Below are 130,576 nucleotides of genomic sequence, written 5' to 3'. Positions count from 1 at the left end.
GCTTGAGATGCTAGAATAAATGGTTCATTTGTAGCTAAGGTTCGTGTAAAGTTCAGAGTAATGAAACCATATTCATCTACTTTTATTCTTGCGCGAGTCATAACATCCCACCAATCACATTTGAACATAAGCACTCTATTCTCATTGCAATAACGCAACTCAACTATGTCATTCAGCACACCATAATAACCAACACTACCAGTCACCGGATTCATGTCTTTCGCTCTTGCAAAGCTCAATGTTTCTGCCGATACAAAAACTCCACTATTCTGAGTTTTTTTTCGAGACTCACGAACTTTTGTGTGAAATCTATACCCACTTGCAATACAACCCATGAAACAGGAAGCAAATCGACTGGGACCATATGCTAAACTAAGAAGTTGCTCGCTGACCAACTCCCCATCCTTTTTCATTTGTTGGACCTATTCAAATAAGAAGAAATAAAGTTAATATACGCATGGATACATCTTATTAGTTTAATACCTATACATATTTGACTTTGAATTAAAAGAATGTTGAACTGCTAGATGGTACATCGACTTGAAAGAATAAAGCAAAATAAGAAGAGGAGCAGTCCAACTAAAAATCCTAATAGGGAGGCAGGGGGGCAGAAAATTTACAACATATGTTTTACCAATAATTTACAGAAATATATAGGATGCCCCTCATCACGGTAAGAGGGTGGTTCGATGAAAATAGTTGATCCGCGATGTAGCGAGTGCATGCGCTCCGATCTATGACCTACCGTTTGCTTTGCTACGCAGTACGCCTAAGAGAAAAAAGACAGGTGGTGCCCCTCTTCTCCGCATGTAGTGCCCTAGTTGTCATTCAGTTCAGCGAGCTCCTTTAACTGGGCACGCTTGTGCTCGTTCATTCCATCAGCTACCAGGCTTTTTTGAATGCAGGGAGCACTAGAGACAAGGATGTGATTTATTGGCATTACTATAATCGCTGCAATAATCTCAAAGGCAGGCGTTAGCGCTAGTTGGCCATATTTGGCCTTTGCGTTCCCTTACAACGAGCATGCCTGTTGTAGGCAGAGCATCGTATACTCTTGTAGTAACGATGTTCCACCAGGGAACAACTCATTACGCGCGACTTTTTAGTCACGCGCTTTAGGGATTGAAGGCCTCTCCAAGCCTGATAAAAGAGAAGATTGGCGCACACTAGATCAGAGCAAGTTTAGCTGGCCCAATGGCACAGACACCTACTAGGATGAGGCATAGCGGGCCCTTATTCGCCTTTCAATGGGATCCAGGCCGTCCCTAACCTCCACTCCGGGGTGACCTAGGCGTAATTCGAGGTCTGGAGCATGAGGATTGAGCGGTAGGCCTGCTTGCTGATTTGTCCCGTGAAGGTGGGTTATTGTTCCTCTGCTCGACTAGGAACACGAATCTGTCTTGAAGAGTGAGATCCGAATCGGAAAGGGAAATCCTTCATCTTTGTGGAGATACCCCGAAGCCAGATAGGGAGAAACGGGGAGGGTTCCTCCAATGGCGATCGAGGCGCGGGCAGTGAAAACCAAGAATGAGAATCCCCATCGTCTGATGAAAGCGCGAATTGGCAGAACCCGAGCCATCTACACCACCATTTTAACAAAACCTCCATATTAATCTGGAGTTCCGGTGCCAATTTCATACACTTTACCATAAAAAGGTAGTGCTCCAAAATATTTTCTTTGTGCGTCGGTAAAAAAAAACATGTTTTTGGGACGGGAGGGCCTATCTGACCTTTGATTCTCTTTTCCAACCGAACCAACCTGGAATGCAAACAAGGAAGGAAAGGGCGGAAATCCCCATATATATCTGATCCAGGCACTCGGGCTCAGCTGCTGGACCTATATCAGTTTGTAGGATTTCCCATTTTATTGAACGCATATTGACCAATGGGGTTGCGAATCCATACTGACGATTCTAGTGCGATGACACCCCCCCCCCCCTCCGACCTAGGGCCGGTTTAAGTCGCTGACTTGAGTGCTCAGTTGCACCTAAAGTCTTATGGTCACTCGTATCCGCCTATGTTATGGTCACTTGCAGATTTTTGGCTCCATTTTTGGAGTTACTGGTGGGTTTGTTGTGGGAAAGGAGGGGCCTATGGTACATACAGGAGCTTGTATAGGCAATTTACTTGGTCAGGGTGGATCACGCAAGTACCATTTGACATGGAAATGGCTCAGATACTTTAAAAATGACCGTGATCGGCGGGACTTGATCACTTGTGGTGTAGCCGCTGGTGTAGCAGCTGCTTTCCGTGCTCCAGTTGGCGGGGTTCTCTTTGCACTTGAACAAACGCTCTTGCATAAATAGATAAGGACATTAAATTTTCAGCTGGCTGATGTGATGTTTCAACCAGCGGAAGTTTGAAAATTAAACATATGTGATGTTTCAGATAATGACATTAAACAGATAACATAACTGAAGGGGAAGTTTGAAAATTCTGTGAATCTACATTTGATGGAAGTTTCAACCTATACAGGCATAACAGGGGGTGATCAGCTAGAAGCGGGAGGATCTCAACTTAAAAACTTAGATTGTTGGTAACGAACCGCGTCTTTCGTATTCATTCCTAACGTTAGGGGCTGCAGTGTACAAATAACTCCGCAAAAGCTACGTAGACAAACAGACTACCTAGCAATAGCAGCCTGCTATGCTATACAGCCTATATGTTACAAACCCCACGCAAACGGTTGGCTCCTAACCAACTCCCCGCTTGTCGGAAGGCAAGTGTAATCACTACTTGCCGGTGATCGAAACCCGGCGGTGATTTGCTCCCCTTTCTTCCTCCCTATAATGCTTGACGGCGAACATAAGACGGTCTAGCATCAGCAGCCACGCTGAGCTAACAGTGAGTCCACTAGCCTCCTCACAGTATGTGATCCATTGAGGAACCCACTACTAAATCTAAATTCAATGGTGATGAATCATCTAGTAGTAGAACTGCAAGAAGGTCCGATGTTGACAATCTTCCCATTTTTATGGGTACGAGGGAGACAATAAACTGTCCATTGTCCCGCCTGAACGACATTTGATAGAAGTTTGAAAATTCTGTGAATCTACATTTGATGGAAGTTTCAATCTATACAGGCATAACAGGGGGTGATCAGCTAGAAGCGGGAGGATCTCAACTTAAAAACTTAGATTGTTGGTAACGAACCGCGTCTTTCGTATTCATTCCTAACGTCAGGGGCTGCAGTGTACAAATAACTCCGCAAAAGCTACGTAGACAAACAGACTACCTAGCAATAGCAGCCTGCTATGCTATACAGCCTATAAGTTACAAACCCCACGCAAACGGTTGGCTCCTAACCAACTCCCGCTTGTCAGAAGACAAGTGTAATCACTACACTGCCGGTATCGAAACCGACAGACTACTCCCCTTTCTTCCTCCCTATAATGCTTGACGGCGAACATAAGACGGTCTAGCATCAGCAGCCACGCTGAGCTAACAGTAAGTCCACTAGCCTCCTCACAGTATGTGATCCATTGAGGAACCCACTACTAAATCTAAATTCAATGGTGATGAATCATCTAGTAGTAGAACTGCAAGAAGGTCCGATGCTGACAATCTTCCCATTTTTATGGGTACGAGGGAGACAATAAACTGTCCATTGTCCCGCCTGAACGACATTTGATAGAAGTATGAAAATTCTGTGAATCTACATTTGATGGAAGTTTCAATCTATACAGGCATAACAGGGGGTGATCAGCTAGAAGCGGGAGGATCTCAACTTAAAAACTTAGATTGCTGGTAACAAACCGCGTCTTTCGTATTCATTCCTAACGTCAGGGGCTGCAGTGTACAAATAACTCCGCAAAAGCTACGTAGACAAACAGACTACCTAGCAATAGCAGCCCGCTATGCTATACATCCTATAGGTTACATAGAGAGACCCACGCAAACGGTTGGCTCCTAACCAACTCCCGCTTGTCAGAAGACAAGTGTAATCACAACACTGCCGGTATCGAAACCGACAGACTGCTCCCCTTTCTTCCTCCCTATAATGCTTGACGGCGAACATAAGACGGTCTAGCATCAGCAGCCACGCTGAGCTAACAGTGAGTCCACTAGCCTCCTCACAGTATGTGATCCATTGAGGAACCCACTACTAAATCTAAATTCAATGGTGATGAATCATCTAGTAGTAGAACTGCAAGAAGGTCCGATGCTGACAATCTTCCCATTTTTATGGGTACGAGGGAGACAATAAACTGTCCGTTGTCCCGCCTGAATGGCAGTTGCCAACAGAACGACCTGAATGCGATGCTCCCTTAGAAAGCAGAAGATCAAAGGGCCCTTTTCGGGCACTTATGACAGACCGGTTTAGCGTCCCGGTGAACCACAAGCTCATTCGTTGACGTTAGGTCGTTCACTGCAAAACCGGAGAGCAGGGAATTCCCCTTGGGAATCTAAAGGACCACAGGGAAAGCTATAGGATGAATAGAGGGCAGAGGGGTAGGAGAAGCGACTTCCCGACGGCACCTACCTCAGGCTTATCCTTATCAGTCTAACTCTCCTTTCTGTCTGTCCCTGATCTACACTACTTGACTTGCGACTTGAGCTAGCAGACTGAGCTTTAGCGAGGCAGACATTAACAACATCTTGAATTAATGATTGATATTTATTAATAAATAAATATAAACTACATTAACAACATCTGTTTTACTAATAATTTACAGAAATATACATAAACTGATATACGTACACAATCTAACTACGTACATATAACTAACACTTACTTGATTTTCAAACAATTTACCAAATCGTTCATTATGAATACGGTCCACATTCCTAGCACTTGACCGCCGCCCGAGCTCATCCCTAATCACTTGTTTGTGCTTCCTATACAAAATATTGTTTCATTTATAATGAGTATATATGACAGGTTTATAAATAATATTTCTTTTAATAAATGAACGATTTCAATAAGGTGGACTTACTCAACAAACGGTACCACTTCCTCACAATTGATTAGCACATACAAACGAGCTTGTTCCCACTCATCGATGCATTAGAGTCCCAAACGTTCCTTCCCTAAAGCATGACTGTTTCCTGAAAATATAGAAAACTTTCCATCTGGTCCAACAACTTGGATCTCTTCATTCCTCCCTGACCGGTTGAACTTAGTCTCAATCCCATCATTTAAGTATCTTGAGCAGAAAGTTAAACATTCATCAGCAAGATACCCTTCAGCAATAGATCCCTCTAGTCTACTTTTATTACGAACATACTTCTTCAAGGTGTATAAGTACCTGAATAAATATAAAATATAAACAAAATTTTAACAAAATACATACAAGTGAGTAACCATTACTATTATCTTATATACTGACCTTTCGATTGGGTACACCCAACGATAGTACACGGGTCCATCGAGCTTAGCTTGACCAGCTAAATGAATAGGCAAGTGCACCATAACATCAAAAAATGATGGAGGAAAGATCATTTCCATTTTACATAGTGTGACAGCAATCTGATGCTCAAGACGTTCCAACTCTGCAACCCATAATACTTTCGAACATAATTGCTTGTAGAAATTAGAGAGCTCAACAAGAACTAATGTAACTTCCTTAGGTAAGATTCCACGTATTGCAACTGGAAGAAGTTGCTGCATTAGAACATGCCAATCATGGCTTTTTAGGCCAGGTACTTTGCATTCTTTCACCTGAACACGACGCGAGATATTTGATGAAAAATTATCTGGAACTTTAATACCTTTCAAGAATTGACAAAGCTTTCTCTTCTCAGTCAAGGACAAGGTATAGGGCGCAGGGGGGATATAGTATTTGTTACCCTCTTTAGCTATTGGATGAAGTGACTTTCGCATACCCATTAACACCAAATCTTGCCTTGACTTCAAGTTATCCTTTGATTTCTTCTCTAAATTCAGCAATGTCCCAAGCCAACTCTCACCGTTGTTCTTTTCAATGTGCATGACATCTAGATTATGAAGTACACGAAGGTGTTTCCAATAAGGGAGATCAAAAAATGCACTGATCTTCTTCCAATTATGTGGCAGATAATTATCATCTCGACTTCTCTTACCTAACCTTATCACACTCCGCCTTACCAAATGTGATTTGGTCGTACCCATCTAATTGAGCAAGAACATTACTTCCAGTAAAGGGACTTGGGGCAACTCCCATTTCAGTATTGTTATCAAAAGAACTTTTATTCTTTCGATATCTATGATCAAGTGGCAAGAATTTACGGCTTCCCATATAACAAAACTTTTTCCCATTTTGCAACCATTTTGAGCAAGTCTCCTCATGGCATGAGGGACATGCAAGTTTTCCTTTAGTGCTCCATCCAGACAAATTAGCAAATGTTGGGAAGTCATTAATAGTCCACAAGACAGCTGCATGCATTTTAAAATTTTGTTTTGAAGAGGCATCATACGTCTCAATTCCTTTTTCCCACAACTCCTTTAACTCATCAATTAATGGCTGCAAGTACACGTCAATGTTATTTCCAGGACTACTAGGGCCAGGAATTAGCAATGCCATGATAAGAAAAGGCTGCTTCATACACATCCATGGTGGTAGATTATACGGAATGCATACAACAGGCCAAGTGCTATGAATAGAACTAAGACTACCAAACGGATTGAAACCATCACTAGCGATACCGAGTCTAACATTGCGAGATTCTAAACCAAATGAAGGATATCTTATGTCTAGACTTTTCCATTCCTCGGAATCAGCTGGATGCCTCAAAGCACCATCTTTCATACGATCATCTGCATGCCATCTCATATCTTTAGAAGTTTTTGAGCACATAAATAATCTTTGAAGTCTTGGCCTTATGGGAAAGTATCGCAAAACCTTAACAGCCTTTTTCTTAGGTTTTGCGGATGAACTAACTCCGCTCTCAGACACTCCAATGAAGTCATGATCCATCTTGACTCACCACATATGTCACAGTTATCCTTGTCCATGACCGGTTTATTATCCTTCCAATACAACATACAATCATTTGGACATGCATCTATCTTAATGCACTCCATCCCAAGATCTCGAAGTTGTTTTTTTTATTCATAATGATTCTTGGGCATATTGATGTCATCTGGAAGTGAATCATTCAATACCTCAAGCAACACGTCGAACGAATGATTACTCCAGCCATTAAGACACTTTACATGAAGCAATCATACTAGGAAAGACAATTTTGAACTCTTAGTACAACCCGGATACAAGGGTGTATCTGCTTCCTTCAACAACTTGTAAAACTTTTGTGCTTCTTCATTTGGCTCATCCGTACGAGTGTCGCTGGAACTAGACTCATTTGAATTCAGACCAAGTGGTATGTCATTGTCTATACCAACCATGTTCTGAAATCCTAATGCATCTTGCAACATTGCATGCATATCATCACCCTAATTGGACTCGGTATTCACCTGCCCACTCTCCCCATGCTTTGTCCAACGCACATAACTCCGTAGTATACCCCGATTCTTTATATGATGTTCCACTACATTTTTAGGCTATAGCAAAAGATTAAGGCATCTAACACATGGGAAATAAATCTCACCACTGAGTTCCTCGACTCGATTATTCCAAGCAAACTCAATAAATTTCTCACAACCAAGTATATACCTACGACTACATTTTCCCACAGTCGGATCCATCCAACTTTTATCCATTAAGTAGCAAGTACCGAACAACAACTACATGAAAAAAAAAATAAGACAATAGCTTGTTCACCAAGAATATCATATCCTACATACATTAAGTAACAACAAAAAAAAATACTTAGGCACAGGAAAATGATCAAACACAAGAACTCATAAAGATGGCAAGAACAGGACCACTACCTAATCAGCAAACCAAAACACTAGAAAAGGTTCTTATTATTACCTATTCTAATTCCTTATATCCTCGTCTCTTTAACCAAATCCCAAAACCTATTGAAAAGTTGGTTTCTACTAATAATCGATTTGAATAAAGAATATACTCAAAAATCTATTCAATGAACTGAAAAAGCCTCACAAATTCAATTATGTAAAGGCTTGGTACTTGCTATTTTTCTTTCTCAGGCGCTCGCATTCATGGCGAAGTGAGATCGGGGGTGAACTAATATCTAGGCGTCCTGGTACATACGTCGTTTTCTAACAAACTAACAAATGACATCAGTTAAGCATGTGATAACCATAAACATACCTAAGTACCTAACCAATACTCAACTAAAGTGAGTGAGCACTAGAAGTAACGGGAAAGTAGATTTAACTATCATAACCCAAGAAGCTAGATTTCACACCACCAAACCAACAACCACAAAAGAAATCAGTCCACAATCATTCCATTTAGGACAAAATGACATTATACTACTGAAATTTTCTGAATATGCCATCAACACCTAGACGCCTAGATGGTATAGTATAAAAATTATGCTAGACAACAAGCTACACAAATAACACAATGATATAAATTAGTTATGTAACTTACTCTAACAAAGAAACTAGCTAGATTCCTCTCTATTGTTCAGTGCCCAAACACACAACATTTGGATAATAGAATTTCAGTTGGACTCAAAACCAATTGAGGCCCCAAAAAAGGATTGAACGTCTATGAAGTTTGATAATAGGAAGCTTACCAGACAAGCTAGTTTAACATAGATGCTCTATTTAAGGATAATAATCATAATATACAAGAGCCAAAAAGACTAAGATATTCTAGAGGTGATAGAAGTTCAGAATGCACCATCTCTGCCTAACTGGAACAATTGACGTTAGTACTAATAGTAAAGAAATTAAAGATAAAAACAATTCAACATTCGAGCCTTTTATAAAGCAACAAGTTATGAACTTTACCCTTTTATACGAAGAAAGCTAAAGCTTTAAACTTAAAAAGTAGCATTTTTTAACCAAAAAATAATATAGAAAGGATTGAAGGTTCTTACAGATGTACAGACACAGTAAGAAAAGGGGATCGATATAAGATTGCAACTCCACTATTTTTTCTACATAATTTAGATTCGAAATAGTGAATCACAAAGTATTGTGAAAAAAATTAAACTATTATATTGAAGACCCAAAACATGGGCGAAGAATTGTGAAAAAAAACTATATTACCTGAGAACCAGCGAAGAAGGAAGCAGAAGTGAAGAAGGAGGCGGAAGCAACGAAGAAGGTGGCAGAAGTAACAGCTCCAAAACCTACTCGTGGAAGGAGTGGTGAAAGGCGGAAGTTTTGATTTTGGTGGAACGAGTGGTGGAAGGTGGACGTTCTTATTTTTCCAATTCTTATATTTTTTTTGCTAATATTTCCAATTCTTATCTGAGAAGTTTCGCGGGTTCAATTTTTTCACCAAAACAAATGAAGGGAAAGAATAAAACAGAAGCAGGCCAAATGTGTTTTCATCAGTTTTTTTTTTTTTCAGGAAATAACTAAGAACCTTCTTGCCACAATCGTTGCAAAATACCCACTTCACGCCGGCGGCCAAAACCTACTCGTGACAATAAGAATGACTTAAAGCCACGGCCAGTTTGAAATAGTTGCAAGAAATAAACTTGTTGTCACAAAAAGACACAGGCGAGGCAAAAGGTAACTTCTTGTCACCAATTCTGTTAGTCGTGGCAACAAGTAGGAAATAGCCACCAAACCATTGGCCGCTGCAAAAAGTCCGACGCAAAAAGTCACTTTTTTAGTAGTGTGATTTGCAAGAGTGTACTCATTCTTAATAACTTAATTAATAAAAACATTCCATCTTTGGAAAACAAAGTTATCCAGGGATATCTTATTATGTTGGGAACCAGAATTAGTAACAAGATTTTTATTAATCTTTAACTCTTTTATCTCTGTTTTAAGGTTATTAACCTCATACTGTAAATCAGGGACATTAGTAATACGAGAATTACCTTTAAAATAAAGAGTATTAGGAAGGCTCATATTATTATAAGAACAAAGATTCTGTAAAGTCATAAAGTTCTGAAGATAATTAAGATGATAGATCTTATCCTGTGGATTAATCTTAAATTTTCTTATCTTCAAAAGATTACTAGTCTTACTAGTCTTATGACCATAATAATCACATTTATGACAAAAACGAAGAGCTTTGGCTTTAGGCCTGAGTCTCTTCCAATGCTGTTTCTCTTTAAGACTTTTTGGTTTTTTATAAGTCTTAGATTTATTATCAGACTTCTTGACTAATATGTCCTGCTTTTTAGGTGGTTTAATATAAGCCGTAGTTTCAAGACTATTCTTCAGCTTTGGAGGAAGAACAACTGTCTTCTCCTTTTCATCATAATTAGCGCACTTCTTTTGATGAAATTCTAAAACACCAATATAATTATCTACTGGAGTATCAGGAGTAAAATTAGGTTTCTCAATAGTAATACTCTTTTCTATCTCAGAAATAACTGGTTGAGAAATAATCTTTTCATGTATTTGATTATGACTCTTTATTAGGTAACTTAATCTTCTTTTCAATTAAATTATTATCATTAGGTAAATTCATTTTTACCTTGGCCATAAGCCTAGCCTGTTCTTTGGCTTTTAAATAATTACTAATATCTTTACTTAGAGTTGCACGATCAATTCTGCCATTAAGAATTTTATTATTCTTATACTCAAGACAAAACCATTTTGCAAGAGTAGTATGATTTTTCTGATACCAATCATAATAATCATTATAAGGTTGAATCATAGGTTTCAATTATGTAGGAGTAAAATATTGACTCAACTCTTCATATTTTAATTTATAAAATTGATTTGTTTCATTATATGTGTAATATATATAAAACAAATTCCATTTCTGAAGTTGTGGGAGATTCCCTAGCTTTCTGTGTATAAATATCATATGGTATTTGTTGATTAGAGATACGAATCTCTTCTACCGATTGATTATACTGAGATAAAGATTCAGCTTCTGAAACTGAATTCCTAGAAGATTGTGGTATGGAGATCTTATAAGAGGATCTCGAAGACAAACTTCTACTAACAAAAGGTTTCTTAAAGTTTAAAATAACTTCACCTTCTGTTGATTGAATAATTTGATCTAAATCATTATTAATGATTGGATGTGATTGAACAGCATTTCTGCAAATCCATGAATCAGGAAATTGAATTTCACTCCAAGGAATCATCCTGGGTGTTGCTACACTAGAAGTTAAAAGATTTATATCAATTAACACAGTTTTATCTGGTGTAGATTTATTTCGTGCATTAGGAGTTAAAGTTTGTAACACCTTATAGTGAATTCTGTAGGTAATTCCAATCACCTCAGATCCAGGTAAAAAGTTATAACCTTTAGCCTAAATTTGAAATGATAAAGAATTATAAAGATTTCTATCCTATAAAGATAAACTTAAATTAGGATAGACATCAAAATAGACTGATCCATGACAAAGACCAGTCTCTACTGCTCCCATAAGGGATGGTAAATAGTCGAGACACCTAGCATATTTAAGAGTTGCTTGAATACAAGCATTCATACCCAAAAGGGTCAAAGGTCTGAAAGCAACCTGTATTAATCCTACATGAATAAATTTACAATTTTTCACATAAGAATATAAATCACGAGGACATAAAAGATGCAAATTATTACTCATGGAATGTAAACTAATAGTTTGTTCCATAGTTTTTACAGCAATTTTACTGGTCAATTTTTCAATCTAGTTACCATATCTATATATGCTCTTGGGATCCATATTAGGAATCGTCCATTTATTAATCTTGTCCTGTGTGTCGAGATCATACTCGATTAATCCTGTGTTCTTTATTGAACTTAGATCATCATTTGATGACCGTGCCATGGGGGTTGAGGTGTTAGTGCAATAACAGGTAAAGTATAGTATAATGAATTATAATCATACTAAACAGTATTAAAACTATTCATGGTGTAATCATTGATATATCGTCTTCTTCTCCAAATATTATAAACAGTAAAATCAAAATTAAGTCTTCAGTATTTATATTAAGTAAAACCACGTCTGTCAACGCTTTACAGGGAGCAAACGGCCTAAACGCATATCCTGCTAAACGGCACTGCATATACCCTACGTGACTTGGGTGACGTCCCAGAGTTACCAATATAAACGTAAAGAAACAATAATGACCTATTGCTTAAGCAAATAGTCTCATATCAACAAGAATGAAATTAAGTAATCATAACTTCATCTCTAACAAGATATTATTCATAATACTGGAAAGGAAGAGTCAACAATATTTTAGGTTTACTTCATCTAAGTAATATAAACCTTCATGCCTTTTTCCTTAATCATACTGGGGCTATCCCTTACTTACATCTTTTTTAGAAAATAAAACAATTAAATATGAATAGTTCCTACAGGGATATTTTTCGAGCTCTATTAAAATTCCACGTCATCTCCTATTATAACGGGAATTCTCCTATTAAAACAAATTCTAGCACTTCTAATTAAAGCGGGTATCATTCTCCTATTAAAATGGGAATTTCTCCCCTATTGAAAAGGAAAAATCAAGCATATCTAATTAAAACGAGAATTATTCTTTTATTAAAACATGATCTCTTTCCCAATTGAAAAAAGCGAGTTTTTAAAACTTAATTAAAACAATTTGTTAGAAAATTAAAACGGGTTAGACTAAAACAGTAGTCCCAATTTTCTAAAAAAAATCAAAATATTTTCAAAAGAGCCGGTGTGTATGCACGGGCCTACAAGTTTTCTAACAAATTGTTTAATTAAGTTTTAAAACCCTATTTTTTTCAATTGGGAAAGAGATCATGTTTTAATAGGGAATATATATATATATATATATATATATATATATATTGTGAGTTAGATGCTCCAAAATTAAAAGGTGCTACTAGATAGTTTCACTAGGAAAACAAATTATAAAATAAAAAAATAAATTGCTTTTACGTCTTGATATTTAAATATCAAATTGAGTTGATAGTGCATTTGGCACGTGAAGTCTGTCGAGCAAGTGCAAGTAGCAAATGAAAATGAAAATATAAGTTATAATGGGCTTACAATCAACCTTGATGTTAACTTTTCGTGTAATTGAATTGAGATCATACATGAAAATATTAGTAGTGTACTCGTGTGTGTTAGTAGTAGCAGCCTCCTGATGGCAATCTGCCCGTGTAAAAGCATAGCTGTTGTTAGTTTAGTATGGCTGGTTAACATCAAACGAAGTGATTGATTCCCTCACTCGAGGGAATATGTATGAAAGCTGAAAACTTATTGGTCGAAGCTACACGGTTCAAAGTAATCATACCTTGACCAAGTTTTGACTAATGGAACTTGGACCAATACGAGCTAAGTTACATATTTGTTTCAGCATATTTAGTAAGATTTTATACAAATTAGCACAGATGTTGGGACATTGTTTTGTTGAACCTTTTGTCTCAATAGTAATGATGAATGTAATAGGATTTGGGATTCAATGGCCCCATTTACTGAAAACAAAAGGCTTAACCAAAGATGCTTCCCAATGACAATTTGGTATTATTAGATGTTGATTGCTGATTAACTAAGGACTAAAACTTTTGATTAATTCCTCCTTTTATATTAATCAAAACTTTGTTAGGTTTTCATGATCAGAAGACAAAATTATTGAGGGGCACAAGCCTCCACATTGATAAGATTTACCAACTTTTAGACAACATTTGGGTGGCCCAAATGTATGAATACTATAAGGTTTACCTTGGGCCTATAAGTATTAAACTCATAGTGAATGGGATGGGTTGGACTTGGGCTTAAGCGATACAGATCATCTTAGAGTAGCTATGAGTAGTATTTACGATTTTATATAGACTAGCATGATACATATGTAGAACTGTAGATGCGCATGTTGTTTTATGCCCAACTAAAGAGTAGTGCTAGAAGGACCTAATTTTTAGACATACTATTGCGACTCACTGTTTGGATAATATTGGTTTGCATTGTAATACACACGGACACGTATCTCTATGTAAATTAATAATTATGACTTTTGACACATCAGTAGGTCAGTCTAGCATTACTGCCACCTAAATGTTTAGAGCATTTCCAATGCAAGTTAGTATTGAGGGAAATTAAGAATTTTCACCGTTTTTGATAAAAAAAATTACTCTTGCCCAATGCAAGGGTGACAAAGTCGGTCACTTGTCACTAAGTCAAAACGAAAGTAGTAGTTGCTACCGAGATAGTTGCTGAGTTGTGAGATTCGGACGGAACTTTTTATTCCGTCTCGTGTGTTTTTTATATTTTTTCGATTTTTTTTTTTTGGACGTCCTGAAACATTCCGTCCGCCCGTTTTTTCTATTTTTACATTCAGACGGAATCAAACATTCCGTCCAAGATTCAAAATCACATATGCATTGGGCACCCTCACCTTGCTTTCCACCAAAACGGTAGCAAAGAGGGAAAATAGAGCCTACATGGAGGTGAAAAATACTAACTTGCATTGGGAATGCTCTTAAAACAACAATGATAAGATTGTAAATATGGGGAAATAATATGAGCAAAACCGTCCTAAAGAGTGTGACCAAGAATCACAAATCACATAATAAAAAAATATTATAATATTGTACTACTATTACTGTTAGGTCAGTCAGAATTTTTTAAAAGGCCTAGGCTAGCTACCACGAGAATATCCTCATAGGGATGAGGGTTCCGAGACCGTTGGATATGTGATCCAACGGTCCGAAAATAAAAAACAAAAGTTATTTTTTATTTTCGAACCGTTGGATTACACATCCAACGGTCTCGGATCTCGTCCCTATGAGGATATCCTTGGGATAGACGAACTCTTTTTAAAATAGTAAAGATAGTGTCGTCTCGAGGATCCTCATTAACAAATGCGTAAGGTACAGAGTCTAAGGAGTTGAAAAATAAATCACAAACATTTTCAAATTATGCGTAGATATAGTGTCTTGAGCGTCCTCATTGACAAATGCATCAAGTATAGAGGAGGTAAACATTAGAAAACAAGTTCAACAATCAACATTTACAAATTTTGCCAAGCCCGCTACTATCTATAAAAGCAACCAAGAGGAGGTAAACATTAGAAAACAAGTTCAACAATCAACATTTACAAATTTTGCCAAGTAGCCCACTGCTATCTATAAAGGCAACCAACATATGAAAGATTCATTAGTTGGAAATTTGCTAAATTGGATATACTATCTGATAAACATAAAAATAATAGTTTTACCTATGAAATAAAGCGATTAAACTTACAAACGCAAGTAAAACTAAAACTATTTACGTGTCTATATGTTTATATTTATCAAAGTTTCTACTCTCAATTCTATCGAAATAGAGTGGAGTAACAAATTCGTTCCACTCCTAGTGCTCTAGCATGGGATGTTTTCTAGTCTAATTAGTCGGTCTTAAGTCTAATGAGAGCTTTACGAAGGGGAATTATACTACGATGCAATATGAAAAACAATATGTTGAATGTCACTACGAAATATATGGAAATACTAATGTTCTTGAATCTAGATAAAGAATTAGAGGGGAATTGAATCCACCTCGAATCCAACTTAATCACCTAGAATAGATCTGTTGTAATCCAATTCTTACGTTTTTACACGGTAAGAATTGCTCGCTCTAATCCCTAATTAACATGACATTTCTACCATTATTATAACTAGCATGTGAGATCGTCCACCCATTCTCATGGCTAAACACGACCTTCTATAATGGAATAGACTCTACAACGCTTCTACACTATACAACTAAGTTTTCATCAAGGCTTCATCAACCCCTCTAATGGAGGTTTTAGCCTTGATTCATCAAACCATCATTTCCCATTGAAATTGAATACAACATATTACAAAGATAACAAGAATTGAATGATAACAAGAATTGAAATTAGATCTAATAAATTGTAAATGACAAAAATCGAAATTGACAAGAATAACTATTTTATTTATCTAATCAATAAAGAACAATGATTTAAAGTTTTAATCTAAAACAGGGAATGAAATTCTAAAACTGAGATCTAAAACTAATTAATGGAGGCTACTAATCTAATTTTTAATCTAGGTCTAACTATCTACCATTAACAAAGAGCTAAGCTTTTGTTTTTATACTTTCAGATCTAAAAATCGTGCATGGGCTTGGAGCCATGTTTTGGGCCAGAGAATCAGGCCCAAAACCCAATTTCTTTAGTCCAAAATGGGCTCCTCAGCTGCAGTTGGCTTCAACAGATGTTTCGTCCACTTTTGCTTCTCTGATTGGGTCAAGGCTTGTACCATTGGAAAGCTCTTTCCGAGCCGGTCGTTTTGACATAAGATAAGCCCAATTCCGAGGTCTGAGTCCAAAGATATGGTCTTCGGAAGTTCTGCTGACTTTGTGTGCTGTTTCTGCCCGCGTTGACTTTGACTTTTCAGCTTTGACCGGGCTTTAGAAAGGCTTTGTCTTCTTGAATCTTGGCCTTTAATCACAGAACTCCTTAGCAACCAACCATTGCTCCTTTATCTAGCTAAAGTGGCACATTTCTGCACATAATGGACTTTGAAGCCTGAAATGCATAAAAACACGTAATCAGTATTAACTCTTACTTATTATTCACATAATTGGTCTAAAAGTATGATTATTAAGGGGTTAAAACTACAGTTTTGGGCTCTTATCACTATCAAATGGAGCTTGTTAAGACTTAAGATAGATATACTCCATCTCAAAATCAATTTGTAGTACGTCAACTGTGTATGTTGATAACCACTAAAAACTAGCCATGCAATCTGACTTGTGGTCGGGCCTGCTATTCTTAAACCCATTATGTGTAGGCCTGTTAATTTTAAGGCTTTTAATTTTGGTTGATGTGCTTAAGCCCATTTGTATAATATATATATATAGTTCCTAGTGTTAGCTTTTGCCGAAACGGTAACATTATGAAGTTACAAATATAATTAACTGAAGATTATAAGTTCGATTCTTTTCAAATTAATCCCAAACTTGTTAACATAACAATGGAGAAAAATGAATGTTATTGAAGAACAATTTTAAGAGTAAGAAAGTTCTCACATGTTATTTAACAATGTTAGCAAACCATTGTATTCAAAGTTTCTCAGTGAACGGAAATTACATAAGTTATAACTTTTAAGATGTGGACATCACTAAGAACTTAACATGGTCTTATATCGATCAATGGTCTTTTATTTTTCTATTATTTATTCATAGCTAGCCAAAGAACATCACCTAATGATTGTGTGATGCAATCCTAGCCATGAAACAAAAGATAAGGTAAGGGTTGTGATGCTTGCAACTTGGTGAAAGAGGAGATATTTGTTGTTGAAGAGTAGTTGCAAACTTCTAACTTGCCTTGAAAAGAACATAAAATTAAAAGAAGACTAAAAAGCTTGAAGAAGTAAAGAGAAGATGATCATTGAAAACACAAAAATGAACTACCATTGTCATTGAACATATCAGTAGATAAGTTAGATACACAAAAATATCAATAAACACAAATATACGACAAAATTCCGCACATTCAACTTTATATTTCTCTTTCACATTTCACAAATAGAGCAATACATTTACATAACTAAATGATCTCATTAGTAGTCCTAAAGTCAGGTGCAAATAAATACCTACAATAAGTCATGCTTATAGCTAATGCTTATTCAGATTAGCTATATCTCTATATAATAGCTAGCCCGATGCCAGATTTTTCACTAATGACAAAATAGTTACTATAGCAACTCTCTTTCTAGATACCTTTGCAACAATCTATGGTATGTAACTATGTATCATTGTCTGTTCCGGAAGAGCTTGAGAAGTTAAATCCTAAGAAATTTTGTCATCCACTCTGTTGTCTCCTATTACATCTCTTAATTATAATATTGTTATAAACACCTTAATATGCATATGTTTAGCACTTTGAGAGCACCATTGCTCGGTAGCATTGCCCATTGAACTTCCACCTCATGTCTTGAATTCCCTCCAGTGTCCCAATTTCTCCATCAAAATATAAAAATGACAATACAGAACAAACGTTTTTAGAAAAAAAAAATATATTAGAAACAAAAGGAGAATTTAAACATACTTCATCATCAATTTAAAAAACAATTAAATGACAAAAAAAAAAAGGTCAAGAAGTATGCTCTTTCTAGCCCAAATTCAATACATCTCAATAAGCGTTTCTTTAAATAGAAAAAGGACACCAAAACAGAGTCAGATCATTACCAGAAGCAAAACAAAGAATAATTAACCTCACAATAACATGCATGTTTTTGAAATAGATACAAAAAATAAATAACTAAAAATCATAAATAACTAACCAAGAGAAGAGAAAGAGAAACAAAATGGGAACACAATAATTCAAATAACAAATATTGATCTTGCCTTTTTTCATCACATACCTTAATTTGATTTAGATCTTGAGCCTTTGTTCATCACATACCTTAATTTGATTTAGATCTTGAGCCTTTTCTTGCGTTTGGTTGTGTATATGGTCCCCAAGACCCCAATAAATAATTCTCGCTGACCGCGTCTTGGGGATGAGATAGTCACTTATCATTGATCGATATAAAAAACGTTGCAGGGGCTTGAAGGCTGTATTGAAAAGAAACGATAGAGTTAGATGGAACTTTCAACTTTTTGAGAAGAAAAAGTCTGCAATAATAACAATGAAGTTGCTGCTTCGAACAATTCTGATTAAATAAATAACCAATTAAAGCTATAAACAAAAGATATCAATACAAAGCTGCTGAAAAGTGTACCTGCATCCATTGTGTCATATTGTTTTATTTCTTTCATTGAAGCTTGAAGATCGATTGGCTTTGCATTAGGCCGAAGCCAATTTTGCATGCATATGAGGGCTTCAACCGTGTTAGGCCGCAAGGAACTGTGAAATGGATCAAGTATACAACCTATTGTGTCAAAAGCAGACTCTGATGCAACCGAAGTCACATGAATGGCCAGTACATTCCACGCCAGGAGAGAGAAAGGAATGGATACTCGGTGACATTATTCTTCCACCAACCCAAGATTTCAAAAGCTTTATGTCCACTTTCTTTTTCAAGAGGATATGTCAAATACTTCTCAACCTCTGACACACACCCCAACCTTTTCTACTTCTGGATATACCTTCTCCATTGAGTAGCAAAGTCGTTGACCTCATCGTCAGAGACAATTTCTTCACTCTCATTCTGTGATACCATACTTGAGCTATTCCCAGCATACCACTCATGTAAACACTGTAATGTATTCTTCACTTTCCTTACAATCGAATCGATCTTCGAGGCTTCATATAAATCCATCAAACTAAGCCTCACATATTCCAACTTGAACCTAGGATCAAGAACAACCACAACTAACAATAACAACGGGTTGATCTTATTTTCGAGGCTCCAATGCATACTGTAATGGATAAGTTGATGTAGAATGAGATTCACAAATAACATCATCAATTTATGCGAGAAAAAAATGCTTTAGTTGAGGACGGTGATGATGAGATGATAACCGTGAATATATTTCTGATATTCGTATCCTTCTTAACAACAAAAAAAACAACAATGACCACCAAAGTACTTCTTTCAATTCGCTCTTTGTATAATGTTGGTTCTTCCAAGTAATCCTTAGAAGATATAAACATCTCAACATCTCATACATTATAATTTCATATTAATATATTTCTATATAACCGTACTTAGAACCTAAAAAAAATGGTTTGGCTAGAGTGCCACTCTTATCTCACACTTCTCCTTAACCGTCCGATCTCACCTCAAGATCTGATGATCCTCCCACTCAAAAACTCTGAAATTTCAAAATTTCGTAATATTTCAAAATAAAAAAAAACAAAATAAACCAAAAACACGAAATTGGAGAAAAACTCTCTCTCTCGGTCTTCTTCTTCTCCACTCCAGCAACCCTTCTTCTTTCCAGCAAACCTGATCGAAAATTTGAAGAACCAATTTGTTTATCAAACTTTTTAAGGGGATTAAACTTAGTGATTATCAAGCAATTGCAATTATGGTATGTTTTCTTCATTTTTTTTAATTTGTTTAATTCGTTTGATAATGTTTAATAAATATATTTTAAACTGGTTGTATGGTAAACAGGATTGAAATTTGAATGATTGAAATATGGTTTAAGTCGTCTAAGCTATTTGAAATTTTGAACTCACTAAAATCTTGGCTGAGATAGAACCCAATTTCTGTAAAAAAAATTATTTGTTAAAAACTTAAACCCTGATAAACTGTTTCAAGTCAATTAGTCACTGTTTCTTTATTTGTGTAAAAACTAAAAACAATCCAGCTATTCGTTGTTGTGCTCTTAGTTTGCTGGTATTGGAAACTGCTAGCCTGTGACAACATTTTGTGGTGCAACCTATTCAAGGAGAGATGGGGAGAAGGACATGCCACATTCTATGCCTCTTTTGATCACAGATCATGGAAATGTGTCTATGAAGTTCAAGATCACTGTGATCGTGTCGGACTGTAAGTCAAAACCATGTTTCCTAGATTGTTTTCTTTTCTCAATCAGCAATAACAATTTCAAATTTCTATCATTTTCAATGGTTTAGTTCAAAGTTTCTCATTTTCAATAGTTGGTAGTTCATTTGTATGCGGGGAAATAGACAACTATGTCTCCAGCAGGAGACACTTATGTGCATAAAGGAATCTTTAGTTCTTCCCAAAAAACTGCGCTTGTTCATATTTGTGCCATAACTCAAACTCTTACTCGGGTTAGCACCCATGAAGCTAAGAGAACACGTTGTTATATTTATTTTTGGTGCTTTTGATGCATGAAGCTGAATGCAGTTTTTCTACCGGGGACCAAGATAATTAGAGAAGGCAGTGATTATTATCTTGTTCGGCAAGGCATAATCCAAAGATATTTGGGTTCAAGGAATGCTACGAAGATTTCCAGTGGTCGCTCCAATCTTAAAAGAGCATCCATTCCGGAAAGATATCAGTATCAAAGCACTGCCCTAAATTGAACAATGCCCACCTTAACGCAAAAGCAAAATGTATCTGCCGAAATTTTTGCAATCTTTGTCCAACCTGCAAGCAAGTTTTACTTTACAATGTTTGGAATTTTACATTTAGCTTCATTAGTGCCTGGTCTCATTTTTTAATAGTTATACTATGGTTCATGTCAGAGTGTTTTTGAAACCCATTGAAAGGAAAAAAAAAAAGGTTTGCATACCCTTACTAGTTAAAGAGAATATACTGCACGCATAAAAAGAAAAAAAAAACAGATCTTTTATTTGTAGCATAAAACATGTGAATCTTAGTCACACATCAGAGATTTTCACTCTAAAAGTAACAGTGTCTGGCTTCTTTTACATTAGTAATCCACCACATAATTTGAAGATATCAACAAATCCATAACATGGTATTAGATTATCCTCATCAAAAGCTGAAAGAGATCTTCCAATAATGGATATTGCTTGTTCATAAAAATTTAAAGAATTCCCAATGTCATGTAAGCACTTACGGTTGAAAGACCGTGCACCTGTCCACTCATTGCTCTTTGTAAAATCTATTCCAACAATGAGATTGGAAGATTCCAGACCAGCTTGAGCAAGGGCCTTTGTCACCTGTTCTAAAGAAGTATAGTTGTCATCAATCTTTGAATATTGAGTGCTGTTTGAGCTTGTTCTGCTTCTAGTTCCCGGTTGTTGTACATTGCTCCCATTATAAGGCGAGTGGTGTGAAGGAGAAGGCAAAGATGGCCTGAGTACATGAGGTGATTGATAATGGCGATTCCTTTGCCTATTCGATGGTTTTCCTCCCATGCCTTAAAACTCTTTAGACAGCAAATGTTCTAAAAAACACCTAGTTAGGAAAACTTACTGTTAGCAATCCTTCTTCAAAGCAAAATAAACCTGCGCACAACTAAGCAAAGATGGCCTGAGTACATGAGGTGATTGATAATGGCGATTGCTTTGCCTATTCGATGGTTTTCCTCCCATGCCTTAAAACTCTTTAGACAGCAAATGTTCTAAAAAACACCTAGTTAGGAAAACTTCTTTATTAGCAATCCTTCTTCAAAGCAAAATAAACTGCGCTTAACTAATCTCATCACTTTTATCTTATAAAAACTTTCTATAAGAAACTCAAAATTAACTGTTTCATGGTTTTAGTAGCAATGCTCAACTCAATAGTCTTCATGAGTACATGTCACAAATACAAAGAATATTCTAGTTCAAAACTTCGACAGAGTTCACGAATATGCTAGTTCACGAACTTCGACGAGTTCACCGATATGCTAGTTCAAAACTTCGACGAGTTCATCGAATATGCTAGTTCACCGAACTTTGACAAAGTTCAAAACTCTGATAGAATTCACCGAATATGTTAGTTCAAAACTCTCACAGAGTTCACCGAATATGCTAGTTCACGAACTTCGACGAGTTCACACGATATTCTAGTTCAAAACTCGGCGAGTTTTGAACTAGCATATTCGATGAACTCTCGTTTTGAACTAGCATATTCGTGAACTCGCCGCGAGTTTTGAACTAGAATATTCGGTGAACTCTGTCAGAGTTCAGTGAACTAGAATATTCGGTGAACTCTGCCAGAGTTTTGAACTAGAATATTCGGTGAACTCTATCAGAGTTCGGTGAACTAGCATATTCGGTGAACTCTGTCAGAGTTTTGAATTAGAATATTCGGTGAACTCTGTCAGAGTTCGGTAAACTAGCATATTCGGCGAACTCTGTGAGAGTTTTGAACTAACATATTCGGTGAACTCTGTCAGAGTTTTGAACTTTGTCAAAGTTCGGTGAACTAGCATATTCGGTGAACTCTGTCAGAGTTGGGTGAACTCCGTCAGAGTTTTGAACTAGAATATTCTTTGTATTTGTGACATGTACTCATGAAGACTATTAAGTTGAGCATTGCTACTGAAACCATGAAATAGTTAATTTTGAGTTTCCTATAGAAAGTTTTTATAAGATAAAAGTGATGAGATTAGTTGTGCGCAGGTTTATTTTGCTTTGAAGAAGGATTGCTAACAATAAGTTTTCCTAACTAGGTGTTTTTTAGAACATTTGCTGTCTAAAGAATTTTAAGGCATGGGAGGAAAACCATCGAATAGGCAAAGCAATCGCCATTATCAATCACCTCATGTACTCAGGCCATCTTTGCCTTCTCCTTCACACCACTCGCCTTATAATGGGAGCAATGTACAACAACCGGGAACTAGAAGCAGAACAAGCTCAAACAGCACTCGATATTCAAAGATTGATGACAACTATACTTTTTTTAGAGTAGGTGACAAAGGCCCTTGCTCAAGCTGGTCTGGAATCTTCCAATCTCATTGTTGGAATAGATTTTACAAAGAGCAATGAGTGGACAGGTGCACGGTCTTTCAACCGTAGTGCTTACATGACATTGGGAATTCTTTAAATCTGTATGAACAAGCAATATCCATTATTGGAAGATCTCTTTCAGCTTTTGATGAGGATAATCTAATACCATGTTATGGATTTGTTGATATCTTCAAATTATGTGGTGGATTACTGATGTAAAAGAAGCTAGACACTGTTACTTTTAGAGTGAAAATCTCTAATGTGTGACTAAGATTCACATGTTTTATGCTACAAAAGATCTGTTTTTTTTTTCTTTTTATGCGTGCAGTATATTCTCTTTAACTAGTAAGGGTATGCAAACTTTTTTTTTTTTTTCAATGGGTTTCAAAAACACTCTGACATGAACCATAGTATAACTATTAAAAAATGAGACCAGGCACTAATGAAGCTAAATGTAAAATTCTAAACATTGTAAAGTAAAACTTGCTGCAGGTTGGACAAAGATTGCAAAAATTTCGACATACATTTTGCTTTTTATGTTAAGGTGGGTATTGTTCAATTTAGGGCAGTGCCTTGATACTGATATTTTGGCTTGCAGTCTAACATTTAACAACTATTGAACTGAATCTAGAGATTATCCTCAAAATGAAGTAAGATTAATTGAATAGAAAGTATTACACAACACCAGAATCTGGTAAATTTAGTAGCAGCAGCCAAGTACAGTTATCTTCCATTATTTTCAAAGGAAAAAAAAAACAATAAAAAAGGCAAATCATATAAAAAACAAATAGCATCTACAATCAGTACACACACCATGAATTTTATTCACATAAGTTTTTTAAACATTATGTGCATATTCGTGACATCTAGGGTTAGTGTTGTATTCACTGCATTGTTGCCCATCTACAATACACGATTTCGTTTTGCATTGCACGAGGCGACTTCCAAGTCACCAATGAAGAAGAGGATGTTGTCAAGAATGCTTGAGCATGTTTCCTTAACTTCCTGGGATCTTTCCGGAATGGATGCTCTTTTAAGATTGGAGCGACCACTGGAAATCTTCGTAGCATTCCTTGAACCCAAATATCTTTGGATTATGCCTTGCCGAACAAGATAATAATCACTGCCTTCTCTAATTATCTTTAGTCCCCTGGTAGAAAAATTGCATTCAGCTTCATGCATCAAAAGCACCAAAAATAAATATAACAACGTGTTCTCTTAGCTTCATGGGTGCTAACCCAAGTAAGAGTTTGAGTTATGGCACAAATATGAACAAGCGCAGTTTTTTGGGAAGAACTAAAGATTCCACTATGCACATAAGTGTCCCCTGCTGGAGACATAGTTGTCTATTTCCCCGCATACAAATGAACTACCAACTATTGAAAATGATAAACTTTGAACTAAACCATTGAAAATGATAGAAATTTGAAATTGTAATTGTTGATTGAGAAAAGAAAACAATCTAGGAAACATGGTTTTGACTTACAGTCCGACACGATCACAGTGATCTTGAACTTCATAGACACCTTTCCATGATCTGTGATCAAAAGGGGCATAGAATGCGGCATGTCTTTCTCCCCATCTCTCCTTAAATAGGTTGCACCACAAAATGTTGTCACAGGCTAGCAGTTTCCAATACCATCAAACTAAGAGCACAACAACGAATAACTGGATTGTTTTTAGTTTTTACACAAATAAAGAAACAGTGACTAATTGACTTGAAACAGTTTATCAGTGTTTAAGTTTTTAACAAATAATTTTTTTACGAAATTGGGTTCTATCTCACCAAGATTTTAGTGAGTTCAAAATTTCAAATAGCTTAGACGACTTAAACCATAATTCAATCATTCAAATTTCAATCCACATTTACCATACAACCCGGAGTTTAAAAATATATTTATTAAACATTATCAAACGAATTAAACAAATTAAAAAAAATGAAGAAAACGTACCATAATTGCAATTGCTTGATAATCACTAAGTTTAATCCCCTTAAAAAGTTTGATAAACAAATTGGTTCTTCAAATTTTCGATCAGGTTTGCTGGAAAGAAGAAGGGTTGCTGGAGTGGAGAAGAAGAAGACCGAGAGAGAGAGTTTTTCTCCAATTTTGCGTTTTTGGTTTATTTTGTTTTTTTTATTTTGAAATATTACAAAATTTTGAAATTTCAGAGTTTTTGAGTGAATTAGATCATCAGATCTTGAGGTGAGATCGGACGGTTAAGGAGAAGTGTGAGATAAGAGTGGCACTCTAGCCTATATATATACAAACATCAGTATTTAGTATTTAATTTTCAAGGTAGAATTATCCTCCCAATCATAGTTTGGAATTTTCGAAATTCCGACAAATTCAAAAACCGAAATTCATTAAATTTCGACTCTTGTTACATTCGAAATTTCGAATGATTTCAGAATTTCGGATATTTCGACTCTATATTTGGAATTCCGTTTTTTTGTCCGGAATTTCGGAGTTTCGTTCGGAATCACGAACTATGCTCCCAATCACTCTTTTTCGGAGGGCCACTATAAGACTTTTTGCTTGGATTACTTGTAATCATCATCAATTCAGTGAGGATGAAGAGGGAAGGTGTACTTTTGCATTCATCATTTTTATTGTGTTTGGAAAATCATGTGTGTGTTTACTTTTTCATTTTAGACACAATTGAAAAGACCAAAAGATTCTTTTATAAATTACTATACACACCAATAACAAGGTTAATTTGATAATCAACCAACTAATTATTTGTTAAGTGAGGACTTTTTTGAAAATTTTACTGACGTAGCTGACTATGAGCATCTTGGAGAATGGATATTAATGTAGATAGGATAGGCCGAAATATTTATAATCGTGACTTCATCGTAACTTCTCAATTCCCAAATATCATATCATCTAAAGTTTTAGAACTCCAAAAAAACAAAACCACTTTCACCAATCAGATTTGCACCGGTTGTCACTATGTTATATAGGATTGTTTACTGGGTGTATAATTGTTTTAAAAATTAATCATAAACATGACCAACATCAAATACACTGGTAGTAAAAGAATGAAGATGAGCTAAATATAGGGAGACACTAAGCGATGGATATTTTTGCATGTTAAGTGGAATTGTAATATGCTTGGAGAATGAAAAATATCCTTTTTCGCCTGATAAAATCTGAGAAGCTAACTTATTAATAACCTGGACCAGCTGACACTAGAAGAAGGATCTTTAGCCCAATTCAAGGAAAGGACTATTTACTAAAACTTGAGGTCCACTCAATTATCAGCCCATGGCATCTGCACTCTGTTGCAAAGCCACGTCCATCATTTCTCCTTCTTCTTCTTCTTCAACATTTCGCCGACGTTTACCTCTTGTAGGTGCCTTTTGTATTTTGAGTTTGGGTCTCACTAACCTCACTCCATCTCTCTCTTCTTCTTCCTCACGGTTTCTTTCTTTCACCCCTTTTTTACGGTACAGTTTTTCATCACTTTCAACGTATCTTTTTTTTTGTCTTTGCATAGTTTTGTGATAAATACAGTCACTAAATTTCATTGTTTTTTTAGACACCCAACAAACAGAAGTGTTCATTCAAGTGCAATGGAAGGGGGCAGTTCAATTGTTGTTTATGTCACAGTCCCTAACAAAGAAGCTGGTGGGGCTCTTTAGTTATGGTGTAATTTTACCCGTATTATGATTGGTGGATGATTAGCATATTGTTTTGTGCAGGAAAGAAGCTTGCTGAAAGTATAGTCAAAGAAAAATTAGCAGCATGCGTTAACCGAGTACCAGGTGTGTGGTGTTCTTGAGTATAATGTACTGCTATATTAGAAATAGATTGTATAAATGAATGATTACTTCAATGTTCTTTTCTGTATTCTGTGATTGATCAGGACCTGATTCTTAATTAAACCGCGCCGATTGGAAACATAGTTCATCAAAATTAAGACCAGTTAGTACTCTTCTTTTGCAAGATGTATGCTTTGATCCGTAATTCCGATTTTTTTCAATTAAGATTAGATGAGGAACATGTCATACTTTCTCTAGGATCATTCGAAACTGGCTTTATGATTTTATAGGAATTATGGTGTGTATTCCAATATGTTGATGTCATATATATTCACACAGATGCATCTTATATGCTGTTAGAGAAGATCTGATACAAGAATCTTCTTATAAAGTAGTCATTTAAAAAATGCATATGGAGTACCATATTGTAGAAGCAAGACTAATGAGTTCACACTTAGTCGGGAAACGGGGTCTTGTAGCACGAGTTCTTTTGGTGCAGAAGATGCAACTTAGGACTGGTAACATGGTACAAGAGTTTACCGACATATCGATTCGTTGAATTGCTTCTCCTTTGATCCTGATGTGATCAACGTGAGGTAAGATAATAAGACCTTAGGTAATGCTAGTGCTACATAGACTTTAGGAACACATGCTATGTCGACTGGTGACAGTTACAAGTGAATATGCTAATAGAGGAGTTTAAAAGGATAAAAAAGACATCAGTTCTTGGATATGCTTAAATTAATCAAAATTCATGTATTTTAATATAACTAAATTGTAACACCCCGCAATTTTTTTATTAATTATTTACATTTTTGAATGTATCTTTACTTTTTCATACCAATTTAGTAGGGATCATATGGAGTAGAGTGGTCTTGCAATAAAATGAAATTATATATATAAAAAAAGAGTTCAATTTTAAAGATTTAAATATTATATTTGTTTTCTTTTATTTTTATTTTTTTCTAAAAGAGGTTAGTGAGGTTTGCAATAGATATTAATTAAGATAGTAATAAGTAGATAATGATAGAGTTTAATCTTATTTGGATCCTTTTTGAGTTGTATTAAAGATAAGAAAAGATGGGAGAGATTTTAGAGGAGTTAGAATTCGTGAGATAAAGGTAAAGAAGGAGAGTTCTTTATGCTCGGAGATTGAAATCCATATACATTTGAAGTTTTAGAAACAAGATTCAAAAATGTTTATTTTGACGTATTGTGTGTTTTGAGATTCATCAACATCAGCTCTACACAGATAGTTATTTAAGGGTTGTAAAACTGCTATAGATGTGCCGAGATGAGTAGACGTAATTTTCTCTAGCAATATAGAAATCATATTTATATGATTCTTATTTTATTTTCTTCCTGAACACTCATTATCATTATGTAAAATTGTTATCTTTAAGTATGAATGTTTGCTATTTGTTTTGTAATTTTAATTGCAATTTGGAATGATAGCATGTCTAAGAATTCTGCACAAATATTGTCTCGTGATTTGATTTCTAACAATTAAATGATATATCTAGGTTTTCGTCAAAACTAAACAAATTTGATTATCCGAGTTGTCTTCGATTTTCATTTGGCCTTATCAGATTCCATAAATTACACGGGGGATATGCACTTCATTTATTTCATAGTCGAAATAATAATAAACTCTCTTCTACAAATTTTCTCTATTTAATTTAATGGAATTTGACAATGCCAAATGGAAACCGAAGACGACTCAAAGAACTAATTTCGTTTAGTTTTGACGAAAATCTAAATACATCATTAATTGTTTGAATTCAAGTCACAAGTTAGTACATGTGCAAAATTCTCCAGACATGCTACCATTCCAAATGCCAATTAAATTACAAAACAAATAACAAAAACTTCATTTATAAATATGACATTTTTATATAATGATAATGAACTATATAGGAAGAAAACAAAATAAGAATTATAGAAAAATGATTTATATATTATTAGATAAAATTACGTCTACTCATCTCACATATCAAAAGCTATAACAAAACTTTAAAAACTGTCTGAGTTGGTGTGGCTGTGTGGATGAATCTCAAAGCAAGCAATACGTCAAAATAAGAATCTTTGCATCTTGTTTCTAAAACTTCAAACGGATATGGATTTCAATCTCCAAGCATAGAGATGTGATATTTTTGTAAAGAGGTGTTAAATAAAAACAGGAAAACAAGTTTTTCGTCTCCTTTTGGGTAACCTAGGACTCTTCTTCTCTACTTTTGTGTCATGTATTCTAACTCCCCTAGAATCTCTCATATCTTTTCTTATCTTTAAAACAAACCCAAAAAGAATCCAAATAAGATTAAACTCTATCCTTATCTACTTCTTATTACTATCCTTGTTAATTTAATTTCTATTGCAAACCAACCTCTTTTAGAGTAAAATAAAATAAAATATTTAAATCTTTGAAATGGAACTTTTATTTATTTGTGTTCATTTTATTGCAAGACCACTCTACTCCATATTTAAAATATGATCCCTACTAAATTGGTATGATAAAGTAAAAATAGAATAAAAAATGTAAATAATTAATAATAAATTTGTGGGGTTACATAAATGGAGGAACATGATACATTTTGTCAACCCTAGACATATGGTATAAGGCTTGATAGATCTTAACAATTGTGGGTGTCTCCGTCATGCATGCTAAGTAATTTGATAGATCTTTATTTCTTGACATATGGTCTTTCTCCAAGCATTTCAATGAAACACAATTGTAAACACTTCAAACAAACTTTCGGTTTTAGCTCTCCATCTTTCATGTAAATCTCCATAAAAATCCTTTTACTATTGCCATCACTTCTTCTCATTAGTTTTCGAATGGATTCATAAGATTCTTCAACTCTTGATCTGTCCAATTGAAGGGTGCTCAAGTGTCCACTACATACCATTTTTGAGAAAGAAGTTGAGAGATAAATGAAAGAAGAACAATGAAATGAGAGAATAAACTTATGCTTATATAGCAATAAATATTTGCATTCTAATTTAAAAAATATTTGTAGTTTCTAGATACTATCATGAAAATAAAGACTTCTACCTAAATTGCTATTCATGCATTCAATCAAGGTAAAAAATGTGCCACATGGTAAGTAGAGTAATTGAAGAGATCAATTGAGTAAAAAAAAATCAAAGAAGATTATACAACCTGATATTCGTATCTTCAAGAAAACATAAAGAGATTCTCTGATATTCGTAATAGTCAACAAACATTTATGAGATTCTCTGATTTAGCAACATTACAATCCATTCCATTCGAATCCAAAAGAAAATGCAAAAACATACCATTAAAAAAGCCTAGTCAGACAACTAATAACCAATAAAATTACAAATACAACAATCAATTTGTTCTTCTTCCCCAAAGCATCCTCTTGAATCTTGTTTCTCTTCTCGAGCTCGAGCACTTTCTCCTCAACGAAAACCTTGTAGTCTTTCTCCAAATTTGCAATTCTACACTTCAATGGTTATCCAACTTATCGTCCTCAGGTGGCGGTGGCAGTTCGTAATCGTCAGCCCAATCAAAATAGTTACACCTACTCCTTTGACACTCGTAATACATTTTTTCAGGATTATTTTCACTTTTTGAAATCTTCAAAATGGCTCTATATCCACATATACAAGTTCTACACGAATTGATGGAGCTTGAAGCAAGCATTGAATTGGACAGCTTTTGGATTCGATTTGTTTTTTTGTCTGTTGATGTTCTTTGTTTTGGGGAAGAAGAGGGTATTTATGAAAAACCAATTAAATCTGACCATTGTAAATTTCAAGTTAATTGGGTTGAAATCGATTATATTATCGAAATCTGGAAATATAAAAAACAAATGAGAATTTCGTGAAATTTCGTTGATTGTGTCCACGTGGAAAATACACGTATTTATTAATTAAAATATTGTTGACACGTTGGAAATTGTTTAACACCGCCTAAATCAATTTGGACAGAATCACTCAATTGAAAAAAAAGTAAGTTCAGTCCCAATTACATCACAATTAAAGTACGATCACTCAATTGAAAAAAATGCTTTAGTACACTCACTCTTTCAATAGTTAGACCTTAGCTTAAAGTCTTCTAATCTCTCATGACTTCATGAGTAGTTGTTGAACTGGCACATTTCTTACGGGGCTATTACCATCATAGACATTTATTTTTCCCGTGAAGTGTTCCTGCTTGTGCAAGATTAAACCAAATAAATTTTGGCATTAAGGAAATCACTCATCAAATGCTTGTTTTTGTTTGGTCTGCGTATTTTCTCTCAATGTTGTTCACCTCATTTGTTTGGGCTTCCTGTAGCAGTTATTTATTTATGGAAGGGAGAGCTTTCCCCCTATCTCCTCATGAGGCACATGTTTCTATGTACCAATAGTATCTTAATCAGATTCTGGTTGTGGATTTTATGAATGCAGGTATTGAATCAGTTTATGAGTGGAAGGGGGAGGTAATGGATCTCCTCACAAGCATAAAAATCATTTATAGATAAAGTATCCTTAAGGATTTCTGGTCTCTGACATTTATCTTCTTGTAATACAGATCCAGACTGATTCTGAGGAACTGCTTATAATCAAGACAAGGGAATCCCTTTTGAATGCTCTGACAGATCATGTTAAAGCCAACCATGAGTATGAGTAAGTTCCAAGCTGATACACTTGTTTTCAAATCAATATCTTTATGCTATTGTATTTTTTATTTTGTATTGTGTGGGAAAGTGGGAGAGATGCTAATGTTTTTGTTTGTGCCTATCAACTTGTATTTCCCCCTTCGAAATTTCTCATGTATTCTGCGGGAGGTAAATAAGGCTACCACAGTAGTGTTGGAACTTGGAAATCTTCTAAACGATTAGGGAGTCTATTGTATCTGGATCCAATATGTTAGTTACCTATCTTCAGGCTGGCATTTTGATTGCTATGTTGCATCACAAAATCTAAATTTTCCCCAAAGTATTGGAGGATGTATAGAGTTAACATGTTAGACCAGTTGACAAATTATAAGGTTTCAATGGAGCGTTAATAATGAGGACATTCATAATTTGGATGGCTTGGGATTATCATGTTGGACCTAGTTTCGTGTTCTTGATTGTTCTGTGAAGGGGGAATGGCAATTAGGATCTTCATGCCATGTCTTGTCATTTTGCAGTACCACAATGCATGTAGTTTGTCATGCCATGCAGTCTTATATTTAATACAATGTACTACCAATTCCATACTGATAGATTAAATATATTGTGTGTTTTTGTTGCAGTCTTCCTGAGGTCATTGCCCTGCCCATAATAGGCGGCAATCTCCCTTACTTGGAATGGATAAAAAACAGCACTAGGGACTGATCGTCATCTACTCCTTTGATCTTGAAGCATGTTATGGCTGAGGATTGTTATTCATAATATTGTGCAGGGTTTGGCATAGGCTATGCATGCTTGATCTCGTTAGCAGAATTTGGGACACTCCCCACTTGAAATTGTATTTGGACCTAAATCCTGCTAAAATTAGTTGTTCTTCTGGTTGTGGCTTATTTTGTAAAGGTGATTTAGATGGTCTTATATGCTTGACTGTTAACGGTGTGTAGTGATAAGAAATCAAATCTACGGCTACATAAACTTGTTCGAAAGCAGTTCTAATGGAGACCTAATTTTTTCAAGTAATTGGGCCGAGTGTTTCCCAAATATTTTTGCCCCAACTCCACTTCAATTTTAATTTTGCCACAAGACCTATGTAAAATTTACATATGTTAAATACCATATATAAATTTAAATTTACATATAAAAAAGAAACTACGTAAATTTATATTTTTATAGGATTTATGGTGAAATTAAAATGGAAATGTGTTCTTGAACCGAACTTCCATAAGTAGCGAAATTAAAAATCAAGGTGGACTTATTGCAAAATTATTATTGGGCCATTTTACATTTAGCGCACAATCAGACACGTGTTCATTTAGTTGTCCGTTGACCCGTCGACCCGTCGACTTACTAAAAAAAGAGAAAAACCCCAAAACCCTGAAGAAAAACAAAAACATGGAACTATCTCCAGCAGCATACTCAAATCTCCTTTCCCACCAGCGTCACAACCCAGGCGTCTCTCGTTTTCTTAACTTGAATGCATCGTGTCGTTTTTCTTCAATAATCTCTCCTAGATACCCAGGTTTGTTTCTCATTCATTTCTATCTACTATTTTGTATGGATTTATTATTCTTGGGTTAACACTTTAATTTAGGATTACTAAGAGCAAGAACTTCAACAAGTATAAATGAGCAATTAGAAGGACCTGAAGGAGTAACTGAGCAGAGCACAGCCTATCAAGTGCAAAAGAAGAATCATTCCAAGCATTTGAATTTCTTCATGGGCTAAAACTAAAGGTGTATAATATTGAATTCAATTGTTTCCATCGTTTCTTAGAATATTCTTCCTCTTCTTCTCTATGGTTTGCTTTAGGTCCTTTTACTTACTAAGGTAAACAACTCCTGAGTTTAGTACCTTTTGAGGGCATTATAGTGGTCACAGTAGATATTGTTTTGTCGTTTGAGGCCTTCCTTTGCTGGTGGTATAAAGCCCTCTTTTCATATCTTTGTAGCTAAGTGGGACGGATTATTCTGGTTGAGGTTGTTTTGGGATAAACTGCTTTCCATTTTTCTCCTACTTGTATAGGCTATCCCAAAACCTGCTTGTGCGTCATTATTGAAATTCACTACTAGCACATGTTTCAAGTTTTAATTTTCTAGTACAAGGTCTGCTAACTGAGCTATGATTTGCATGTAAGTAGTGCATATTACAATGAGGTAGGATGTAATTTTATCTCTACAATTAGTGAATATTACACAGTTACTTATGCTTAGCCACTGATAGCAGCACCACCATCTCTCGGGTTGTGGTTTATTCTGTAATGTAATTGCTATTGTACTTGATTATGTTGGCTATGGAATGAATTTGGTAGATGATATCTGGCTCTGGATTCTTGGTTCGCAGTTGAAGTCCTAAATTCATTCGCTGTCATTTTTCCAGGAACTGTTGCAACTCGATTCAGAAAATGCTTATCCAATTCTCATTTATGGAAGTGGTGCTCTGGTTGCTCTATGGCTAGCATCAGCAGTTGTTGGAGCCATTGATTCCATTCCAGTGGTATGTGCCACACTTTTATATGGGAAAAAGTCAATGCCATGAAATTATGGAATATATTTTATCAATTGATAAGGTCTAAAATGTATTTTGAACAGTTTCCCAAGTTGTTGGAACTCGTGGGCCTTGCATTTACGATCTGGTTCGCATCTCGATATCTTATATTTAAGGTGCGGCATTGTCAAACTATTTTTGTTTCAACTTCGACACCTTCCTAATTCTAGGAGGTATACTGCATACTGAGTATGTACTTGTATGATTTTTGCAGGAAAATAGGGACGAGTTGTCGACCAAATTTGAAGAGCTGAAGCAGCAGATAATTGGTTTAACTGACGATTAATGTAACTATGTATGGCTTATTGAGGTAGCCGTCACCTTCTGCAAAATTAGCTTGTAGTAATAAGAGTTTGAGTTTAGATAATTTGGTGGAGTTTAGTTATGTGATGCCGATCATATCTTGGCAGTTTGTCATAGCAGAATTGAGATGTAGTAATAAAAGTATTGTTTTGTTCTCTTAATCTTGCATCATTCCCCATTAATACGAGAAAATTAGTTTGACTTTTAGAGTATTGGCACTATGGATTTTTTCTGGAGAATGTTAGGAGACCAATAAGCAAGGCAGGACCCCTTTTTAATGGTTATACATGAAGACTAGATCATCTATGGATATATTCATCCATGTGTACGGCGTATTTAGTTCTGCATATATGAATCGAATTAGGATCTACCGAGTCACAGAGTTACAATAACTAACGGTGTAATGGTTGTCATATGGGCTAGGTGCATGCTCAGAGGCTCTGCATTTTCATCTGAGACTTGCAATCTTCCTGCTCATCATGCTATATGCTAGATCCAAAACGAACTTTTGAGCATCAGTTTCAGGTAATGTATAAGCAATAATAATTCTTTCTTCGAAACAATAAAGTACTCTCCAACGAAAACAATAACAGAGAAGAAAAAATTACTGTCTAGTTAAACAAATCCAGCTATATTGAATACCCAAATCACTAAACCAGAGGCACTTAAGTGACTTGACCTCAATTACATACTCGTTTGTCCACAGTCAAGACCAGATAATGCATCACAACTCCAATTCTATGGAAGAAAAAGTTACAGTACCAACAGACCTCCACGTTAAGGTATGAAGATTAAAAAGGATGGTCGATGGCAGCTACGTAGGTATGCAAGTGGTGTCTGTGAAACTAGAGTAAGTTACGCTCGATCAGTAAGATTTACCTCTTGAAGAACAATAGACGATTCAAATGCAGAACGCCACTACAGCTTCAGTTGAATCAAAGCGGGGTCTAATTTGAGTGGATCATCTGACTTCAGTGGCTAGTTTGGTTTAACCCTTCCATCTTCCAAGTTGAAGACTTCCTTGTGACAGTTATCTATAATGTAGATAGAATTCAGCTTGCAACCAGGCAATTCAGAAACCGAAAAAGAGAAGGAACTATATTTATGTCTTCATCTCAATCCATTTACGCGTTTCGAAATCTAGTTTGAGAACATGGAGTTGACAAGACCAAGGCAGAACTATATTTATGTCTTACAATTTGCAACAAGTGTATACTTTCGGTACAACATATATCTAGTGTGTGCTCGTGCTAGCAATGACAACTTGAGCGTAGGATTATTTACATTACAAGTAAAAACTTCTCCATCCTCTGCCAGGTCGGAAAAATGGTTTCCACCGTGCAGAACATCCTCAATCCTAGAACATAATACTGTTTTCCAGGTACTATCACCCCGCTTGAAGAAGGGTAATGTGTGATGATTTTTCCTAATCTAGAAACACAAGTATTTTGTTGATAATCAAAGAACAATGAGAAGTATTGAATCAAGAAGAAGAAGAGATCTAGAAAATAATGAGTTGAACCACGTTCTTTAATGGCTTTTGTACCTACGACACGTATCCAAGGGGCAAAATGTGAAAAAAAAATAATAAGAAATTTACTTGGAACAATCAAACTTAAATGCAAAAATAAAAAATAAAACAAACAAATGGCATGTAGTTCAAAAAGGGCTATACTATTTATAAGAATAGATTAGGTTTTCCATAATTACTTGTGAATTAAGTAATTAGTGTTTAACTAGGAAACAATCTCTTGTTAAGTCGTATCCAGACTCTTCTAGAAGCTCATGCTTCCCAAGTCAATAAGTCTCATTTATTGACTTGAATAACAAGGAAACATGTTTAGGTTCGGATTGGGAGTTAGAGTTTCGAACTTAGGAGTTATGGATTTGGTGTTCATAGTCAGGAGTTGGTTCTCCGAACCTACTACTCCAACCAGTTCCGAACCTCCAATTCTCCGAGCCTACTACTCCAACCAATTCCGAACATCTTTTTTTTTATTTTACCTTCGAACCTAGGAAGTGAGTTAGTCAGGATTTGGACTTAAAATGTGTTTTGATACTTCCTACCCACACCAAAACCATATCCAAGCCTTAAGAAGATGTTGCCACATGTCACATATCTATTTGTTAAAATATGTACACACACTTACTATGAACACCATTATGATATTCTGTTGTTTCTTTTTTCTGACCTCTTGAAGAGAGCAGGAACAAACTCTGCAGCATTTCATTCTGTTTCTGTTTCCACCATAAGAGCCCATGAGTTTTTTTAATTAGACAGTTTGTTACTATCTGGAGCTTCACCTACATGTGAAACCGAAGTACTTGATGAAGCAGTGATGATTTTTCATACAATGACTTTTGAGGGTGATTTCTGTTGGAATCTCTAATGAGTATTTCAAAATACTTGTGTGTTGTTTAGTCCCACATTGGTGAACCACCACTAGCAAGTGAGGTATATGAGGTGATCATCTAGCATAAGAACGTGCCTTTAGGGTACAAAGGTTTTTGTGTTAGGAGGGAGGACTCACCCAAAGCCACACACGCTGCTAGCGCCCCTTTGCCCACCGCGACCGTCGCCGTATGCCGGGCTTGGGCTTATTTTCTAGTGGGTAGTGGATTACCAATTTTCTAGTGGGTAGCTAGAGTTCTACTTCGAGGTGTCCTTCTCCATCTATGATAACCGATCATACTCTATATAAACACCTGTTCATGTGTTCAGAGATCAGAACTCATCCAGAGAGAGAGAGAGAACTCGTGTATATACTATATCGAGTCGAGGCGTCGTCTTTCTTTGCCTCTATACACCAAATAATCCAATTCAAGAGAAAACCGGAAATCGTGAATACTCTATCAGTCTTCATCCCACTTCTCAGAAACAGAGATTCACACCTATTCTTTTTCTCTTCTTCCTGTCAGCCGCCAGAGAGAGTTATATTGCCGCTATTCTAGAGGGTAGTCCGTTTCTAGTGCAAAGTCGCCATCGTTAACCATTGAATCCTCGTGGAGGAAGACGCCGCTTGTTGCCTTTCTGCACCATTGGAAGGGGAGAAATCTTTCCTTAAGGACAGCCTAATCCGTGCCTTGGTTATTACCTTTTATTCTGTCTTTGTCTTCTATTGTTTTCTTTTATCTGCATACAACAATCTTAAGGAAAGATCAAGATGTCTACACCTGTTGACACCACGCCGATCAAAGAAACCAATTCTGGAGTCATGGAAGTTACTTCGTCTATGAGAGATGTTGCACCTCTACTGAATGCTCGCAACTTACCTAATGTGTCAAAGATTGAATCCTTCAACGGTTCACACTTCAAGAGATGGAGAGAAAGGGTGTTCACAGCCCTAGATGTACTCAACTATGCAAAGTATCTCAATCGATCACAAAGACCCGCGGAGGGTTCTAATGATTCGAAAAGAAATCAAGCCGCTTGGCTCAATGGGAATAAGGTATGTCGACATGCTATTTTTGAGTACCTTGTCCAATGAAATTTTTGATATTTATTGTTCAAATAAGAATGCACATGATATATGGGAGAGTTTGAACAAGAAATACATAATAGAGGATCTTTGGTACTTTCGAAATATGCTATTGGGACTTTTCTAAAGTTCCATATGAGAGAGGATAGAGATGTAACGCCTCAAATCCATGATTTTCATGTGTCGATTAATGATTTGAAAACCGGGGTATTAATTTATTTAAAACCTTTGTTGTTTGGATGTTTGATTGAGAAACTCCCCGAGTCTTGGAAACACTATAAAAATAGTATGAAGCATAAAAGCGTGCAGTTATGACTCTTGAGGATGTGATCATTCACATTCACATAGAGGAAACGAACAAGACTCGGGATGAGGTGTTGTCTAAGGAATTCCATTCTAAAGCCAATATCGTTGAAGGTAATCCCAGCAAATCTAACAAAACCTCTAAAAAGCAAAAGTACAACAAAAATAAGAATTTCAAGGTCAAAGGCACTTCTTTTAAAAGGAGTGGTACTGGCAATGGAAATTGTTATGTTTGTGGTAAACCTGGACATAGGGCTTTTCAGTGTAGACACAAGAAAGACACTGATGATCCTCCCAATGCTAATCTAGTTGAGGGAGATGATATAGTTGCTGTTGTGGTGTCACAAGTGTTCATAGCCACTGGGTACTAGATTCTGGTGCCACCCGCCACGTCTGTGGTGATGTTGAAGCCTTCTCAGACTACATACTAGTGAAAGATGAAAAGGTCTATATGGGTGACTCTAGGTCTATTCCCTCGCTGAGGGAACAGGTTCTTTCCGGTTAACTTCAAAGGAAAACCCTTTCACTTAGTAATGTTCTTCATGTTCCCGAGATTCGGGGAGGAATCTGATTTACGTGTCCATCGGGAAAAGCTAGCGTCAAAGGTGACTTTTGAGAGTGACAAGTTTGTTCCGACAAAGAATGAGGGTTTTGTTGGTAAAGGTTATTGTAATAACAAAGGGTCTTTTCATGTTGAATGTACTTGACAACATTATTATTAATAAGAATGAATCAAATACGCTTACTTGCTTGACTCTTTTAATATATGGCATGGTAGACTAGGACATGTGAATGTTCAAGATATATGAAAATGATGAAAGCATGTGGTTTATTGTCCGATATTTCTGATTTTTCTAATGATAAATGTGAGATATGTCTTTGAGACTAAAGCCATCGAAGAAACCCCTAATCGTGTCTAGAGAGATAAACCGATTACTAACTTTTATTCATACGGATTTGGGTGAATTCGTAAGTACCATGTCTAGAGGGGAAGTTTTATTATATTACATTCATAGATGACTTCTCTAGGTACACCATGGTATATTTACTTAGACACAAGCATGAGGCGGTGAGATGTTTCTCAAGTACAAAGTCGGTTGAAAACCAGCTTAACTATAAGATTAAGAGACTTCGGTCCGATAGGGGTGGAGAATATGAGTCTAACCCCTTCCGGGACTTTTGTGACAAGAGTGGCATTATTCATGAGACTACTCCACCATACTCTCCCCGAGTCTAATGGAGTAGCCGAACGGAAAAAACAAACACTAAAAGAGATGATGAATGCTATGCTTGTAAGTTCGAGCTTCCCTGAACTTGTGGGGAAGCAATCCTATCCTTTCCCATATACGAATAGGATACCCAACAAGAAAACAGGGGAATAAGACACCATATGAAGTTATGGAAAGGTCATGTACCTAACCCGACATACTTAAAAATGTGGGGGTGTCTTGCTAAGGTTCTTGTGAACGAATCTAAAAGAAAATTGGGACCTAGAACTGTTGATTGTATGTTCATTGGTTATGCTCATAATAGTCTTTGCATATAGATTTTTAGTAGTAAAATCGATAATAACCTTGTCGATGCTAACACTATTATAGAGAGTAAAAATCTTGATTTCTTTCTTTGAGAATTTGTTTCCTTTGAAAATTGGCATTGAAAGGTTGGTTGCTCCAAGTGAACAACAATCAACAGATCCCCGAAATTCTCGAACCCGAGAAATTCGAAGAGTAAAAGAGAGAGAAAAAATCCACCAATTTTGGTGATGACTTTTACACATTTCTTCTTGATGATGATCCCGACATATAATGAGGCAATCGAGTTATCGAGATGCACCTTTATGGAAGGATGCTATACACTCGAAACTAGATTCGATTATAGCTAATCACACATGGGAGATAGTGGATCTACCTCACGGGCTAAACCTATAATTCTACAAGTGGATCTTCAAAAAAAGAAATTGAAACTAGATGGTTCCATTGAGAAATACAAGGCTAGACTTGTAGTCAAAGGATTCTTCCGGAAAAAAGGCATTGACTATTTTGATACTTATGCTCCGTAACTAGGGATTTCTTCTATAAGAGTTCTAATGGCTCTAGCCGCTATTCATAATTTATTTATTCATCACATAGATGTAAAACCGCATTTTTGAATGGTGATCTTGATGAAGAAATATATATGATGATGACCACGAGGGTACGATAGTACCCGAGGGAATGAGCATAAGGTATGCAAGTTAGTTAAGTCTTTATATGGGTTGAAACAAGCGCCAAAACAATGGCATGAAAAGTTTGACAAATGTCATGATGTCTAATGGATATCACATAAATGATCTTGATAAATGTATTTACTTTAAATCTTTTGATGTGAATACATATGTGATTATCCGCCTATGTGGATGACATGTTAATCATGAGTCCTAGCCTTGATGTTGTGAGAAACACCAAGATGTTTTATCCTCCCAATTTGAAATGAAGGATTTGGGAGAAGCTTATGTGATTCTTGGAATCAAAATCATCGAAAATGATGATGGCTATACGCTTTCACAAGAGCATTATGTTGAGAAGTTTTTTGAAGAAGTTTAACTTTTATGATAGTAAGCCCGCGGTCGACACCTTATGAGGCAAATAGTGAACTTCGTGAAAAATGCTCAACATGGTGTCCTTCGATCCTAGATATGCCCAAATTATTGGTAGTCTCATGTACTTGATGAATTGCACTAGACTGACATTGCTTATGCAGTTAGCGGGCTAAGCGGATACACTCATTGTCCAGCCGAGAACGATTGGAGTGCCTTAGAGACTAACCAAGTACTTTGAGAGGAACAATGAATTACGCATAAGGTTTAGACAAACTCCACCCTCGTGATAGAGGGTTATTGTGATGCAAACCGGATATCCGATTCTCATGATATCAAGTCCACTAGTGGTTATATTTTCACCCTACCCTGGAGGTGAGGTCGCTTGGAAATCTTCTACGGAGACCTTGATAGCTCGCTCAACCATGGAGTCCGGAGCTTATTGCTTTAGATAAAGCAAGTGCTAAAATTTGAGTGGCTTAGAAACCTCTTGGCGGATCTTCCTATTGGTACAAAACCGCTTCCAAATTGCATTCCTATGCATTGTGGATCGTCGGGCCGCAATAGCAAAGGCAAAAAGCAAATTGTATAATGGGAAAAGGGCATATTCATCCGAGAGACTACGCCTATAAAGCGATTCTTTGGAATCTGGAGTTGTGGCTCTAGATTATGTGAGGTCGAGTTAAATTTGGTCGATCCTTCCGGCAAAACCACTTAACAGAGAGACAAGTGGTTGATCGTCGAGGGGATGGGACTTTTGCCTTATATAGGGCGATTAATCGACGGCAACCCCACCTATGTGATTGGAGATCCCATGAAGTAGGTTCAAAGGGAAAAACAAGTCACCTCGTCGCTTTGGTATGCTATTGTCTTTCTTTGAGACGTCCCACCCTATGACTAGATAGCATTATTGTATACTTTGTATAACTTGAATAACAATGAGAAAAGGATGAGTTATTTTACTCTTAATGGAATCCATAGTCCATTATTTTTATGAGATAGTGTATTTTAACTGCTATGTACACTTGATGGATATCCGCCACGTGAATGTAGAACCTGGTCGGTTCTTATGAGTATTCGTGCAAGTACTCTAGAGCATTCACATAACACGTGACGCAATAAGGGCCAAAAAGCGCAACACCGCTTGAAACGTGCATATAATGAAAGAGCAATGTGGGTGCATGTCCTCTATTTTATTACAAGGGAATGTTGGTTCAAAGATTTTTTAATCCACCACTTTCAATGCATTATAAGACATGTTACCCTATGACCGTTCAAGCCCTAAAAGCACCAAGATCTTATGCATTGTTTTTTCGATTCTCTCGGCATTTTGTTAACCCATTTCTTTTTGTAATATCCTATTCCAAAATAGTGGGGGACTATTAGTATTTTGAAATAGTGGGGGATTGTTGGAATCTCTAATGAATATTTCAAAATACTTGTGTGTTGTTTAGTCCTACATTGGTGAACCACCACTAGCAAGTGAGGTATATGAGGTGATCCTCTAGCATAAGGGCGTGCCCTTAGGGTACAAAGGCTTTTGTGTTAGGAGGGAGGACTCACCCAAAGCCACACACGCGCCCACCCCGAGCCGAGTCGCATCGCGTCGGGTTCGGGCTTGGGCTTGGGCTGATTGTCTAGTGGGTAGTGGATTACCAATTGCCTAAACTTGTTTTTTGCTTTTGCAGCAAGTTTCGGCTAACTAGAGTTCTACTTGGATCATCACGCAATCGAGAGAGAGAGAGAACTCTCGTGTATACGCGGAAGTTGTCTTTGCTTCTTTGCCTCTATATCGAGAGAGACAGAAGTCGTGCTGCTGTCTCTATACACCAGCGAATCCAATTCAAGAGAAAACTAGAAATCGTGAATACTCTATCAGTCTTCATCCCACTTCTCAGAAACAGAGATTCACACCTATTCTTCTTCTCTTCTTCCTGTCAGCCGCCATAGAGAGTTATATTGCTTGTTCTAGAGGGTAGTGCTTCTCTAGTGCAAAGTCGCCATCTTTGTTAACCATTGAATCCTGTGAGGAAGACGCCACTGTTGCCTTTCTGCACCATTGGAAGGGGCGAAATCTTTCCTTAAGGACAGCCTAATCCGCGCCTTGGTTATTACCTTTTATTTTGTACTTGTCTTTTATTGTTTTCTTTTATCTGCATACAACAATTTCTTCTAGCCATTGAAGGACTAGATGAGCTGAACTCACTGGAAACATTAATTAGGGGGTGAATAAACCTCATTGGCAGCATGCCAGCATCCACTGCACCCTATGCAATGATATATTTTCGTTCTCAAGTCCCAACATTAAGAGTTGAGCACTTGAGCTTTGGGCAGATCAAGAATATTCCTAGAGAAAGTCAGCATAGGTGCTGGAGATTCAACATGAATAGCACCGTCCAATTAACCGTCCACCACCCTAATAACCTGTTGTCACTACCATTAGACATACCTTTTAGCTGAATATTTTTGCGGGTTGATCAGAATTAGTTCAACTTCATTTACTGGCTTGGGCTGTTGGGCACATACTTTTTAACTGCTTCTGGAGCCGAACCTTAGAGAGATCCTTGATTTGGATCAAACTCTAGCATTTTCACTGCCCTCATCAATTTCCATGTTATTTTGCAAGGTTAGCTTACAGTGTAAACATTTGTGCCCAAGAATATTGCAGAAAGTACACGTAGAAAGAAGGTTAATTAATTATCATATTTACCAATGAAAAAAAGTAAACTCTGCCTTTTAACTAGAACTCCTCAGTCCTGACAATCATATGAACAACTCTCGCCGTAAGTGATTGTGAAGTTATTGTCAATGTTGCATGTGCGAAGGGCCAATATAGCTCAATGGAGGTTAAGAAAATAGATCAGTATATTTTATAGTCCTAATATATGATGAAACGAGTGGATCTGGGGAATCAGGATGCTGTAAGAACTTCGTACTAGTAATGTCATTTTGAAACAATAATAAAACGGGGACGGACTCTTATCGTCTTATTATACTAACAAAATGTATACTTAAAAACAAGTCATGTTGCCTATAATTTGGCCATAAGGTATGATAAATTGATAACATATGTAACCACCCACCGGCACTAGTGTAAGATTTTCTTGAGACTCCGCCCTTAATATATATATGTATGCTGGAATATTATATATCTAGTCGAGTCTCTGCTGTGTGGACATATTTTAGCCCAAATTTTCTCCTTTTCGAACGGTTACACATAAGTATGGAAATAACTAGAATCATATTGAGACTACCCCTTTTGGCCTGTACATTTGCAAAAGACTTTTGTAAGAAGCATACGTCAATCTGTTTCGATGGTTATTTATTTGAGTGGAATTTTTGCATGATTGCATGTGCATTGTTAATTCTTTTGTTGCTCTGTGTGTGAGTGTAATCCTCCAACAATTCCTTGAGTATGTAGAGTTTCTGATTATACTTTTCTTTGTGGAAATGTAAAAAGTATAATATTATTATTATTATTCTGTTTAAGGTGGTGGAAATGTGTAAGGTTGAGTACTGTGCTGTTTAAATTTAATATGGTTTTCTTGTTTATTTTGAAAGGGATTTGGATATTTAGCTTTGGCTAAATATTTAAGCATCGATTCATTTGATGTATGCGTACTTTAGATAATAACAGTATTGTAAGGCCTTTTAGTTGAAGGCTTTTGTTTAAAAAGGTGTTAGAATTTTGCTCGAGTGTTTTCACATTGTTGGTACGAAGTTTCAAACTTCTACAGTTGGAAGCATAACACTAGTATGGTTCAATTTCAACTTTGATCATTTCTTAGTTTCAGGCAAATATTGAAGAATAGGTGGCTTTGCTTCTGAGACACATTGCCTCGCTCATGCATTAGTACTTAAATAACTGCACAGTAGTAATATGTCTGAATTACTGAGCTGACCATGTCATGCTTGAACAGGTGATTTCTGATCGAGCTGTGACATCTTCAACGTCTGCAACTGTACTGAACTCCATATTTGTTCTCTGTTTTCAGAAAGTCTTCCATAACAATCTATTAGTTGCTTGTCCATTAATAGTTTTCCAATTAACTTGAAGCTTTGAACGAGAGCAATCGTTGCCCAATCTTAATAAAGCTAGGTTATGCGCTAAAGAACGAGCAGAAATTCTTCTAGAAAAACTTGGTCATGTTCCCCCTAGCTTTGTGAAAGTTATGACCCAGTGTGTTAATAAAATGATGGTAGACCAATCTTCTCATCACTCTGTTGATTTTATTGGAAATATATATTAGGAATGGTTTGAGTTATTTCTAGTTATTCTTTTGCATGGACTTCCAAAAGAATTCTGTAGATTAAACCTTCCACAAAATGTTGCTACGTTTACTTTGCAGGTCGATGAGAAGCAGGAAAAACATTCAGTTAAATATCTATATCGTACTAACTGTACATTCAGTGGTGGATGGAGTGGTTTCGCTAATAAACACAAATTGGTTAAAGGAGATCATCAACTGGTTTTCCAGTTGGTTAAGGAAAACACATTTCAGGTGATGCTTATACAGTTGTGCAATACCTTATCCATGATTATATTGATAACTTGATATTCCTAAACTGTGTTTATTTTGTGTTCATTTAATCTATGTATAGAAACTCTTTCGTTGGCTTAAGTAATAATGGCATTACTAGTTTTGGGGAAGAAACATGTAATCATTTTTAATAACGCAATGTTTCGACAAGTACACAACAGTAGATTGTGCTCAGTGGAGGGACTAGGATTAGGAGCACACACCTCTTAACTGTCTACATTTTGAGATCAACGTCAAATAATGGACTAAGATTATGAACTTCGGGCCAGGGATGAGTATGTTTGAACTAATTTAGGTCCCAATGTATCATCTTCATGAGTATACGAATAAGCATAATACGATATGTTTCTTTTTATTTGGAAATTTGGCATAATTAAATCCAGTTCAAGGAGTCAAATCCTTGCAAAAGACAGCCTTGAATTACTTTTCAGATCTCATCCTTGTCCACTTATTTGAGTTCAAGTGGTGTCCTTGCATGTGGGGAGTTGTAATGGTGCTTATGGAGTGTTTTAGTTGTTTAACCATCGAGTTATAAGACTTTAAAAACACATGCTGCCATGTGGCCATGAATTTCCAAAGGCTCATGCTGTCAGACCAAGGACATTGGTAGCTGTCCGCCCCACTACTACAAAGAAGTTTCTTGTTTTCACCAAAAATATAGGAAAATGTTCCTATGTCCTCTAGGTGTGTTTAAATCTCATTCAAGGATGTTTAATATTATCTTCCTTTTTTTTTCATCTACATGTATTCATCTTTGTCATGAATGCTTCCTGATTTTTACGTCTCCTATCATTTTTTCAGGTTAATATCATAAGAGCTAATGACCGATCTCACTAAAATCTTGCATCCAAAACCTGCTAGTAAGCGTATGATGGTTGGAAATGATTGGGATCTCCATTCTTCACTGTAATTAGATAATCAAGCATTTTGGTTTTACTAATAGTGCTATCGATATACAATAATGCAGGTAAAAGCATCATTTGTGAAAAAAAATTGAGTAAACATCAAAACACTGCTTCCTTGGTTCATCAATCCCCACCAGTAGAGTAGTCTGGAAGTGACAATGAAAAGGTTGGTTCAGTATTTCCTAAAGCTATTAGGTTTAATTTTGGAAAACATTATTGAGTATAACTTCTAATGTTGGAAGTGTGTTGTTTCTTCTTATGGAAAATAGGTGTTTGTGTGATGTACTGAGGACTAGGCCGTAGGCTTAGGGTTCTCACACTGCAAAAACTTGGGCCTGTAAAGCTTCATGGATCTCACCCAAGGCTGATACTGTCCCCCGCCTTAGCGACCACTGAGCTAAACACAATTGGCATACCAGGCTTTAACTCAAAGGTCTCATTGGTGAGAGCCAACTATACTAATTGGAGCATTGACACATTGCTATCGAGTGTGGCCTTTTTTTTTCCGGTCCTCAGTTGGGTTCAGTGGTGGCTAAGGCCGGAGATCAGACTAGGGTGAGATCTGTGAGGGTACCACGTGTGGACCCTCGGTTTGGCTGTTTGTCAAGCATGACAGGTGTTGAACTATAGGTGCCTTGCTCAAGACTTTTGAATCACTTAAATAATCGCTAGTGTAATATGGTTGAATTAGTTACTGAGCTTGTGATACTTGAACAGGTTGTTTCTGATCACGTTAAGATATTTTCAAGGTCTAAAACTGGCCAACTCCTTTTTGGTTTTCTCGTTAATGATCTGTTCGTTTCTTGTATTTTAAAAGTTTTCATGTTTTCTTGAAGCTTTGAACAAGAGCAAAGGCCACTCTGTCTTGACAATGCTATGTTATGTGCTAAAGATAGAGCAGAAGAACTTTTAAAAACCATAGACGCTGTTTTCCCTGGATTTGTGAAGCAATGATACTATCATACGCTACTAAAGACGTGATGGTGGAGACAATCTTCTAGCCACTCATTCGGTTCCATTATAAAAATATAGCATATTGGAGATAAGGAAAAAATTGAGTTATTTCTTGTTGTTTGTTGCAGGCACTTCCAGAAGAATTTTGCAGGTTACACCTTCCAAACAAAGATGTTATGTTAACTTTGGTTGATGAGGATCAAGAAGAATATCCAGTTAAATATTTATTTTGTACTGAAAAGTCTGCATTAATTTCTGGATGGAGTAGCTTCTCTAAAGCTCACAAATTGGTATAGGGAGATCATTTGGTTTTCCAGTTAGTAAAAAATATCACATTTCAGGTGATAATTAGACAAGTTTTCAATATTTTATATGCTATGATTGTTAATTTGATGTTCCTCAACTTTGCTTATGTCGTGGCCATTCAATCCAAATATGGAGACTCTATCATTGGAGTAATGAATAATGGTATTGTTAGTGTGGGCCCAAAAGCATGTCAACTTTTAAATGGTTAAATGTTCCCACTGGTACATAACAGTGGATTATTGTGCTTGGTGGAAGGATTAGGATAAGGGACAGACACCTCTCAACGATCTCCCTTTTCTGGTCAACTCAAGTGTTGGCCTAACAGTACATATCGTTGTCAGAGCTCTATCATATTTTCTATAATAGGGTGAAGAAATTCAACTAAGGTCCTAAAATATCATCTTCATGAGTATATGAATAAGCACAAAAATTTTGTTCTTTCATCTACATAACTATATTTATTCATCTTTGTCATAAATGATACCTTTTTTTGATGGTGTTCCTTTATAATTTTTGTAGGTTTACATTGTAAGAGCTTATGGTCTTGGTACAATATCTCCCACTGTGGGTTCACATTCAAAACATGCTAGAAAATGTATGTTCATTGTTTAACATGTTTCATTGGTTTACATTCCTCATCGTAAATAGATAATCTATAACAGTTTTCTTTTATTAATAGTGTTATTGATAAACAACAACGCAGGTAAAAGCATCAGGAGGATGAGAGTGACAGTGAAATAGTTGGCTCATCAGTTGTTTATGAAGTTACTAAAGTTTTAGAATTTAAAGATGTGAAAAATCTAGAAAACTTCGTCATTGCAGTGAAGGGGCGGATCAATAATTATGAGTTCTCTGAACATATGCTGTGTATAAGTACTATGAGCTCTGTTGCGGTCAGGGTGCTTTCCTTCACAAAAATCTTTCAGAAAGCATAAATCTGAAGCTCGCTGCAGGAGCAATTTCCCAAACTGTAGATACTGCTGATGCTATAAAAGGTTGCAATCTTAGTAACTCTCGAGATGACTTTGCAGCATTGCTTGAGTGTCTTAATCAGCTGGAGCACCTGGGGATGAATGTAGTTTTTTTATGTGCTCGTCTAAAACAACTTTTGACAGTCGCTACAAAATCTGAAGATGCTGTAAACCACTATAAGGAAGCGAAAGATAAGAGAGCTCAGGCGGAGGAGGAGATAATGAGAAGTGTGAAAGCCAAACTTTCTGAAATAGATACTACAATAGAACCTCAGAAAAAGGAGGTTAAAAAGCGTGAACTGGAGTTCAGGGAAGTGCTTGATTCTCCCTGGTGAGTGTTTTCCGTATTGGGATGTGTTCTATTTTTATGGTATCACAAACTTTTCCAGAATCCAGGGATAGTTTTTGTGTTGGCGGACAGTGAAGCTTCTGGCAAAAATAATGTCCTTTTTTAACATGAGTGGAGAGTACACTGATGTAAGTATGTAACTGGATATGAAGGACTGCAGACGAAAAGTCAGCCCTTTCTGACTATGATGAACATCATTATGATATATTAATTGTTGGTTATGGCTTATATTGAAGTTCCAAGATAGTTTTCTAATTTTCACTATTATCATATTGACGAATCAACTTATTTCTTACAATTGTCTTCTTAATTCAATAGTTATGATTAAAAAACAAAAACGTTCTGTCATCAGTGAAAATTAATGGAGTCCAAAGTGACATGGAGTTGTTATTAGTGGGCAAATATTGCTGCCTAATCTTATTTCTCATTTGGACGATCAAGTGTATAGAACTATAGATAATTTGGAACATTTCACACAAGTTTCCATTTTTTTTCAAATGTATTTGTAATGGCATAAACTCCAAGAAAACAAGGTGTAATTTCAAAATTAACAGATCGCCATGGATGACTAAAAGCTCCCATACTTGCGTAATATGTAAACTTGAGTTAATTCGAGTTCAAGACGAAGGACTGAACAGAAAAGCTTGTGTGCCAGTGCCTCTTCAATTTTGTTTAGGATAATGGGTCACTGCGCTAAATTCAGTTCACATGGAGTCTATACGCCACATCACCTCCAAGGTGTTAATGAATACCTTGAGTTTTGTAATTTGGTCTTAGAGCATTCCCAATACAAGCTACTCTTATTCACCTCCACATCAGCTCTATTTTCCCTCTTTTCCACTGTTTTGGTGAAAAGCAAGGTGAGGCTGCCCAATGCAAAGGTGGATTATTATTCTCAGACGGGATGTTTGATTCCGTTTGAATGTAAAAATCGAAAAAATACGTCGGACAGAATGAAACATCCCGTCTGAAGTTAAAAAAACAAAACAAAAAAAAAAGAAAAAAAAACCGTGAGACGTCCGAAAAAAAAAACCAAATTTTTTTTAAAAAACACACGACATGGAATAAAACATTCCATCCGAAATTCCTAACTCAGCTACTATTTCGGTTGAAGGTTTCACTCTCATTTTGACTTGGGAAAATAGTCACCTTGATATTCACCTTTGCATTGGGCAAAAGTTTTTGACCATTTGAAGGTGAATATTGTCACATCCCCTTGATATTCATCTGCATTGGGAATGCTCTTAGGTGTCTTTTTCTTGTTCACAAGTCACAACACGAACTACGAAATACGCGGACAACAGTTATTGGAAGTAGCATAGTGAGATTTTAAATAAGTTTCAAAGTTCTCAGTCACTAGTCACGGACTAATTTTTCTTTCACTTTGAGGTTTTTAGAGAAAGATTTTTGTAAACGACTGCAAGGAAGAGAGCAACATGAGTATTGATGAAGAAGACTATATGACTCTGGCTCAGCATTCTCAGTTAAAAAGAAGAAGCTTGCCTACTCCTTCTACAACTAACTAAGTCTAAGGTTATATATTTAACTAAGCATTATTAACTCAAGTAGTCAAGTACCACTATATTTAGTTAGCAATCACATTTATGATGCTAACTAAAACATATTTTAAACAACTCAAGTTGTTTAGGATCGTACAACTAAAACATACTTTAAACAACTAAAATTTGTTTAAAATGCCTTCAAGAAATGGGATATAACACAAACATATTTGTTTAAAATGTCTTCAAGAAATGGGATACAACTAAAACATACAATTAAAACATATTTGTTTAACATTTGTTTTAAACAAATATATTTTAGTTGTTTTAGTTGTATGTTTTACTTGTTTAAAATATATTTTAGTTGTTTAAAATATATTTGTTTTAAACAACTAAAACATATTTTAAGTTTAAAATATGAAAATATGTTTTAGTTGTTTAAAACATATTTGTTTAAAATTTCTTCAAGAAATGGGATACAACTAAAACATATAACTAAAGCATATTTGTTTAAAATGTCTTCAAGAAATGAGATACAACTAAAACATATTTTAAAATGTCTTCAAGAAATGGGATACAACTAACTAAAACATATTTTTTTAAAATGTCTTCTAAAAATAGGATACAACTAAAACATATTTTAAACAACTCAAGTTGTTTAGGATCGTATGGTAGAATTTGGACTTTAGGTATGATACAATATGTAAGCACCCACTAGCAACAGTTTAAGTTATTTTTAACGAAGTTGAATATTTACGTAGTTAAACCTCTGCCAGATTTACAAATGTGTGTACTGAATATGACTAAGAAAAATTGATTTTTTCCTTTGTTAGAATGGTTTCCTATACATAGTTGCAAATTATTTGAGTGCATGTACGTGCACGATACACTTTTGTTTTTCTTTGAGTATTTGAGTATTCAGGTTTTCAGATTCTGTTGGTGGGAATAAAAAGTACACTATTCAGACTTTTAGAATTTCAGAGTATTGTGTTGTTCACTTGTTCAACTCTAATTTGATTTTTCTTGTTTTTCTGTAAAGGGGTGTGGGTATTTTGCTTAAAGATACTATTTTAGTACAAATTCATTTTAGATATGCCTACTTCTGAGAATTACTGTCTTCTAAGGCCTTTATGTTGAAGGTTTTATTTAAAAAGTTAGCTGAGTGATTGTATTGTAAGTTTGAAGTTTTCAACTTCTAAAGTTGGAAGCATAATACTAGTATGGTTCAATTTTAACTTCACTTCTGAGTTTTGAGTAAATATTGAAGACTAGTTGCCTAAAGTCTTTGCTTCTAAGACCCATATTCTTTCCTTTGCATTGCCACTTAAATAATTTCTCAGTTTAGTTATGTTTGAATTACTAAACTGACCTTGTCATACTTGAATGTACAGGTGGATTCTAATCGAGCCGTCACATCTTCAATGTCTGTAACTATACTTAACCCCCTTCTTGTTCGCTGTTTTCATAAAGTCTCTTGACAATGTATTAGTTGCTCTCCTCATAATGGTTTATATTCACTTGCAGTGAGCAAGTGCTGCTCTCTCTTGATAAAGCTAAGTCATGTGCAATGGAACGAGCAAAAGTACTTCTAACAACCCTAGACCCTCTTTCCCCTAGCTTTGTGAAAGCTTTGACGCAATCTTATGCTAACTCCTACATGGTAGGCATAATCTTCTAGCCCCCATTTTGATTTTACTAAAATATATGGATCTATTTGAATACTATGAACAATTCCAGTTATATCAAGATGTCTTGTTGCAGGCTCTTCCATGCGAATTCTGCAGGTTACACCTTCCAAAGGAATATTCTATGTTGGCTTTGGTTGATGAAAATCAGAGTGTTTAACCAAATATACAAGTCATCCTCGCTGTCCTAGACTAACTGTTGGATTGAGTAATTTCTCTAAAGCTCACAAGTTGGTCGAGGGAGATCATCTGGTATTCCAGTTAGTCAAGAATGCCACATTTCAGGTGATCTTTAGACAGTTTTGGAATAACTTATCTTTTAATTGCTAAAATGATGATTCCGACTGTGTTTATTTTGTGGTCATCCAATATAGATATGGTCACCATATTATTGGGTAATCAACAACCATATTATAGTTATGTGGGTGAAACCATGTCATCATTGGGCAAACGTTTCGTCCAGTACATACTAAAAAGTGGATTATGCTCTGGGGAGAGATTAAAATTTGGAATGCGTACCTCTTTACTGTCTAGATTACTTTTGTTATAAATGCCAGGAAAAACATTCAAGTTATGTTTGTCATATTGGAAATTCTGCATTGAGTGGTGGATGGAGTAGTTTCTCTAAAGCTCAAAATTTGGTCGAGGGAGATTATCTGGTTTTCAATTAGTCAAGAACACAATTCTGGTGAAGATTAATTGGACTTGTTTTTAAGACCAAGTTATCCATGTGTGGTTCCTAATTCAATGATCCTGAACTATGTTCATGTCTTGGTTGTCCACCCCACTACTATAAAGAAGTTTCTTGTTTTCACAAAAAATATGGGTAATGGTTCCTAGGTCCTCTACGAGTATTCAAATCTCATTCAAGGATGCTTAACATGATCTTCCCCCCCCCCCTTTTTTTTAATCTACATGTATTCGTCTTTGTCATGAATGGTTCCTGATTTTTGTGTGTCCTTTATCATGTTTGTACTTTGTAGGTCTATATCATAAGAGCTAATGGTCTTGGTGCAACCTATCTTACTAAAATCTTGCGTCCAAAACATGCTAGTAAACGTATGTTGGTTGGAATGTGATTGTGATCTTCATTCTTCATTGTAAATAGATAATCAAGCATTTTGCTTTTACTAATAGTGCTATTGATATACAATGACGCAGGTAAAAGCATCATCTGAAAAAAAACATTGAGTAAACATCGAAAGACTGTTTCCTTGGTTCATCAATCCCCACCGGTAGAGTATGGAAGTGACTCTGAAAAGGTTGGTTTTGTAGTTCAGTAGTTCCTAGAGCTTTGGGTTTTGGAAAACATTATTAGGTATAACTTCTAAAGCTGGAAGTAAGTATGTTGTTTCTTCTTATGGAAAATGGATGTTTGTGATGTACTGAGGACTAGGCCGTAGGCATGTTAGGGTTCTCACACAGCCAAACCTTGGGCCTGTAAAGCTTCATGGATCTTACCCAGGGCTGATACTGTCCCCTACATACCTTAGCCACCACTGAGCTAAACACAATGGCGTAAAGGGTTTTAACTTAAAAGGCCTCATTGGGTGAGAAACCAACTATACTAATTGGAGCATTGGAACATAGATCCAATGTGGGGCCTTTTTTTTCAGTCCACAGTTGGTTTCAGTGGTGGCTAGCTAAGGCCGGAGATTGGGCTAAGGTGAGTTCTGTGAGGGCACCACGTGTGGACCCTAGGTTTGGCTGTTTGTCAAGCATGAGTGGCGTTGAACTATAGCTGTCTAGCTGGCTCAAGACTTTTGAATTACTTAAATAATCGCTATTTTGATATGCTTGAATTATTATTAACTTAGCTTGTGATACTTGAACAGGTTGTTTCTGATCACGTTGAGATACCTCCAAAGTCTGAAACTGACCCAACTTCTTTTTTGTTTTTGTTTTCTTGTCTATTAAAAGTTTCTTGTCTGAAACTGACCCAAAGTCCGAAACTGACCCAATCTGTTCGTTTCTTGTCTATTAAAAGTTTTCATGTTTGCTTGAAGCTTTGAGCTAGCGAGAGCAAACACCACTCTGTCGTGACAATAATGCTATGTCATGTGTTAAAGATAGAGCAGAAGAACTTCTAAAATCTGTAGACAATGTTTTCCCTAGCTTTGTGAAAGCAATGACACTATCATATGCTACTAAAGACATGATGGTAGACATAATCTTCTAGACACTTGTATGAACCTAAAATATCACACCTAAACAATCTCTTCTTTTTCTCTCCTTACTCACTGTTTCTCCCTTTTTTCTCTCTCCAGCGGCCTCCCTTTCTCTCCCCATCCTCTTCTTTTTATATCTCCCCCTATCTGGACCGTCCATCTATTTCACCATCCCATGGTTCTCCTTCTTATCGTACGTATGTCACGTCTGCGGTCTAGGGTTCCACGGTCACGATTCCCATACTCCTCCTTTTCCTTCGTTATGTTGCATCTTATCCTCTGTACCGCTGACTTAGTCCAACTTCCAACATTGTGCCACCACAAATGCCCCTTCTCAATTTCGTGGTCTTGTTAATGGATCCGGGATTGAGAACTCTCATTGTTATTCTCTTTCCACCACCCACGCTCTCTTTCCTCGGTTTGCGTGTGAGGTGGACTACACTATCATCACGCGTTTTCAGCTGCCCCTCGTACCTCGAGCTTCCATGTGTCTCACTCTGGCTGGATTGTCTGCCTGACTCCTCGAGTTCCTTAATTCCCTGTAATTACCTTTTTACCCTTCCCTTATTTAAACTCCTCTCCTTCTCCCTCTTTCTCATTTTATTTTCCCCCTCTCCCTTTGCTCTTCCACTGCTTTACCATTTTTCCCCTTTCCGATCAGTTTTCGGTTTGCATGCGCTACCTCAGTCTTCCGACAATTCCTTCATCTTTTGGCACTCTACTCAGGCATAACCTCTCTCTCTTTGCTTCAGTCGGTATGTTTTCTAGGCTTTACTTATTTTTGTTTGAGCTGAATATTTGGGTCTATTCATACCTCGCGTCTATTCCTCTACTTTTCCGATGTCGGGCTCTGAATCCGGCGACTCTTCCTCTTCTCAGTCCCATAGAATAGCATCTCCACCTCCTACTACTCAAACTGCGGTCCCATCCACCTTAGGGCGCCAAGTCCCTTTGCTGCCACCACCTTCTCGGTGCTGCCTCCCTAATTTGGATGCAATTAGGGTTGCTTATGACATTCCATCCAACATTGCCTTAGAACACGTGCCATCTATCACACACTACCCTCACCGTTCCCCGACATCCGGGGTGCCTTGTAATCACTGTGGGTCAAATTGTCGCCGGTCTACGGCTGCCCCTCACTCTCCTGGACGTCGAGGTGTGTAATCATTTCAACATTCCCCCCTGTCAAGGCATAGGGAATTTTTGTAGAATCATGTATGCTGCGAACTCATACAATAAGACCGGTGAACCTAAGATTACGAGCCGCAATATCATCTCTCACTATTTCATTAAGAAAAGTACCAAAGATGTCAGTGTGGGGTACCAATCTTTTTGTGTACGCCCTCAGAAGCCATCACTCTTGCTCCATGTCACAACCTCAGATAAAGTGTGGCATCATTATCCTTTATACGTATCGGGGCAATTTCTGTCCGTGGACATTCCTTTAGATTTAACTCTTAACCATCTCGCCTTCATAACCCGAGGTGAGTATCTTTGTTCTTCCCTTCTCTCTAGATGTGTTGTTTCCGTTATACTCTAACCCGTTGTTCCTCTCTGTTTTGCAGGTTGACGGCCAAATTCCAAGTCCCAACTCTACTCCGGCATCTCTTGTCCTTATTTCCCAAAGGCTCCTCGAACTCGGCCCTGCTCAAGCCGATCACCTGGGAATCCACCCCACTACCACTACTCCATTGTTGCAAATCCCTGATCTACACAATTTCTGCGGCTTCTCAGCTCCATTTTACCGTCATCCCCCTCCCAAGGAGCGGAAACCTAGAACATCTCCACCTCCAAGAAAACGAACTCGCGCCCCTACTTCCCGCCGCCATCATCCCCGAACCTCCTCTCACTCCCTCGAATCTCACGATCCTCCCACCTCCTCCGCTCCCAAAGACATCCCTTCTTACCGCTCCATCTCAAATTGGGACGATCAGTACACCTCTCCCCACTCCCCATCCAATGATATGGATGTCCGCAAACAAAAACTTTTTAACAGTGATTCCGATGATGATGATGTGAGGGAGGTTCCCTCCACAGAAGTGAGGGCTCCTGCTGAAATGCCCCCAGCCAAGAGGTAGTGGACCTAAGCATTTGAAGAATCTGTCCCTATCACTCAGCGGACCTCCGCATCTGAAGAACCTGCCCCCATTACCTCACCACTTCAACCCGCAGTCTCTTCTCCCCGCACACGCCGGTCTGGCAAAGAACCAATCCCACTTGTAGCTTCGGTCTCTAATTCGACCCTTGCAGAGGAATTCTGTCCTATTTTCAATGTGCGCAACCACAGGGTGAACACTGCGGACTCCGCTCTGGATAATGCAGCTGTAACCTCTTCTCTATTCTATAATGCTCACTTACCTAAGGACATAGCCTATGCAGACGGGGAGTCGTTTGATCAGCACCGCACCTCTCTGTATACCAACTAGGAGAGGGTACACTCTCTTTCTTTTTTTCTTTTTTTTTACATCTCTCTTTCTGATCCTAGGTAAGCTTGGACATCTCTTTCATGATCCGCGGCCTTTTCAGCGCCAAGACCAAGGTGGCCTCCCTGGAGAAAGAACTCAACGGTCTTTCTGGCATAAAAGCTGCCTATGCCGAACTCCAATCAGATCTAGCCGCTGCTAACTTGGCTAAACTCAAGGCCTATGATGAACTCAAGTCTGGGAGTCCTCTCACCAAAAATACATGGATTCGGTCAACGATTGCCTGAGTCGTCAAAGGGAAATGCTCCTCCAATAATACCAGCTCAATCTGGATGCCCTCACTCAACAACACCAGGAAGCTGTTGACACCCTCAATAAAAAACATAAGGATGCTGCCGCCAACCTACTGCAGCAACACCAAGCAAACATGACTGCCCTTCGCGACCGCTTCAAGCTCCTAGCCGACAAGAGGGTGGCCAAGAAAATCCAAGAGGAGCATGCACGACTCATATAGGAAGGGAGGCTTCTCCCCGAAAGGCCTACCACCCCATTGATAGACTCCCCTGAGATCGCAAGAGAAGAAGTGGCGGCCACTGAGACCCTCCTCGCCCCGCCCCCCCTGTGCTAGAAGAAACTTCCACCCAAGCGACGGCCACTGAGGAGACCCCCGCTGCAACCATGGAGGACATCACCGAGGAGGACGCCACTACACCCGCTGAGGAAGTCACTGATGTAATGCCCACCAATGATTCCCCCTCTGAGATGCACTAGAGACTTTTTTTCTATAATAAACCACTTTTACCCACTCCTGACTAGTTGTTTGCTACACTACTCATTTTGTTGATATTTTGACATTATTCCCTTTAATGTGATGTTTGATTTTGCTCGGTATGTTTGTTGCCTCTTTATCTCTTGATTCTGCTACTTGTTTAAATTGTGATGTATCTCTATCTTCAGGTTTTCTATGACTCTACCTCTCTTCTGAGATCTTGTTTCTTTGACTTAATTAGATATTGCCCTTGCCCGGTCGTCTTCTCTTTGTTTGGCTATTTAGCTAGATGAAGGCCACTCCCCATGCCCCACGTGTAAATTGCCTCTCTTGTCTGCGAAGGGCCCACCCCACTCCACGGGCTCCTTTATCTTTGGAGTCCCATTGGGGATTCATTTTGCCCCATGCTCAACTTGTGCATTGCATTAGTGAAAGGCTCATTCCTTCCGCTGTCCCTCGCGATGATTGGGTCTCATGCCTCGCGTGTAGTTTGTATATCTCGAGAAGCTAGTTGAGGCAACTCATCTTGCCCCAAGCTTAATTCTGGTATCGAATCAGTGAAAGGCTCATCCCCTCCACTGTCTTTCTCTATGCTCGGATTCCATGCCCCATATGTAGTTTGCATCTCTCATCCGCGAAGGGCTCATCCCACTCCGCGGGCTCTATAGTCTCAGGAAGCTAGTTGGAGCAACTCATCTTGCCCCAGGCTCACTCTGGCCCTGTATCAGCGAAGGGCTCTTCCCCTCCGCTGTCTCTCTCCACGCTTGGATTCCATGCCCCATTTGTAGTTTGTATCTCCCATCCGCGAAGGGCTCATCCCACTTTGCGGGCTCTGAACCTCAGGAAACTAGTCGGGGCAACTCATCTTGCCCCAGGCTCAACTCTGGCCTTGTATCAGTGAAGGATTCATCCCCTTCGCTGTCTCCCTCTATGCTTGGATTCCATTCCCCATGTGCAGTTTGTATCTCTCATCCGCGAAGGGCTCAACCCACTCCGCGGGCTCTATAGCCTTAGGAAGTTAGTTAGGGCAACTCATCTTGCCCCAGGCCCAACTATGACCTTGTATCAGCGAAGGGCTCATCCCCTCAGTTGTCTTTCTCTACGCTTGGATTTCATGCCCCATGTTCATTTTGGACTCCTACCCTTACAAATGATATTCTCTTCTCAAAAGTGTCGTTGTATTATATATTTACATACAGCTACAGACTCTTGCTCTAGATTTTCATTACATTCAAGTGTGAATTTTTTTTAATATTCTCACGTTCCACGACTTCTCTACCAATTTGCCTTCCTATGTTAGCAATTTGTAGGTGCTAGCCTATCTTATATCCACCATGGTGTAAGGTCCCTCCCAATTCGGACCCAGCTTTCCATCTTTCTCCTTCCTGGTACTAGGCATCACTGGACGTCGAGGCACCAGATCACCTATTTGGAATTGTCGTGGCTTGACCCTCTTGTTGTACTGTCTTTGCAATCTCCAGCTGGTACTCCTCCAACTTTATACAGGCAGTGTCTCTTCTCTCCTCTACCAGATTCAAATCCGCTGCTAATATTCTCCAGTTTGAGCCCTCCTCCATAGCCTTTGTTCGTGTTGTCGTTGCCACCATCTCAGAAAGGATCACGGCTTCCACACCATAAGCCAACGAGAATGGGGTCTCTTGGGTGGACGATCGAGGTGTGGTCCGATAGGCCCAAGTACATAATTCAGCTCGTCTGCCCGCCCGTTTTTTATCTTCCAACTTCCTCTTAAGATTGTTCATAATAGTTTTGTTGGATGACTCCGCCTGTTTGTTGCCTTCGAGGTTGTAAGGGGCCGAGAACCCCTGTTTCACCTTATAGGCTTGCAAGAAACTGGTCATCTTCGCTCCTGTGAACTGAGTCCCATTGTCTGCTATAATGGCATATGGTAGCCTAAACCTGCAGATAATATTCTCCCATAAGAATTTGACTATTTGCGTGTCCTTCACCTGCTGCAAGGGTACGTCCTCAATCCATTTCGTGAAATAATCAGTGGCTGCGAGCATGAACCTTCGTTTGCCACTGGCCATGGGCAGCGGTCCCACTATATCCATTGCCCACATAACGAACAGCCATGGGCTTGAGACGTTATGTAATGGTTCTACGGGGGCGAAGATCAGCTGGGAAAACCTTTGACATTTGTCTCATCTCTTAGCAAACTCCACTGCATCCCTTTTCATATGGGGCCAAAAATACCCCTGTGTCAATAATCGATATGTCATAGTTCTTCCCGCTGAATGGCTCCCGCAATCTCCCTCGTGTAATTTTGCCAGCACCTCATATGACAACCGCGGACCTAAGCATTTTAACAGTGGTCCACTGAAGTTTTTTTGGTACAACTCCCTTCCAGCAAAACGTATCTCCAAGAAGTATGTTCCCATCTTCTTCTTTCCTTCTTATCTGTCACTTCCTTTCCCGCCAAAAAGCACTTAATCGGATCCATCCAACTCCCACTTTCTTTCGCGACCTGACAAATCTCTAACGCATCCTCAGTGCTCGGTTTCTCCAACCTTCCCACTCGTATCGTTCTTTTCTTCTGACCCGGGAATTGCAACGGCTACGTACGCTAGGGCGTCAGCAAGTCTATTCTCTCCATGACCCAAGTGGATGAACCTGAGCTTTGTGAATTTTTCAGATAGTTTGTGCAGCACCTCCAAATATCTTGCCATTCTAGGGCATCAGGCAGCAAACCCTCCATTCGCTTGACACACCACCAAATTTGAATCGGAATATACTGTTAGCTCCTTCACTCCCAAATCCTTGGCCATTCTCAATCCTGCTATCACCGCTTCATATTCTGCTTCATTACTGGATGCCACGAAGCCTAGTTTCATGGTTTGCTCTATTCTGTCATTATCGGGTGTAACCAGTACGACTCCTATGTCGCTGCTTGCATATGTAGCCGATCCATCTGCAAATACCCTCCATCCATTCCTTTTATCCCACGGGTCTAGGAGGTCTGGTTCCCCCTCCCTCTCTGGTTCCATGACCATCTCTTCTCCCCAAGTGGGGTCCTCTACGGGAAACTCTGCCAGAAACTCAGCCATCGCCTGCACTTTTTCTATGGTTCTTATCTGATATTGTATCTCATAGGAACTTAGCGTCATTGCCCATTTCAACATTCTACCAGATTTTTCTGCCTTCAATGCTTGCCTCATAGGCAAATTCGTCACCACCACTACCACATGCGCCTCAAAGTAGGGTTTCAGCTTCAAAGTTGAGAACACTAACCCCAAGGCATACCTCTCAATTCTACTATACCGCATTTCTACGACCAGTAATGTCTTGCTCTGAAAATACACTTGTTTCTCCACCTTGTCTACAACTCGGACTAGAACTGAGCTAAGTACATACTCTGTGGCCCCAAATACAAATACAACTTTTCCCCCATCTCTGGCCGTGACAACAAAGGCGCTTTGCTCAAATATTTTTTCAATTCCTGAAATGCCTCATCACACTCCGCGGTCCACACAAAATCCGGTGTACTTCTTAACAACCTATATAGCGGTCTGCATTTATCGGATGACTTGGAAATGAATCTATTTAAAGTTGTGACCCTTCCTGCTAGCCACTGTACTTCCTTAACATTCTGTGGAGTTGGCATCTCCACCAAAGACCTTATTTGTTCGGGGTTAACCTCGATTCCCCTATGAGTAACGATATAACCCCAAAAATTTCCCGTAGTCACCCCGAATGTGCACTTTTCAGGGTTTAACTTCAAATTGTATCTCTGTAGTATCCCGAAGGTCTCTCTCAAACCCTCTATATGTTCCTCTTCCGACATACTCTTTTCCACCATGTCATCTATATAGATCTCAATCTCCTTCCGAATCTTGGTTTCGAACATTTTCTCACCCAACCGTTGGAACGTAGCCCTCGTATTCTTCAAACCAAACGACATCCTCGTATAGCAGTATGTACCGCCTTCCACCACAAACGCTGTCTTTTCCTAGTCTGGTTCGTACATCGCTACCTGGTTGTACCCCATTGATGCATCCATGAAGGAAAATATCTTGAATCCGCCGTCCTATCCACCAACTCATCTACACTCACGGTATGGGATAACTGTCATTTGGGCACTCGAGATTTACATCAATAAAATCAACACACATACAAACCTTGTCATTCTTTTTCAGTACCGCGACTATGTTAGACAACCAGTCTATGAACTCAACTTCTCAGATTATCCCTGCCCCTTTCAACCTCGCGACCTCTTCATGGATTCCCTCGGAATATTTAGGTCTAATGTCGTGCATCCTTTGTCTCACGGGTTTAGCGTTTGCCTTCATGTGTAAGTGGTGACAACCGGGGTTAGGCCCCAAGCCCAAGTGGTCTAACCCAAATCCCTACATCCTCTATCGCTCCACAAGGCGAAAATATATTTATTTTCGGACAAGAACTGTATCAACTTACTCTTCCATTCCTCTGGCAAACTGGATCCTATCGACGTGAACTTCTCTTCATCCCCCTTTCCAATATTCACCACCTCAATCTCGTCGAGCGTCTTTGGTCCCACCAATGACTCCCCCAGCATCCAAAACCCTCAAATCAAAACCAAGAACAGCACTATAATTGCTATGTCATCACCTCTTCTTCCTAACATTAAAAGTCTCTTCTTAAGTGCGTGGATCAATCGCTTCAATGTTCCTCGATTCTTTTAATAACACTTGGCGGTTACGATCACCGCGTAGACCTTGTACATGCCGGTAGGTGTGGGAAACCTTATCACTTGATAGTACGTTGATGGACCGCCTTCATCTTGTGAATCCACCGCCTTCCTAAAATTGCATTATATTGCGAAGCAGAGTCTACCACCATGAATCGGGCAAAAACTATCATTGGTCCTGTCGTCACGGGCAATAAGAGTTCCCCTGTGGGTTCTGTCATACTCCCATTGAATCCATATAAATTGGTTCGCGAAGGCCGCAGCTACTTAGGATCGACTCCCATTTCCTCCAAAGCACCTCTGAATAACAAATCCATTACACTTCCACAATCAATCAACACCCTTTTCACCATATAAATCCCCATCGCGATTGTAATGACCAGCGCATCTTCATGTGGTGAGTCCACTACCCGGAGGTCTGCGCTACTAAATACAATTCTGTCCTTTTCTGCTGCCGACGTCTCTCTTTGTCGCAGTCTATCCATTCTCTCATTGATCTGTTGGATACTCGCGGTCTGCCTTATCTTGTCTCTATAAGCATTGTGACTCAAAACCTCACCGCTATAAATCACATTGATGGTTCCTAGTATTTTTTCCTGAGGCGGCATGTGCTCCTCATTCTGGGCGCCTCTCACAAACTCTCTCATCCTCCCTTTCTCCACCATCCTTTGAATCAACTATTTTAGTATGTAACAATCATTCATCTCATGATTCCGTACCTGATGATATGCGTAGAAAGGTTTTTTTGGTATCTCTATTGGTGTGCTTCGCGGTCCCTCATACCCCAGAAGATTCTTGATTAGGGGCAAGATCTCACTCAATGGTTTATTCAGCGGTGTCTGTTCCATCTCGCGCTATGGCTTCCTCTTCCTGTGCTCCCTTCGGGCACCTTCCGACTTCCTTCTGCCTATGCTCGGTATCCACAATATCCCTGGCTTTCTTTTTCTGATGTCTCCGCTCTCCGGTGTTCCCGTTCCTTCTCCAAAGACAACACTACCTTCCCTGATCTCCTGGAATCTTTTTGCATGGTATCTTCATATCTTATATACTTTTCCACTCGCGAATACAGCTCGTGTAAGGTCGCGATCTCATTATTTGCCACGGACTAGTGCACTCCTGTTCCCGGACGCAAGCCTCTCTCAAATGCTATCACCGCTGTCCTCTCATCCAAATTTTCCACTTTCAGTGTCTCGCCTTTAAACCGCACATAAAATGCCTAACTGATTTTGCGGATCTTTGTCCCACGTTGAACAAAGCCGCATATCCACCACTCGCCTCTTCTGATGTATGAAATGATCTATGAACGCCTGCTCTAACTCTTGGAAATTTTTGATGCTCCTCGCTAGTAATCTGTAGTACCAATCCGACGCCCCTCCTTTCAAGCCCATCATACCGAGCCTCCTGCCATCATATCTCTCGAACCTCGGCTGGGTGAACCACTTTGGGACCTCCAAACCCATATGTCATCTGCTAGTGGGTTGCGATTCAACCCAGCCACCACCTGACTGGCCGCTCCTCCGTGACCCCTCGCTTGCTGCCGGTTTGCCTCCCTATCATTGTCTATCATTTCTTAAACTTGTTCCATTGTTAAGCCAACTACAGGGTTTTCAACAAGATTCGGCTCGGGCTCCTCATCTTCAGATCCCTCACTTACTTTTTTCCCTGGCCTCTTCCTCCGCCTTTTCTTTCTCTCTTCTCAGCTCGTCGTTCTCCTCTCTCAACCTCTCAATCTCTTCTCGCATCAGTCATGTTTCTTCCGTTGCTTGCTCCTCTTCTCGTTCTCCCTCTTCATCAATCACCGCCTCCGGCATCGGCTCCCGAACCACCACCTTCTTTGGTCTACCCATTGTTCTCTTTGGTGCCATTTCTAACTTGCTTTTATCTCTCCCCACAGACGGCGCCAAATGTATGAACCTAAAATATCACACCTAAACAATCTCTTCTTTTTCTCTCCTTACTCACAGTTCCTCCCTTTTTTCTCTCTCCAACGGCCTCCCTTTCTCTCCCCATCCTCTTCTTTTTATATCTCCCCTATCTGGACCATCCATCTGTCTCGTCATCCCATGGCTCTCTTTCTTACCGTACGTATGCCACGTCCACGGTCACGATTCTATACTCCTCCTTTTCCTTCGTTATGTTGCATCATATCCTCTGTACCGCTGACTTAGTCCAACTTCCAACATTGTGCCACTACAACACTCATACGATTCAGTTAAAAATATAGCATTTGAAGATAAGGGAAAATTTAAGTTATTTCTTGTTGTTTTGTTGCAGGCACTTCCAAAAGAATTTTGCAGGTTACACCTTCCAAACAAAGATGTTATGCTAACTTTGGTTGATGAGGATCCAGAAGAATATCCAGTTAAATATTTATTTTGTACTGGAAAGTCTGCATTAATTTCTGGATGGAGTGGCTTCTCCAAAGCTTACAAATTGGTACAGGGAGATCATCTGGTTTTTCAGTTAGTAAAAAATACCACATTTCAGGTGATAATTAGACAAGTTTTCAATATATTATATCCATGATTGTTATTTGGATGTTCCTCAACTGTGCTTATGTCGTGGCCATTCAATCCAAATATGGAGACTCTTCCATTGGATTAATGAATAATGATATTGCTAGTGTGGGCCCGAAAGCATGTCAACTTTTAAATGGTTAAACGTTCCCACCTGTACACAACAGTGGATTATTGTGCTTGGTGGAAGGATTAGGATACGGGACAGACACTTCTCAACGATCTCCCTTTTCTGATTAACTTCAAGTGTTGGCCTAACAGTACATATCGTTGTCAGAGCTCTATCATATTTGCTATAATAGGGTGAAGAAATTCGACGCAAAGATTGCTATGTTTGAACTAAGGTCCTAAAGTATCATCTTCATGAGTATATGAATAATCACTAAATTTTTGTTCTTTTATTTGCATAACTATATTTATTCATCTTTGTCATTAGTGATACCTTTTTTTATGACGTTCCTTTATAATTTTTGTAGGTTTACATCATAAGAGTAAAGAGCTTATGGTCTTGGTGCAATATCTCCCACTGTGGGTTCACATTCAAAACATGCTAGTAAATGTATGTTGCTTAATATGTTTCATTGGTTTTCATTCCTCATCGTAAATAGATAATTTATTGCATTTTTCTTTTCATTAATAGTGTTATTAAACAACAATGCAGGTAAAAGCGTCAGGACTTGTGAAAAAGCAGAGAGTAAACATCAAAGGCCTGCTTCCTTGGATGTTCTTCAACCTATAATAGTAGAGTCTAAGAGTGACAGTGAAATAGTTGGTTCAGTGGTTCCCGAAGTTACTAAAGTTTTGGAATTAAAAAATGTGAAAAATCTAGAGAGCTTCGTCATTGCAGTGAAGGGGCAGATCATTAATTAATTCTGAGTTCTCTGAACATACACTGAGTAAGTACTATGAGCTCTATCAGTCAGGATGCTTTCCTTCACAAAAATCTTTTAGAATGCATCAATACGAAGCTTGCTGCAGGAGCAATTTCCCAAACTGTAGACACTGCTAATGGCTATAAAATTCACATTCACATTCAAATTCATATTCATATACATCAAACCATATTCAAATTCACGTTCAAATTCATATTCAAAATCAACGTGAAATTCAAACGCATATTTTCATATTCAAATTCATATACATAACTTGAAATTCGAAATTCATATAAAATAACTTCAAACCTCAAATTCCAACTTCAAACCCTAATCCTTAACCCAACCCTAATCCAACTTCAAACCATAATCTACATACAAAACCCTAATCCAACTTCAAAGTTCCAACTTCAGACACGATTACAACGGTAACGCCCACCAATAAACTTGCACCGGGTCAAGTTTTCCGCTTATTTTTCCACCAATAAACATATAAACCCTACTTCAAAGTTTATTCTTCACATTCTTTGTTCGAGAAGACATTATTGCTACTAAAAATAGTAATAAACAAGTATTAGTAACCAAAAGTTTCAATCTAATAATATGAAAAACAAGCTTCATCAACAAAACAAAACATAATCAATTAGAGAGAGTCGTACAATGTAATTTAAAAACCAAAACTACAATGCATACGAAAGCAATGAATATCGTACTTGACTGTTTAAAATTTTACAAAACTACAATCAATCAATCAATAACTACATAGTCATTTGTATCCATAGTTTGGTCACAAACTCAATCTTGCTGTCAGACACATTTCGTTAGGACAAACAACCTTGCCATTGGTTGCTTACTAGATGGGGAACCTGACTCACTGTTAGAGAGAATCAATTATGAATGTTGACAACTTAATTAGTTTCTTTAGTCTAGAGCCAAAATGGGGATATTAGTATACCCTATATTTTATTGTCAGTGTTTAGGATATCTTTTTATCTATTCTAAGCCTTCGTTCTACTGTGCTTAGGCTCCATCCATATGGGGTGTATTTACCTTGGAGTGTGATGAGATGTTTTGAGAAAAGGAATACTTTTACCCTTGATTGAAACAAATAAGATAGTTTATTAACGACACTTGTATAGCATCTTCATTTGTCTATGTTTTGCTTCGTAGCTACTCAAAAGATCATTAGCCACTACACCAGAAATGCCCAAAAATGACGGTTAAATCTGTCCTAAATCGAAATTTGTGATGGGAAATGGTGTCCCAAACTCCGTTGCAAATAGCGTTGTCATTAATATTAATGACGGAAAAGAGCGTGGTAAGATGAATTAGAATTGCGACGGGCATGAGACAATTTTTGCCGTCGTTAAATATAAGACACTCAAAACCATCGTATATTTGCTTTACAATGGAATTGCGAATTTTCAAAACTGGAACTCAACCAACCGTCGTAAATTTGTGTCCAAAGTTTAGGACATGCATTTCCATCGTATTTCATTTTGGGATTTCAATTAATGATAATATTCCCCGTCATATTAGTTTAAAGTAATTTTTTTAATATTTTTTTTTTTTTAGAATCTAATTTTCAAGACACCCCTGCTACCTGATTTAAAGTTTCTCGGCCTATAAAATCAATTAGTCAAGCAACATACTAAAACAACACATTTCAAAAATTGATATATACATTGATAACTTCCAATTTACAATGTTTTCAAGCTTTTGATTGCCAACAACTAAGCTTTGAAAGTATACAAGGAAGAATAAGAACATAATGAAAAAAACAATTTGAAATTTGAAATTCCTATCTTCATCACCTTTACGTATTTTGTTCTTTCATGTGATTTTTTTTTTAATAATTTTTTTTTGTAGAATCTATTTTTCAAGACACCCTGCTACCTGATTTAAGGTTTCTCAGTCTATAAAATCAATTAGTCAAGCTTCTTTCATGTGAAGTACATAGCTTTTCATAACGGAAAACAACTTTGAGAGTTTTCTAGAGATGGAACAATTAAGCAGTTAGCCCAAGTAGAGGCAAACAACATAACATGAGCATTATGAGTCCGACACCACTCCACACAAAGAAGTGAGTTCACAAGAGTTGACTTCGGTTCGTCCAAATGAAACTGGAAGTTATTGTACAAGACTACTTATGGCCTGATCAATAAATAATATAATACTCATGCACATAAGGAGTACGTAGATAAAGTAGTTAAGTTATAGTAGACAACCTTGCCTTCGGTCTGCCAAGATCCAATTTCTCCAAGTAAAGCTAGCCCAACATGAGCGGAACTTGTAGGTATATCTTAGTTATTGATATACCTTTACATAAGATAACCATACTCTTATAGGTGTCTTTTCTAAGTTAAGTACCACATGCAACAACTATGAAGTTTGTACCCAAATTCTCATATCACAACCACATGCAAATAAGCTTCTTAATAGATATGCATAATCTAAACTCATATCCACTTAGCGATTAGGTTACCACATAAATAAAAGGTCTAAATGAAACAATTAATTATTAAACACAAACAATCCCAGTAGAGTTGAACAAACAAAACATCCCTAGCATAATTGGAAGGATCTGGACATAGTCAAGGAGGTGCTAGTTCAGTGCATCATCAAGCAAAGATGACTAAATATGTACGAAGGCAAGTTTCATGTACTGGAATGTCTAACAAAAAAAGGGGGAACTAAGTGTTCATTACAATATCAAATATTCGAGTGCATTCTTTTATAGAATAAGAGTGTATTCTAGCTAATAACGAAAACCATTGTAATCACGAACAAAGTTTCTATTCCATAGTAATGCTTGTAGTACTCACCTTTTTTGCTGATAGTGAACAAGAGCCTAAGCGTAGTGTGTGGGTAGGCTATCAATGCAAGACTGAGAAACCCCTAAGCAATTGCAAATTTTACCCATAAACAATTGTCTAGCAAATTACCAATAAGATCATATTGTGTGGAGAATGTGAGCGTTGGAACAGGTGCATCAAATTAAAGTGACCCATTTAAAGCTATAAAACAAATAAGTATATATCCTTAAGAAGTTTGAATATAGACTTCTACAATTCTACCAAAAAAAAAGCTTGAATATAGACACTAAAATTACAAAACTAATTCAAATAATCAAAGAAAAATGAGAATCTCACAAGATTTTGAGCCTAAAATTCGCTATATCTGCACACGTGCACATGCATCACTTAATTAATATATCATTAATCATGGGAATACAATAAGTCAATATGAAACATGGAAAACACCCAAATATTTATATAATCACAAGCACTACACTCAACTAAGAAAATAAGGCAAACAAGTAGAGAAGACTTGCCTTAAAAAAAAAAAAAAAAAAAAAAAAAATATATTTTAGTGTCTCCAATTTCCTGATCGAATTCCTCTAAAACTCGTCAGTTATCGTCCATGTTTCAAACCCTCCAACAAACTGAATTTCTGGAGCTTTTCACTTGAAACCATCTATTAAGCCTTATGCCATGTAACAGCCTATTGAATCTGGTTTACAGAGAAACAAATGGCATGCCAAACCGATCACTAGGGAGAAAACTACAACCTAACTGTTTCCATAGCAGGTTCTAAAACTGATTAAAAACTGGTTTCTGCCTTTGATTTACTTCTTGAATGATGAATTGATAAAGTGAGTTGATCTAAACAGTAAAGAGCCATAGTCTCTCTCTCATAACCGACCTAGTTCAGCACTGATGGTTTTAGAAGATGATGGGAAAGGGAGAGACGATTCCAGGGGTTTCTAACTCTTGGATCAGTTCATTTTGTCAATCCAACCCAGTTCAAAGAGTTAATCACCAGCCCAACTTTTAAGCAAAAAGGACCTAATACTAAAACCCATACAAATCCCAAAAAGTGGGTTTTACACAAACAGTCAAGCACCTCCTAGCATTATCTACCTTATATACACATTTATCTAGTTCAAATCCTATGTGGAAAGGCACCTACTCAACAAGAATTATATTGTATGTTTTGTATTTCCAGTTAAACTTATACATAGTAAAACTAAAACCCATGTCAAGCTTATTTCCGCAATAAAATGTATACATGAACAAGGCATTACATAAAGTATGCATTGAAAATATTTATATGAAAACTCACCCTCTTTTAAAGATGCCCAACAGAGGCTCCTCTTAGATAATACAATAGGATCAAAGTTGTCCACACTGGAGGCCTGCAATTCCATCCTGAGTGTTTAGTCCAGTGTTGTTTCACTGAAGTTGAAGGCTGTTGTTGAACCTTCATATACAATAATTTGGGGGGTTTCAATCACCCCGACAAGTCCGAAACAAACTTAATGACATTGATGCAACTATGCAAGGTTGATGAGATGAACCAATGCTATGACAACTTACCAAGTACTTTAGAGAAGTTCACATGGCCATATATAACGCAAGTTTTAGAAAGGGGTACCACTTGACATTTCTCATAACCTCAATTATAAGGATTTGTAACAGTATCTATTCTCAAAATTCTTGAGATCGCACATGCGTCATTATTCCAGATGATGCTCCGGTCGGATATCACCGGAATAGGAGAGGTCACAAAAAAAAAGAGTGCTAACAGCTTGACAATTGCCATTTGGGTTTGATGCAGCAACTTCTATTGCCTTCTCACCAATCTGTGAATACAAAAAGTACATCTCTAGCAGTCGGACCCGAAAACTTAACATTGTATTAAAAATTGGCAAGAACTTCCAACATTCCAAGTAGCAAAATATCCTTAGCCACCGATGTAAAGAATAATGTTCAACAAGATCAATGCAGGGAAGTGACTACGACAACTTTCTAGACCTAGATTACATAAGAGAGAGAAAGAGAGAGAGGTGGGTGGTCTCACATTATCGGTTATATCTGGATCAGCTCCAGCTTCCAACAAGCATTCAATCATTTTAATTTCCCCTATTTTTGTTGCAGCTGTTAAAGGCGTTGTTCCACATGAAATTTCATTTGGATTTACACCACCCTATACAAGGTGTCATGCCGAAGAAAATATTAATTATAACAGATAGAGAATTCAAGAGAACTTCCTTGTAAACATGACCAGCAAAGTATGACAATATGCCTCAATTGTCAGATTACTTCACAATGAACATGGCATATTAGACAACACAACTATAAGTTAGTATATAATTCAGCAAAGGACCTTTTCATACCTGAAGCAAGATCTTTGTGCATTGCAGGGACATCATACTAACAGAAGAAGCCAATGGGCTAGCAAGGTGACTGCTAAAACAGTTGGGCTACAAAGCAATAAGAACAACACCAATTCTGGTTAACCATATTTAAAGACTATAATATTCATATCCTGCAGTCATTTTAAAGTGGCAACGCTGGGGGGGGGGGGGGAGATGAAAAGGCTCCTACGGCAAAAAGACAAGTTAAAGAAAACCATACTTGACTCCCCCATCTTATATAGCATACAGGACATCGTTTTACTGGAAAACAAATAACTCAAAAAGTCAAAAGTTACACAAGATATCTATTTGAATAACTGACGTGAGTAGGGTGGAGTGACGAACCAAAAGCAAATAAAGATTGAAAATCACCATGATTCTACAAGGGTTTTCTTAAATCATGAAAAACTAGGAGAAACTTCTGAAAATGTTATTACCAAATTAGCTTTCCTATATAAGCACAACTATCATAATAGACTCCTCGTAAATAAAAGAAAAAGTTACGTCAGACTGGATTTCTAGTTGTCAACAAATTGAATGGTCTATGATTTAGGTTTTCTTCCTTTCTGTCATTAATCATTAATTCTTTAGCAAATAAAAGTTGTGTGTACTCATGTAAATGGGCACCTTATCCTCTATTACTAGGAATGTTTGGGTCAACCTGACATTTCATGTTTCACGTCTAAGTTTGCTGTGTTTGCTTATGACTAGAATTACTTGTACTCCCAAAATTATACATTAGTTAACAGTTTAAAGAAACAAGCATATTTCTTGAAAAGCACATACATAGCTAAACTGCATGCATAGATGCTTAAGAAGAAGAAGAAGAAGAAAAACGTACAAACATACAAACAAATAAACTCTGCACTCATATATATTAGAAAACTAAAAAATTGTGTGGTTTAGTACAAGGGTACAACATTTAACCAACTATAATAGAAATCAGCTTACATCTGCACCGTGATCTAGTAAAATCTTAACGACATCTTCCTTATGAAGAGTTGCAGCCACTTGTAATGGTGCTCCATAGTCAGTTTGAGCATTCACATCAACACCTCTGGAAAGTAACAAGTGTACAAATTCAATGCCCCCTACAGGAAGGCAAACTAATGAGAACCAAAACATAGAGAAAGAAAAAACCTACAGCGAAAATAGCAGTAAGTGTCAGACTAACAACAATACCATTTCAAAGTATTTTGAGAGCTTAGATGTTTACAGTTCACAGAAAGAGATGAAACGTAGCTTTGACACTTCAATAACCTAACTAAATGAAAACCTAAATATAAGCTTTGACACATAAGCTTAGATGTTTGTGGAAAAGCAGGCAAACTCATGAGAATCAAAGCATAAAAATGGATAAAACTCTAGTCTCTGCATAAATAGAGGCCTAAGAGAAAGAAAAAACCTCAATATGAAACTTATTGTATGTGACAATGATTATAGAAGCGAACTAGTCCCTTTGGTATATAGTAAGCACTCTGAAAGATGGCATGGTTATGAGTACATATAAAAACAAATATAATCTCCTTAATGCATAGCAATTAGTATAGTAGAACTAATAAAATTGAACTTCAGAATTTGGAAAATGTGAGAGTATGAGGAAAACTAACATATCCACTTCTTTTTATATGGATAAAATCTAAAGGAAGAGACCAACCTGACGCAGAAGCAAGAAACAAAGGGATAGTGTTATGTTTATTTTTCCCAGAAGGATTAGCACCATTCTCAAGAAGACAAACTGCAGTTTTCAAGTGCCTTCCCAGAATTGTCATCAACAGAGGAGTAAAGTCTGAGAAAAATGCAATAACAATGTCAATCGTTCTTGAGTAGTATCAACAACATAATTCTATGTAAGGTTAACAAAAGAACAATAGCTAATTGCCCGCATAAGTATTGAATAAACTCAGTTGGAACCGGTAACTTTTAAAATGCCAAAGCAGAGAGAACTTAATCAGAATATTCATTTCAATACCATTTTTCGGAAAATGTGTAAAGGTGAGAGTGCAAGACCAACAATCATCTATTTTACTCCTTCACTTTTTTCAAAAACGCTCTACTAACTGATCAACAAAGTTACAAACTTTATACTTAAGAAACCAAAAAAAAAAAAAAACAATCAGCTCGCAAGCTTGTATTATCGGTTTTGATATTTAAGAAAAGTATCTTTAACATTCAATTATTATTCTTACAAAACCCATGACAATTTTAATTAGGTCGGATAATAAAATCATGCCAACAGTACAATCACATCAAAATACTACAACAAACATTTTAAGGAGTGAAAAAACCCTAGACAATGTTAAAAACACAATAAACCTGAAAATTTAAGAAATTGAGCCAATTAAAAAAAAATGCACAACCCTAGATTGAAAATTGAGGTTCAACAATTGAGGCACTTAAAAAATAGGAAAATTGATGAAAGAGAGCGAGAGGGAGAGAGGAGAGTGGGTTACCAATACTTGAGGGAGAGAGGGAGATGTACCGACTCTTGTCAAATTTGAAAGAGATTTGAAGCTTACTTTCAAACAACTACCACCAAAGATTTAGAGCCCTCCCACAAAAGCCTTACTTTCTTCTTATACTAGGGTTAGGGTTAGTGAAAGAAAGAAAGTAAATATTGGGTGGGGTAATAAATTATTAGTGAAATATTGGGTGGGCCAAAAAACAAGGGCAATCAACTTCTCTCTGAAAATCATCTACGACTGTCACCAAAACTGGAAGAGCACAAAATGTCTTGTCTCTAATTTAGGACGAAAACTTGTGTCCTTTAGTCAACCCAAGTCAACCTAAAATTCAACTACGACAAGATTCATACAATTTAAGACGGTAGCTAATGTTCCTAATTTGAGACGGGTTATATAGTCCCAAGAGTGTGTCCTAATTCTTAAATTCTGGTGTAGTGAGCAAGCAACAATCTAAGGTTCAAACAAGTTTAGGACTAAAATAGTAACTACATTTGCAGACTCCTGTCGATGGCACTCGAAACAGTATGGTAACAGAGTAACAATCATTTAAAAGTATCATAACTCTATAATCATTTAAAAAGGTCCTCTGTAATCATTTAAAAAGGTCACAACTCTGTATACCGATAGAAAAAGAAATAGAAAACATAATAATTCATATTCATCCATACCCCTGACAAATACATAAACTGAACCAACAATTGGGATAACCACAACAACAACAACAACAACAACAAAATAAAAAAATAAAACATTCCAATGCTCCTTTCCGCCATTAAAACAAGTAAAACTCGATCACTACCTAGCCATTAAATTAAATAGTAACTTATACAAGATTTTTAATACTTATAACACATCTGAGTAACGATAAAGTAAAGGAAATCCTAGCCTATACTTAGCATGTCAGTCGAACGACATAATTAATCCACATAAACATAATCCATTCCATATTGAAATGCACAAGTAAATATCGCTTCATCTACAGACCTAGTATTAATGTCGGTGATTTAAGCGTACAACAAAATGATTGTAACGTACACCTAAAAACTGAAAATTTCATGAGCAACCCCAATTAAAGATTAAAATTTTCTACTTTCAAGAAAAACTCAATTAATTATAAGTTAAACTAGCAATGTCATATACTCACTTCCTAAAACGAAATTTGTATCACCAAAATAACAATTAAAGAAGAGTGAAAAAAACATGAGCACAAAATTACATGATAATGGGTTTGGAGATAATTGGGAATAGATGAAATTGGTCTGGAGAGATTTAAACGTGAATTGCTAATAGAGAAGAGAATGTCGGTTGCCAAATGGAAGTTGGAAATTGATTGTTTGTTCTATTCGAGAACGAAGGATTTAGTTATATTTTTTTTCTTTTGTGTTTGTTTTAATCTGGATCTTTAGATCTTGAGATGATCTCGCGAGTTGAGTAGATAGGATTGGGAGTGGGCGGAGTGGGAATGGGTCTATCCCTCCCCACATATAATAGACTTTATACTTAAACATGGGTCCTTAAACATTAGCCATGTCTTTTTTCTTTCGATTTCACATTTAACCGGTTTTCGGATACATGGACCAGATGCCCATATTCTAACCAAGTCATCATGAGCACATGGAATACGTCAAATATGTCCAAGCGTACTTGCCTTCAAAATTTGTGGTATTTTAATAGGGAGTTTAGGACTTGGGTACAAATTAGAAACACAACAATCTTGGGGTCCACCTTTGACCCACAACATAAGCAAGTTGTTATTTACTCATTTGGGTACGAAGTGTTGACTGTTGAGTGTTGACTGTTGAGAGTTTTATGAGGAAGGCTACAAAGTCCTCCGAGGAAGAGAGCAGCACAAGTAGTTATGAAGACTCCATGACTCTTGCTCAGCATTTTCAGCTAACAACAAGTAGAAGAAGAAGCTGGCCCACTGAACCCAAAATCCGGACATATAAGGTTCCCCGGCTGGCCCCCTCTCTCTCTCTCTGCTACCAACTTCTTAAAGATTATGCTTACTTTTCTTTGTGAAAATTTTCCCAACAAGTAAAATACAGTATTTGTTAAGTTTTAAAGTTTCATAGTATTGTGCTGCTTAATATTATGAAGGGCTTGGATATTTTGCTTAGAAATGCTAAATCATATGTATAGTTTTGAGGTTCACAGTTTTTGACCATTTGTTCTGCATTACTGTATCAACTATTTTTAAAAGTGACCCGACCCGACTACAGTGTCAAAGTGTCAATTTGATAATTGTGAGCATATAGCAGCGCTGTTGGACGTTTGGAGGAGAAGTCCACTTCAAATCTGTGATGGAGGACTCCCAAATGAGCTGACAGTCTCTACCAGACTATAGGTGCCGCATTAGTTATTTTTCTCCAGCCCACTTGTCTTTCCAAAGATTATAAGTGCAAAATTTATTGCCTATGTGCACCAGCGAAGACATTGTTGTTTGATCTCATTTAGAGCACATTGTGACCTTTCTAGAGTAGATGCCTCAAGGCTTTTCTTCTAAGACGTGTTGCCTCATGCATTAGTACTTAGATTATCGCTCAGTGGTCATATGTTTGCATTACTGAAGAACACTCCTTGTGATACTTAAACAGGTGGTTTCTGATCTAACCGTGACATCTTCAAGGTCTGCAGCTATCCCAAACTTCTTTCGTTCTTTCGTTTTTTGGTGGTTAGTGTTTTTGTAATTGTTTTCCTTTTTCACTTGAAGTTCTGAATGCGATAAAGTGCCGCTCTATCTTGATAAAGCTAAGTTATGTGCTAAAGAACAAGCAGAAGAACAACTAGCAAACCTAGACCCTAATTTCCCTAGTTTTGTGAAAGCTATGGCCCGATCAAATGTTATGGGCAAGATGGTAGAGACAACCTTCACTCCACTTTTTCGATTTTATTGAATATATGGAGACATTGGAATATAATGAACAATTCGAGTTAATAATTTCTAGTTACTCTGTTGCAGGGAATTCCAGAAGAACTCGGCAGGTCACACCTTCCTAAAGAAGATGCTATGTTTATTTTGGTTGATGAGAATCAGAAAGAATACATAACAAAATATTTATGTCACGTTAAAAATCCTTCTGAGTTGAGTAGTGGATGGGGGCATTTCTCTAAAGCTCACAAATTGGTCGAAGGAGATCATCTTGTTTTCCAGTTAGTCAATAATACCACATTTCAGGTGATGTTTAGACAGGTTTACATTATGTTATCATTACTTTTATTGTTAACTTGATCATGCTAAAATGTTTTTATCGAGGTTATCCAATCTTATCCATGATTATATTGTTTAGAATGCACTCTCTTAGTCTCTCAAAATTTTCTCACTCACAAAGAGTATGAAATAGGGTTCTTTGCGCTTTTCTCTCTTCAAAGTTGCAACAAAGAAAAAAATAGTTTTCACTTGTATAGGTGTTGCACCCATGTGGGTAAGATATGACAAGCAGTGGGAAAAAGGATCAGTAGCTCACATATGCACCAATGTCACATCTGGCAGGGAAATGTACCAACATTTCCCCCGGTAATGTGGGTCTCATGTGAACCTTTGTGGTTTACATTTCTCCTCCATAGAGGCAAAACCATGTCATCGGTTTAAATGGTGAAAATTTTCCACCAGTAGACAACCGAGTGCTCAGGGGAGCAACTAGGATTAGGAACAGCCACCTGTTGTGATGTTAACTTTCTACTTTTGTTTATTAACGTTAAATAATGGCCTAAGCAAATGAACTTCGCTCCAAGGATTGTTGTGTTTGAACTAGTTAAGGTCCAAAAGTATTATTTTCCTCAGTATCTGAATTAGCATAACGAAACATGTATTCATCTTTGTCATGAACAGTACCTGACTTTAACACCACCTGCACCATTTTTGTAGGTTTACATCATTAGAGCTTATGGTCCTGGTGCAATTGATCTCACTGTAAATTCGCCTCCAAAACATACTAGTATACGTAACTGCTTGGCATATCTCTCTGATCTTCATTCTTCATTTAAATGGTAAATTAAGATTTAATTATTAATATTAATCTTGTTATTGCAACACAATTATGCAGGTAAAAACATCAGAACAAGTGAAAAAATAGAGAAGAAACCTCGGAAGAATGTTTCCTTGGCTGTTCTTCAACCCCCAACACTAGATTCTATAACCGACAGTGAAAAGGTTGGTTCAGTACTTCTTGAAGGTATTACAGTTATGGAAGAAACTGTTGAGTTCGACTTCGAAAGTTGGAAAATGGAAGTGTAAGACGACTGCGTGGTTATATTTGAATTTGACTTCTGACTTTCGAGTATATTTTGGATTATTAACTTTTAATTTTAACATAAAAACTCACGCAATATTTTCATTTGAACCTATATCACTCCCTTTTTATTTTTTATGGGTAATAAGACATGGTGGTGAGGTCTAGGCCCTTGGCATTGAAGAATAGGTGTCTCAAGGCTTTGGCTTCTGAGACTCATTGCCTTCCCCATTACTACTTGTATAATCCCTCAGTTGTGAGATGTTTGAATTATGACTGAACAGATTTTGTAATACTTGAACAGGTAGTTCCTGTTCGACTTGAGACATCTTCCAGGTCTGAAACTGTACAAAACTTCCTTTTTTTTCATTGCTGTTTTTATAAAGTCTCTGTTGACAATCTGTTAGTTGCTTTTGTCATATAAGTTTTCCTATATACTTGCAGCTTTGAACAAGAGAGAGCGCCGGTTGTTCTTGATAAAGCAAAGTTATGCGCTAGAGAACGAGCAGAAGAACTTATAGCAAACCTAGACCCTCTTTTCCCTAGCTTTGTGAAAGCTATGACCCGATGTTCTGCTACTAACGACCGGATGGTAGACACAGTCTTCTAGCCACTTGTTCGACTTTAGGGAATACAAAAAGATGTATTGGAATATTAGGAATAGTTTGAGTTATTTCTAGTTCTGTTGCAGGCACTTCCAGAAAAATTCTGCATTTTACACCTTCCAAACACAAGAAGCTATGTTAAGTTTGGTTGATGAGAATCAGGAAGAATGTCTATCTAAATATGTATGTCGCATGTTTGCATTGAGTGGTGGATGGAGTGGTTTTTCTAAAGCTCACAAATTGGTCGAGGGAGATCAGTTGGTTTTCCAGTTAGTCAAGAAAAACACATTTCAGGTGATGTTTAGACTTTAAACAGCTCTGCAATATCTTATAACTTATATCTTGTTTTTCCATTTTTATAACTAATATCTTATAACTTATATCCATTTTTCCAATAAGCTCTTATAACTTCTATCTCGTTTCTTATATATTGATGATTATTCCAATTTAAATGTGGTGACTCTTTGATTCGCAAAATTAATAATGGTATTGCTAGTTTTTTAGTTGAAACCATGTCATCATTTCAAATAGTGAAACATTTCCACCTGTACAAAACAGTAGATTGTGCTTTCTTAGGGACTAGGATTAGGAACAGCCACCTCTTAACGGCATCACTTTTCTGATCAACTTCAAGTATATGCCTATATTTTTTCAAGTGTATACCTATAATTTCATGAAAGAAATTCAGCACAAGGAATCTTATGTTTGAATTAAGGTCCTAAAGTATCATCTTCATGAAGGTATCAATTACCATAACCTGTACAGTTCTTTTCTTTTCTGTTTTTCTCATTAATGAATTTCAATCCTACTTCGCAAAATAAAAAATTACCATAACATGTTAGTTCTGTTTCCTACATGCATTCATCTTTCTCATGAACGTTACCTTATTTTCATCTCTTTATTATTCTTGTAGGTTTACATTATAAGAGCTTACGGTCTTGGTGCACTCACTCCCACTGTGGGTACACATCCAGAACATGCTACTATATGTACGTCTCTTGGCACATCTTTCCAGTTATCACCATAATTGGGTAATCAAGCATTTCGCTTTTTCATTTATAAAAACAATACGCAGGTAAAAGCATCAGGACATCTGGAAATACATAGAGAAATCATCGAAAGATGGCTTCCTTGGCTGTTCTTCAACGCCCAACTTTAGAATCAGAAAGTGACAGTGTAACGGTTAGTTCAGTAACTCCTGAAGCTATTAGCTTTTTGGATACCACTCTTGACTTCAAAGACGTGAAAAATCTAGAAAGCTTCACCATTTCTGTGAATGGTTTGATCGTTAACTCAGAGTTCTCTAAGAATACACAGAAAAAGTACTATGAGCTCTGTTGCAGTCAGGGTGCTTCTCTTCACAGAAATCTTCCAGAAGGCATCGATATGAAGTTTGCTGTAGGAGCAATTTCCGAAACAGTAGACATTGCTGATGCTATAAAGTCCAGCAATCTTAGTAACTCTTGAGATGATTTTGCAGCATGGGATAAGAGTCTGGGAGTGCTTGAGCAGCTTGGCATGAATGTAGGCTTTTTACGTGCTCGACTAGAGCAACTTTTGAGGGTTGCCATAGAATCTGAAGAGGCCACAAACTGGTATAAGGAAGTAGTATATAAGAGAGCTGACGCGGAGGAGATCATGAGAGCTGTGAAAGCTAAACTTTCTCAGTTGGATACAACGATAGAACCTCTTAAAAAGAAGGCTAGATTAAATGAACTGAAATTCCAGGAAGTGGTTGATTCTCCTTGGTGAATTTCTTTGTATTGGAATGTAATATTGTTTGGTCTTAGGAGTCGTTTTGTGTTGTACAAGAAAAATCAAGTCCTTTTGGCATAATTTGGGAGTACACACTGTACACATATCATCCCTTTCTAACAAGTCGTTCTGCTCTTTCGGCTCATAGTTTTTTTAACAAAATTCAATAATCTCAAGTGACTTTAATAAAGCATAAACAGCGAATGTTGGGATTGGAATTTTAAATTTGTGTTTGTAGTATTTTATAGGTGCTGAGATGGAACATGGATAGTTATAGCCCAAAGCCCAAAACCAGATTGAGACATTGAGGTTTTAGAATGGAAAGGGGTTTCAGTTGTTTTTTAGAGTATATTCAATCATGGGGTTGTATGAGAAGGCTATAATAATAGACTTGACGACTCTGACTCAGCATCCTCAGTTTACAAGAAGAAGAAGCTTTCGTACTATTCCTAGAAACATGTCTAAGGTTCTCTTTACTTACCCCTTTTACTCAATTACTATATCGTTAAGGTCGTTACAACATTTTTATATGGGGTACATTCAATTCACGTTGTGGACTTATGGGTTCAAGTACATTCAAATTTTAAAGAATAGGTGCCTCGAGACGCCATTGTGTTTGAATTACTGATATTACATTGTTATACTTGAATAGGTGGTTTCTGGTAGAGCAGTGACATCTCCAAGGTCTGCAACTATACTTAACTCCCTATTTGTTTAGTTGCTTGCCTCATAATAGTTTTCCTATTCACTTAAAGCTTTGAACGAGATCAAGCACCTGTTGGTCTTCACAAAACTCAGTTATGCGCTAAAGAACGAGCAGAAGAACTTCTAGCAACCCTTGACCCTGTTTTCCCTAGCTTTGTGAAAGCTATGACCCGATCATATGTTACAAAGTGCTGGATGGTAGACACAATCTTCTACCCCCCATTTCGATTTTACTGATAGAGAGTTATATGTGATATTAGGAACAATTTGATTTATATCTAGTTGTTCTGTTGCAGGCACCTCCTGGCGAATTCCGTAGGTTACACTTTCCAAAGCAAGATGCTATTTTAAATTTGGTTGATGAAAATTAGGAAGAATATTTAACTAAATATAACGGTCATATCGGACAATTGGGTGGTGGATGGAGTAATTTCTGTAAAGCTCACAAATTGGTCGATGGAGATCATTTGGTTTTCCAATTGGTCAAGAATACCACATTTCAGGTGATATTTAGACAGATACGTATGCAATATCTTATCCATGATTGTTAATTTGATGATCCTAAACTGAGTTTATTTCATGGTCATCCAATCTAGATATGGGCAATCTAACATTGGGTAATCAATAGTAGTAGTGCTAGTTTTCTCGGCGAATCATGTCATAAAAATAAATTGTGAAACCTTTCGACCAGTACACAACAGTAGGTTATACTCAGGGGAGGGATTAAAATTGAGATAAACAGCCAGTTAACTGTGTATGTCACTATTGTGATAAATGTCAAATAGTAGGCTAAGCAAACTAAATTATGTTCTTCATCAGAGCTTCAGTAATCGTTGTTAATTTTTGTGATCCTGAGCTTTTGTTTGTTTTGTGGTCATCCAATCTAGATGTGGAGAACTCTTTCATTGTCATAATTGATATTTGGTTCTGCTAGTTTTATGGATGGAAACTTGTCCCTCTTTAAAATGGGGAAACATTTCCACCACCATACAACGGTTATTGTGCTTAGAGGATGGATTAGGATATGGAACAACTTCCTCTCAACTGTCTCACTTTCGTGATCAATGTCAAATATTGGCCCAAGTATCTGTTATAATTTGGCGAAAGAATGTCGGCACAAGGATTCTTATGTTTGAACCTATGTACATGGACACGCCATATTTTAAAAAAATCCATGGCGGATACATATCCACATGTCCGTGTGGACACGTTAGGGACACATATTGTATGTGATATACCTCAATTTTTGATATTTTGATGTGTCAGACACTTCGTATACGAGTTGGATACGGACAGACATATCCATGTCAATGTAACTTAGGTTTGAACTAAGGTCCCAAAGTATATAATTTAGCATAACATATGAGTTCTGTTTTCTACATGTATTCATCTTTGTCACGAATGTCTTTCTATCATTGTTGCTTTCTCATCTACATGTATTCATCTTTGTCATGAATCTTACCTCATTTTGACATCTCCTTCATCATTTTGTAGGTATACATACTTAGACCTTATGCTCTTGAGGCAATCGATCTCACTGTAAATTTGTGTCCAAAACATGGTAGTGCACGTACGCTGCTTGACATATCTTTATGGTCTACATTCTTTATGTAGATAGATAATTAAGAATTTTATTTTCTTATTAATAGTGTTACTGATAAACAATAATGCAGATAAAAGCATCAGATCTTGTGAAAAAACAGAGAGTAAAAGTCGAAAGACTGCTTCCTTGGCCATTCTTGAATTTCCAACAGTGGACTCTATAACTGACAGTGAAAAGGTTGGTTCAGTAGTTCCTGAAGTTGTTGGGTTCGACTTCGAAAGTTGAAACTTAGAAGTGTAAGACTACTCTGCAGTTAAATTCAACTTGACTAATGAGTTCTGAATATATTTTGGATACGTAACTATTACTTTTAACATGAAAAACTGACATGGTCTTTTCATTTGAGCCATGCATCCCTTCCCTTTTCAATTTTATGTTTTATTTTTTGGGTCAAAATGCATGGTTGTGACGGCTTTGGCTTCTGAGATTCATCGCCTTCCAAATTCGTTTTTATATTATCGGCTCAGTGGTAATATTTTTAAATTACTGAACAGACTTTGTGTTACTTGAACAGGTGGTTTCAGTTCAAGTTGAGACATCTTCAAGGTCTAAAACTGTACAAAACTCCTTCTTTCTCCTTTGTTGTTTTTACAAAGTCTCTGTTGACAATCTGTTAGTTGCTTTTGTCAAAAAAGTTTTCATATTCACTTGCAGCTTTGAACAAGAGCAAGCACTTCTCGGTCTTGATAATGCTATGTTATGCGCTAAAGAATGAGCAGAAGAGCTTCTAACAAACCTAGACCCTGTTTTCCCTAGCTTTGTGAAAGCTATGACCCGATCATATGCTACTAACGACTGGATGGTAGACACAAACTTCTTGATACTCTTTCACTTTTCCAGATATTAGAGAGAGATATTGGCATATTTGGAACAAGTTGAGTTATTTCTAGTTGTTCTGTTGCAGGAACTTCCAGAAGAATTCTGCAGGCTACACCTTCCAAAACAAGATGTCATGTTTACCTTAATTGATGAGAATCATGAAGAGTGTCTAACCAAATATGTATGCCGTATGGGAAACTTTGCTATAAGTGATGGATGGAGTGGTTTCTCTAAGTCTCACAAATTGGTCGAGGGAGATCATTTGGTTTTCCAGTTAGTCAAGAATACCTCATTTCTGGTGATGTAAACAGTGCAGTCTTATTTATCCATTTTTCTTGTATCTTACATGTCCCTGATATAATTTGCTAACTTAGGAAAAAAAAACATATCCCTGATATGGTTATTCTGATGATCTTAAACTATGTTTATTTCGTGTCCATCCAATTGAGATATGGACCCTTTTATTAGTCGAATTAATAAAGGTATTGCTGGTTTTTATGAGGAAACCATGTCATCATTTTAAAAGGTGAAACGTTTCCACCAGTACAAAACAGTAGGAGAGCGGCTAGTATTAGGAACAGACACCTCTTGACTGTCTCACCTTCTGATCTTCTTCAAGTATTTGCCTATTCAAATGAAGTGTACATATCTTCAGCTCTGTCACATTTTCTGTAACTTGGTCAAAGAAATCCGGCACATGGATTCTTACATTTTTATTTAGCTCCTAAAGTATATGAATTTGCATAACATGCTAGTTCTTTTTTCTACATGTATTCATCATTGTCCTGAACGTTACCTTATTTTCATGTCTCTTTATCATTTATGTAGATTTACATTATAAGAGCTTATGGTCTTCGTGCACTTGCTCCCACACTATCATATCCAAAACTCGCTACGATACTTATGTTTGTTGCCACATCTTTCTGATTTTCATTCTTCATCATAAAGTGAGTAATCATTAATCAAGCATTTTATTTTTTTTATTGATAGTGTACTGAAAAACAATAATGCAAGTAAAAGCATCAGGACATGTGAAAACACACAGGGAAATCATCGAAAGATGGCTTCCTTGGCTGTTCTTCAACACCCTACAGTAGAATCTGGAAGTGACAGTGTAAAGGTTAGTTCAGTAGTTCCTGAAGCTGTTAGCTTTTTGGATACCACTCTTGACTTCAAAGACGTGAAAAATCTAGAAAGCATCACCATCTCTGTGAATGGTTTGATCATTAACTCCGAGTTTTCTAAGAATACACAGAGAAAGTATTATGAACTCTGTCGCAGTCAGGGTGCTTCCCTTCACAAAAATCTTCCAGAAGGCATTGATATGAAGTTTGCTGTAGGTGCAATTGCTGAAACTGTTACTGTTGCTGATGCTATAAAATCCTGCAATCTTAGTAACTCTCGAGATGATTTTTCAGCATGGGATAAGAGTCTGGGAGTGCTTGAGCAGCTTGGCATGAATGTAGGCTTTTTACGTGCTCAAGTTGAGCAACTTTTGAGGGTTGTCATAGAATCTGAAGAAGCCGCAAACTGCTATAACGAAGCACTGTATTAGAGAGCTCATGCGGAGGAGGAGATCATGAGAGCTGTGAGAGCTAAACTTTCTCAATTAGATACCATGATAGAACCTCTGGAAAAGATGGCTAGATGGAATGAAATGATGTTCCAGGAAGTGGTCGACTCTCCTTGGTGAATTTCTTTGTATTAAAGTGTTATATTGTTTGGTTTCGGGAACTTTCAGAATCCTAGTTGTAGTTTTGTGTAATACATAGAGTGAAGTGTACATGAAAAATCAATTCCTTTATTGGTCGGGAACAGAGAATGTTTTAAAGGGTTATGCCAAAATTCAGCAACGCCTGGCAAATGCCTCTGAGACAGCTATAAGTTAGTTGGGAGGTTTTTTTTTTGGGAGGTCTCTTCTTGATAAGTATCATGTATTAATTGTTTGTTTTGTTTATCCTCACAACATGCTCACTGCACTTACATAGTTACATCACACCCTCATGAATATTCCATAGGGCGCCGCATGCAAGGAACACTCCATAAATGTTTCTCCATCAGGTTTTAATCCTGTTTCTTTGGACTGAATAAGGAAAATCATTGCATCTTCTCCAATCCCATTTATAGTATGACCGCCCCCGAAGTGAAATCGTGTGTTCTCGTATGTTGTGTAAAACATCATACACATCAGACATTGAACCGCATGCAGGATACATCTCGAGAACACGCCCAGTTCTAAACGTTTTTACCATCCGTAAGTCAGTACATGAGGGTTAATGGTGTGCTTGTGGCATGAGTGAGAATGAGACAAATCAATTGAGTACGTTGATGTGGGAAGTTGTGTTCAAGGGACGTCTGGTGAGTCAAAAGTTTGTCTTCTTTGCTAGTATACATTTTTACGTATCGCCTCGTAATTACATGGTAATGCGTTCAGTTGCATTATATAGTTGTAACGTGTTCACGGCTTTAGTTTTATAGTGATTTCATTATTTTAGAAATTTGTGTGTTTGGATCTAAACAAAAGCCTTACGATTCACCTAGCTGATTACATCAATACATCGGCTTTAAATCTTTAATGCTTTTATATTGAAAATCGGCACTGAGTTTGGTTCCACATACCGAGTTCGTTCTGAATCTTGTAGAAAATTATTTTATTCTTCTGACCTGCCAAAATGAAACGTTAAATATAATTTGCATAGGGGAGTTAGGTCTTCCCCAGGAGATCATGTGCCAAGTACGTGCTGTCTGATTGGGAGGCAAGACGATCTATTACGAAGTTGTTCTCTCATGTTAATTAATACACTTATACACGGCATTGTCACAATACTACTAGGTCAGTACATTGATGATTTATTTTGCTTTGTAAGGGAACACAGAAAGTTTTATGAGAATGTATAATAATTAAAATAAGACCTATCTTTTTTGTTTGAGCCGTGAAAACAAAATATGTTGCCATTGTAATGCACTAATTCAGTAGACTGCTGCATTCTTGCCTCCATCTTAAACTTACTTGAACACAGATTCCTTCCTTCCTCTTTTCTATTAATAAGTCCCACAGTAGATGACAAATTGTTCTCCCATTTTGAACAGCCAATGAATAGTCAATAGACAACATGGCCCTCTTTATGCAAGTTTGACTGAAGTGGGAGTTCGGCTGACTGAAGTTGCAATACTAAGCGTTGAGCAGCATGGAACTTCCAGCTATCCCGGCCACCGATGCAGGATGTGGTGTTACCAATACAAGATGCAATCATCATTGAAAAAGAAAGTATTAAGTGCAACTATAGAATGTATCTTACATTCCCTCTACAATACAATTCTCCCAAAGGCGAAGTTAAAATGAAATGAAGTTGGCTCAGCTCTGAAAACTTTGATTTGTCAAACAGATGCTATAAACGGGATAGTTGTAATGCCGCCGAACAGATTGAGACATTTTTGAAACATAGGCTAGCTAGGATCCCATCTGCTAAAACCAAAACCAAGTTTATTGTACAACAGGACAGTCTCAAATATTAAAGCGTGCAAGTAATTGGTGTTTTTCTGGACACACCTTAATACAACATTATGTTGGGGATTACACCAATACCAATCGGTTCCCCCACTACACAGATAACTTGTATGAACACAATTCAACTCCGGACAAAATCTAAATATCAACTACAACCTATACTAACATGCCCAACTCGCTAAACAACTATTAACAACAGATAATAATGTAAAGCAGTAAAAGCAAACCACAACACAAAGATTTACCGTGGTTCGGCCAATGATGCCTACTTCCACAAGAGCCAGTTCTTAATAAAGTGGGAAGGAAGATTACAATCTCTCCTTTACTGATCTCTCTTTACTAGATCACTCTTATCTCTTTACAGGGTTGTATCTCCTGTAAAGGTTATCTCTCTTTGTTTTAGTCTGGATTCCAATCCTTCTGACTTGTTTGGTTCTGTTGGTTAGGTTTTCCAAAACCTTGATTTTGGTTTTATCTCCAAAACCAAATTAGCGAATCTTGTATCAAAGCCCACCCAAAAATAGACTGGCCTTGAGTCGCAGTCGAAGACCTGGAAGGAAAGGCCGAGCTTGGCGCTTCCACTTTGAAGCTGGTCGCCTCTATGTTATGGAACTCGAGCGAAGTCGCGCTATCTGGCGCTATCGACTTCCTGGATGTCGAGTTTGCCGTTTTACGTCCGGCTCGGTTTCTCTCCTCATGTGAGGGATAACTCCAACAATCTCCCCTCCCGAGCAAATGAGGGGCTACCTCCATGCAATTGCCAAATCATCGGGGAGGAGTGTCTTTGCCCATTCCGGCAATAGCACAACAAACATCAAACTTACCTTTCGGTAAGACTTTGGTCATCATATCCGACCCGTTCTTGTCGGTATGGATCTTCTCGATACACAAATGCTTGTCTTCGAAAGTACTTCTCTAATCGATGATAACGCACGTGTATGTGCTTGGATCTAGAATGAAAACTTCGGATTCTTGCTCAAGTGGATGGCGCCGATCGTATCACGTAGAACTACAAACCGTTTTACGTTTTAGCCCGGTTAAATCGAAGAACCTCTTCATCCATAGCAACTCTTTACAACACACTCGGTGGCTGCAATATACTCTTCCGTACGTAGTGGAGAGGGGCAACACACTTTTGCAACTTAGATTGCCAAGAAACCGCTCCCCAAAAGTAACCCGGATAACGGAGGTGGACTTCATCGAAGTCAACATCACCGCCATGTCCGCATCGCTGTAGCCTTCAAGTAAGGGCTTACTTCCACCAAAGCACAAACATGATTTGGAAGTGCCTTTGAGATATCTCAATATCCACTTAACACCTTCCCAATGCTCTTTACCCGGTTTGATGTAAATCGCGCTTACAACCCCAACGGCGAAAAGCATATCCGGTCTAGTACACACCATGGCATACATCAAACCGCCCATCGCGGATGCATAAGGAATCTTTTCCATCCGACTCTGCTCATGCTCACCCTTAGGACACATCTCTTTGGTCATGCGGAACCGGCCACCAAGCGGACAACCGACCGGGTTTCGCTTGATCCATGTTGAATCTCTTCAACACGCTTCCAATGTAGCTTTCTTGAAAGCCACAACTTTCCACTCTTTACGTCACGAAAGATCCGCGATCCCAAGTATCTGCTTTGCTTGACCCAAATCCTTCATCTCAAAGGACTTACTCAAGTCTTTCTTCAGCTTTGATATCTTGTTGATGTTTGGGCCAACTATCAACATATCATCCACATACATCATAATAGCAATGAAATCTCCATCCGGAAATCTCTCGAACAAACGCCAATGATCTAAGCGGACTTCTTGTATCCTTGCTTCACCATAAAGGAGTCAAACTTTATGTACCAATTGCGGTGCTTGCTTCAACCCATACAAGCTCTTTTATCGGCTTGCATACTAGGTGCTCCTTGCCTTTGACCTCAAACCCTCTAGTTTGGTCCATGTAGACATCTTCTTCAAGGTCTCCATGAAGAAAAGTCGTCTTAACATCTAGTTGCTCAACCTCTAGGTTCATACTTGCGGCCATACCCAATACCACCCGGATAGAAGTCATCTTCACTACAGGAGAAAATCTCATCAAAGTCAATTCCTTTCCTTTGACCGAATCCCTTCACAACAAGGCGAGCTTTGTGCCTTGGGTGAGGATTGTTCTCCTCATGCTTGACTTTGTATATCCACTTATTCTTGAGAACTTTTCTCCCCGTGGGTTTCTCAACTAACTTCATAAGTGTGATTTCTTATGCAAAGAATCCATCTCGTCATGCATGGCCTTCAACCACTTTTCTTTGTATGTACCTTCAAGTGCCTCTTGATAGTACATAGGTTCTCCACCATCCGATAGTAGCACGTCGCATGTGGTGGGATACCGGTTGAAGCTAGTCTCTCTCTCGTCGGACCTCCTTGCCCCATCTGGCCGGGTGCCTCGAGGATACATACACTTCGCTTGCTCGGTGGTGGTTCATGCATCTCATCTGCATCTTCTATACCAATAGGTTCTATCCCATCATGAGCAATAGGATTCTCATCATGAGCTTCAAACTCATGGTTCTCTCGCATTCTCAATGCCTTCGCGACGTTCCACAAAAGGTAGGAACTTCGTTCTCGAATCAACAAGATCATTGGTGAAAGCCTCAGAGCTTCTCACCCTCCTCAAAGTCTGCTATGGTTTGGTCTTCTAAGAACACAACATCTCGACTTCGATTACCTTCTTGTTAATCGGATCATAGAGTTTGTAACCAAACTTTTCATCTCCATAACCCGAAAAATGCACTTTGCTTGGCTTTGTCATCAAGCTTGGATCTCTCATCCTTCGAATATGCACAAATGCCCCGCACCCAAATACCCTCAAGTATCCATAATCAACATCTCGCTGACCATACTCTCTCCGGATAATCACTATTCGGAGGCTTTCTTCAGTGACAGTTGATCACATGCACGGTCAGACGCGCGTTGCTTCTACCCAAGAGTTTCTAGGTAGCTTAGAGTGGGATAGCATGCATCTTATCCTCTCTACAATGGTACGGTTCATTCTCTCTGCTATTCCATTCTCATTGCGGTGTCTTGGGAACGGTGCGCTCATGACGAATCCCATGACTCGGCAATAATCTTCAAATGGCCCAATGTACTCACCCCCATTATCCGAAATAATACACTTCAACAACTTCCCAAATCTCTTTCCACCATGTTTGTGGAATTTCTCAAACACGCCAAGTACTTCATCCTTGGTCTTCAGACTATAGGCCCATATCTTTCTTGACGGCATCATCAATGAATGTCAAGAAGTACGGCTCCCACGGTGGGACTTCACTCTCATAGGACCACATAAGTCCGTGGTGCACTAGCTCAAGGGCGATGTCCTTTACGTGAGACGGAATCTTTGGAAAGACACCCCGTGTTGCTTTCCTACCAAACAATGAAGTACATGTATTTAAATGTGTACCTTTAATGTCCGGCATGGCCTTTTGCTTAGCAAGAACTTCCATCCCTTTTATGCCCATGTGACCGCGATCTCGTGCCACAGCCTCGGATGAAAGCTTCTTCTCGCCAGATTCACTTCGCTTTACACAAACTAGCCTGTGGTTTTGTAAAGAGAGCAAGTTTTCTTTCCTTCTCCGGCCGCTACAATGGAACCTGCGGGTCGGGTTTCCATACCCCGCTACCAAACGAGTTTACAAAGCCATCATCATCTAATATCCCAAAATTAAATTAGGCTTAACCGTATGTCGGGGACATGTCTTACATCCTTGAGTGTCAAGGTGTAGCCGACATTGGTTTCTATATGAACATCTCCAATGCCTATAATCTTGAGGCCATCGTTACCCATCCTCACTTCATCATATTCACCACAACCGTAGGTAGTGAAGAATCCCTGTCGCGATTGTGGCGTGATAGGATGCTCCCCAGATCTATCACCCACTCAGATCCTCGACATGAGGTACTAAGACAAAGACACACCACAATCGACCGACACAATTCCCACTCTGGGTCGCCGACTAGTCGCGGTAGTATCTCCGCACTGTGTTTTCGTTCCTCCGCACCATGTCTTCATGTACACGGTTATTCTTCTCATCCCTCTTCGTTCTCGCGACTCATATCCGAAGTGGCCTTTGGTGGCACAATAGTAACATTGCCTCTCGCCTTAGAGTTCTAGCTTCACCCCCTAGATTTACTTCATCACCTCTAGAACTAGATGGTTTTCTCGCTTCGACCTCTCCCCGTTTCTCGCGTGAAAGGACCTCCGAAGTTAGAAGAGCTGCTTCTTGCACTCCTTCTAGTCTCCTCATTCAACAAAGACGTGGTAGCCATCTCCATGGTAACAATTCCATCCTTTGTTGCTCCATGTAGAGAAACCGCTAATGTCTCCCAACTTTCGGGTAGAGCCTAATAGAAACAAAGCCTCAACTTCGTCTCCCAAATTGATCTTCATCAAATGCATCCGATTGATGATATTCTCACTTCATTAAGATGCTCGGACATTGAAGAACCTTCTTGGTACTTCGTGGTAATGCGCAAACTTCTTAACGACTAGCACTTTGTTTCCACCGACTTCCTCTCATAAAGGTCTTCGAAGTTTCTTCCATGATCGCGGCGTAGTCTCTTAGGCCACATGGTGAAAGACACCGCCGCGTATCCATTGTCGAATGTACCCAATAGCTTTTCTCGTCAAGCTTTTTCCATTCAAATCATCATTAGCTTTTTCGGTTTTTACTCCCTCATTCTCAATGGGAAGTGCCAAGTCCTTTGCGATAGCAAGTCTTCCATCTTGGCTTTCCGGATGGTGTAGTTCTTCCTATTCGGACTCATCATAATGAAAGTGTTCACTTTAATGGTCCATCTCTACAAGTTATTTAACCTCAAATCTTCTCTCGTGAATTTCACAAACACCTTCCGACCAAGATTCGATAACACCCTAGGCTATTCTAACCAAGGCTCGATACCACTTGTTGGGGATTACACCAATACCAATCGGTTCCCCACTACACGATATAACTTGTATGAACACAATTCAACTCCTGGACAAAATCTAAATATCAACTACAACCTATACTAACATGCCCAACTCGCTAAACAACTATTAACAAATGATAATAATGTAAAGCAAGAAAAGCAAACCACAACACAAAGATTTACCGTGGTTCGCCAATGATGCCTACTTCCACAAAGAGCCAGTTCTTAATAAAGTGGGAAGGAAGATTACAATCTCTCCTTTACACGGTCTCACCTTACTAGATCACTTTTATCTCTTTACGTGGTTGTATCTCCAGAAAGGTTATCTCTTTTGTTTTAGTCCGGATTCCAATCCTTCCCTTGACTTGTTTGGTTCTCGTTGGTTAGGTTTTCTAAAACCTTGATTTTGGTTTTATCTCCAAAACCAAATTCGGCGGTATCATGTAAGCAAAGCCCACGAAAAATAGACTGGCCAGCGCTGGCGCCACTCGCTCTGGCGAAGTCGCTACCGAAGACTGGAAGTTCGAAGGCCTTGGCTGCCACTTTGACTTTGAGCACGCGCGCCTTTCACTTTGAAGCGGTGGTCGCCTATATTCTTGGAACTCGAAGCGAAGTCGCGCTTTATCTGGCCTGCGCGCCAGCCTCGACTTCCTGGATGTCGAAGTTTGCGGTTCTGTCGACTCGGTTTCTCTCCTCATGTGAGGGATAACTCCAACACATTAGAGTATCTCTAACTGGTAGTATAACCTTTCAAATTTGAAGAAAAACTTCAAAATTTCTCAGAATTCCATCTCTAGATGGCCTCAAATTCGGTCGCATCACCTGCTTGTTCTCAAATTTGGCAATTTGGATGCGGATATGGAGCGACATTGCAAATGTAGCGGCCATTGTAAATGTCGCCCCAATTTTTTTTTTTTTAATTTTTTTTTTTGACCCGACCGCAGGTATTGTATTGTCGCCATTTTTTTTTTTTTTTTTTTTGTGTTATTTTTGGAATTGTTGCACACCACTCCTAATGTCGCGTGGGTTGTTTTGGAATTGTACATGCGACACTCCAACTGTCGTGGTAATGTAGCGTGGTTTGTTTTTTGCTAATAGAATTTGCGACCACCTAGAGTTGGTCGAAATTTGCGACCAGATTCTCTTAAAAATTTCTTCAAATTTGAAGAATATACTACCACCACCTAAAGATGCTCTTAGCTTATACTTCTGCACTTTATCTATCCTTCTCTTCAATGGCACATTCCTCCACTATATCGTCCAACTGTCCTTTCTCAAACTTTGCCAAACTTGTAAAGGAAACCACTCTCCAGTCTCTGTATTGCGGAGCCTCCTCCTCCTCCCTAGAACTTCAAATGCCATCAAACCAAAGCTATAAACATCAGTTTTGTAAGCTCCGTTAGTTACCATTCCCATCAACAGCTCTGGGGCAACATGATAATCGAAGGGGCCTCCGATATTAGGCAAAGAGATATGAGTGTGTTTCAATATGCTGACCGAAGCGAATCCAAACCCTGCAAGCTTAGGAGAAAGATTCGAGTCAAGGAGGACGTTATTAGCCTTTACATCAAAGTGAATTATTTGGTTATCACAACTCTCGTGCAAATAATAAAGTGCCTTTGCTGTCTCGTATACCATACAGCTTCTTCCACCCTATAGTAAGGTGCTTCTCATATAAAACCTCGTCCAAAGATCTACTCTGTATGTATTCGTAGATAACTGCTATCAAGTTAGGGGGTGTTTAGATCCTATTTATTTATTGCTAAAAAGTGTTTATTAGTGAAAAAACATTTTTAAAAAATAAATGTCGTTCTATTTAAAAAAAATAGTTTTTCATCCAAAAACACTTTTTTGGTCCAAAAACTTGTTTTATGATAATTATAAAACTTGTTTTTTAAGTTAAAAACTATTTTTCAAAACACTTTTGCTAAAGGCAAAAAAATAGATGTTTTAGAATTTATCTTAATGATATGCCAAAATATATCGAAAACATAGATCTGATTTGATAAAATAAATTTTAAAAAAGTCACAACCAAACACGTTTATTGAAAAACTGTTTTTAGAATAAATACTTTTTCATAAAAGTGTTTTTTAAGAAAAAATACTTTTTTGAAAAAATGAGAACCAAACACCCACTTACGTTCAAAACAGAAAAAATAGAGTTAATTATGTTGCGATGATAAAGTTCGCCAACGTTACCACTTCAGCCATAAATTCATTTTCAATTCTAGTCATTTCGCCGCCAGGGTCATTAAATACCTTAATGGCTACTTCCACACCACTGCTGTACTGACCTTTGTAAAGGTTATTTCCATACTCACCAGAACTTATAAGAGTAGCGAAATCTGAGGTAAAACTCAGAATTTCCCCATGCAAAAATCGTTGCAGACCTTTTGAATTTTGAATCTAAGTCATTCAGCATTTCACTTAATCTATATCTGTCATCATTCTCTTCTTTGAAACTTTGCTCAGCCTTTTAATTTGACTCAGTTGCTGTATTACTTTTGCTGTTTTTTTTCGTGATCTGTCAATGTCATTGTTTACAGGGAAGGAATCCTCTTTGAAATGCTATTTTGGCTTATTATGGATTGATGCATTGCACTCAGGAGTGCTATCGAGAGGTACTCTTCCAGTGGAACTTGGAGCAAACTTCTTTTGAGCCAAATCCTGTTCTCTCTCTTGAAAGCTTTCCTCGTACAATCTGAAAGTACATTGGGTTAATTTGGCCAATCTTATACCAAGGATAAATAAATTTATTCATATGACTAAAAGTTTTTATTAGAGTTGCCAGTTCATAGTAATTACAGAATGTAGCATTAGGATTCCTAAGTTCATGCATGAAAATGACTTGTTTATTGTCATGTGCTTAATTGACAATAAATACAGTAAAGACTTCATAGGAATTAGAGATGGTCATTCTGTAAACATTGGATGCTCAGGTTGACAGAACCCTAACCAACGTTTGCAACCAACATTCAGTCACTTAATTTCATAAATATAAATCTCCTAGCTAGTAATCATACCATTATTTGGAGGCAGGAGATACTAGTGAAAACACATATAAAGAGGTTGATTCACTAGCTCTTGTGGCACCATCTGTCATACTATCATAATAGGGAAATGGATTGGTAGGTGGCAGCTGTGGAGGTTGTATTACCCCCTCAAGAACCTTAACCACAGTGCTCATGGAAGGTCTATCCTCAGGCCTTAACTAGGAGCACCACAATGCAACTATGCATAATGTCTTTGCCTTTTCTTTATCATTCTCTTCAACCGACAATCAGTTTTAATATTCATCTAGTTTTTCTTTCTCAAACTTCGCCCAAACTTGTCCTGGAAACCATTCTTGCCTCATGAAGACTCCTCTTCCTCCGCAGAACTTCAAACAGCAGCATGCCAAAACTTTATACGTTATTTCTGCACATTGAAAACAAACCTCTAGGGCAGTATAACCAGGGGTCCCTCTGAATCCTGTATGTGTTACATGACTAACATCCTTGTTACAAAGGTTAGCCAACCCAAAATCTGCAACCTTAGGGAAAGATCTGAGTTGAGGAACACATTAGCGGCCTTAATGTCATGGTGAATTATTTGCTCATCGGCAGTGCTCGTGCAGATAAGAAAGCCCTCTTGCTGTCTCAATTGCAATACAACATAGCTTCTCCCAGGGTATGCTAAGGTGGTTATTTTCATATAACATCTTATCAAAAGATCCATTTTCCATGTACTCAAAGACGAGTGCTTTCATTTCTGAGTCAAAACAAAGCCCAAAGAGTTTAACTAAGTTCCGATTATATGTTTTACCCATTGCACTCACTTCAGCCATGAATGTTGGAGTTATCTCTCACATGAGGAAGAATGAGAAATAGGTACTGTTCACGTGAATAAGTCAGAGCGCGTACGCGCTCAGATTGGTCGTGACCAAGGCGCAGGAAAAAAATATAGTTTTTTTTTCAGCCTCTCACAAAACATGTCTAGTGGAGTTTTGGGATGGAAAAATAAGCTCAGATTGGCCTTGCTAAGAGCACGCCGGTGCTCATACCTGAATATGTCGGGTTTTGATTTTTCTACAGTAAATACGAAATTTCGCAGACACCACTCGAAATTTCAAATTACTATAAAAACAGAAATTAGGTTTTGGAAAACAAATCTTGAATAGAAATCCAATTTTAAAAGCAATCAAAATTGAGAGAAAACGAGAAAAATTTGTAAAGAAAGACTAGTGATTTAGTAAGTTGGAAAAAGTTTAGAGGAGTGATTGTAATATTATTTCCCATACTTATAAAATGAGGATTAGCTATTATAGAAGTAAATAAACATCATTAGCCGAACCACGTTATATCTTTGTATTGTGATATGTTTTACTTTATATTTCTATTGCCTGTTTGTGATAGTTATATTCATAGTTTAGGTTGTGGTGGTTGGTTATAGTAAAAGATTATATTTTTTTCTTAGAATAGTAGATTGTCCAAGTGCAAGCTATCTTAATGGGAATCAATTGGTATCGTTTTCCCCTAATGATTTTCTATTGCCACCATTAGCAAACTTACTTTTGTAGACTTTTCCAAAGTTACCAGAACCTACTTGAGTTTCAAAACTTGATGTGTATTTTTTAAGTTGCTAGTGTGAAAATCGCCGTATTTCCTGCTTTAGTACTCCGTGTGTAAACATACCCTGCGGTTCTAAGCTTTCATTTAAAAATTCTATTAGAACTTTCCCAGCTTCTAGATTTTCAATCACCATTTTTCAATCACAATGCAGCAGGACAACCTAGTAGAAGATAGAAGAAACAAGTGTTCAATCTAGATGAAATAGCCACGTCTGCAAAAGAGAAAGGAAAAGTGAAGTTAAACTGGGTAAAACTTTTTTGAAAAAGTTGATGAACAAAACTAACAAAATGAAGAGAAATATGTTATTATTAAATAACTGGAAAGCATTTCCCTCGTCAAGCAAACCAATTAGATCTCCTAATTCCATTCAAAGGTTTTGACAAAAAAGCAGTAATTTGTAACTCTATCTAGAAGAGCCTAGGTAAGTCAAGAGTGTGATAGCTGAGTCAGTTGTGTGTGTTCTAGAATTGGCTCCATCTAGAGAATTTAAATACTTTGTGGTAAAGTCAGGACTCAGGAGCAGTTAAAGACGTCAGAGTCAAGATTCATGGTTAAGTCTTTAGAGGAAGTGGTAATGATGGTTCATGAGAACTATATATTGGACTCAGGAGATGTACTCCTGGTCATCGTAATAATCAAGTCATATGAGAATAACTCGCGTGTTTTGTATTCGATCTCTTCATAAATAATAAAGTTCTCCCCCTTTTTCTGTATTAAAAATTAATTAATACTCTACCAGTCTTCCATTGCTCCAACAGGTTTGATGAACAATGGGAATACATTGAAACATAAAAAAAAAATATATATTTCAAGTGAATCTAATATGAAGAGAACATTAAAGATCTAACAGCCCAGAACAGCTTCTTGACGTGTATATTAGCCTGATTTAGTTGAAACATGTTGATACTTGAATGCTACACTAAAGCTTCACATTTAACAAACTAAAATGAAAAAACAGAAGCTTTTACTTGGTAACAAGAGCAACTAGTTTCGACTTCAACAACGTTATCTGCTACTGGCCATTTCCTTGTACCTGTTGATGTAAAAAAACAAAATATCGAAGCTAGTTTCTCCTGTTATAACTCATTATGAATGACAAATGAAGGCCTGGGTACTTACCAAACAACCAGAGTGAAGATGGTTCAGTCTAGTATCTCAAATCTCAAGTCTATGTGATTGGTCTATTATTTAGAAGTTGTTCTTCACTCTGGATCCCACTTTGAGTTCTTTTTTCCTATATGAAGAATTGGGATATGGAATTAGGTAGGATTGCAGGAGGAATGAAATTTTGTGAAATTTCCTTCCACCGAAGATATGATCTGCTCCTTATATCATGGCAATTGGAACAAGTTGAAGCTGTATATTACAAACGAAAGACAACTTCGAAAGTTCAAGTCAATGGTTCATATTTTACGTTTTTAAGGTATCCTATTCTCTAATACTGGATCTGAACAAGTTGAAGTTGTTTATATCAGAGTTGTTGATGCACCTGGAGAGTGGACACAGTCCATGTGAACGATGTTTAATTAAACCCGCAGTCTAATTCTCATGGCGCATCACTGGCATCCCTCATTTTTTTCAATATGCTTAGAATTTCACTTGCTAAATCCTTACCATCTGTAAGTTATGTTCACATTCAACTAACACTGTATTTTAGGGTCTCTTGTATCAATCATGAGATTGGACCTAGACCCCTGTTCTCATTCTGTTCCTTGGAAAGGAACTCCCCAGAGAAAGAACAATTTTGAGTTGTTGAAGCTTCCAGCCGTCCAGGCCATAGATGCAGATCATAGGAGATGCTAAAAAAAAAAAGAAAAAAAAAAAGACTCTATGGGGAAGTAAGGTTAAAACTAAATTGGCATTGATAGGTTTGTTTCCTCATACAGAATTACAGACGTTAGAATTGATTGTGGAACAGGACAGACTCATCTTTGACAGACAGCTGCGCAGTGAGTATTACCCCCCACTAGATGAGCCAATTAGGATTTCCCCCCACTATATGGGAAATTAGGATCCCCCCGCGAAATACACAAAAAAAAACACGGTCAACCCAAATTGACTTTTTTTTGTGTGTACTTAGGGGGGAGTCCCTAATTTCCCATCTAGTGGGGAGAAATCCTAATTGGCTCATCTAGTTCGGGGGTAATACTAGTTAACCCTTCACAGAATTGTCCACACTGATCCATCATTTTCTTCTCTGGCCACCTCTACTGACACCAGACAACTCAGTTGGAAATCCATACACAATGCAAATCTAGGTCCACCACAGCTCTTAAACCAGACCTGAATTCAAGACGAATGAGAATCTGAATCTGAATCCCAACAGAAACAAAATAAGAATCTCTTGGACGAAAATGAATTGATGCACAATGCAGATAGAGAAAATTTAGAAATTAGTATTTTTCAGCTACCATCGTTGACAAATCTGATTGTTTTGACTAAGGCATGAAAGGATATTTGAGAAAAATTACTGTGGGGGTTTAGGTCCGACAAGATGACTTCACTAGCAGACTAGGATAATCAGATAAAATCACCAAATATGGAATAATTGATTAACAAAACTCTTATAAGTAGATACTTGTATGAAGTAAAGTAAGCACAAGCAAAAGAACAGGTGATAAACATGGACGACAGAAAGGCCAAGTGATCAAAGCATGTGTATCAAGTTATCAACATAGGTTGTGCCATCTTTTAACTAAAGCTTGATGACTCTGAATCAACAGCAATTTATGCATGTTTAAATCAATAATACCATGAACGAATTGTTAGCTGTACTAATTAAATTTTTGTGCTTACTTGTTTGCAAACTCATGCTATAGCAAACAGTAACATCCGAATTGCACGAAGCAAGCAAAAAGGATGGATACTCACTTGAACTGGCAGTAGAAGGAAAAAATGGATTGGGAGGTGCCGGAAGTCGTATTTCACCCTCAAGAACCTTCACCACTGTGCTCATGGAAGGTCTGAGTTTGGACGAGTCTTGAGCACACCATAATGCAACTATAGCTAGTGTTTTTGCCCTTTTTTCATCCTTCTCTCCATTGATTCCACACTCTTTTACAACTTTTTCTACTTTTCCTCTTGCAAAATTTTCCCAAAGTTGTCTTCTAAAGGAGTTTTCACCATCAGAATTCAACCTCCTACTTAACACTTCAAACAACATCATACCAAAACTGAACGTATCACATCTATAAGTTATTGTAGGCATCTCCATACATGCCTCTGGGGCATCATAAATGCGTGTTCCTCTGAATTGTGTTATGACCCGACTCTTATCCCTACTACAAAGCCTAGCCAATCCAAAATCTGTGAGCTTAGGAGAAAAGTTTGAGTCAAGAAGCACATTACCAGCTTTTATGTCAAGGTGAATTACTCGATCAGGGCAATGCTCGTGCAAATAAGAGAGCCCTCTTGCTGTACCAATTGCAATACCATAAAGCTTCTCCCACTTTATGCTACGTTTCTGGTTGAATAATAAATTATCCAAAGATCCATTCTCCATGTATTCATAGACAAGTGCTTTCATTTTGGGTTCAAAGCAAAAACCATAGAGTTGAGCTAAGTTTCGGTGATATGCTTTGCCCATTGTGCTCACTTCAGCTTTGAACTGCTTTTCCATGTCATCCATTACAATAGCACCGTTTAGTACTTTAACGGCTACTTCCACACCGTCAGGTAACTTACCTTTGTAAACTTTTCCAAACCCTCCGGAGCCTATTGGAGTTTCAAGATTTGATGTATATCTAATAATTTGCCCATGCGAAAATTGCAATGGTTTTCTTGTTGCTACTTCACTTATGAACATCTCAATTGATTCTGAGATTTCATCAGCCCTTTCTTTTAAAGCTTTAGCTGCTTTTAGACTTTCCCAAACTTCCTTACTAAACCTATCCCTTGCACTAATGTGAGTTGGAAAAATACCTCCTGGTAGTTCATTGAACTTTTTTTGTAATTTATCGACCTCAATTTCTTTCTCTTCTACATCCTTCATCCACCTGTCCATTCGTCGACCTTTGCTCGTCGAATCGTCCCTTACTTCTTTCAGTCTAGCCATCTCCGCCAACAAAGCATTATAGAGATCTTTGTAATTACCAGGACAGTCCATGATCCTTATAGATAAACTGGAGTTACAAGTCCCAAATCAAGAAACTGATAGCTGGAAGAAATAGTGATATGGATAATCTGTGACAAGAAAAGAAAAGAAAATGTGAAATCAGACGTTTAAAAAAATGTTAAATTAAAAGCAGGTAGGTAAGGTTTGGGAAATCCATAGACTCCTATGGTTGGAAATTATGATCGGCTAGACGACTAGTAGTTAACAAGTACCATTACTACAGAGGTATGATCATGTATCTCAAGGAATATTAAAGATCTAATATCTTGACGCCTATACCAATCGGGTTAACCCGACATAAAGATCTAATTCTCCGTAGTGATAGGGGTAACAGTTTTCAGTCTACTTTGATGATGATCCACTTGTTTTTATCTGTGAAAACATAAAGAGACATTTATTTCGCCTCGGATACAATTAAAACTTGTTAACCAACAGCTTAACAAGGCTTGCATACTTACCAAATAACCAGAGCTAATAAGATCGTTCAAGTTCTTCCCTTGGAACAAGTTTAAATTGTCTACACCAATCTCATCGGATTCACACTGATAATATTTCTATTATTCAATCTCTTCACGTAACTATTACAACACTTTGTATTTATACTAAAAATACCATAACCTAAACCTACATACATACATGTGCAAAGACCTAACCACCGTCAATACTCAATACATAACACATTTCACACTCTAACATCATATGCTAATTCCAATTTTTTAAGGACAAATACTATTACTTCTTCACTACAACTAGCCATAGTACAAAATATGCCGATATATCCCGATATTTGGGGATATCTATATCTATCTATATTCTAGAAAAAGATATATAAATATCACGATATGTTCAGAGATATATACGATTGTAAATATCGGTGATATTTCAACGATATTTGTGATATTTGCGATATTGGAAAATATTTTGTGATATTTGGAGATATTTTGTGTATATAATAATTTTATTTAATATTTACCATTATATTTCAAATAAATATAAATAATGTATCATAATATATCAAAAAATATCCACAATATCTAAGATATTTTTCAATATTTTGGATATATCCACAATATTTGTATGTGAAATAATGTCAAATATCTTCAAAGAAGGAATATATCCACGATACATATCCAGAAATTGAATATCGATAAATACTCATATCCTGATATTTTGTACTATGCAACTAGCTACCTATCCATTTTTTAATAATTCAACGTACTGTTTTGCACTGACGTTTTTAAGCAGAAATATTTATTTAACCCAACCCAACCCAGGCATGTCCTGCCCTCACGTTATTATATTAGAAAAGAAGTCGGAATCAAGTCTTTGTACTACTATCAGCATTCAGCAATTCCTATGCAATTTCTACTGTACTAGGGGACATCCACAATGAACACTATTGTCGACAGGGGAGAGAAATTCAAAATTTTGATATGGGGATAAATGTGCACTAGATAAGACGTCCACAGCTCTCTATCAACAAATCTGTTTGGCATAACTTCGCAGCAGATGTTGAGGCAAAGCAAGGATCGGCTAATTAAGCTCACTCAAGGGCCAAAATATCGTGAGATATCTGAGATAGATCGTTTTTTTGGTACACTAAGATGGAAATATCCGATATATCTCAACCGAATATTAAATATATATTTTTTTCGATATATTTCATAATTTCCGATATAACGATATATATCAACCGATATATATACAATATAAATTGTTGATTTTAACCAATATTGTTGACTTTGACCGAATATTGTTGACTTTGTCTGATATATTAACGATATTTCTGATATAATCGATGATATTTCTGATATAATCGACCGATATTTCTGATATATCAGATATATTCGATATACAAAACAAAATTTTGACTGGTCAACAAAAAAAAATAGATATTTCCGATATATCTCGATTTTTTAGTACATCGAAATGTTTATTGAATTTGATATTTTGGTCCTTGAGCTCACTTACAAAAAAAATCGAGTCAAGAGTACTTCTATGTTAACATAAAATAAAATTTTAAAAAAAATTAAATTACATAAAAAGAAATATATATTCAAGTGAGCGGAGCGAACGTTCTGGGCAAAAAGGGATACACGGACAAAAATGTGTTTGGTTGGTTTTTGTCTGTCCTCATCTCTTCTCTTCTCTTCATCCCTCTCTATTAAATCATGACATCTACAATGAAAAACAAGATTTGTGTCTACCTCAATTGAAGAGAAGACAATAGTTTTTCACTCATCTCAATTAGTAGAGTATACCATAATTAACATGGACATTTAAATTGGACCAGCCTTTTTTCTACCATGAAATACCCTTAATAAAATATTTAAATCAATTATTCAATGCCTTTAAGAATGACTATTTAGTAATTTCAAAATTTACTACCATCTATACCCTTAAGATTATATAGTAACTTAAGGATGTATGTGTGTGTATATTTTGTTATAACTTTATAATTGTTTTGTTCTTATCATAGAATTCAGGTAGAAAATCAACTATACGCCCCCTATTCAATTGTTAAATATTACCCCACTTACCCTTCATTAATTGCCAAATAATTACCTTTTATACTGAAATTAAATTCAAAGAAACCAACAGTCTCTTTTCTTCTTCTCTTCTTCTTCTCTCTCCCAACAACCCACAAAAAATCCAATTCTTCAAAACTTTCTCTCTTCAGCTTCTCACGGCTCTCTCTTCAGCCTCTCCGAGAGACAAAATGACCTCCTCTTTTGTGAAAACCTTTGACCTTTGGTTCCCCTTCCGGTCTCTCTCCCCGACTTTTCAGTTCTCATTCCGGTTATTTTATACGTGTAATGGTTTTGATTCTGTGCAAGTGTTATCAAATTGATTCTCTCCCCTTCTCTGTACAACTTAAAATGCACGTGTATCTTTACCTTCATCTTTATTTTAACCCAACTTCCATTCAAAACCCACATAACAATAACCGTTCAATAAGTTGTTGGATGCCCAAAATATGAAAGAAAACCATTACAGAAATGGACTGGGGTTTATTAGAGGATTTCATAAATAGAGAATCCTGATGTTGGGTCTTCTTTTGGTTTGAAGCAAGTTGATAAAGAAGGGAAGAGTCTTTCAAGGTGGGAGCTTTGTCGTGTTGTTAAAGAGTTAAGGATTTTTCGAAGATTCAAGCTTGCTCTTGAGGTAAATATTGTTTATTTTTTTGTTTATTTAGCATGGGCCGGGGTTTGAGTTTTGTTGTTTTCACAGGTACAAAGTCTACATACAACATGAGATTAGGATGATTGATCTTTCACTAAAAGATATTAAAGCCTTAAAAGTAAAATTGTTTGAAGCAATTTTGTTATTTGATGGTGGTGCTGATGCTTAGCTTCTACTGAAGACACGAATTGATTAGGTAAATTGGTTAATAAGTTGTTTTGTTTTGTCTTTTCCAGTTACAATGATGTAGAGATTTGGCTTTGGGTATTAATAATTAAGAATTTGTGTTTGTTAATATGAATATATAGATGGCAAACGAACTGGAAGCATTGAGTCAAGTGAAAGACACTCAAGTCTGATTTACTGAATGGGAAATGGGAACTTCTTCATACCACCTCGACATGGATTTTGCAGACTCAGGTGTGTTATTTGTGTTATAAATCTTTAAATATGTTCACATAAATTGCCACACAAAATGCTCAAAGCGCCAAAAAGAAGAATGCCCGGCATGGAATGTTAATGCCAATATGCCACGCACAAATAGAATATAAGGAGTTTGAGTGTTAAGCAAGACCAATACAAGTATGAAAATACCAAAGTGAGCTACGGTGATGTTGTTAGTTAACTGTTCATATCAAGGACAAACACTTTTGTGTTTTTTTTTATCTCACAGTACTTTGTAGCTGGTTTTTCAGTCTCATTTTTTTTCTTAAGCATAATTAAATGGCTCAATCACACTTGATTGTTTTGTATTTTAGTCTTTTACTATGTAGAGGTACTATCTCTACAGGTTCTCGAATATTCCTTTCTCCATGTGTGCAAGTTCACCTTTTTTCATTGCCGCTTTCACTCCATCTTCAATCTCCGACCACTACTGTCACATATCATTGAACTTGGTGAGAGAGGTTTCCGCGTCGCAGCAATTTCATTTGTATTTTGGAGGAAATAAAATATTTGCAATCTCCATGGTTCACAATTTCTCGCTGCTTTCTCTCTCTGTTTGTTTCTTCTATGTAATTGTTATCCCAACAAATAGATAGAGCACTACTATTCCACTATGTTACATGGACACACCATATTTCAAAAATAATGTGTTGGATACGTGTCCGTGTCAGACACACATGGACACATATTCTGTGTGATATACCTTATTTTTTTATATTTCGTTGTGTCAGACACTCCGTATCCATGTCGGATACGGACATGTGTCAGTGTAACCTAGCTATTCCATTATACACGAGTTTCCAGCATATCTTAAGAATCGTTTGTTTTCTATAGACCAACTCCCAGCCTTAGGTTATATATTTAAGGAAACAATATGATTTACGATTTATTTTTATTATTATTATTTTTTAAATTATTTATGAGTTTGGTTATTATAATTTTAATGGTGTTTGCATTTATTTATCGATTTGTGTGTGTTTTTTTTGCCACCATATAATTCAGTTGCAAATACCTATATGACCGGAGCTTGAAACCTGCATGTCCTTGAATTTCTAGAAAGATGTATTATATCATTTTACAATGGTGTAATAATCACATTATATGAAAACTTTACAATATTTCCCTGGCACCGAATCTAATATGGTATTCTATCACCTCGATTATCTGTTGTAATAATTACACTGTACACAAGGGGGTTGACAATGATATTTATGAGCATGTGATTCAGTCAACGACCTACTACGTTAGTGAATGAAAATGCATTAAATAATAGAAAGTAACTATGTGCTATGAGCATATGCAGGTTATTGTACCTCTATAAGAAATCTAGTTTCTTGAGATTAGTGAATGAAAATGGCATTTGATTATAAACTACCCTAAATTTTGGACGCATACATGAATCAGACCAGTTTTAACAGCATGGGCGGCCTTCACCTGTTTGTAATAACTCTATGAGAGTTACCAAATCCATAATTTAAACTATCTGTCAACGTAATCAAATAACTCTATAAAATAATACTTTAGAAGTGTAAAGACCAATTTCATTAATTTCTCTTTATCACATGTTACTGAGGCTCTTGCGTTTCAATGTATATTGATTTTGTTGTTTTGTTGATGCCTTTTCTTGATCTTGAAGTTTTGTGCTTGACGAATGCAATTCCAAGTTTTATTAATTACATTGGTTAGTCTCTGTTTCATTCCTGACCTATGGAAAAATATTTGAGCAAATGATATACTCAGGTCAGTCTTAATTTTTAGCGATGCGGTAATTGCATTTAGATATTAGAACAAAGACATATAAACCCTGCCCGGTGCATGACTAGGCGTTTAGGCTCTTTTTGGAGTTCAAACATCAGAATAAGCTAAGTTACATTGACACAGATAGGTGTGTCCGTATCGGACGTGGATGCGAAGTGTTTGACATGGAGAAATATAAAAAACTAAGGTAAATCACATGCAATATGTGTCCGACACGGACACGTGGATACGTATCCAACACGGTTTTTTCTTCTTCAAAATATGGCATGTCCATGTAACATAGAGATCGAATAAGTGTCCATGTAACATAGAGAATAAGTTATACCCTCTCGAGCTAAAATATGTCAAAATAGTTCTTACTATATAATTACATATCTTTTATTTCTCATAGGTGAGGTGTTAACCGAGATAGTTAGAAGTCCTTACTATATGGCTGCTGAAGTCCTAAAATAGAATTATATAGTTAGAAGTCCTTACTATGTGGCATTTGAAGTCCTTGAAACGAATTGTGGTCCTGAGGTTGATGTATGGAGTGTTGGACTAATCCTGTACATCCTAATTTCTTTTGCTGCTACCTGATCGGTAAATTAATCATAGATAATTTCATCTACAAGTCTACAACAGATTCAATTGTTTACGAAAACTAAAAAAAAAGGATTATTCACAGAGGCTATCATCTATTGTGTCAGAGATTTTAAAAGAGATCCTTGGCCTACGATTTCTGAGCCTGCTAGGATAATCAATTGACATGCAATTTAAACTATCTACAGATATAAGACCTGCAACACCTAAACGAAAGCGAAGCAAGTCAGCACTTTTTGACGCAATTATACTTTGCTATACTACTTGGATTGGGCAGTGTGGGTGGAAATCTTATATTACGTTGGAAGAAACTGCATGTCCAATATTCATGCCCAACAACTTAGAGGAAGGAGGGAGCTTCTCACATTTGTTTGGTTACTAATAGCTCATTTAGGCTTCATAAAACCTTTTTTTTTTTTTAGAGAACGTTGATCCAACACTTTTTTCCAGAGTAAGGATAATTTGAACAAAGAAAAAAATTTGTTGTCCACTATTGCACATGTACCCCAAGTCAATTTCAATTAAGCACGAAAATGTGTCTCCTACTCTTCTTAGATTCGGTAGGAAATAGAAATTGATCGTTTTTTTTTACCTTCGACTTTTGTGGAGATGCCCAAGTTGACATAGCAACTTTCTGTGTGAAAAATAACTAGCTATAAACTGAGTTAAGATCTTATTCTTTTGCATTTCTTTCGTTTCGTTTATTTTTAAGCCACAGGTCTGACAGGTCTTCTTATAGAAAAGTGTTATTCTTTCTCCTCATTTAATTTAGTTGCTAAGTGTTCGTTGTAATAATTGTTTATTGGGTTGCAGGGAATCAGTAAAGGTTTAATTGCAAAGAAGATTCTCTTTACATTGATTAGCAGTGGGAAGGCACCTGATTTTGATCTCTATCAAGATGACAGACCTATTCTCTATACTATCAATAAGATCAATTATAACAAGTCACACACTCATATTCCGGAAATACATAAACAAAGGAATTCCACAGTCAAACTACCAAGTTTAATTCATTAGAACATGAGTTTCGTTTTGGAACTTGGATTTATCTATTATCAATTACGATAACTTTCTCATTCTAAATTGAGGATGATATCTAATTGCTTTTCACTTTAAGCCATGAGATTCTGACCATTTTGCTGTTGTGTTGAATTAACTCATTTGTGCTTTACATCAATTTATCAACTCTTATTTTGCATGAATAGGAAACAAAGGTTTGTCTATGGAACCATACTGGACAACATTGCAAAGGTTAAAGGGATCATCAAATTTGAGCTACATGCTGAATCAGAGGCTGAAAAAGAAACGCTAGAGGCTGGAGGAAATATTTGAGGAATCTATGACTTAGGACCTGCAAGATTTGGTTCTAAAGCTATTTTCGTCTCTCATGAGCCGGGTGTCAAGTGTAAAGAGGATGACGGCTACTTAATATTTTTCGTCCATGATGAAAATACAAGGTAACTTCTCTTCCTAAATGTCATAATCATGAAAACACTGTCAAAGTAATGTTATCATTATCATTAGAAGCGTTTAATTGGCAACTGCAGAGGTATCTTCCTTTAAATCAATAACCTTTCTTGCCTTAGAAAAAGATCCACATGCTCGCATACGGAATGTTGTTCACATTGTTCTTGAGCTTCAAGTTTCTCTTTTGTTTTTGTATAAAGTTCATCTCCATGAATCTTATAGTCTCCATTCTGATGAAAATAGGATCCCCTGAATTTGTTTAATTAAGAAATTCATAGTCTCGTGGACATATATTATAAGCCTGAATGAGTTGTGATGACCTAGAAAAACTAGATAAGTGTTTGCATCGTCACAATTGTGATATATATAAATACCTACGTTACAATGATTTTTGTCTTGATTAGGTCAAGTTGATATACTGATATAAAAATACCCCTATGTGCTTGGGATATCCCTATCTTGATTTATGACACGAAAAAGGACCACACCTAGATCATTATGAAATTGAAGGGAAGTTTGTTTGTGGATGGATTCTGATGAGGTTAGAACAAAAACAGTTTGAAGAATCAAAATCTTAACTCACAGAAGTTTTTGCATGTTATAGTTGAAGAAAGAGAGTTCACCATTTGCTTATTAATGTATGTAATGTCATTACTGTCATTTGCTTTTTTCTCTGCAAAAAATCCTCTGTAAATGTCATTGATGCAAAAACAATGTCACCAGATCCTGTTGCTGTCGTTAAGCTCCCAAATAGAGTTCCATATGGGTTTCATGCTTTCTTTGTAACGGAGGTTTGTATTAGTGACTTTATTCAGTTTATGCAGTATCCATCTTCTTTAATTTGGTGGTTGATTGAAGCAAAAAAGAGAGTAATGATGGAAATAATTGAATTACATCCTTAATGGAGAAATGACAGAGTTTCGTCCAATACGGCGATACTAAATTCCCCATAAAAGTTAGTTTTCCTTGGATAGCAGGGGATTCAAGTTGATCTTATTAAACTGAAGCACGCGCTTTTCTTTTGCGGCTAGATACAAACTCATGGAAATTAATATTTCAAGTACCATGATGAACATACGTATTTGCATTTCTATTATCAAGTTCAATTACTCCATTTTCTTTTGGCTAAATAAATACAATCACTGCTTAAAAATGTATTTGGGCATTGCATGTTATTATTAACACGTGAAGACGGAAAGTTAATTGGGTTAGTATCTTAGCTTGGTTGTTTCAAATTACTATCTTACATTCTTACCTGGAAAGTCCTTCAGATGGCTCAACATGGAGGTTCTTGAGTCAGATCATTGAGTGTCCAAACTATGTTCGACTTGAATACTTGAGCATTATTCTATCTAAGGTGGTTTCTCCTGCTTTTGGTGCTTTGCTTTCTCAACTAGGATTGCTCTCTTCCTTTTTTCTTTTTCTTTTTTATTGGAAAAATACTTCTGATTACTGATTGAGTACTCTATTCTCTTTTATGAGGGACGCAAAATGCGATATATTATTGGTACATACTGGTGATGGGTTGATGGTGGGTGGTTTGTCTCAAGGTGTTCTCAGTGTGTCATCACTCTCATGTGTTTGGGAGCTATACTGTTGTTTATAGCTTTCAGGGCGTATAATGAATTGCATGAGGTTCTTAGGCATTAATGCTACTTAAAACTTCATCAAGGAAAAGCAGTTGACTGGAGCCTTTACAAGTGATAGTATGCAGTAAGTCGGTCTTTACCAATATAGTAATTGTAGTGTTCAAGTCTCACAGGACGTACTGGATGGGCATGCTGGGGAGTGATGCGAAGGGGCTTATCGGGTTCGTGCGTTCACTGATGTACCTAATTTGGGTGTTCTTCCCGTATCTAAAGTTGCTCTATAAGATTTGTGTGTCATTCAAGGATGTACCTTGCATATGCATATTACCATTTCAGCATGTATATTTAGAAGGTGGGAAAAAAAAATCTTTGTAATACTGGTCAAATTGTGGACATTAGGAAAACATTAATGATTAGTATTTACATCATTTGTATTTTAATTATAATTATGGTCAATGACCCTTTAAGGTGTCTGTTGTAGTTAAGGAAAGTCCACCCCTTACAGATTGCTTATTTAGTAGAAGCTTTTATTTATTTATTTATTTTATTATTATTATTATTATTATTATTATTTTATGCCTATGGAATGGAAGGGGCATTTATTATCTTTCTTCGTCAAATTTAGAGGAAACAATTATTCTTCGTGCATATGTTTACCATGCCGTCAGGACCTCAATTCAACTTAGAACTTATGATGGACAATTGCACTTTTTTACTTTTTATGAACTTACACAGCATTACCTAATTGTGTTCCACGCTTCCAAGTTCCACCTCTAAAACCACGTAACATTTTTTCTAAGATTATATATGTCGCCACTCTGAACACACGATCATATTTGAATTTGTTTTGTATGTACATGCATATATATGGTATGACGGTATTTAGTGGTTCCATATTCTTTTAGCATGCCAGTTTCGGTAGCTAATGAACTGAGTATGCTAACATAATTTCATAAAAATGAAATATAGACACCGATATTATATTCAAATACAAACACATGTCAACATTATCTATTTGCCATCCATGTGCAGAGCACGTGCATTTTGCTAGTATATATAGTGTATAGCTAGGGTTTCATATACTTGAATCAAAACATATAGAAGTAGGAAACTATGCTGAATAGGAAACTACTATATACAAAGAATGCAATAAGGAATAATAGTGTTATTACTCCCCCTCAAGGTGGAGCATGTATATGAATAACGCCAAACTTGTGAATGAGAAGCTGATATTGATCCCTGCCCAAAGGTTTGGTGAAAATATCTGCAATTTGATTATCAGATCGAATGTATTGCGGAGCAATAAGGCGTGACTGAATCTTCTTGCAAACAAAATGACAATCAAGTTCAATATGCTTTGTTCGCTCATGGAATACTAGATTTTCAGCAATGTGAATAGCAGCTTGATTATCGCAATGAAGAGAAATAGGTTCAAAGTGAGCAATGCCAAGATCTGTAAGAAGATACTTCAACCATTGTAACTCAGAAGTGATTGAAGCCATAGTTCTATACTCTGCTTCTGCAGAAGATCGTGCAACGGTTTTCTGTTTCTTAGTTTTCCAAGATATTAGACTGGAACCAAGAAAAGTGCAATAACCAGTAGTGGAACGTCGAGTTGTTAGACAACCCGCCCAGTCATAATCACAATATCCAGTTAAGTGGAGAGAACTACTGGAAGAAAGAAAAATGCCTTTATCAGGGGAACCTTTTAGATACCGAAGAACCCGATTAGCAGCATCCATATGAGTCGTACGAGGTGCTTGCATAAATTGACTTAGCACATGAACATCATACACTATGACCGGTCGTGTGACAGTAAGATATATCAACTGGCCAATAAGACATCTATAAGAAGATGGATCTGATAATAAAGTATCATCTGTAGGCGTTAAGCGAAGATTCTGCTCCATAGGAAAATCAGTAACACGACCACCAAGTAAACCAGCATCTTTGAGAATGTCCAAAACATATTTTCTTTAATTTAAAAAAATACCTTGTTTAGAACGTGCCACTTCAATGCCAAGGAAATACTTTAGGCGACCCAAGTCTTTAATATGAAATCTTTGAGACAAAAATTGCTTGAGATCATTGATAGCATTGATATCAGTGCCAGTAATAATGATATCGTCAACATATACCAAGACGTAGATAGAAGAAGAACGAGACACTCTAGTGAAAAGTGAATAATCTGCCTTGGACTGAAAAAAACTTGCAACCTTCAAAGTGCTAGAAAACTTGGCAAACCACTGTCGTGATGCTTGTTTAAGACCATATAAAGACTTGTGAAGCCTACACACTCGGTTCTCCCCCTTTCGAGCAAAACCAGGAGGAAGAGACATGTAAACCTCCTCATTCAAATCACTGTATAAGAAGGCATTGTTTACGTCAAGTTGATGGACATGCCAATCTTTGACTGCTGCAATAGACAAGAGTGCTCGAACAGTGACAAGCTTGGCCACCGGAGCAAAAGTCACATGGTAATCAAAACCTTCAATCTGTGTAAAACCCTTGGCCACCAAACGCGCTTTGAAGCGCTCAATAGAACCATTTGATCTGTATTTAATTTTGAAAACCCATTTACAACCAATGACTTTCTTGTTCGATGGCAAACTTGTAAGACTCCAAGTTTTATTCTTCTCAAGAGCTGCAATCTCAATAGCCATGGCGTCACGCCAATGTTGAAACTTCACTGCCTGGGAAAATGAAGTGGGCTCATCTGTAGAAGAAATGGCAAAAAGAAATGCTCTATGTGCAGTAGAGAAGTTATTGTATGAGATATAATGATGGAGAGGATAAATAGTACCTGTTTGCTTAGAAGTGGTCGGAGAAGGTAATGTAGCACACACATAATCATTAAGATAAACATGACGACTATGGGCACGTTGCAGATGTTGATGGTCAGGGTCGATAGGTGTTGCTGGGACTACAGGAGATAGTGGTGCTACTGGTTCTACAGGCAATGACATAGACGGTGGGGTGGGTAAGTTATCTATAAATGATGAAGAAAGAGAAGGAGGTGGCGTTAACGGTATGGGCATGGGAGAAGTGGGTGTAGGCGATTGAGGCATAGACAATGGAAAATCAGACTCGGGAAAGGTAGGTAGAGGCAATGGTGCGATAGGAACTGATGGAAGAGATGAACTCATATCTCAAAAAGGAAAAATTGACCCATGAAACACGACATCACGAGAGACATAGATGGTCTTTGAAACAACATCATAAACTCAATAACCATTTTGTGCGTATGGGTATCCAACAAATATACCCGATTTGGCATGTTGGTCAAACTTGTGTTTAATGTGTGGATTGTGCGCAAAACACAAACAACCAAAAACCCTCAAGTGTGCATAAGGTGACACTTGACCAAAAAGAACTTCATGGGGTGTTTTACCAGACAATAGTGATGTTGGTAATTTATTAATGAGATAGGCAACGGCCAAAATACACTCCCCCAAAAAAGTTAAGGGTACATTTGACTGAAATCGCAAAGCACGAGCAACATCAAGAAGATGTCGATGTTTTCTTTCAACTACACCGTTTTGTTGAGGTGTAGAAACACAACTCCTTTGATGAATGACACCATTATTAGAGAAAAAAGTTTGCATTTCTTTGGAAAGAAATTCAGTTCCATTATCCGAACGAAAGATTTGGATTTGTGGAAGAAAAATGTCCCCATCCCCTGAGTATAACTGACGAACAGACTTATTAAATTGAGTTTTCACCATAGCAAAGAAAGATTGCAAAAGAACTCTGGTGTTAGATTTCAATTGCATCAAATAAACTCATGTACAATGAGAATAATCATCAACAATTGTCAGGAAATAACGTGCGCCAGTTAAAGATGCTTGAGAAAAAAGACCCCATCCCATATATCACAATGAATTAACTGAAAAGGTCTCGACGTATTTATTGAACTAGAAGGAAAAGACAATCTTGATTGTTTTGCCTGAGGACAAACCTCACAAACATATTTATTTGAACAATGGATAATAATAGGAAAATTACTAGCTAATTCTTGGAGACGACAAGATGAGAGATGTCCTAAACGCCAATGCCAAATATCAATGGTAGGGGTGCCAGTCACAAAAAAAGCTGAGGACGAGTGGAAATAATAGAGACCATCGTGCACATTACCCTATCCAATCCTCTTCCTCGCTTGCAGGTCCTAAAAGTCACAATGGTCATGGAAAAATGTCACTGAATAGCGGTGAGATTTTGTTAACTGGCTAACTGATAACAAGTTATATTTGAATGAAGGTATGTAGAAAACATGCTCGAGTAGAAAGGTTTGAGAAAATTGAACAGTGCCAATGTGAGTGACAAGTGCTTGAGAACCATCAGGAAGTTGTACATGTGTACGAACTGAACAAGGTGAGCATGAGGAAAATAGAGACAATGACGAGCACATATGATTAGTGGCACCTATATCAATAATCCAAGCAGATAATGACGGTGTAGAGAGTGCAATACCTGCTAGATTTGCATTAATGCTACCTGATGCGAGCATTGCCAACAACTTGTTGTATTGATCTTGGGTGAGAAGAGGAGCTGTAGTCATTGCTTTTTCATCATATGCTTGACCAGAACTAGATGTGGAACTATGGTTATTAGAAGAATTCTTTTGTGTGTTGGCGGGATGCCAATCCGGATAACCATGTAGTTTATGACAAACATCTTTTATGTGACCATCAATTCCACAATGCTCACAACGTGGTCTCGATTTCCCTTTACGACGATTGTCGCTTCCATTCAAACGATAATTGTTATTCGTCTTACTAAAGTACGCAGTAAGGGAATTTGTACCAGACCTTTGTTCAATGCGGTTAACGATCGAAAGTGCACTGGCTTCGGGAGTAGGAGCAGAAGAAGAATGGATCTCTTGTTGCTTCTCTTCTTGTCGAACTAAGGAATATATCTTGGTAGTACTAGGAAAGGGATGCATGAGCAATATTTGGCTGCGAAGTGGTTTGTATTGATCATTAAGCCCTTGTAAAAATTCCATACCATGATCTTGGTCGTATAGTGTTGCTGTAGCCTTCCCATGTCCACAGGTACAAGGTTGTATGAGAGTAAGTGAACTTAGTTCATCCCATATAGCCTTCATCTTGGTGAAATAAGTAGATACAAACATGTCTTCTTGTTTCAGCACAATTGATTGCTTGAGTTGGAATATCTTTGGGGCATTTGTTTGGTTAAAACGTTCCTCCAAATCTAACCAGATTTCTCTTGTAGTCTGTGCATAAAGAATACGTACTCCCACGAAGATGACATTCTGTAGAGTTCAAAATCCAAGAACTAACAAGATCGTTGCACCTTGCTCATTGCTGAAATTCCTTTTGATCTGTTGGTTGTTCAATACTACCATCAACAAAACCAAGTTTGTTCTTGGCTCTCAATGCCATGGTCATGGCCCTAAGCCACGTGCCATAATTGTCACCGTCAAGAAGCGGCGTTACCAATACTACTGTAGGGTTGTCAGAGTGATGGATGTAAGAAGGATGATTGGTGGATGGCTCCATTGAACTTAGTGGATTTGTCATAAAGCCTACAATTGAAGGAAAAAATAGATCCGATTGATGCTAAAGATATAGATGAGTTTGTCGAAATGCCGACGCTCGATTAAGTAGAAAAGGTTGTTGTTGTCATTGAGTGTGGATCTTTACTGCTCTTGATACCATATTAAATCTTGACATCTACAATGAAGAACAAGATTTGTGTCTACCTCAATTGAGGAGAAGACAATAGTTTTTCATTCATATATATAGTTTCATATACTTGGAAACCATATAGAAGTACGAAATTACTATATACAAAGAATGCAATAAGGAATAATAGTCTTATTACTCTCCCTCTTCTTCCCTCTCCACTCCCCTCTCCCTCTCTCCCACTCATGCCCCCACTGTTTAGCAATATACTAGTACAAGGACCAACTTGTAGTCTTAGTCACTTAAAAATTGGTTTAGGGCGTGCCAACCAACTCACCTAAACTGTCAAAACATCACGTAATCACCTAAGCCACTAAAGTACTGTACTATCAAAAAATCGGTTGACCTGCCTAGCTAGGCGGTCTCTAAGCGGACTACTTGGCTGTCTAAGAAATGCCCATAGTTAAGGATTTCGTTCGCGGGTGACACAACAAATAGTTTAAGCAAATCTTATTGTTGTGTTCTTTACCTCTTACAATCCTTTGTCATTCAACTAAGTGTCAAGTAGGAAACGACTTGGCTAAAAGTAGCAATCCATACATTTTGCACAAGAGTTGTTTTCTACTTTTCCTTCCCATTTGTCATCAAGTTTGCATAATGAGCTATCTAAAAACACAAATGGAAGATGAGCTTCAACCACCGGACCTCTGGGCTCTGGCTTGTTAATGAAGGGGGTAAACAAGGGGCATAACATGCATCCTAATATGGTTGTTTTGTTTTATAATCATTTTCAACAACTTCGATTACTGTCATGCGAAAGAGCTCCAGTCCACCTCATATCAACACCACCTACACATGTTCATCAACCAGGCTTCCAAATGGAGAAGAAACCAGATAGATTCTCAAAACTACGAACAAGAACATTTAACATTTCATACCATCTTAGCAGGACTAATGTGTGTTGTAGCTTTATATCAAATGCTGGTGGGATTGGTGGAGGTGGACTACTCATACCAATATTGAACATAGTTGGAGGTTTGATGTAACGCCCGTATTTAAAATACATATTTATCTATTTATTAATTAATTAATTTAATTATTTATTTAAAATTGGTTGGATTGGATTTGGGATATGTGGGCCTGATATCTGGGCCCGAGTCTGTGTTGGGCTTAGGTTTCAAACCCAAGTATATATTCATATTGTTCTGGAGAATAGGGTTCTTGGATAATAAAATAAAATAAAAATGGAGACGGAGATAAAAAGCTTGATTGCTAGAGCGTTGGAGCGCGACAATTCGGACTACTGAGGATTAAGTGGTGTTTTTAATCTGGTGAGTAGTTATGTTTTTTCGTTTTCCTTTGGCCCGAGTTGCACGGCTACGACTAAAAAGTTTTCCTGCAAGAGTTTTCCGTTCAGTTTTTGTTTCACTTATTTTCTTAATCTGCCGAATGGTTAACTTGTTAGATGTCCTTATATTAAGTTGCTTAATTACTGAAAGCTCTGGAATTTGGTTTGTTGAAGGTTAACTGTTATTGGCGGCTAAAGCCCCAAAGTAATGAATCCTCCTCTGTCCGTATGCGTTACTGTGATACTGTGGGGGTATGGATATATTGTTTTGAACTGTTATTTGGTGTTTTTGTTGTTGATGTGGGGGGGGGGGGGGGTTGTTAAGTGTTTTGATGTTAGTTGTTGATGTCGGGGCTGTTGAAGCTTGGAAAGCGTTAATGGCGCCGGTGGAGAGTTTTGAGAAAAACTCGGTTGGGCTGTTTTTGGGTTTAATTAGAGTGTGGGGCTTTTATCTAGACTAGTTTATAGTTGATTGTAGTGTGTGGGCGAGTGTTGATGTATGGGGTTGATCTAGTTTGAAGGAGGCGCGATCCAGTTTGAAAGAGGTGCGATCCAATTTGTAAGAGGGGATGTGAGGTGAGGAATCGAGTGAGAGCTTTTAGTAAAGTTATAGGGTTTTTTATTTGGGTCAAAACCGATATGATGAAGAGGAGAGTTGGTGGCCGGCGCGAGCTGGTGCGGTGGAGAAGAAACTGGAGAAGATGACACTGTTGCTCTGTTTGGGCTTGGGGCTTGGGCCTAAACATTGGTTTGGTTGAGCCTTAGCTTGTTTAGTTGTTGGACCGAGTTCTAATTTGTTTCTTTGGGCCTGATTCTATTTGGGTTGGTTGGGCCAGTTCTATTTTGTTTCTTTGGGCCGAACCAATTAAAGTTTTGGGCCAGTTTCAAATTTGTTTTGGGGCCATGTCACACCCCGAATTTCGACAGAATTCGGAAAAAACATTATTTGTCCCCGACTCTTCGATCTCCGAAGTGTGACGCACTCTCAACTTCCAAAAACCCATAAACAGTTTTAAATATGCGGATAATTAAAACCAATAAAAATTTTAACTTAAATAACAGTCATCTTCATTACAAAAATTTACAAATAAGATTAGGTTACAAATCTCTTTTCAATAACTCTTTAATTAAAATTACAAATGAAAATCGTAAAACATCGTCAAGACTGAAAATCTATATCACCTCGAGGAAAACAAAACACAACCCGAGATGCAATGCTAACATAAACCAAAAGCAAAGAACCAATCTTCTTCATCACTAAACCTCATCAAGACTTATCAACTATGTTCATTTAATGAACACACCCGATAAAACAAACATGCAAATCGGGTTGACATTATAAACAATGCTGGTGTGAGTGGCCTTAAAATACAACATATAATATACATATATATACAAAATCCATACGGCAGTTAGTTCCTCCACCGAGGCGCCTTAACTTTCAATGATTAAAACAACATCCTTAAGTACAATAATTTAGGCAGGTAGTTCCTCCATTGAGGCGCCTTAACTTTCAATGACTAAAACAACATCCTTAAGAATAATAATTTAAGGCAGGTAGTTCCTCCACTGAGGCGCCTTAACTTCCCACTAACCACACAACAAACTATACACATAATAAATAAGGCATGTAGTTCCTCCATCGAGGCGCCTTAGGTTCAACTAAACAAATAACCAAACAAACATATTATATACGTACCTCATTTCATGCTCAATCACAGAGTGGGTCGTCTGCCCAAGTAATTAGTTTGACCCACCCTTACGCAAAACCATATATAATCATCTATCTACATATACATCATTAACAAACATATTACCATAATTATATTAATTAAGGTTTTCTTTGCGTGTCCCTAAAATCACGTTGTATCTATGTCTTACCTAATTTCCTGCTACCACAATCGCTACCCAACCGAACATGTACATCCACATGCCTCCCTTTACATAATGAGCCACTCCGTGCGTAACCACCACGAAATGGATGCGCGACACCGTAAATCCTCACACGGAAGCCAAATCTATGTAAGCACTGCCACTATTCGGCATAAAATATTGCGCATCTCGTTCCAATATTTGCGAACGGAATAATCAAGCCACTATTCGGCTACGATTGCCCAACACATGGGTCAATCAATATCTCATATATATACAACATCTTATATATCAACATCTTATATATCAAGCCACTATTAAATTTCATTGCCCAACACATGGGTCAATCAACATCTCATATATATACAACATCTTATATATCAAATACGCCCACACAGGGCAGATCACATGAGTTGTGGTAGTCAGGTTCTAGGATTTTCGTTACGTAATTTATTCAGGTATCATACATTAATGACTCATAAACATTTCTACTATATCACGTGCAGGTCAATTACCTTATTGCACTAAGCCATAATATCTAGAAACATCTCAATTATATCTCATAGTCACTTTCATTCACTACACCATAACAGGCTATTTGCAACGGTAAAAAACCGTTGCGAATAATTTTCGCAACGCTTTTTAAGCGTTGCAAATAGGGCGTCGGTAAAGTGTTGGAAATATTTGCAACGGTTTTTTGCCGTTGCAAACCAAATTTTCCAACGGTTATTTACCGTTGCAGAGTGACAATTACTAACGGTTAAAAAGCGTTGCAAAGCAAGCGTTGCAAACCAAATTTTCCAACGGTTATTTACCGTTGCAGAGTGACAATTACTAACGGTTAAAAGCGTTTACAAAAGCAAAGCGTTGCAAAGCAAATTTTCCAACGGTTATTAACCGCTGCAGAGTGAGTGACAATTACTAACGGTTAAAAAGCGTTGCAAAGCAAGCGTTGCAAACCAAATTTTCCAACGGTTATTAACCGTTGCAGAGTGACAATTAGATGCTTTAATTTTTTTGCTTTGCAACGGTTTAAAACCGTTACTAATGTGTTGATATTGTAAAAAAAATTATTTTTATTTTTTCTTGCCCTAAATTTGAACCTCCTGGTTTCATATAGAAACAAAGAAAATTACCAATGCTTTTGCAAATAGGACGAAAGGAATTAATCAAAACAGGAGCATTTGTATTATGGTTTGATCCTGATCAAAGATCTACGCATGTTATATATTCATGTGTTTCTCCTTCCAATTGCACTTTCCTTCCCTCTCTAAAAGCACTACTACAAAATATTTAGGATTACAATATTTAATATTTAGGATGACATTTTGAGATAATGGTTTCCTTGACAAATCAATAAAAAAAAGGTGGTCCTTACATGCAAGCTTAGAAGAAAGTCTTTAGAATAATAAAATCAAGATATATTAGAAATTAAAAAGAAAACATGTGCTTACTTTAAGTCGCCGAGTCATTTCTTTGGGTTAAGCTTTTAGAGCGTTAGTAACCTTTTGTTTGCATGTTTCTCTCAATGGCTCAGTACAGCCTTCTTGTCGAGGCTTTTCTCGCTAAGTTCCAACGGGATTAGTAGTCGATAACAAAAACAAAAATCACTACATATGGTCAATGATTGATGGGATTCCACCATTTCCGGATAGAAATTGCAATAATCGATTTGGAATATCAAAGGGAGCCAAACAACTAAAGGTTCCAAGGGTCCAAAACATTTGCACTCCTATGAGTTTGTGGCATATCCCTCTTCTCAAAGTCGAGTTGTGCTCTGAAAAAAGGGCTATGTTAGGTTGTGGAGATAATCTAGACTTGTACATCCGAAATAACCCCTCACGTAGTATTGCGGAAACTAAGTTCGATTGTCAAAAAGTCAAGGTGTTTATAATCGCATACTAATCGCATAGTGCTACTTGCTAAGCATGGCAATGGCTATCTTAGACACCATTTGTTTGCCACTAAAAGATATTCTATTTAATATCTTGTACCTTCTTGGGCAATTAGAATCACCGATGACCAAGAGAAACTATTTACCAAGTAAAATGGTTTTACAATTTTATCAATACCGCAAATCCGGTGCTTTTAAAACTTAACTACATTGGTGAAATACACCGCTTTTAATAACCACCTCCGCAAGTAAGATGGTCCTTAATTATCAATACCGCTAACAACCTCAACTACAAATCCGGGCTTAGTGCTTATCGCTTCCAATCGGGTCACGCACCAAAATGACTCTCTACTATAACAAAAAACTGTACAAAGAAAGAATGTAAAAAGAACCATGCGGAAAGGGGTTCTTTTCGATAATAACTCTCTTCTAGTCGCTCCAACAACTTGATTTTCTCGTCCAATCCTCGATCCGAAGAAGATTTTGACCTAGCCAAATTCCCGACGACCTCCACCTCATCCGCCAATACAAGAAACACAACTTATAGGCAACTAATTTTTTTTATAACATTAACTTCATTAGTGAAATAAGCTGCTTTTTCATTACTTGGCATTCCTATTCCCGGACAAAAATAATATTGCTATACTAAAGGAGAAATGTTAGTATAAATTAATTAGATCACGACAAAGCAAAAAGTTGGAAATGTGAAGATTTCACAAAGAGTAATACTACTTCAATAAACAAGATGCTTAAATGTGATACAACAACCCTCGCCAAAGCATTAAGCACCTTATAGCTTTCCCTAAAACTATGAAGGATAAACATTGATCACTTAATTACGTTAATTACCATATAACACCATTTCATCACTTCTATAAGAGCAAATACCAAACAATTAATCAACATATCAAAGCCCAGAAAAAAATGAATAATAACGTATCATGTACAAATTTGGGATTTAATAGATATACATCTAAGGCATTCCAATTGCAAATTTTTGTTTCTTATTCTACCGGATAATTCTTATATATTACAGTTTTTATATATATATTTTTCCTTATTTTCTTAGCCAAGTATTTGGCTTGTGCGTAACGTAGAGATGTTCCTACTAGCAAATGATGAAAGTTGATACTGAGGGCATATATTGGACCGTGTTTTTGAAAGTTAAGCGCTAACTTGAAATGATAAGAGAAGCTTTATGGCCTAATAATGCTACTAACATAGAAATCTAAAAGCGTAACTAAATAAACATAATATGTATTCCACGGTGAACATTTATATAAAATCTCTAGCGGGGATCGATGAAGTACCATCGTAAGCGGATATATCTTCCTCGAAAAGACTTGCTTCATCTTCACGATTCCAAAACTCGAGTAAATTGATCTTCGCCACTGTACTGAAAGTGCTTTGAAACATAATTCCACAAATCACAATATAGATGTCAAACGTAACTACACAAAACTGCATATAGATCAATAATTGCTCAAAATTCCAATTAATAAATTACTTTCGAAATGTCAATCATTACACAATAATATATGAATGTCAACATAATTCCCCGGTAAAACGAATGTTGTTTTTTCGTCTTCGGATCATAGGACTCAATGACTCATCTTCCAACATATCGGGGACCGAAACTATAGATTACCTCACGACAAAGATACGAGATCTTGAGTTTGCCTTGTGTAAATTAGATGCACAAGTAAGTTCCTCCGGATACTTAGCAACTAACTTTGGATGCGGCCGGACATCGCAGATTTTTGACATAATGATGTAGGAACCTACTTGAAAACGCATATAAACCAACTTGTTTCAATATGGTGAAAGATTTAAGCAATGTATATACAAGCAAAATTACAAATAAATTTATTTTTTCAATAATTGCTTCACCAAAACTTTCAAGAATCTTTCTCCGACGGCAAAAGAACCTTCACAAGATTCCACCATCTGCAGTAGAATGTAACCAGGGCCAATAGTGTGACAATCATTTATGAAATCCTTTTATAGCATATATATTAACATTTAAGAAGTGAACCTGATTGAAATCTTCCAAAGACTTCTTTGACGAGCCACCTTTAGAGTCCGGGGGTGTAATCTTTTGTTCGCAGGGTTACCGAGAATAAATTCCTGCCACAAGTCCCTAAATAATTAAAACCTCCAATAGAGCCATAAAATTTGTAGGAAGATGCAGATATATAAAGATATGCTAAGAACAATTCCTCCCCGTGCATAAATGATCAAATACGCTGATGAGAACATCAATGCCGCTTGGATGAGGATTTAAAGATAAGAAATGTACCATTCTTCTCTCGATCATCAATGCCATAATATAACAAGCTTCTTGATGGCAACCGATCACGTCCATTCTTCCGGACTCTTGATAGAACGCTTCCATTGACTTTGGTATATTGAAATGGCAAACAGTTCGGACATCCTTTCTATCTATGCCCTACAATTTGTTTAAGAAACCATCACCGAATACATTGGGGAAATCAGAACCTATGGTCTTAGTGCAAATTTCGACAACTAGTGTACTTGGTAGCATACCATCCCTCAAGAAAAACAATTATTCCCCAACATCCATGTATGCAAAGGAAGAGCTCCAAATAGAATCCAAATGCAAAAGAAATGCGATACCACAAACTTAAGTCAATTATTGGTTAAAAATGATCATACAAACTCAAGGATGTATTAGCATTTAGCACATGAAAGTGCAATCAAAAGCATATTAGCCACAACTACTTTTATCCAAAGCTTGTCCCCATGAGTTCGGAAGAATGAGAATCAAAAACGAGAGAGAGAGAGAGCATTTAAAATCAGCAAATCTAATTAACGTATGCCTTCTAGATTTACTTTAAAATCCCAAATTTTGCTTCAATTGTTCGACATAAAAGATCTATGTATGGAAGAAGTGTTTTTGCACCATATAATGCTCGAAGTGGTATCATTTCCATCGCGGCCTAGACCCATATGTGCTTGATAAGGCTATTATAATGCATGCATATGGAATTACAAAATAAGTATTTATTTTCCCAACAGCGATCATGTACTTTCCTCACGGATATGTATAGATAGGTATGATCTTATGGATGATAATAGCCCATTCGCCGACGACGAATGGTATTAACCACCAAGGAATTCTATTCATAGTTCACTTAATTTAAATATGTTGTAAGCCTATTGTAGGCATAAAAGGCCAAGTTAAAATATTGTAGATGAGCCAAGAGTGTAAAGTTAAAAAATACCCAAAGGCCATTTGTTGCTTACAACAACTTGTATTCGGAAGAGAGCCAATCATCCTTCCGAATTACGGAAGAGAGCCAAGCATAATGACTCCATCACATCCTTTCAAACCGTGATGCGAGAACAACAATCGGGGCATTCATATACGTTTCAACAAAGAATGCTAAATAATATATCGATTCCAGAAACCCAAAATAAAATGCAATAAAATAGAACAGATACCAACTTCCTAAAATCATAACATCCAAATGTATATCTAGAAATCTATACAAATGGGACCCGGATACCATTGGAGACATCATAGTTCTATTGAGTAAGTCGCTTCTTGGCGGAAAGAGCCTTTTTTCATAGGATGGTACAAAAAGGATTTTCATCAACATAAAAAAAAAAAATCATCGATAGTGCGAACAAATTCAAATCCGAGTTTGTCTTGTTTCACAATAGTACTCTTTTTGGCGGATTGCAATCCTTTCAACCTTATACTCACCCACAACACCACCAGAATATGCATGATCCCAAAAACTTCGTACATAGAGCAGTATGCACTATGCAGTAGTTCACAAATTTGTCTCCAAATTAGGTAAAGAAAAAAAAGCCGAGTGCAATTTCCCAAAGTATAGACAACTGCAACACATAAAATTTTATATTCTGTTGACCAGTGTAAGCATTTCTCAGGTAAACGCATGATAGCAAGTGGTGTCCTTCAATTTGACTTACTTCATAAGGAAAGATTTGGATTTGAAAATACAATAATAAGGACAATAACAGCCGTCTATCGACACATTCCGAAAAAGGACACATCAGAAACTTCACTTGGGAAATAGGTATCCTATTAAAAAATATTGGCACATCTGGAAGGCGGTTCCTTAGGGAGGATAGATTCCGATAACTGGGCCTGCATGACATTGATAAAATAGATAGCAATGGTTAGGCAGAAATTTTAAAAAATTGAAGTAAAAGCCTCATTGCAGATCTCAGTGTTTTTAAAGACTGAGACGCGGAGCTATTATTTTCTAACAGCCTTGAGGAGTTTGCTCTCTGGTTAAGGCATTAAGCAACACAAACACGCTACAATGAGACATGGCTTACAATTTTTCAAAAAGATAGAATCATGATTACAAACCTAAAGTCGTGGCCCCAACTTGAAATGCAATGTGCCTGAAAAATACAACCAAAAAGGCGAAATAATATTTAAACATATATAAGGAAACTAATGTAAAAGACACTTGCATAATATTCATGTTCATACCTCATCTATCGCAATCAGATTCAACAAGCCTGCGGTATAAAAGCTTTGTTAATTTTGACATAAACCCAGGTGTCGCGATCAACTCGTGTAACATAGAGTAGCCTTAAAGATGGTTTACGGAGGAAATATCTTCATGAATCTAATAATAAAAACAAATGCCAACCGTTAGGGATAAAGTTCAATAGTTGACAACATTGGTGAGTTAATCACAAAGCAATCCAAATGCAAGAACTAGAAATGCTATTCAATAGTAAATCATTCAAATTGCAACAAAGTGACTTTACCGTGTCTAATGACATGAATTCCAATTGATTGCTCAAGCGTTCGAGCTTTGGAACCATTAGCATCATATTGGCTTAATCCTAGCATAAAAAATCAAACATAAACATTAGTCCACAAGTATGAAACAAGATATTTATACGACTAGGCAATGCCAACTTAACATTATCGCCAGTTGCTTGCTAAAAACGGCAACATTATCACCAAAAACAGATTTACAAGAATCCAAGGACGATTCCAAAGTTCCACCATTCTCCCTCCTCCTTTATCCGGGATATCTTAGACCGTGCAATTCTTAAAGACTTTCATTACTTTGCATCGGGGCGGAGTTAAAAACGGGTTATCTCTTCAACCTGCATAAAACATAAAAACTTTCATAATATAACATTCAATGATAAACATTCTTATAAACCATCATACCATCATAACAAGCTATAGTGCACAAATTAGTTATGTCATTCTTACATCTTGCAAAAGGTTCTTACCATTACTTACAAAAACATACTCAAAAACCAAAATAGATGAAGTTTGCATATCCCACACAATAGATTACTCATACCGCAAACCTTGATTCAAGCCAAATCAAAGGCCCCCTTCAACAAAATCACTAAGGTCCGAGCAGCCAAATTGAGGTCCATCATAAATAGGAGCATTGGGAACCAAGACTTCCTCGATGTAGATCTTTTTCTCCCCTCTAAGGACGGTTCTGCCATGGCAAATATTAGGGGTGGTTGTCATAACATATCCCCTAGCAACCGGAACACCATCTCTACCTAATAGGGTAACCTTAAGAGGTGGACTCAACATTTCAGCAGGAGGGTTCACAGGCGGGTTCACAGGAGGGTTCGCAGGAGGGTTCACAGGAGGGTTCACAGGAGGGTCCATAGATTCAAACATATTCATTAAATTCTGTTGAGACGGACGGCGAACTGAGTTGGAGCCAACATCGGTTCCGGGTGTTGTATCCCCATGTGGCGGTTGACTATTCGACATTCCATTGTTGGTTACAAGCTTAAGCATATCCTGACAAAATGAATGACAAAACTAAGAATTATATATATGATGAAAACAATAAGTTTTTTATTTAAGGCAAACTCACCATCAACACACCCTCAACTCTAGCTATGGAGGACTTCATCTCACTCATTTCACCCTTAAATTCAGAATTTGATGAAGACCTTGCTTGTGCTAACATCACCTTCGCAATACTTGTACGCTTTAATTGCTTCTTAGAGAGGTTAGAGCTGATTCCACGAGTCCTACTCTTTTGTCCGCTCCTAAGACTTTGGTCAATTCGGCCATTATCAAAATCAAGATGAGTTGCACCGCTCTCCACTTGAAGTTGCACTTTTTCTTTTCTTTTGAGCAGCCTCCACCAATTCCTATAGTGTTTTCCATGGAAATTAGTTCAAAACTAACAAGTTAGTACAAACTTAAGGTAAATCGACCAAGAAAAAATTGTCTATAATAACAAAGTAATCTAACTAATAGCCTCGCACACTAGTTCGGTGCATCATTTACAAAGAGAAATACTATGTCAAAGACTTAACAAAATTATAGTTGGAACTCAAGTGAAATGCAAACTCACATAACGGGCTCGAGCTCCAAAACAGTTCCATTACGACGTTCATGTCCCGCTTTCCACCGCTATCTACCCGTCCGTGTATCTTGTCGATTTTGTTTATTCTACATGTACATTGGTAAACAATTGTTAGCATATCGTGATAAAAATTTAAAAGTTTATGGAAAGACACCTACCATTTTATGCAACGTGTTGGCATAATGTTATCCCTTAAGTGTATGTCGAGAATCATTCAATTTTATATTCTCACCATTCTTCGTGATTTCTTGCCATCACCTCGGAAGTGTTCTCATATATTACAAACCGTTCCCAATGATTTGGATCAATGCCACCGGGCATGCGGCGATTTGTTCTTCCAATGTCTCAAACTTATTCAATATATCTTTTCAAGACCCATTTTCCATATCTAAACTTAGTAGAAAAGTTTTTTCTCAGGATGTGAACGAAGCTAGTGCTTGGTCGACATTTGTAACTTCAAATTCACGTTTGAAAACACAAGTTATATAGTAATGTGAATGAAGCTAGAACTCAAAATGTCTAGAATGCATTAAAAAAAATCAGAGGTAAACCTTACCATTAAGGCATTCCAAACCTTATCCTTGAATTCAGAATGTACAAGCCTCCAATCGATTGTAACTAATGGGATACGAGCTCGAATGAGACTACCAAAGACGAGTATTCCATCCGAGGCATTATCACCAACGACAACACCATCAATATCAATCAATATAGGTAACTTCCTAACATTTTCGATTCTGCACGTCACCGGTGAAGGCTGAGATGGATGGATGAAACTGAAGTAGAAGGTCGTGATGCATGTGAGGCGAACTGTATAGGTTGAGATGCACTAGGTCATGGTTGACTCGATACCATTTCAAATGAAATCCTAACATATATTGCAAAATAGTCTATTAGTAGTCCGGTAATCAAAAATATAATCATGAAAGGTGAGAAAAGAAGAATAAATAAAAGCATATACACGATTCAATCCAAACAAAAGTATTTCATTACATTATCATAGTTTGAAACTACAACAATTACAATCAAAGGGTTAAGCACTTCATCAAAGGCTTCAAATTAGGTTGGTCCTCAAGGGTAGATTGGAAAACAAATTGGCACATCTAGTGGAGTCAACTCCACACGCCAATCGCCTCGGTGAATGGATGACTACCGACCAATTAGGATTTTTCAAGTCCTTCGAATAAAACACTTGACTAGCTTCGAAGCGAAATGACCGCTCATCAAAATACCGATCAACACTTTTCATCTTATTAAGATTAACCAACACCAAATTAGAGTCCGATTGTAGCTTGCAACCATTGGTCTTGTCTTCCACCTTCACCCAATTGCAATAAAAGACTACTTGTTGAAAGTCCAGATAGTCCAAAATTTCTAATATTTGTTCAATAACCCCATACCACTTTGTCGATGCATCTACCGGATTTTTGTCTTTCCTACTTGACGTAACGGTGATTGCCTCCATGCAAACACCACTATCTTGTGTGACAACTGTTTCGGCCATGCGACTAGTAGAAAAAGACAAAACCATTGATGCGATACTTTCTATACGCTTTAGCTTGGTGTAATGGTCCTTCAACTAATCGCCATAAGTCATTCTTGGTGTCGCTTTGCAGCCAATAACTGTAAAAGACGATAGTTAGAAAGCCAATATTACTAACTTCAGATTTCCTATTTAACTAATGGATGAATTAAACAATACCTTGTTATATAACCGCATAATGAAATCTGTTTGTATCCGACTTCGACTTTGCAACCCCTTTTCCTCTACCACGATTGTAAGGAGCTGTATTCACTACAAATCGCTCATGCAATTACGCATGAGTATTTTCATGTAGAGTACTAGAGTAGGTTTAGAAACCAAATGTGTCAAAAAACACACCTGTAGTAATCATCGCTTTTCGACGCCTAGTCAAAACAGGACCCATCTACGATTTGAATCCATTGTTTAACACTTAGAGTCACAGTCTTACCATCGAAAGCAAAGGCCCTTCATCACTATACTCGCCATCTTCATCCGTAAAGGCTACACGCCGATTTATGATTTCCGTCCCGCTAATTGGGCATATACTCCATAGCATACCTAACTCCACTTCGAAATAATATAATGACTCAAGAATGGACCCTTCAACATATCGCTTATTGCCGGGAATATTTTTACACTCTTTCATCGCCTCTATTAGAACAAGAAATTTAAGTATACACTTTCAATTTTTAAAATCCAATTATAGAAAAAGCTAGAGAAGATATTAAGGTAAAAGTAATTTACATACCGCTCAAATGGAAACATCCACCTTTGATGCACGCCTTCCAAAGTAGCTTCATCACCCAAATGCACCATGAGGTGGATGCCGATATCAAAAAACGATGGTGGAAAATATTTTTCAAGCATGCACAATGCTTCCGCAACCATGTACTTGGCCTCTTGGATATGTTGCGAACTAAAACTTTAGAGCACAACAAGTTGAAAGAATAAGCTTATCCGATGAATAGCTCTTCGCAGATCACGCATGTTTAGGAAAAGCATGTTGAAGCAATACAGTGTAGCAAATAACACATAATGACATGATAGTCATGTGATTTCATTACGAAAGCAAACCGGTGGATTTAAAGCGACAATGTTGCTCGATTTGATGAGAAACCGTAAGGAAGCTTCAAGTCCTTCAAAATTTTGCAGAAGTTTAACTTCGCCTTTAGTTAAGACAAATGGAGCCTTCGGTTTTATTGGTTTCCACGCGGACTGGTCTGATTGCATCCACTCACCACTATGAATTCGCATCTTCCCTCATATCTTCTTCTAAGACTCCATCAGATCCTTTTGACTTGTCTTTCTTGTCTAGGATGTAATTTAGTAGATGTTCCGCAACATTTTTCTCAAAAGATGCATCACATCAACAACATGTCGGGATTTATGAGTGGGCCAATAGGGCATATCCCAAAAATAGACCTTTTATACCAAGCCTCTCAGAACTTGAACATCTTCATCATCTACACTATCATCCAAATTCACATCGGATGTGCTTTTTTGCTACCCGTTGGGATTTTACCCGCTTATACTTGATATGACTCCACTGCCGATAACTTTTTCTCCACTTAACCTTTGTGGAGCAATGTTCAACTCTTCTTCAGTCTTAAGTCCCAAGTATTTGCCCCGACCAAAACGGGTGACCTAACGGAAGAAAGGGGCGATAGTTTGTGTAAACAATCTTCTTTGCATGCTCAAGATATATCGATTGAGTGTTATCTCGAACAAATCGGACATGCTTTGTAACCATGTGTTATGCAACCCGCTAAGTTTCCAAGAGCAGAAAAATCATGAATACCCCACACTAGCATAGCTCTCAAGGTAAAATACTGTTTTATGCATGTCATAAGCCAGCACCCCTTCCTTCCACAACTGTTCCAACTCCTCATACAATGGTCAAGAAAAAAAGCGCCGATATCTTGACCGGTGCCTTCCGCCTGTATCGCCAAAACACATCATTTGGAACTCGCTTCATACATAAAGAAGGGGAGATTATAAGGTACCAAGTAAAAAAGCCAACAAGCTGTAGCTAGTGGATTGTATTCCACGGGATTGAAACCATCGATTGCAATTCCAAGCCAAACATTACGCCTTTCCCCGAGCAAAAATCAGGCCAACTCTTTTACATGTTTTCCATCGATTGAGTCGATGGGATGTCGTGATATGATCCCAAGAAGGTGTAGCTTTCGTCGTAGTGCCATGTCATTTCGCTCGCTATCCATGGGATAGTGTACAACCTCTTGAGCCTTGGGAATCAAGGGAAAATGTCTCAAAACTTTATTCGGCTCTTTTGTTTCTTTTCTTACCCATCTTTCCTTCTTTCACTTTGTATCCGGGTGCTTTACACGGCGACATTCCGCTAACTTAGCATCATCTTTCCAAAGATAACATACAATTGTTCTCACATGCATGGATACTTGTGGCTTTCATTCCTAGATCTTTCAAAGATTGCTTTCATTCTGTGGTACTTTGATGGCAAAGTGATTCCTTCCGGGAACCATATCCTCAAAAGGGACAAAAGTGCATTAATAACTAGTTCCCGACCAACCATATTTCTTCTTCAAGTTATGAAGGTCAACAATTGCCGAAAGTGTTGTAACGGAGCCTCACATGAAGGGTATAGCTTTTGTTCCGCCATTTTCTTGTATTCGTTGTACCTCTTCCCCAAATCAGTTCAAGAACGGTGGTGGTTCAAAATCCCCATATGATTTTCTTCATCCTCATTCAAATCACATGCAACTACTTCATGCACTCCATAAGAAGCATCAACAAAATTCCCCATCCCAAGCCCTTCACCTCGGTTTTTTTCTTTCAATCAATCGGCTCCACCATCGATCCGCATATGGGTTCTCACCATGTAAAACCCATACACGATAATTTTATCCATCCCGCACCTAATCAAATGTCTAGAGATTGTAT

General features: G+C 37.4%; 9 protein-coding genes, 3 long non-coding RNA genes and 1 pseudogene across 29 annotated transcripts; 6 read left to right on the top strand and 7 right to left on the bottom strand.

The window, feature by feature from the left end:
- Positions 1-5,008: 5,008 nt before the first annotated feature.
- On the bottom strand, positions 5,009-7,363 carry LOC147492480 (uncharacterized; annotated as a pseudogene).
- Positions 7,364-20,157: 12,794 nt separating this feature from the next.
- LOC147492479 (uncharacterized) lies at positions 20,158-20,848 on the top strand (the record flags this gene model as incomplete). Its single annotated transcript, XM_086567518.1, has 3 exons — positions 20,158-20,345; positions 20,486-20,567; positions 20,660-20,848. Coding segments are annotated over 3 exons (459 nt in total), but the record flags the coding sequence as incomplete, so codon positions are not given.
- A 5,093-nt stretch (positions 20,849-25,941) lies between these two features.
- CUTA (Nitrogen regulatory PII-like, alpha/beta) lies at positions 25,942-32,578 on the top strand. Its single transcript, XM_086565473.1, has 6 exons — positions 25,942-26,618; positions 26,711-26,799; positions 26,874-26,936; positions 31,350-31,381; positions 31,474-31,568; positions 32,182-32,578. Exons 1-6 carry the CDS (start codon positions 26,437-26,439, stop codon positions 32,261-32,263), a joined length of 543 nt encoding a protein of 180 aa, XP_086421599.1. The 5' UTR covers positions 25,942-26,436; the 3' UTR covers positions 32,264-32,578.
- Positions 32,579-32,950: 372 nt separating this feature from the next.
- LOC147492477 (protein CURVATURE THYLAKOID 1D, chloroplastic-like) lies at positions 32,951-34,566 on the top strand. The gene is made up of 5 exons (XM_086567516.1): positions 32,951-33,077; positions 33,221-33,291; positions 33,935-34,051; positions 34,147-34,218; positions 34,317-34,566. Exons 1-5 carry the CDS (start codon positions 32,951-32,953, stop codon positions 34,386-34,388), a joined length of 459 nt encoding a protein of 152 aa, XP_086423642.1. The 3' UTR covers positions 34,389-34,566.
- Positions 34,567-34,826: 260 nt separating this feature from the next.
- LOC147492476 (uncharacterized) lies at positions 34,827-47,433 on the top strand. 3 transcript variants are annotated; one of them, XR_015198326.1, is made up of 7 exons: positions 34,827-34,930; positions 44,683-45,264; positions 46,105-46,163; positions 46,271-46,374; positions 46,478-46,838; positions 46,926-46,957; positions 47,045-47,433. It is a non-coding gene; the product is annotated as an uncharacterized LOC147492476 (long non-coding RNA). The 3 variants fall into 3 exon arrangements; XR_015198325.1 differs by having other exon boundaries at positions 46,478-46,957; XR_015198323.1 differs by having other exon boundaries at positions 46,478-47,433.
- A 428-nt stretch (positions 47,434-47,861) lies between these two features.
- On the top strand, positions 47,862-49,086 carry LOC147492475 (uncharacterized). The gene is made up of 2 exons (XR_015198322.1): positions 47,862-48,063; positions 48,172-49,086. It is a non-coding gene; the product is annotated as an uncharacterized LOC147492475 (long non-coding RNA).
- A 9,667-nt stretch (positions 49,087-58,753) lies between these two features.
- LOC147492474 (uncharacterized) lies at positions 58,754-59,404 on the bottom strand. The gene has a single exon (XM_086567515.1). It carries the CDS (start codon positions 59,402-59,404, stop codon positions 58,754-58,756), a length of 651 nt encoding a protein of 216 aa, XP_086423641.1.
- A 624-nt stretch (positions 59,405-60,028) lies between these two features.
- Positions 60,029-60,616, bottom strand: LOC147492473 (uncharacterized). Its single transcript, XM_086567514.1, has one exon. It carries the CDS (start codon positions 60,614-60,616, stop codon positions 60,029-60,031), a length of 588 nt encoding a protein of 195 aa, XP_086423640.1.
- A 4,978-nt stretch (positions 60,617-65,594) lies between these two features.
- LOC147492472 (uncharacterized) lies at positions 65,595-74,553 on the bottom strand. Of its 11 annotated transcripts, XM_086566812.1 has the most exons (8): positions 74,214-74,551; positions 72,262-72,393; positions 71,556-71,695; positions 70,584-70,670; positions 70,268-70,393; positions 69,530-69,602; positions 68,230-68,302; positions 65,595-65,955 (listed from the first exon to the last, which is right to left on the bottom strand). In XM_086566812.1, the coding sequence occupies exons 1-7, from the start codon at positions 74,269-74,271 to the stop codon at positions 68,256-68,258; spliced, it is 663 nt and encodes a 220-aa protein (XP_086422938.1). In that variant the 5' UTR covers positions 74,272-74,551; the 3' UTR covers positions 65,595-65,955; positions 68,230-68,255. The 11 variants fall into 11 exon arrangements, 7 of the variants coding, with proteins under 7 accessions (XP_086422938.1, XP_086422939.1, XP_086422937.1 ...); XR_015199249.1 differs by lacking the exon at positions 68,230-68,302 and having other exon boundaries at positions 69,530-70,049; positions 74,214-74,547; XR_015199250.1 differs by lacking the exon at positions 68,230-68,302 and having other exon boundaries at positions 69,530-70,049; positions 74,286-74,544.
- A 314-nt stretch (positions 74,554-74,867) lies between these two features.
- Positions 74,868-79,784, top strand: LOC147492471 (B3 domain-containing protein Os01g0234100-like). Its single transcript, XM_086567513.1, has 10 exons — positions 74,868-75,019; positions 75,667-75,698; positions 75,783-75,927; positions 76,032-76,247; positions 76,938-77,013; positions 77,116-77,222; positions 77,606-77,637; positions 77,746-77,910; positions 78,922-78,937; positions 79,014-79,784. The coding sequence occupies exons 1-10, from the start codon at positions 74,879-74,881 to the stop codon at positions 79,371-79,373; spliced, it is 1,290 nt and encodes a 429-aa protein (XP_086423639.1). The 5' UTR covers positions 74,868-74,878; the 3' UTR covers positions 79,374-79,784.
- A 16,862-nt stretch (positions 79,785-96,646) lies between these two features.
- Positions 96,647-97,120, bottom strand: LOC147492470 (uncharacterized). The gene is made up of 2 exons (XR_015199119.1): positions 96,985-97,120; positions 96,647-96,898 (listed from the first exon to the last, which is right to left on the bottom strand). It is a non-coding gene; the product is annotated as an uncharacterized LOC147492470 (long non-coding RNA).
- A 584-nt stretch (positions 97,121-97,704) lies between these two features.
- On the bottom strand, positions 97,705-100,577 carry LOC147492469 (rust resistance kinase Lr10-like). Of its 6 annotated transcripts, none has more exons than XM_086566604.1 (3): positions 100,438-100,577; positions 98,737-100,047; positions 97,705-98,148 (listed from the first exon to the last, which is right to left on the bottom strand). In XM_086566604.1, the coding sequence occupies exons 2-3, from the start codon at positions 99,968-99,970 to the stop codon at positions 98,138-98,140; spliced, it is 1,245 nt and encodes a 414-aa protein (XP_086422730.1). In that variant the 5' UTR covers positions 99,971-100,047; positions 100,438-100,577; the 3' UTR covers positions 97,705-98,137. The 6 variants fall into 6 exon arrangements, with proteins under 6 accessions (XP_086422730.1, XP_086422731.1, XP_086422728.1 ...); XM_086566605.1 differs by having other exon boundaries at positions 98,008-98,148; positions 98,737-100,351; positions 100,438-100,568; XM_086566602.1 differs by having other exon boundaries at positions 98,011-98,148; positions 98,662-100,047.
- Positions 100,578-125,114: 24,537 nt separating this feature from the next.
- On the bottom strand, positions 125,115-127,663 carry LOC147492468 (uncharacterized). Its single transcript, XM_086567512.1, has 4 exons — positions 127,365-127,663; positions 126,684-126,869; positions 125,632-125,914; positions 125,115-125,555 (listed from the first exon to the last, which is right to left on the bottom strand). The coding sequence occupies exons 1-4, from the start codon at positions 127,661-127,663 to the stop codon at positions 125,115-125,117; spliced, it is 1,209 nt and encodes a 402-aa protein (XP_086423638.1).
- Between the last annotated feature and the right edge of the window lie 2,913 nt (positions 127,664-130,576).

The sequence above is a fragment of the Coptis chinensis genome, chromosome 6, assembly GCF_015680905.1.
Source record: "Coptis chinensis isolate HL-2020 chromosome 6, ASM1568090v1, whole genome shotgun sequence".
Taxonomy (NCBI): domain Eukaryota; kingdom Viridiplantae; phylum Streptophyta; class Magnoliopsida; order Ranunculales; family Ranunculaceae; genus Coptis; species Coptis chinensis.
This window is presented reverse-complemented; position numbering and strand designations above follow the sequence as displayed.

Coding starts and splice junctions, on each gene's coding strand:
- LOC147492468 (XM_086567512.1), bottom strand. CDS start 127,663: ATGGTTTTGTCTTTTTCTACTAGTCGCATGGCCGAAACAGTTGTCACA. Junction 125,915..126,683: donor TGGAATGCCTTAATGGTAAG/GTTTACCTCTGA, acceptor AAAACACTATAG/GAATTGGTGGAGGCTGCTCA. Junction 125,556..125,631: donor GAGTTGAGGGTGTGTTGATG/GTGAGTTTGCCT, acceptor TCATTTTGTCAG/GATATGCTTAAGCTTGTAAC.
- LOC147492473 (XM_086567514.1), bottom strand. CDS start 60,616: ATGCGGTATAGTAGAATTGAGAGGTATGCCTTGGGGTTAGTGTTCTCA.
- LOC147492477 (XM_086567516.1), top strand. CDS start 32,951: ATGGAACTATCTCCAGCAGCATACTCAAATCTCCTTTCCCACCAGCGT. Junction 34,052..34,146: donor CCATTGATTCCATTCCAGTG/GTATGTGCCACA, acceptor TATTTTGAACAG/TTTCCCAAGTTGTTGGAACT. Junction 34,219..34,316: donor CTCGATATCTTATATTTAAG/GTGCGGCATTGT, acceptor TGATTTTTGCAG/GAAAATAGGGACGAGTTGTC.
- LOC147492469 (XM_086566600.1), bottom strand. CDS start 99,970: ATGGACTGTCCTGGTAATTACAAAGATCTCTATAATGCTTTGTTGGCG.
- LOC147492471 (XM_086567513.1), top strand. CDS start 74,879: ATGAGGAAGGCTACAAAGTCCTCCGAGGAAGAGAGCAGCACAAGTAGT. Junction 77,014..77,115: donor TCCAAAACATACTAGTATAC/GTAACTGCTTGG, acceptor ACAATTATGCAG/GTAAAAACATCAGAACAAGT. Junction 77,638..77,745: donor CGACTTGAGACATCTTCCAG/GTCTGAAACTGT, acceptor ATATACTTGCAG/CTTTGAACAAGAGAGAGCGC.
- CUTA (XM_086565473.1), top strand. CDS start 26,437: ATGGCATCTGCACTCTGTTGCAAAGCCACGTCCATCATTTCTCCTTCT. Junction 26,800..26,873: donor AGTCCCTAACAAAGAAGCTG/GTGGGGCTCTTT, acceptor TGTTTTGTGCAG/GAAAGAAGCTTGCTGAAAGT. Junction 31,382..31,473: donor TTTATGAGTGGAAGGGGGAG/GTAATGGATCTC, acceptor CTTGTAATACAG/ATCCAGACTGATTCTGAGGA.
- LOC147492474 (XM_086567515.1), bottom strand. CDS start 59,404: ATGGATATAGTGGGACCGCTGCCCATGGCCAGTGGCAAACGAAGGTTC.
- LOC147492472 (XM_086566808.1), bottom strand. CDS start 74,271: ATGTTTTTTTCACTCTTCTTTAATTGTTATTTTGGTGATACAAATTTC. Junction 70,671..71,555: donor TACTAGATCACGGTGCAGAT/GTAAGCTGATTT, acceptor ATTGCTTTGTAG/CCCAACTGTTTTAGCAGTCA. Junction 69,603..70,267: donor ATCCAGATATAACCGATAAT/GTGAGACCACCC, acceptor ATGGAATTGCAG/GCCTCCAGTGTGGACAACTT.